This window comes from Lynx rufus, unplaced genomic scaffold (genome assembly GCF_022079265.1).
Source record: "Lynx rufus isolate CCGP_SWC_20201006 ecotype Redwood Valley unplaced genomic scaffold, mLynRuf1.p SCAF_4, whole genome shotgun sequence".
Classification (NCBI taxonomy): domain Eukaryota; kingdom Metazoa; phylum Chordata; class Mammalia; order Carnivora; family Felidae; genus Lynx; species Lynx rufus.
This window is the reverse complement of record NW_025814856.1, coordinates 98,472,585-98,616,763: the sequence shown is the minus strand read 5'-3', so window position 1 is coordinate 98,616,763 and position 144,179 is coordinate 98,472,585. Positions and strand designations below refer to the sequence as shown.

Here is a 144,179-nt window from a genome sequence, read left to right as displayed (position 1 = left end):
CCCTGGTGTAAATTCTTCCCCATTCTTCAGTGTTTCACTCATTCATCTGGTCACCACTCTGATTATTATGGAGATTTGGGGTTTATTGTGAATTCGAAAGGAGAGAACACAGTTAATTTTCCTATAGTAGTTAAAGTGAAATATTTTAGCTTCCGGTTTCTTCAGCAAGAGTCATAGATGTAAAGTTGATCTTTTACCTTGGAATGCAGGAGAAAAGAAAAAAATAGCCCCAATGTTCTTTTGGGGTTTTTCTCTGTTTCTTTCTTTCTTTTTTTTTCCTCCTTAGCAAATTGGTAAGACATGTGGTTAAATGATGCTGGTTTTTCTCTCTTATGAAATAGTTAATCAGTGTAGCACCTTTAACATTTGTCATTTTCTCTAGCTATAGAGTTGATTCTAATCAAAGGCCGGTACCGCAGAAGTGGAAACAGAACAGGTTGCTACATGTGCTTATCAAAATCTGAAAGGTTATTTTTTATCTGGCTGTTTCACTTCTAAGAGTTTAGCTTATAGGTACACTTGTGAAAGTGCTCAAAAGTAAAAGTATAAGGATGTTTATTGTAGGGTTGATAGCAATAATGAAAAATTAGAAAAAGGAGTGGTCATCTTTACTAAAAATTCTTTTATTTATTTATTTTCTGGGGGTGTCAACTGGTTTTGAGTCCCCTCTGAGATGCTGGGGATTATAGGGTCCCAACCATTAAGGATCTTTTACACTAGTGGGGCTGACAGAGATAAATCAAATAATCACACATATAAATGTGCCCTTCGATCTGTGATAAGTGCTACAAACACTACTAGAATTTCTAAGTAACGGATTTAGCCAGGCAGGGGGATTAAGGAAGGCTTCTCTGAGGAAGTATTCAGATCTGAAGGGTGAGTAAATGTTAGTGAGGTGAAGAGGAAAGGTGTATTTGAGGTAAAAGAAGAGCTCTGTAGAGGCCCTGGGGCAGGTTGACTTGGCAAATAAAAGGTGCTGGAAGAAGTCCAGAGGAGTTGGAGCTGACAGAGAAGAGGGAGCCCAATGCAAAAGGAGGCGAGCTAGCAGGTCAAGGAGCAGAGTTTGCAGGACCTGTTAGACCGCATTTAAGAGTGTAATCTTCAGCCTAAAACCTAGGGGAAGTCGTCGGAGGGGTTTAAGCAGGACACGATCAGATTTGCATTTCACAAAGAGCATTTTGGCTGCTTTGTGAAGAAGGGGTTGGAGGGGTCAGAACGGCTTGCAGCACACTCTTTCCAAGGCTACTTTTGTAATCTAGGCTGGAGTTGGAGACCTCCTGAGCTGGTGTGGCTATGGGGGATGAAGCCTGGGAGGGACACTTTGAGGAGTAAATAGCAACGGCAGTGGGTCGTGGATTGAATTGGCCGCGGGGATCAGCAGGAGGAGATGTCAGGGACGATTTCTAGATTTCTGTCATATTTAGGAGGATGAATGGGGGTGCCATTCATGGGATGAGGAACACGGTAAGAGGCCCAGGCTTTAAAGGAAAGATCAGGAGTTCTAGTTTGGACGGCTGAGTGCGAGGTGCTGATGCGTAAATTATGATTGAGCCGCACCGGCATAAAGCTATCTATGCAGCCTTCAGATGTGATGTCACGTAAACACATTCAAGATCTATGCTAAAGGAAGACAGTGTGATCACATTATGTGAAAAAGAGTACAGTGTGTATATGCACGTGTGTATGTGCACAGACGTACGTCTGTATATGCATAGATGTGAAAAGGTGTAAAGCCCTTTGGGAATGGATGCCCTAGGCACTGGAGGGAGGCCACAGATAGGGGAGAGGGGATTTTGATTTTTTATACCCTCCTGGTTATACTATTTGAATACGTTGCAATGGCGATACAGGGCTTGTACAATAAAGAAAAGTAATGACAGTTCCAAGTAAACAACTGATACGAGAGTCTTTCTCTTTCAGAGGTTTCTTAATTGGAAAATCTTGTAAGCATTGTACTTTTTGTGTTTTTAACAGCATTTCCCTGACAGTTTGACTTCCCTAACCTGGTAGCTCTTACACTCTGCCTTTTAATCCTTTTCCACTAGATTGCACTATTACACTAGATTTCACATAGACTACATACTATTTTGTATTCTGCCTTTCACTAATTTTATTAATTTCAAAATAATCCAACATTTTGTAGATCAGGACATTAAATTATAATGGTGCATATAACTAGTGCATTTATTATGCATCCCTTTTGTTAAGGGTCCCACTGGTGCTCCTTATCCATCTAACGTTTCTGAGATGGAATACAGATAGTCCTGTTTCCGGGCAGTGGAATCCCAGTATGTGCTTTGGTCAGGCTATTTGAGCAAAGGAGTAAAACTACTAAGAGAAGTGGACAACTGTCCCTTCTCCATTATTCTATCAAATCAACACTTCTTTTATTGGGTATTTAATTTTCGCCCCAATTTTGATATGTATGATGCAAAGTTGATTCTTGTGCCTGTGCAGATTTTGCTTCTGGTGTATTATTTGCTCAGAAAAACAAAACAAAACAAAACAAAACAAAACAAAACACCTAAGAGTTTATGAGAGTCAGAGCTTAGCACGTATCAGTAGAACTCGCTTCTAATTACATCTGGCTTTCCTCTGAAGGATTAGGCTACAGCTCTCGTCCATCATACCATGGCCAATGCCATCATCTTAGTCCTCTGGGAGGCCACGTGGAGTTGGGGGGTCATTGGAGCCCCTGGGCTGTTGGCTCTGCTCATCAGCAGCCTCCAGCATTTACTGCATGCAGCTATAGAAATATCACTTTTCATGTGTCTTATGACCATGAGAACAAAAAAGAGAAGCTTAAGTCTGTAATGCCAATTGTCACATTTTTTTTCATTTAAGTGTCTACTTTTTAAGAAATCACGTTTAAAGGAATCCAAAATTTCCTTCACTGCGCCTAGGTGGCTCAGTCGGTTGAGCACTGACTTCGGCTCAGGTCATGATCTCACAGCTGTGAGTTTGAGCCCTGTGTCAGGCTCTGTGCTGAGCTCAGAGCCTGGAGCCTGCTTTGGATCCTGTGTCTCCCTCTCTCTCTGCCCCTCCCCGACTCCTGCTCTGTCTCTCACTCTCTCTCTCAAAAATAAACTTTAGGGGCGCCTGGGTGGCGCAGTCGGTTAAGCGTCCGACTTCAGCCAGGTCACGATCTCGCGGTCCGTGAGTTCGAGCCCCGCATCAGGCTCTGGGCTGATGGCTCAGAGCCTGGAGCCTGTTTCCGATTCTGTGTCTCCCTCTCTCTCTGCCCCTCCCCCGTTCATGCTCTGTCTCTCTCTGTCCCAAAAATAAATAAAAACGTTGAAAAAAAAATTAAAAAAAATAAACTTTAAACAAATTAAAAAAAAATAAGATTTCCTGCATATTAGTTGAAGATTAAATGTAATAATAGCTCACATTTTTCTGAGAACATCATTATGTGCACAGCACTCTTTTGAGGGGTTTAAATGTATTGTTTAATACTAACAACATCCTTATGAAGCGGGCACTATACTGTCCCTACCAGATGAGGAGACTGAGGTACAGAGATATTGCATAACTTGCTCAGTGGACAAAAACTGGGATTTCAACCCACTCTTATCTTCAGAGACTCTGATACAAAACACTACCTTTCTGTATTCCAACTTTATTTTACTCCAAAGACTAGTATCTTACCTTGCTTATGCTAAAATTATAAAATTCAAATAATTTTCAAACATATTTGATAATTACTTATGTTTTGCCCTGCTGGACTCCTATTTTAACAAAGTTTGGAGGCTTCTTATTGTGGCATTCCTAGGTTTAAAATCCTGCTGTTACACTTCTCTTTAGAGGATCTTTTCCTGAGGTTGGAGTGGATAGTCCTTCTCAGCAAAGCCTTTTTCCCCCATAGTTTCCAACTTTCAAATTTTCCTCTTTTAATGAATCGTGTGTGTGTGTGTGTGTGCATGCATGCCCATGTGTGCAATCATGCACATAATGCATGGAATTAATTTTTAGGGGCATTGCCTCATTGCTAGTTATTTCTAATCCAGCAGTCAAGGGAAACTTACTTTTTCTAGAAAGAAAAATAAGTTGAAGATGATGTACTAGTAATAATATTTCAAAATACATTTAAAAGTATGTAGTTTATAAATTGCTTTTCCATTTAGCCATTTGGGGTTAGTATTGATGGAGTAGATGATACGGACTTTGTAGTAAGCCAAAAAATAAGTTCAAAGTCCAACTCTGCCACTTAGTAAACTTATGATCCAGGGTATGTTCCATAACTTCCCAAGTCTTTTTATCCTCAGTGAAAAATGGAACTAATAGTACCTACTTCCCATAGTTGATAATGTAATGATTATCAGTTAATATGTATAAACTCTTAGTGTAGTGCCTCTCACTTATTATTCAAAACGCAGTAGCTAATGATAATGTCAATGCACATTTCTAGAGAGAAGAATATGAAAACATCTTAATATAAGAGACCATTTTAAAAGTATTAAGGATGTTGCATAAAGGAAGGGAAGAAAAGATATAGAGGGCCAGGAAGCAGCATAGCGACGTGGGGAAAGCAGACAGATGTCAGGGACATGAGCTATCTATCTAGTTTATGAAAACAAAGTCTGTGCCCCCTTCAAGTGAAATATGAAAAGAGACAGAGGAGACAGTGGACAGAGAAAGACATGACAGTTTGGTTCTAAGGTGAGTGTGTTAATCAGATTAAATTTCATTTGGCATTCCCTGATGTTTACTTGGACAGCAATGGCAGAGTAAATCGTTATTTATTATTTCTTTCCCTTGACATTCTGATTAGCTCATCAGCAATCAGTCACCATTCACAGCTCTTCAATTGCTTTTATTAAATAACAAACCCCACCTCCTCAAGTCCGCAAATTATTCAGGTTTGGGAAAGAGTAATGTCTCTTTGGAGAGTGCTTGCTACAGGCCAGATGAAATGTAGTCAGTCACGGTGCTACAAGACTCAGAATAAATCATGCAATCTTAAGGCGAACTTTAAGTATTATATAGTTTCAAGGGAATTTAAGGGCATGCCAGCCACCTTTGGATTAATTCAGACTTTGATGAATTTTGAGAGAGAGCTGTTGAGGAATTGGTTAAATTGTGTATGCCAGCTAATCATGTGAATGTCTTCTTAGTTTGGGCAGTGTAAACGCAGTAAGCATGTTATTCTTTGCTTTTGTGTTTATGCATCAGAGCAAAACTCACATCCAGGTACAATTGTTGCAGAGATTATCATGAACCCAGTGAGCACAGTGGAGTTTCTTTCAAGATTTCTGAGGATGGTCTGTTATCTTTGGAAAGAGTCCAAGAACCGGTCTATACAGGTTGAAATTTTTTTGCATATTAGATTTAATCTTGATAAGTTATGTATAGAGTAAATATTCTTTTTTTTTTTTTCAACGTTTATTTATTTTTGGGACAGAGAGAGAGACAGAGCATGAACGGGGGAGGGCCAGAGAGAGAGGGAGACACAGAATGGGAAACAGGCTCCAGGCTCTGAGCCATCAGCCCAGAGCCCGACGCGGGGCTCGAACTCACGGACCGCGAGATCATGACCTGGCTGAAGTCGGACGCTTAACCGACTGCGCCACCCAGGCGCCCCAAGAGTAAATATTCTTAAATTGAGTTGTGTTTTCCCATGCTAACTAAGGAAATTTGTTCTCACAGAAAAAGAAATGCTTTGGTCCTTTTCTAACAAAAATCAAACTTTAAAATGGTAGCTTTTTTCAGCGAATATCTGCATTTGTCATTGCACAGATTATAGTAATTTTCTATACAAGAAGCTAGTCAACTGGATCCAGGGTCTTGGACACACAATTAAAAACAAATAGTTATTTCCATGTTATTGAGATTTCTTCCTCAAGGTGTGAGACTTGAATGTGGAAGCAGGCACACCATCCGTGGCGTTGTGTCTTGCCTTTAGTGACACTGTCTGGCGAGTAGAGTCATATAAAAGTTGTCTTTTTATTTAGATTTATTGGACTACTGTCTTCTGTGGTCAGAGTGGAACTTTAAATGGATTACTCTGAACTTTAAAAAAAAATGAATATGCTCAAAGCAATGCTGGCTTTAAAATAGAATGATGCTGGTGGAATGTGTTTAAACTCTTACACTGCTTCTATTTTTTAATGACTGAGGCACCAATCAAATTTGTCTTTTGAATCTTGTAAAAGCCAACTGGACTACCCTTATATAGGACCTAGAACGTATGAGCAATGATAACTTGTTCACCTGGCAAGGACGTGACAGAGTGGAAGGAAAAAAAAATCCCATAGATTTAAGTTATCTTAGTAAATTCTTTGAATCACCCATAAAGTACAATATATGTAGTTTGGTGTGTATAACCCTGAACAATTCTTTTTTTTTTTTTTGTATTTTTATTTAAATTTTTTTAACTTACATCCAAGTTAGTTAGCATATAATCCAACAATGATTTCAGAAGTAGATTCCTTAATGCCCCTTACCCATTTAGCCCATCCCCTCTCCTAGAACCCCTCCAGTCAGTAACTCTGTTTGTTCTCTATATTTAAGAGTCTTTCATGTTTTGTCCCCCTCCCTGTTTTTATGTTATTTTTGTTTCCTTCCCTTACTGAATAACAATTCTTATGCATACATAGTCTGAGAACTACTGGGCTAGAATAAAGGAGGGAACAAAAGGGGTGCTGTCTGGATATTCAAGCCATTCTTTTAAAAAAAAATTTTTTTAATGCTAATTTATTTTATTTTATTTTTTTCAACGTTTATTTATTTTTGGGACAGAGAGAGACAGAGCATGAACGGGGGAGGGGCAGAGAGAGAGGGAGACACAGAATCGGAAGCAGGCTCCAGGCTCTGAGCCATCAGCCCAGAGCCCGACGCGGGGCTCGAACTCACGGACCGCGAGATCGTGACCTGGCTGAAGTTGGACGCTTAACCGACTGCGCCACCCAGGTGCCCCTTAATGCTAATTTATTTTTGAGAGAGAGAGCATGAGTGAGCAGGGGAGGGGCAGAGAGGGAGAGGGACAGAGCATCCAAAGCAGGCTCAGCACTGACAGCAGACAGCCCTCACACTCAGCAACCGTGAGATCATGACCTGAGGTGAAGTCAGACACTTAACTGACCCAGTCACTCCAAACTGTTCTTTATGGTAACTCTCCAATCCATGGGAAAGTGGAGGTAGGAGTGGATAAAGTTTTCAGTTCTATGGTCAGCCTTACATTTGGCACATATGATGTGACTCAGTGAATATCCTATATACCCTTGGGTTTTGTAGGTCTTCTCTCAGTCTTCTAGAGTTCATATTGTGTATGAGAATTACCTGATAAAACTGTGTAACCCACGTACCTACACTCTCCACGTTGGAGTTATGAATATGTGCTTAAAACATTTTTTTGTTACAAATTTTTTGGGGTATGAATATGTATTTTTAGAGAGTTGCCCAAATGATTCTTCTGTGACCAGAATGTAGTCTTTGGAACCCAGTGATCAAGAGAATGCAGTGGGGGTGGGGGAGATATTTGGCCACAAGAGGCCATGGACATTTCTGATCCTATTTTAGCTTAAATTATTTAGGGAGCAACGACTGTGTTTTTCACCTAGATTTAAAAGGAAACAATTTGGGACTCCTGGGTGGCAGGGTCAGGTAAGGGTCTGACTCTTGATCTCAGCTCAGGTCTTGATCTCAGGGTCATGAGTTCAAGCCCCGCATTGGGCTCTGTGCTGGGCGTGAAGCCTGCCTAAAAAAAAAATAAAAATAAATAAAAAGACATAACTTCAGTTATTAAGCAAATCAACCATTTCTTAGAAGGATCATCCAGAAGATTGGTCTTTCAGTAGATATAAAATTAGTACACTTAAGTTTGCATATTTTAAAAATTAAATACCCATCAAGTCATTTATTTGCTTGGGGTGCTAGGGCCTTCGATTTCCACCTGCAGGCATCACTGAAATGTTCACCTGAGGTTTTGTTTGCCTCTTTGTTAGTTTTTAATAACTTGGGTGTTGAATTGTATTCTTTTTTTCCATTTTGGAAGGGAACTCAGTATTTCTCATCATTTAATTAAAGTTCAGAATTTTATTCAAAATTCAGTTTAAAAAGGAAATACACATTTCATCTCTTAGGGTGAGGAACCCCTTTCAACATGAAGCTTCCTGTACTCCTGCTGATGTTTTTATCTTCACTTGTCCTTAGTTTCTGATTCGTGAGGTATTTTCTTTACTTGTAAATGCTGGTTTCGCTCATTCTAGTTTCTCTTGCATTGTGTCTCATCAGGTTTGCTCCCTTTCTTTATCCTTAGTCTGCCTGTCTCCTTGCGTCTTTTCCCGAGCTGAACAAAATCTGTTTTCCCACACTCAGATAACCTGCCCTCTCTCCGCCTTGCTATGTCGCCGTCTATCTATCATATCATTTAATCTCTTTGCTCCCCTATCCCTGCCAATGTTCTTAAGATTAACTATATTTGCTGCATCTATATCTTGACCTTTTGCGGTTTGGTTTCTATTCTTGTCACTTTGTTGCAACTCCACTTTCAAGGAGTCCCCGGTAACTTCTCATTTTACACAGGCTAGCAGTCTTTTCTAAACTCTCATTCTCTTTGACCTTTTTGCAGTGAGGATGTTGATTCCAGTCTCCTTGATATCTCTTGTGTTGACATATGTGACACTTCAGGCTCAGTTGTCCAACCTCTCTGCCTCTGCCGCTCTTTGCTGAATCATCCTCTGTGCTTGCTATATAAATGTAATTATTACCATGTTCTTCTGCCTTTGCTGTCCCTGCCACTTCTTTGTGCGTTCCTTCTTGCTATATTTCAGCTCCAGAAGCTAGGACAAAATTGTAGGGTATACCCTGGGGGATTCCTGGACTGAGCTGAACCCAGAGGGAACATACCTGAGATGGTTAGAGGAAGGGAGAATGTGTTGGAGACCCAATGTTGTAGTTAGGAAAATCGTACCCGAATATTATGTCTAAAAGGTAAGGATGAGGGGCGCCTGGGTGGCTCAGTCGGTTAAGCATCCGACTTCGGCTCAGGTCATGATCTCACGGTCCGTGAGTTCGAGCCCCGCGTCAGGCTCTGTGCTGACAGCTCAGAGCCTGAAGCCTGTTTCAGATTCTGTGTCTCCCTCTTGCTCTGACCCTCCCCCGTTCATGCTGTCTCTCCCTGTCTCAAAAATAAATAAACGTTAAAAAAAATTAAAAAAAAAAAGGTAAGGATGAAAAATGAGGGAGTAAGCAGTAAGAGTGGTGGTTCCATGATGGGAAATAGAATAGATGAATGGCTCAAGAACACGAAGGTGTGTCTTCTCCAGATCACCTGATATATGAGGGTGCCTAGTGCATGTGACCTGGGAGCATGGTCTCTTTAAAGAATTATGCTGGGGTTTTGGCTTCAATAATCATTCCTCTGGGGATGAATTTCCAATCTGTATCTGAAACCCCATTAAGTTCTCTTATGAACCAGAGTTCTATTTCGATCTTTCTCTTAGACGGTTTCACCTGGATATTCCAAGTGATACCCCGGACTTAATATATCTCAAATTAAATTTATCATCTTCCTCCTAAAACTGACTCCTTTTGGGGGGATTCCTAATGTATCACTATTTTGTGTCATTCTGGTTCAAAAAGTCAAAACCATCTTTGACTCCCCTTTTAACTAACCCACATGCGGCAATTTGAAAACTTTGTCAGTATTATCTGCATGATGTCGTGTAACTGGCCCCAGCTTTATTTTCCTTTTGCTTCAACCACTGATTTATGGGCTCACTGCTACCCTGCACTCCAGAGATAGCCTCCTATTTATTAGCCCCTAATCCCAATTCTGCTCATTTCTGCCAGTGTAATGTTTCCAAAACTCAACTGTAAAATTTTTTTTTTTTAATGTTTATTTATTTTGAGAGAGAGAGAGCTTTTGCAGTGTGAGTGGGGGAGGAGCAGAGAAAGAGGGAGAGAGAGAATCCCAGGCAGGCTCTGTGCTGGCAGCTGCACAGGCCCAGTGTGAGGCTTGAACCCACAAAACCGTGAGATCATGACCTGAGCTGACACCAAGGGTGGGAGGCTTAACTGACTGAGCCACCCAGGCGCCCCCTCAACTGTAAAATGTAAAACATACTTTAAAGTTATCACAACATCCCTATCCAGGGATTATGGCTACCCCCTGAGGGTTTTGTAGTACTTCTCTCTCTACCACTGTGTATATGTGTAATGATTATATGCATATATATTTCATTCATATTTGTGTACATGAATGATCAATCCCTGAAGATTGTGGACTTGTTGAGTTGCAGAACCTGTATCTTGTTTACTTTATATCCTTACATATTGCTTGTAGTGACACACAACAAATATTTAGTAAATGGAATTAAACAGCTAGTGGGCTGAAAGGAATCTAATCCCAGTTAATAGTAGCTGATCTGTGATAGTCATTTTAATGTGACATTAATTTCATTTTTTGTGCATTTGTTTTATTCTGAAAAGCTTTTTTATTAAGCTGTGCTGATGGCATAAATGGAACAGTTAACTGGAAGACCAAACAGGCCAACAATTATATTTTCAGCAGAAAAATGACTGGTGGGAAGAAAGATGGTGAGTTTAGGTGGTAAATCTAAATCCCCTTTGGGGGGTCAATTAAATGTTCGCTTCCAGTATCCCATTTGCTTTTTTAGTCATGTGTGGATTTTTTTTTTTTTGATAAGTCAGTCTGAAAAAAATCAGATTTTGTTTTCCTAATCTTCTAAAACTTCTGATCCTCTATGTTCTTAATCCATTATTTTCTAAATTTTTTTTCCTTTGCTGTAGTTTGCCTTTTTTTTTTAACTAAAAATAATTCTTGTTTTTAACCTATTGTGACCCTTATCCAGTCATTACCTTGCCACTTATAAAAATTGTCCCAGTGTGGTTATTATAACAATTTATTTACAACATTGAAAAACATTAAGAAGCACATTTAACATAAATCATTTTAAAAACAGTATTTATTCAACCTTAGAAAAATGGTCATAAAATATTTTGGCTAATTGTGGATGGTTTTTTGACTGATTTTTTTGTTGTTGCAAAACCAAATTGATATGTTTTGCTATTAAATAATTAGATGGCACTTACTTTCTATTGGAAAGATGACCTGACCCTTGGATGATTTTTTTTTCCTAAATTTTTTCTTCCTTATCATAAATGTGTCCATTAGCAATATGCCAGGACCTTTGAAATAATGCATTTCATCAGGGAGAAAAAGACTTACTTAATAACCAAAAGATGAGTTGTTTTCAAAATGCTGATTATCATCATAAGCTTTCACTTAACATTTCTTGATTATTTGCCTTTAAGATCTCTGCCCACCACCCCCCACCCCAACCACACATATGCACATACACAATTTTGGCTATATGTGCTCCTGCATGTTTGCATGTAGCCTGGTTTCCATGACTTTGGGGCAACCAAAGTGTCTATAAAAATAGCAATTTAAAAATGTGTTTAGAAGAGAAGTAATTTTATGTGATAAAAATGGCTTTACTGCCATATAACAAATCCTGGGTACCTTGTAGGAATGATTCCTGGCTTACCTCACTCTCTTCATACAGCTCTAAAATTAGAGGTCACTAGCTTTATTCCAGCTAGCGCCAAATTATCCCTTAGCTGGAATCATCCACTTCCAGGTCTGTTTCACAGTAAGACAGAGGCTTCCAATTTTCTACTCTGCTGTTTTTGAAACAAACCCGCAAATATCTTTGCATTTTTAAAGGAATTTTGATTGGTAATATCCATAAAAAAACATAGAGTTTTATAACAATAACTTCCCATGAGAAGATCACAAAACTTTGTTTAAAAAAGCACTAAAAAATGCATTTGTTCAGGACCGAAGCCCATCATCTCAGAGTCCTTTCCCCACACCTTCCTTAGATATTCTCAAGGGATTCCTCCTGGTTTCTTCAAGGGAATTACCCATGATGATCATCAGTATCTGGATGCTTCCTTATTCAAGCTGAGGGCCCTCAGCTTCTTAGGCATATCCCCTCTTCCTGTTTTCTGATCTTCCTAGTTATGGCCCCAGATGACTCTCGGTGTTGCCATCTGCAATGTACTAAATCTCTTCATCTCCCGAGGCCTTGGGACTTGCTCTGCTTCCTGGTGCCCCACATGAGATCACCAAAAGCTCTCCCTTTGGACTTCACACCATTCTGCACTAAATTTACAGTCATCCATTCTTTTTTTCTTCAGTTTCTTCTCTTTCACTTTGATCTCTAGAACTCCTGTTATCTTTGAGCATGTCCCTCCATTTCCTACTTGATTTGCCAAAAAGGTGTTCCACAATAAGCTGTTGAGCCCCGATGAGTCATCTGCTGTGGTGCTTTCTTTCTTTCTTCTTTTTTTTTTTTTTTAATGTTTATTTATTTTTGAGAGAGAGAGAGAGACACACACACGGAGCATGAGTGGGGGAGGGGCAGAGAGCGAGGGAGACACAGAATCAGAAGCAGGCTCCAGGCTCCCAGCTATCACCACAGAGCCCAATGAGGGGCTCGAACTCACGAACCACGAGATCATGACCTGAGCCGAAGTTGGAAGGACGCTCAACCGACTGAGCCACCCAGGTGCCCCTGCTGTGGTGCTTTCTTAGTAAAATGTGCGATTCCAAGATCTTTGCATGCAGCATTCTCCAGAATCTTCAAGAGATACTTGTCTCCTCCTCTTTTAAACTTCATGCTCTCATTGGATCCCAAACTGATTTTCTCCTTGGAACTTGAGTGATAATTACAGTTCTCAAAATAGAAGTGATCAATACATCCTAAATCTACTGAGATACCACATCCTCAGTTTCTTTGAACTCAACCTTTAGCTTTTTTTCCCTTCCTGGTCTTCTCATCCCATTTAAATACTATCTCTATAGTTCTATATTATCAAAATATACAGAGAATGATGCCTTATCAACTGTACGAAGAGAATTGTTTCTAGTGGTTCATAGAGCAAGGCCGTTTTAAATGCTACCTCAGGTATCGAATGTTCTTTGAGATGTTCTTGACCATGAATTCCAATCATCTCTTTTTGACAATTTCAAGAGAGCACAAAACATTCTAAGAGCATTTATAGAGTAAAGTAAGTTTAGTGATTGTATTTTTTCTATACCTTTTAAAATAATGCTCTGTCCTAAATTTTAGCAGTGGGATGGTATCTCTTCTGTAAATAGGATTTTGAGGAATTTGAAGTCTCAGAGTCACACAGTTGGCATCATTCTATCTTGGCACAAATTACAAAAATCATAAAGAGCATTCTAAATATAGATTCCTTTTTTTTTCCCCTAGGGTGGAGGTAGAGGAACTTAAAATTTATCCCAGAATAATTTAAATAAAAAAGGAATAAGCCTTCACATTACTCATTCATATACTTCACTTAGATAAATGTTTTCAAATTCTCCTTTCTTTCTTAACACAACTCACTTTCCAAAATGGGTGAGCCTTAGGTTTACTGATAAACATTTCTTATTTTTTCCCCTAAGAAACAAACTTTCTCCTTAGAGAAAGTCAAAATAATCATGTACTGATTTCCTAATTATTTAATATTAAACTTAAACTTTAATTTGACCTTCTTGGGAATAAAGTAATATGTACTCTGAATAATTCGTTAGAATTCTCTTCTGCTGTCTTAAAGGAGCTCCTCCTTAGCTTACTGACAGTCAAGGACTGGCATGCCTTGAAGATGGAAATATCTCTCTAGATGACTTCTTTTCCTCTGTGGTTGGAGAGGAGCAGGAAGTGCTCCTATGGCTGAAAATATATATTCTTCTTTGCCTCTGAAAGGTGGCAAATTTAGGAGGAAGAGTCACAAAGTTCCAGGACTTCAAAAGACCATCTATCAGGGATATGAGTTTCTCCTTCTAGGCTCAGGTAATGCCAGCTGAAATGTCTCCTTTTAAACTTCAAGTGTGTTTCTTTCTTTAAACAAAAGAATCTTCAGGTCTGTTTCTTTTTTGGAGTTGTGACTGTCAACTCACTTCTTCCCGTTGTGCAGTGTTATTACGGTAACTTCACAAAATAGAAGAATGAACTCGGACAAATTCTGGTTTGTCATCAAACAAAAGATTAAGAAAGTGCAGGCATTATGCAACATAATTAGCTTGCTGTAGTAGATCGTAATAATACAAGGTACAGACAACCACCAAATGTATTACCTTATGCTTCCAAATCAACAAAATACATGACTTACTGGGTTCAAGTCCCAGCCTTTCCTCTTACTTCTCCTGTAGGCTTGAACCTATCATTTTGTCTGTCTGGGTTCAATTTTGTTATCTATAAAATGAAGGACTGAACTCTCCAGGGGAGCAAGTGCATGCCAATTCCGATTGATAGTGTCTGTCAGGAATTCTGGGTTGAGAAGAATGCTGAGGCCATATCCAAGTAGGAAGTAATGCTATGATCTGTCTTTAGTAGAGAAATATATTTGGCATGCTCAGGCAGGATGACATCTAAAGCCCTTCTCAACAGCAGCGTTCACGAGACTAAGTTCATCGATCACCAATTAACAATGTTTTGCAACCACTTTCCAACTGACATTTAAGAAAAAAACAACAGGACAAAACAAAAACATGTGATCATTATATGGAAAATCAAGACGTTTCACTCCAGTGTAGAAAAATAGTTTCGGTAAGTGGCTTTGGTCAGGAGGAAAAAAAAACCTTTTGCTTTTTGTAGAAAAAGATGCAGTGTTTCTCTTCTACCTCATGTAAAGAAAAGTGGCCTTATCTCTTAAAGGAATGAAGTTAAAAAAGCAATTTAATGCCTTCCCTGTGATGAATTCTACAGCCTAGGCATGGTCTGTGACTGAAATAAAAACAGTAGCTGACCACCGCCAAATGAATGGCCTGCAGTACTTTGATGTTGAGTAAACTCAAAGGTGAAGGGCAGACTGCTGAGAAAAACTTTTGATTCCAAGCCAGGATTTATAAACCTGGATTGATCAAATATGAGGTAAATATTAGTGAGAGGGGGAAAAGAAACCCCACAGAAAGGTCGTGTACCTAGCTGGATACTGATGTTCCTCAGAATAGTTTTCTACAGCAATTATCTAGGTTAGTAATTAAATTTCAATTTGGCTATAGAAATAATACATTAAAAAATAAATTGGGAAGGAAACAATAAATATATCGGACTCTGAAACCCTGAAATGAGTTCTCTTGAGGCAGAGACAGCAAATGAGTTTCATCTCTTAGAATCCATCCCGATTCATTGGTAGCAGCTTCTTGTGGTGCTGTGTGTTCAGGGGCTCCAAGGCTTTTAGCTGGTAAAGCCATAAAGTATAAGACCAAACTTAATTTTTTTTCCTGACAGTACTTATAAGTTTTAATTACCAGGGATGGCCATATAATAAGTTTAGCAACTGTATTTTTTACGTAACTTTCTTTTAAAATGATATCCTGGTTCTTAACATTAGGATTAGCATAAGGATTTAAGGTAAAGAGGATTTTGAGGAATCGGAATGTCTCATTGCTTAGGCAAAAGTTTATTTTCAAAGCTGTGCCGGATAAATGGCTGTTCAGTATTACCATTCATCTTAAACGTACTTAAAAGTCTTCTTCATCATTTTTACCCCCAGTTTTTTTCAGGCAGTGCTATGAACAGTTGAGAAATATGCACCATCTTATTTAAGTAATTTTCACTCAAAGCACTCTTGTCATGCTTCCCATTGAACAGCTTATGTCTTAAAACTCTCTGAACATGAGAGGCAAATTAACAAAATTGAAATGCTTTTAGAAGTAGACTTTAATTTCTTAATAATAAATTACTTATTAATTATAGTGCGTTATAATATTCTTAGGCTGATTTAGCTATTGCTGAAGGTAATAGATCACTTAATCAATAGATCTCTTTGTTTAAATTATGCAGTATATTTCCCACACAGCAGATATGTAAGAAATTATTTTATACAACACATTAAATCCATTCATTTTGATTTGACAGTTCGTGTTTACATAATGTATGGGTTGAATTAAGACTTTCTATGGTACACTTATTTATTTCTGAATGCATTTAATACGTGGAATTTACGCTGCCATCTCAAATAATGGCTGTGTCCCAATTATAGTAAGATCATCTATTCAGAAGTATACCGCATCAACTAAGGACCAGGAAATCTGCCACAAAAGGTGGCCAAAATCGATGCGGCAAACGCAGGCTCCTGTTTTTCACATCTAGCAGAGCCCCGCGTGCGTTAAGACAGAACAAATTTGTTCTTACTTTAACACACAACGCCACCTCATTTGGTAGTCTGGTTTCTAAACGTGCATGCAGCAGATTAATAGCAGCAAATTAGAAGGGATAGAGAAGCTGCTATAGGAAACATACTGATAGCAATGAGAAATGACAGCTGACAACTTGTCTGCAGATGAGAAAACAGAAAATCTATAAAACACACAACCTTAAAAAGCATTAGCAGACTGGGACCCACTAGCGGAGGTGTGTGATCAGTAAATGACAAGGCAACCAAACGGTCCATAAGGACGTCATTGTATAATAGAGCAGAGTGCAATAATTGATGTGCCAAATGATGATGCTGTACCATCATGAAAAAGGATGGACTCCATCCTTTAGAAAACTCAGCTCTCTGAACTGTTTCCTTCCTTGGGTCTCCTGGTAAAGAGAGAATTTACTGTGTCTTATTAAACCTTAAAAGTTAGAAAGTGATGATATAAGTGGACCCTTTAGAATGATTAATTTGTTGATAAAGCATCTATGAGAGAGATATACACATAATAGGTGCCTAACAGAGGCCACCTGGACGTGAATACTGACAATACTTTATGACTTTCTTCTCAGAGATTTCAGTGGAGAGACAGCTTTCAGATTTAAATCTCGCTGGGACTTGCAGGGTCTCACACTCAGCAGCTAGTTTATTTTATAACCGTGCACTTGTTCTTGGTGATGCAGAAAAAGGTCTGGTAAGTGTTCTTTGGACTTTTTTGTAGAGAAGGGACTTTGTACGTGCCTGTACACACGCATATGCCATTAAAAATAATCCTTGTGATAATTGTGAAGTTATATGCTATAAATTCTAGCAATGCACCACCATAATCCTTTCAAAATTTCATGTTTACTAAATACATCCAAATTTGCTTTTGTTTTTGAGTAATTGTACATAAGCACTCAAATGCACACCCTCATCACGATGTGGCTCCCTTAGGGAGAAATTTCAAATGGACTATTAATAAAGGAAGACAGGATGCTATTTAGCTAGCATGAGGCCCCACTTTATTGTTACTGCCATCACCGTCTGTTACTTGATTCTTGGCTCTCTGCTGTCACATGATTGTTGACATGATCTGTAGTTTTCTGTACCTTATGACTAAAATGTACAGAGAACAGTTTTGTAAAGTTTTCGGTAGCATGGTAATGAAGAACATTGAACTGAGTTTAGGGACCCTGGCCCCTTGCCCACACACCCTTTTGCTCTTCTTAGATATGTAATTTTTCCTAAAAAAAATCTGCTCTCTGTGACTGTCCTCAGTTTTTAATCTTTGCAAATCTAGCTACCCTTGCTGTTTGAAGATGCTGTTTTTGACCCCCTGTGGGTTGAATTTTTGGTTTAATTGTTTTTCCCATTAATGGTGATGGATTTGCACGGGATTTAGCCACACACTGGTTTTCAGTTTCATTTGTTTCCAGTGGCATGTGTTTGCAGAGGTAATGGATTTGCAGCCGTAGACAATTGCAAAGCCATGTGATACACAGAGAGACCAGAGCCTGTGACCTCAGTTTGATTAGCATGACACTGTACACATGTATATTTCAGAGATCATTAGATTTTAGTACTGTGGATTCTTAGAATGTTTAAATTTGATTTTTAAGATTTGTCTTTAAGGAAAGCAATACACTTCAGGCTTTCTGTTTGTGAGTACTGCGTAGGTACATGTGGATGCAACACGTGTTAACTGAGTCACAGCCATTGTTGGTGTCGGTGCAGACCAAATTGGCGTTATTTATATAGCTCATGCTTAGAACAAGAGCCTGTAACTTGGAATTCTGTGTCCCGTGTTGTTTCCAAAAGGAAGCTAGGTGTAAATACCGCCCAGATAGCCTCTGTTGAAGAGTGATTTGTTTTGCAGGTAACAAATGGGAAAGGGAAGGGTAAAGGGCCCTTCTCTAAAATGTTGTGTGGGTGCCCGTAATTTAAACTGATGCTGCAGAAAGGAAGTATCATTTTCACAAACAAAACATAGTGGCTTAGTCATTTTCCATTTCTAGATGATGAATGTGCCATACATCCATATCATGTTTTTCTCAGAGTGAATGGCGTACTATACTTACAGTGAAGCAGCCTTTACTGCAGAGTTGCCAAGGTAACTGACCAGCAAGTATGCAGTTCAGCACATTGCAGAAAGGCAATTGAGTACATGTGAATAAAGAAATGTGCATGTCATCTTAAAACCCACAAGGGCCATGGTAAATTGTGGTTTGGCTCTGTAGATCACAGAAATGGTTTTTATGCAAGCGGAAACTGAGATGTTCCATACTAGTCCTTGTAGTGAGGTGATGTGCAGTGGCAGGTACCCCTTCGTGGTTCGCCTTCAGGCCTTGCCAAGGGCTATATAGTAAATAGAATCATTTCAATATTGTTTAATATGAACAACCTTTCTTTTGGCTTTAGAAGCTAGCTTTTATTACCTGATGACGGCAAAAACTAAGGGAGACTCTTAGTTTATAATGTAAATGGAGGATGATAACCCATAAACTGCTACACACATGTGAGAATTAATTCGTTAAAAAGCTGAAATTTAAGTTAAGTATTATGTATACATTTAGTCCACAAACATAACACCTGTGTTTACCTCCACAGTGCTTTTTAAGTAGAAGGTTTTCATCCATTCAACAGGCATTGATAAAATTATTCAAATATGTCAGACACCTTCTAAGTGCCAAGAAAATAACAATGGTAAGTAAAATTCAGTGCTGGACTTCAAGGTGTTTTAATCTCTAGAAAGAATAAATTACGTAAACTCTAGAGAGATTCCTTTAGATTATTTAAATTTTTTTTTTTTTTTTCCAACGTTTATTTATTTTTGGGACAGAGAGAGACAGAGCATGAACGGGGGAGGGGCAGAGAGAGAGGGAGACACAGAATTGGAAACAGGCTCCAGGCTCTGAGCCATCAGCCCAGAGCCTGACGCGGGGCTCGAACTCACGGACCGCGAGATCGTGACCTGGCTGAAGTCGGACGCTTAACCGACTGCGCCACCCAGGCGCCCCTCCTTTAGATTATTTAAAGTACTCCTGTGCTTTGAGGATAGGATTGTGATCTAGAATTTAACCACCTTGACATACAGAATGAAGTAACTTCTCAGTAGGGGTTCACAAATCTCCATAATTTGACTCTTCTTCCTAGTTTTTCTCCTTTTGCCTTAAATATATCTCAAGATCACAACTTAATTTGTTTTTCCTTGAAAGGTCCCCCCAGTATCCCACGACTGTATCTTACAAGTTTTCACCACCGAAATGCCCGAATCCCCATCTATGAGTTTCAGAATCTTGTTAGTATTTTATGAGCCATATGGAACTCTGCTTCTTACATAAATCTTTCCCAGATCTTTTCCAGCTTCCGTTGCTCCTCACCATCTTACTATGTATTGCCAGAGCAGTCCATACGTCTGGGAACATACCTAATTAGGTGGGCATTGGTCTCCCAAACCAAATGGTGAATTCATGGAAGGCAGGGACTGGGCCTCCTCCATTTTCACATTCTCCACAGCACCTGGCATTCAGGGGAGGCTGTGGAATCCAACTGATGAAAAATCTCACATTCTCATCCTCTCTATTTTTCTGTGACTTGCTCATTCTTTTTTTTTTTTTTTTTTTTTTTTGGAATGGGACCATTTCCTCAGGTGAGTAAATTGTTCCTCGGGGGAAGAAGTTGGGTATTCTAAGGGCCACGTGCAGAGTACTTATGAATACTAGCAAATCAAGTCAGGAAAAGAGGAGTCTCTCTACGTACCTAGTTTAAACATAACTTGCAGCTTCCTTCCATCTGTTATATAGCCTTTGAAGTTGTGTTTTTAGTAGCAAAGCTATGGGTACATGAAGCTACAATATTTTCATTCAGTTCTCCATTTTTGTCAGCCATCCATAGAACTGCAGGGACAAGTTTTCACAGATAAAGAAGCATTTTGTGAGAGTTTGTATTTTTATGCTGAAAAATTTACTGTCAGTGATTTTGCTATCTAGGGCTTTTAGTTGTGAGCCTAGGGTAAGCAGCCTTGAGGTTCTCAAGGTTAATTACTACATTCACAAATCCATCAGTGACTAAGAGAAAGAACTGACCTGATAGGATTTATCTGTTTAAAAATTGCCACCACTAGCCAATCAGGAAGATAAAAACTAAAAGAGATTGTAGAGGTGACAAGTGTAATGGCAGTAATGTGTTGGTGGAGATGATGATATCACAGGAAAAAGAATAGGTGGGAACTAATTAAACCAATTTAGCCATTTTAATGTACTCACATCACATAAGTAATCGGTAACTCATGAAATCTGCCCCATTTCATTTAAAGAAATTATTTGCGCTGAATTTTATTATGTGATTGTTATGTTTATTTGGAATGTAGCATACTAGAATAGATTAATAGAATTATTAAAAGTCAAGATCAGGTAAAATGGAGTAAATGATTTCTAGGATAAATACGAGGAAAAAGTATCCAATGCATTTTTATAAGCGTATATGAAAGTCACCTATTATATACATTTGATATTATATAGTCTGCTACGCTTTGTCAGGCAAATAGTTAATATGGTTTAGATTTTTACCACTTAAAAATTACTCTTTATACTTAACTTTCAAAAAAGAAAAAAGAAAAAAGAAACTAATCATAATTATGTGGTGGGTCAGTTCTCATCATATATTTTGTTGATAATAATTTCCATAAAAAGAAATTACCAAAAAAATATTATGAATGTCTTCCTATTTAATAACAGCTTTAATTATTAAATGTGCCTACTTTTGTGTACATAATATTTGAGAGTGTCTAAACACACCATGTTGAAAGAGTTGTTTCATGTTTTGTCCTGAAGTCACTTCCCTTTAAAACAAACTTCTTAACAATATCTTGCATGCTGCTTCAGTTCTCCCAGAAATTTCTAAAGAAGCAAAACCCTTCTTTGCAGTGTAAGCAAACTATGAGCGTTTCTCATTATCTGTCTTTCGATCTCTTATCTTTCCTTTGTTTTCAGTGTACACTATTTTCTCGAAGGTGCACTCTGATCGGAATGTGTACCCATCTGCAGGTGTCCTCTTTGTTCATGTTTTGGAAAGAGAGTATTTTAAGGGGGAATTTCCACCTTACCCCAAGCCTGGTATGTTCTCAGTGGGAAACAAGTGGGTAATTTACTAAATTTTCCTTTTTGTTCAGTGTATATGACTCACAAGGTCTATGATCAAATATTATTAACATTATTCAAAATGGTCTGTAAATGTGATAAATTGGCTGTTGTAGGGATATTTCCTGTTTTAAGATTAGAAATTTAATCACAGAAGGAAATAATTCATTTTTGAATTAAAAAAAAAAAAGCTTGTTTCTAGTTTTCCAATGTTGAGTTTTGTGCTTCTGACAAATGACCTACCTGTATTCGTGTAGAAATAATTATAGCTGTACAGTTATGATTTTCCGTATTAAGACTTCGATTCTTATGTACCATATTGATCTTTGGAAGACTATACATATGTTGTAGAAGAGAATGAAATATGGTATTTAGAAAGAGTTCTCAAGAAACCTTTTACAATATGAGATAATTTTATATAACTTCATAATATAATGAAGATTAATTTTTCCTTCAAAATAATACTAATTGTGAAACCTTATTTAATTCACTGTTGGTTTAATGCCACCTGGATGGCTCAGTCAGTTAAGCATCTGACTTTGGCTAAGCTCATAATCCCACAATTAGTGCGTTCAAGCCCCATGTCGGGCTCTGTGCTAACAGCTCAGAGCCTGGAGCCTACTTCAGAATCTGTGTCTCGTTCTCTCTCTGCCCCATTTGATGAATACCATCAAATTAATTAAAATATAGAAAGGGTAGCAAGCAAAAATATATTTGTTACTATGACTCCTAAGTAACAAACAATGAACTTTCTGAGAATTGTAGCATTAGAATTAATATAAATGTTATTTTTGTAAATTATGTGATGAATAACATACCTGAAAACAGTCATAGAAAATAGTTAATCATGTTCTCACCAGCATTAAAAAAATAATCTTTTTATAAGTCATTTAAAAAAAATTTTTTTTAATGTTTATTTATTTATTTTGAGAGAGGGAGAGAATCCCAGACAGGCTCCACACTGTCAGCCCTGAGTCCGATGCGGGGCTCGGACTCACAAACCATGAGATCATGACCTGAGCTGAGATCAAGAGATGGTTGCTTAACCGACTAAGCCACCCAGGCACCCCCCCCCCAAAAAAAGGTTTTTATGTGGCATTCTGTGTTTGCAAAACAACATAGCTGAGCCTTTTGAGCAGTAGCTCCAATGTTTGTGAAGAAAATATGTAGTTAAGAGCATAGTTTCTGGAATCTGCCAGGATTAAATTCTAATTTCACCATTTAATAAGACCATGGAGAAGTTACTTAACATGGAAAATTACATATCCCATGAATAAAATTAGGGCTAATATTATTAGCAACATTTTTATAGGTGTGTTTGAAAATCAGGTGAAATAGTGCCTATAGAGACCAGGCACATTCTAACAAATGGTGCTATTATTATTATTTATTAATTACTTTTTGGATTTATAATCTTTTTGGATTTATAACATTCTCCAAAGTTTTAAAATTACATTATTTTTGTTTTGATGATACTTTTATCATTTTGAGATGTCCATTATGATTAGTTTGATAGTATCCAGAGTGTTATGAAAGAAAGGCTTCTCAAGAGAATATGTGCATCAGCATGATTAGAGGATTTTCCTGAAAGATTGTTGTCTCCTTGGCAGAACTTTCACACTCCTATGTGACAAGAAAAAAAAAAAGAAAGAAAGAAAGAAAGAAAGAAAGACAAAAAGAAAAGAAAAGAAAGAAAAGAAAGCAAATTTCTAAAATTTCTAAAAGAAATTGCTTTTCTTTGTTGCATAAGATTTCCAGGCAAACTAAGTAACCAAAAAGACGTTTTCTTTATGTGAGGCTCTAATTGAAATTCCCAGATGGGTTGGGTTTTTGTTTGTTTGTTTGTTTGTTTGTTTTGTTTTGTTTTGTTTTTTTGATGTGTATTTAGTTTGCTACAAATGTAAGAAAAATTTTTAGAAATATTTTGATTGAAATTACCAAAGCAACATGTGTGAAAATAACTGTCTTATATCTTAATTCTGTGTTTCTTATCTAGGCGAGATTAGTAATGATCCTATAACATTTAACACAAATTTAATGGGTTACCCAGACCGACCTGGATGGCTTCGATATATCCAAAGGACACCATATAGCGATGGTGTCCTGTATGGGTCTCCAACAGCTGAAAATGTGGGGAAACCAACAATAATTGAGGTAATTTACTTAGAACTTTTTTTTTTTAATTTGGAAATATGCCATTCCTTTCTGTTTATCTACCAAGGTCTTTGTTTCAGCTTTGTATATAAAAAAGGGAGCAGTCTAAATTAGTGGGAAAAAATTAAAAGACATTTAAAAATGATAGATTACTATAATATGAATTCTATGTAAGAAAATAAATACAAACTTAAAACACTTATTTGCTTTATATATTGATTTCAAATTGCATGTTCATTGAAATACAGTCTTTTTTTTTTTTCAACGTTTATTTTATTTTTGGGACAGACAGAGACAGAGCATGAACGGGGGAGGGGCAGAGAGAGAGGGAGACACAGAATCGGAAACAGGCTCCAGGCTCCGAGCCATCAGCCCAGAGCCTGACGCGGGGCTCGAACTCACGGACCGCGAGATCGTGACCTGGCTGAAGTCGGACGCTTAACCGACTGCGCCACCCAGGCGCCCCGAAATACAGTCTTTAAACAGACATGTGCTCCTATCATGTGCTAAGTATTATGATAACTGCTGGTAGTAGAAGATGAGTAAGAGGTGAGTCCTGCTATGTCTTCCAGGAGTTGAAGCACTGGAATGGAAATCCATTGTTAGCCAACACTGTCATAACTATTTTAATAAGAAGGTACTGTTTGATACCGAGTTGTAAAAGGGTAAATAGGAATTCACTTCACAAGTAGAAGGAAGGCTATCTTAGAAGAAACAGCACATCAAAATCTTGGAGGTGTAAGCAAAATCACGCGATTTCAGAGAACTCTAAATGTGGCTAGAAGGCAGGATGCACCCCAGAGGGTGGATGATGGGAACAGAGGTGTTGATGTTGGTAGGGGTAGATCTTTGAGGGCTCCATAAGCCAGGGTGATTTGTTTGGCCTTTATTCTGGAAGGAATGGATGCTATTATAATCCATCAGATTTTCACCAGTACCTAACATCATACCTGGAAGACATTAGAAATTAAAACAATAGGGGTGCCTGGGTGGCTCAGTCAGTTGAGTGTCCCAACTTTGGCTTAAGTCATGATCCCCTGGTTTGTTCGTTCGAGCCCGCTTCAGGCTCTGTGCTGGCAACTCAGAGCCTGGAGCCTGCTTGGGATTCTGTGTCTCCCCCTCTCTGCCCTTACCCTGCTCACACTCTTTCTCTCTCAGTCCATCAAAGGTTAATAAACATTGAAAAAAAAAAAAGAAATTAAAACAATAACAAAAGCAATATTGACATTGAATGGGAATTAACACTATAAAAACTAAATGGATATAAAAGCTAGTAAGGTTTCCCTGTCATACCCAACAAAATCAGAATTATAATGGCAGTCAGTGGCAAGAGAGTCCTACTATAGTTTTATACCCTGATGCCTCAGGAGCTTAGATTTCTAATTTAACTTATTAATTCCATAAGGGTTTAGTGGTAGTGACCAGAGCAGCATCATAGGAGCTACTAAATGGAATTGCCAGGAGCTTGTACAGGTCCTGAATGGCATGTTTTCTATCTGGTATAAACTCTCAGGGGATCACATGCTTTGAGTTTTTCTCCAAAGTTTTAATCAGCCATAGACTGTGGATATGAACTTCTGTGTTGGCAAAGAGAAGGTGTTTCTTCTTTTGAATTGAAGTTTGAATTAATGACTTTCCAGTGACTTCTATCAATAAATCTCCTTCCAGTAGACAATGTAGATATAAGATACAGAAATAGAACATATAAGTATCTACATAGATATATATGTAGATATAAGAAAAAGGTTATTTTGAGTTATTGTCAACTAGTTTTTAAAAATTTTCAGTAAAGTTATATAGGTTATTTACCTAAAATAATGTCAAATGTCATTTTTTAATTGGAAAACACTAAAGGAATTCCATTTAAATTAAAGAGCAAAACAAGAGTGAACCCCTCCGTCACATTTATTACAGAATATATTAGAAATCCTAGCCACTGCAGTAAAGAAAGAAAAAAGACCATTAAATCTGTAAGTATTTAAGGGAAGAAATAGAATACTCAATGATATAAATAGTCTATAGACTATTAAAATTTTAAGAAAGCCTAGGAGTAAACTATAGGATCAATATGAAAAATCTGGTTCTGTTTCTATACATGAAACACAAGTATTGAGAAAATATATGTTTTAAAAAGATACCATTTATAATAACAGCAAAAATTGTAAGGCACTTAGAATAAATATAACAGAAGGTGTGCAAAGTCTATATGGAGAAATTTATAAAACTTAATTGATACTAAGATTATATAAGTGAGAAGGTAGTCCATTCAGTGACAGGAAGACTCAAAATCATGAAGGCATCATTTCCCCCCTAATTGACCTGTAGATTCAATGCCATTCCAAGAAAAATTGCAATAGGTTTTTTTTCATGAAACTAATGTCAACCAATTCTAAAATTTATAAAGAAGATAAATTTTAGTGCCAAAAACAATCAAGGCACTCCTAAAGAAAAAAAATAGAGGGGAGGAAGGTTTCTTTCCCTTCCAGGTATCAAGATTTATTATAAATCGCTAGTAATTGTCATAAGGTTGTATTGATATAGGGATAGACAAATTAACCAATTAATAGAATGGAGAGCCCAGAAACGGATACATCTACATAAGGAACAATGATGTACGTCTGAAGAGATGGTACCACAGCTGACTGGGGGAAAGGATGTCAGTGAATGGTGCTCAGAGAATTGGTTAGCCATATGGCAAACACAAAATTAAATTCTTACTTCATAAGAAATACAAAACTTGAGTTTAGGTAGTTTAAGGATTTAAATATGAGAAGCAAAATTTTAAACTGTTATATGAAAAGGTTGAAGAATATCTTTCTGAGTTTGGGGTAGGGAAGGATTTCTTAAACAATACCTACACATTTTTACTTAAGAGAAAAGACTGATAAATTTTACTGTGCTACACTTGTCAACTGGTGTTCATCAAAACCGTTAAAAAATAGGCAACCCACAAACTGGGAGAAGATATTTTAAAAATATATAGCTGACTAATGATATGTATCTAAAATATAAAAAAGGACTTGGTAATAAGAAAAAAACATGAAAATAAGTAATAAGGCATGAACAGACATCTCACTAAAGAGGAGACACAAATGACAATTAGGTAAAGAAACTTACTCTGATCAGTAATGAAAAATGTTCAGATTAAGACCACAATGAGAATTTTACCCTTGGTAAAAGTCACTGAGGGTGGATATGGGGATTAGATAAGCACTTTGGAAAACAGTATTGAATATTTCACATAGATGAGTGTCACTGTACCCTATAATCCTATAGTCCCACTTCTAGGCATATACCCAAAAGAAACACTTGCAAATGTCCACTGGAGGTGTGGCCAATCATGCTTATTGAACGATGTTTGTATAGCAAAACACTGGAAACGCACAGAGCAATGGAGACCCAAAAGCCTGTCGGCAAGAGAATAGATAACAAAAGTCTATGAGAAGAATAGAGAAATCAATTGTGGAGTTTTCATTCAGTGAATTAAAAAAAAAATTTTTTTAAGTAGAGTGGACACACAGTGTTACATAGTTTCAGGTGTACAACATAGTGACTTGATAACTCTCTAGTTATGCGATGCTCACCACAAGTATAACTACCATCTGTCACCATACAACTCTATTATAATATTATTGAATGTTTACAGCAACAATGAATGTAAGCTTGCCCAGCAACATGGACAAATGTTTTAAACATAATGTTGAATGAAACAACCAGCCCCAGAAGACTACATATAGTTAAACACTGTTATAGAACTCGGAAACAAGCAAACTAACATATTTTAAGCATACATGCATTTATAATAAGACTCTATTTAAAAATGAATGGGATGATAAACGTAAAATTCAAAATGGCTACTGCTGGTTGCAGAGAGGGATGGGAGAGAAACACATGTCTTGAGCCAGGATTCTCAAGGGTTCATGATGTTCTCACTCATACCTTACTACTAACATAATGTTACAAATATGTATCAAATAATATGCTAAAAAGGTAATGATGAAAATTTAGCATATCTTTCATTTAACACAAGTAGTGATTTATCTGTAAATAACATATCTATATTTGTATATAGTAACATATTTACAGTATTTTAAAATATTCTATTAACATAGTCGAAAAGAGGTTTGCATATCTTAAGCTAATATTTAAACATATAAACCCACTGATTAATTTATTCATTAGATATTTGTTAAGCATCTAAAATAGATCAGCTACTGTTCTAGAAATAGGGGATCAAAAAAGCCTGAACGCATGCATACCTCTCTGCTATGAAGGGCTTCACATCATCATGAGAAGTAAAATTTGAGAACGTTAAAATGTTACTTTATTTAAATACCTCATTAGAAGTGATAGACTGCATTCTGTTATAGCTGTTAAAATTAAACATTAAATATAAATTCAGATAAAATTCTCTCCCTGATTTATGAAAGGTCCTTCATTCTCTTCAGTAGCCTGTGACTTAAAAAAAAAGTATTAGAATTTATGAAATTTATAATAATGAAATTTGTGATAATTATGGGAAGGTTAGCCATAAAAAATCTTGCCACGAACTTGAAAATGTCTGATCTTTCTGGGTTTTAGCTTTGAGATACTCTAACAAATAGTAGAAAATTGATACTTTTTTTTCCCATTGAGAACATGATTAAGTTATTTCACAGGGTAAACTTTTAAAATCCTCAAGTCTTTTTTGCATTTTTTCATTTGCTTCTTTGTGAGCAATAGTTCCTAACTTATTTTAATGACTCGTCTTAATTTTAGTGTCCCGTGGGAAACTTGTTGATTATGTGTCCCAACAGACAGCAACAAGGAAGTCATTAAACCCAACAGAAATTTGACAAATTGGGGACAGAGAAATCCTTTTAACTTCGTGCAATAATATGCTTTTCAGAATATGTACTTTCAAATAGTGTTAAAGGTTTGGACTTACTTATTCCAAAATTCTTTTTTTTATTGTTCTCTCAAATAATATTTCTGGTGAGTGTAATTTCTTTCCTTTAAAGCTCACATATGATGCTATAACAGTCTTTGATATTTATTTTTAAATGAGCCAGATTGTTCTTTTCGTTTGAGTCAGTTTTGTCCTGCTCTTTTTGTCTCAATGTGCACTACAGCTTGTCACTGCCAGAAGGCTAGTGCTGGGATTCTAAGACGATTGCACAATCATTTGTTGTTTTTGAGGTACTGCACACCTGTCTGAATGATTTAATATCTGTTATAAAGTTAATTATTCCTTAATTTTTGAGGCCCTATCTTGTTGTTGGCCTTTGCTTTGTTTGGTGTTTGCACTGGCCATTTCGCGGTTGACTTTGATGTAAGTTCATTGGCTCTGCAAATGTTTACTAATATTTGACTCTACAAAGGGATTGATTTGTGTTTTTGAGCATGTGCCATAAGCTTTACAGACTATGATCCTTATTATTCTTCTGCTCCCATTGGGAGATAGGAGGTCCAAGGGGTTATTCATGCATTTTTTTGACTGGTTGGTGTGCAGTTTATTACTGAATACAAAGAACACAGAGATGTGCTTTTTTTCAAAGTGTACTTTTTAGTATAATCCTTAAGCTCCATTTAAAAGTGCAAAAATACATTGTTTTGGCTTTTTTGAAATCTTAGACCGGCACTGGTAAGTAATTTCTAATGGTTAATCCATTTACTAATGATGCATCTTCGTTGGTACTAGCACTTAATGGTGTTCTATAAAAGGGTCTTTCCGATTTTAACTTTTGTTTTTGCATGTTAAATAGACTTGACTAATTATTTATTTTCCCATAACATTGCTAAAAGCTCTGAGTCGTTATTGCCCGGAGAAGGCACATTTTGTAAGTATATAAACAAATAACGAAAATGGAAAGAACGACAATTTGTTTTCATTTCGTCCTTAATGAATTTCATTTCCCAAATAACATTTCACTTCTTTAATATGATTTTCTTTTTCTAATAGATAACTGCCTACAATAGGCGTACCTTTGAGACTGCAAGGCATAATTTGATAATTAATATAATGTCAGCAGAAGGTAGGTACGAAGGATATGTTGCTGATTGTTTTCTTATTTACCAGAAGTATTTCATTATGTTTTATATCTATGTAAAACACAATTCAAGATTTTAAGGTACCACATACCTAATGTTACCAATAAAGTAGTAAAGTGTAGAGAAGAAAGTGAAACAATATTTAACTGGTTATAAAATATTATGATGTGTGATGATGCTGAAAAGCTCAGAATAGGGGGCCAAACACATGGGCCACTTATCTCTCCAAGCCTTGGTTTCATCATCTGTAAAATGAGACTAAGACCAGCATTTCTCTCCCAAGTCTGGGGTAAGGAAGGAGTCTCTGAGTTAAGGCTTGAAATGTACTTAACATGGGGCTGAGCTCAGAGTGTACAGTCAGTAATTATTAGCTAGTTTTATTACTTTACTTTAAAACTGATCATAGGTAGTGGTTTAATTGTGTGTGAAGATGGAGAGTTGTTGATGGGAAAACACTGGAGTTTGGGTCACAGTCTCCTTCCTAAATAGCAAATCACGCATTGCTAGAGCCTATCAGCAATTTGGAGTTACATATAGTCACATTGTAAGTTACTCCCAAGGATTTGGAAGGTTAGGGACACAGGAAATATTCTTAGAGTTGCACTCTCAAGTATTCTGACCCTTTTCTGGCATTCAGTTGGGAAAAAAAATCATGCCACTAAAAACTTTGTAGTTAAAATTTGTAAATCATGGGATACTCCTCTCTATGCTAGATATCATTTATGAGGGTAACAGAAGAACTGACACAGCATTTTTACCCATAAGATTAGTAAAAGCAATTGTGCATCTTAAATAGGGAATTCATAGTTCTATTTACCAGTACAATTAAATGAGCAAACAAAATATTTTATTAGAACCTACTAATTTGCAATTCTTGATAATTGAGTTGAAAAATACCTCTACACTATTTGAAAGAAAGCAATATTTATAGAATTGATGCTGCAAAACATAATTGGGGAGATTGCTTAAAGATTTTGAACCCCTATACGTGAGTTTTTTCCCACGTGTTTTAGCAGTGTCAATTGCACACAACAGTGTGCTAATTTAAAACTTAACGTGACTTTCATATATGAAAGGCAAGTTCAAATGCCAGTTCTGTGGGCCTGGACAGAAGATTCCCTGTCCCCTTTTCTACTTCCCAAGGGCTTTTGGTAGGTATTCCTGTTTGGATCCGGAAGATTTTTGCAATTGTAACTGGATGCTCGCATCCAGTCTAAGCTATCCTTATAGAATTGAAATACCATTAATGGTCAGAATCATCACAAAATTCCCTTTCTCCTTGGGAATTCATCAGTGTAGTGATGTAGTTACATTACAGTGGGCTTGGACCACTAACCTCACCATTATGCTCCCAGAGGGGCTCCCCTTTCTCAGGTACAGAAGTCCCTACAGATTGAAAGACAGTCTGGTATACAGTTTGAACTTCCTCAAGTCTGGTCTCAGGACTGGTAGATACAGAATACACGGGCATCCGTCCTCTATGTGTTTGATATGTAGAGACCTATGCTCAAGCAGATACATCTGTAGGATTGAAAGTTGGCTTTACAGGCTATTTATTTTTTTTAATGTGTATTTATTTTAGAGAGAGAGCATGAGCCGGGGAGGGACAGAGAGAGAGGGAGACAGAGAATCCCAAGCAGGCTCCGCACTGTCAGTACAGAGCCTGACACAGGTCTCAAGCTCACGAACTGTGAGATCATGACCTGAGCCAAAATCAGGAGTCGGATGCTTAACCAACAAGCCACCCAGGTGCCCCTGTATCGGGGGTTTTAAAGGTGTGTTGGTGAAGGAGGAAGAGTAGATAGATTTTGGAAGCCTCCACTTTTATTTTGGGCAGAGCTGCCCCACCGTCTTTTACATAGGGTTCAGTGGCCCCAAACTGTGAAAACCAGTGAACCAAATAGCATGCGTTTATCCTCACTGGTCTCGATGGAGTGCATGTGGGCACTAGGATGTACATCTTTGAGCAGGGCCTACACACGTGCCGTGTCTCCCAGATAAGGTTAGGAAGAGAAATAGCAGGAGTTGCATGTCAGGATAATCATGCTCAGTCTGACTCTCTGCCCAGCTGTCTCCTCCTCTGAGAGACCTAATGGGAAATTAGTCATGTAGAATCACAGAGCTTGGAGCTGAAGGAGAGTACATAGAGTGATTCTCTAAATTGGGTCTAGTGCCTCAGAGGCCTGCCACCAATTTGTTGGCCTGCCGTTCCCTTGGCCTCTGTGATGTCCAAATATAGCAGGCATGGGATTTCCCCAAAGTTAGAAAGCTCCTATGACTCATCTTTGGAAGGTCTGGCAGTAGCTCTTGGCTCGGTGGACAGCAGGCAGCTGCAGGGCCCAGAGCCTCCAAGGGGTGTGGCGGCAGTGGGTCTCAGAAAGGAGCCACGAAACAGGGTCACGTGGATTAGGAAAAACCAAGTAACAGTTCTCCAAAAAGTGGCATTGATAATAAGAAAAATGTTTTGCACGCTTTTTTGGAAAAGTGGATATAAAAACACGGAGTAACATTAGTGGATGATAGACTTCTAGCACACTCAAAAACTATATTTGGTATTATTTATAAATATTATTTATTGCCAAGAAACTGTTCTTCATGACATATTTATGCATGGCTGTTTTTCACTATGGAGAAAAATGTGGCATGATTAAACTACTGTTTATCTGTATAAAACAGGAAATGTATCTGTATAAAACAGGAAACTTATCTACATAAAATAGAATAAATAAATCATATTTTAGAAGATTGCAGATGGCCTATACATCAAACAAATCTAACAAAATCACAAGCAGAATAAATGGCAGTGTAGAAGATGAATAAAGAACCTTCCATGATTAGAGCCTCGAAAAACTCAGTCTTTAGGAAGAGACACCATAGTCTAGAAAACCCCCTTGAAAATTCTAAAGCCTGAACATCTTCCCTGAACATCTTCCCCTGAACATGTTCCCCTGAACATCTTCCTCTGGCTTCAAATGTCTTTTAATATTAAAGAGGCTTCATAAGAAGTGAGGTCATCAAGATTTCAGTTATTTATTGTGTAATTTTTAGTTTTTATTTAATTATTGAGTAAGAGTGGAATACTTAACAGATGTATGAGTTTTAATGAAGTAAATCAGAGAATATATGTAGTGTAATTACTACTGAGGACTTTACATGTGTATATAGTCCAGAAACAATTTCTTTTCCTTCTAAGGGGAGAATTCAGGTAAACAGCTTGTTCATATTATTTATAATAATTGCTAAAGTTTACTATTTTATAAGTTCTTACTCTATGCTAGGAGCTCCACTGAGCACTTTATATACACGGTCTCCTTTAGCTTAGATAAAAAATATATGAGGCAAGTTCAAGTGATGGCAAAATTCTGGGCCTCTCTAAAGATCATTTTCCCCTTCTGACAATCCAGAGCAAGTACCTACTCACCCCCTGGTCGTGAGTACTAAATGTGATAATTCACCGCAGTCCCTTAGCTTGGCCTACCTCATAGTAAGTATTCCCAAAAAAGTAGCCTTTATTACTACATAAATATTATTAAACATAAAAAGCTATTCTTTATCTTAATTTTTTTAAGTAGGCTCCATGTCTAACATGGGGCTTGAGCTCATGACCCTGAGATGGAGTTGAATGCTCTATTGACTGAGCCAGCCTGGCACCCCAAAGCTCTTCTTTATCTTAACAGAACAATCTGAATATAGGAAATGATGTTTTTTAATTCAAGAGTAACATTTGAGGAACTGAAATACAGTTGACCCTTGAGCAATGCAGGGGTTAGGGTGCTGACCCTTGAGCAGTTGAAAATCTGTTTATATCTTCTGGCTCCCAAAAGACATAACTAGTAATAGCTAATAGCTTACTGTTGACCAGAAGTCTTACCAATGATAACATAAATAAGTCTATTACACATATTTTATATGTTATATGTATTATATACTGTATTCTTACCATAAAGTGAGCTACAGAAAAGAAAATGTTATTGAAAAAATCATAAGTGAAGATACATTTACAGTACTCACTATATAAAAAAAAAATCCACATATAAGTGGACCTGTGTAGCTCAAACTCATGTTGCTCAAGAGTCAACTGTAAATTTTATTTATTTCTATCTATTCTACTTAGTTACACTGAAAGTCTGAATTGAACATTGGCTACTTAAAAATATTAATTTAAAAATTTTTAGAGGGAAATTTTGATGAGATGTTGAAAAGGAAAAAAGCTAAGTAAATCTCTAACAACATGAGGTAGGGAATTTTGTGAGAAATTTAAAATATAATTCCCTAGAATATTTAATTATGGAGTGATCAAAAGAGAAATTACTATGATTTCAGATTTCTTTTTGAAAATATAACCAATATTTATTTTAGTAAAAGTAATGTTTCAGCATGCTCTAAAAAGATCAGGAATACTGCAAATTAAAATTATGGTATTTCAAATTATATGTAAATAACTCACAAACAATTACAGATATTTTGTAACATCTCTATTTGGAAAGAATGTTGCTCTGTGCTTCAACCTTGTCCTCTGTTCAAATGGGCAGTGAAGTACATAGGGTTGTAATGATTAAATAAGACCATGTACTTGAAAAAGATCTGTCGATTTTAAAACACTACAAATACAAAATATTATTCCTACCCACATAGAGTTTTCTGGAAATGCTCCTTCCATATTGGCAGGGGAGGAGACTGGCAAGTCACTGGGAAATTTGAGGCAGGTGTGGCATTTTTATCTTTTTGGTCAGATCCTACAATTACAAATTGCCCTGCTATCCCTTGGATTTGATTACATTGTAGGTAAAATTCTGTGTCAGATGTATGTTATGTTTTTACATATGTCCTCCGTTATGCAGAAAGTCTTTAAAGTCAATATTAGTATTATTCCCCAAAGCCAGGATTATGACAGAAATCAACAAATCTCAAATTGTTCATCTGTTTCTCTTTCGAAAGACTATTTTATTAAAGATACACATATCCTTTTTCACCAAAATTAGACTTCCCGTTACCATATCAAGCAGAATTCTTCATTAAAAATATGAATGTAGAAGAAATGCTGGCCAGCGAGGTTCTTGGAGACTTTCTTGGGGCGGTGAAAAATGTGTGGCAGCCAGAGCGTCTGAACGCCATAAACATCACGTCAGCCCTAGACCGGGGCGGCAGGGTCCCACTGCCCATTAATGACATGAAGGAGGGGTAAGCAGACCTTTATCTCGTTGCCTTAAATATGCATTGTTAAATATGGTGATCTTATCAAACTTATTATAGATAAAGGATGGCCTATTGCATTCTTTTTAATAAGTAGGTATTATACAGATATGAAAACACTAGCAATTTTCTATATTGACAAAGAGGTTACATTAATGGTTCTTTATATCTGATGTTCCAGGTCCTGTGAATTCTAATTGTAGATCAGGATCAACATCATAAATTATAGCACTAAGTCTTTTGTACCTTCCATAGAGGAGCTGAGTATTTAGGGTCCTGAATTTCAAAGGAAATTGATGCCCCAGTTATCAGCTGCAGGACACTCAGACTGCTGTAACTTTATTCTAGGAAACTATTTCTTCGCTTTAACATTCTTTCCACCATGTGTCGGTGATGGATAGCTGGAATGGATTTGAAACCTATTCCTAAAGCCTGGCCTTGTCACTCATAAGCTGGGTGACATTGGGCAAAATGCTGCACTCCTCTGTGCCTCGGTTTCCCCATTTGCTCCAATGGGCATTGTACTCTTTCTTCCTTCAGAGTTGTTATAGTGTCTAAATGAGAGTGCATTTGAGAGAGATTCGTCTATTCTCATGCCTTGCAAATGATGACTTATACCTGTATAGAGTTTAAGAAACACTTTTTATGGCTGGATAAATTGAAAGGATTGAATGTCAACATCAAATCAAATTTGGTCTTTAATTTTTAACCTGTAGGTTGAAGCAGATCTACCTTTTTTTTTAAAACCATTCTATAAATAGACGAGATATGGAATAAATCACAGTTTATATAGCATATGCCTTTCCAACTCCTCCTTTATCCATATTCATGGTAACATTTTTATACAGATGATATCTGGAATTAACTAAAATACCTGGATTAATAAGAATTAAATTTAAGGGCAGCTTTAACAGAGAACTTTGTTGGAAATAAGGGAAGAGATCACAAATAGACACAGATGAAGTATGGGAGAGTAGGTAGAAGGGGGATAAGGGATAAGCAGTGAGCTGTGAAGTCCAACTTACAAATTTCAGAATTAAATTGTAGCTTGTATGTTACAGTAATGGATTTTGAAGTCAGTCAAGCACACATAGAAGTGCTTTGAGAAAAATAGCTGCTTTATCTCTTGTCTATCTATTGGTTGGCTTTCTATATGAAACCATAATTTTAGAGCTTAAATTTTTTTACTTCAGAGTTCCAGCATGATTCTGTTTCCCACTGAGTATTTAAAGTAGAACCATGGAAAATGATGAACAGAGAATCTCCCCTGAAAACATTCTCCAAAGCTGGAGTCTTTTCAACAGTTTCTTAAAGTGATGCGTTTGCAATGATTGTTAAAACAATGACCACAAGATGTTAGAGGAAGCAACCTGAAAAACAGGCATTGGTAGGGTTTTCCCTGGTTGTGCTTTCTTCTGGGCTCACTCTTCCATAATCGGTAGTGCAGGCCCCGCCCACAGAGGCTCTTTTAGAAACAACGACCCTAAATTGAACTGAACAACTATCTAAACCAAACGCTGACAAAAAAAAAAAAAAAAAAAAAAAATGGTGCTTCTCAACCATGTGTAGCCTAAGAATTGCCAGTAGAGCTTTAATAAAAATATGGATAGGTTCCTGGCTCCTGCTTCCCCTTAGAGATTCTGAGTCTTGGAGTCTAGGGCTGGGCCTGAGCATGTGACTCTAAATTAAGAACAGAATTTTTGTCCTATAAGTACTTGTTAGAGAATTCAGTCATTAGCTGACTGACCCCCTAGCACCTGCTAGAAGGAGGCATGTGCTGTCAGATATTTGAGAGAGTCAGTCCCATGGCATTTATTTGGACCCTGTTGTCTCAGATCCCTTCCCAACTTGAAATGCTTTCCATGAGTTTTAATTTAATGTTAAGCCGTAACCTTTACAAAGTATTCATATGATAAGTCTTTTAAAATAGCATTTCTATAAATTGTATGCAATGCCAACTCTACTACTCCAGTGTCCCTATATGAACACCAGTGAAACAAGATCATACTTGAGTATCATTCCAGAAGAAAAAATTGTCCCTAGAATGATTTTGCATATCTTCTTTAGTTGTTATATAATGCCTTGGTAACACAAATAATTTTTTACCCTGTTGCCTGAAACTTAGAAATAAATCCTGTGCTTGACTAACTCCTCTCTTGTGCCGTTCTTCCTTTTTGCTGATGTAAGAATCATAATTCTTAATTTACCTAATAAACTTTTTGCCTCCGTACTTTCTTTTGAAAGTAACGTGGGCTATAAATCCCTTTTAAAAGTGAAATTTTGAAAAGTTCAAGAAGTAAGGTCAGTATAGCAAAAGAATTCCATCCCTTTCTTTTTTTTAAAACTTATTTTACGTTTATTTAGTTTTTGAGAGAAAGAGAGAGAAAGGGAGCATGAGTGGAGGAGGGGCAGAGAGCGAGGGAGACACAGAATCTGAAACAGGCTCCGGGCTCTGAGCTGTCAGCACAGAGACCGATGTGGGGCTCGAGGTCACAGACCAAGAGATCGTGACCTGAGCTGAAGTCGGATGCTTTACCAACTGAGACACCTGGGCGTCCCAGTCCCTTTCTGTTTTAAGATTTTATTTAAAGATGTAGTCATACACTTCTGAGGTATTAATTGAGCACCTGATAAATGAGTTCTGCTTAATATTTAGTAGCAAAAGTCTCAGACTGTTAAACATACACACAAATGATATCTCCATGAAACTATTTCCTATTACTCATGGCAGCCACAATCTGCTAATGGCAAGTTTTTCCATATTTGATAGATGGAGTCAGATAAACAGCAGATGAATAAAAGTTCTCCGCAGTAGACCCATCAGAGGAAACCCACTGCCCTTCTGCAGCCCCAAGTGCTGTTAAATGTCAATCACCAAGAACCCCCTCTGCAGCATATCCTGGCTCCTCATCCTTCCTGATGTACATTTGTGCACTTCTCGAGGCTCACTGACAGCTTTCAAACTTCTCCTAACTCTAGCAGAAAACAATTACAAAGATTTACTTCAAAGTAAATAAGCTCCTGCGAAGGAAGGCTGAGCCTCCTGAAAAGATTTTCTTTCCCTTGCCAGACCCATAACCCCCGGCAACTGTGCTGGCTCTGGGTGTGGTCTTGCTGCTGCTTTCGCTCCTGATAGGGAGCCAGAGGCTAAGGACTCGTGGGTGCATTTAGCCTGGGATAAAGCTCGTGGAAAGAGGAGTGGGTTCATATTTCATTCTAGGCATGGCATAGCTGCCAGCCCAGGGTGAGTGATGTGGTGTAAATGGCGGCTATGAAGGGAATGATGGGGTGTGAGGATTAAAGAATATACTCACTTTTCATAAGAGATTGTCAAACCCACCACTATTTCCTCTGGTTACCAAAGCATGTGGATCTAGCCTCAGTCAGCAACAGAGAATCCTAGTTTATTCGTTAGACAATCTCACAAAATACTCCCTCTAATTAATTGTTTGCTTTCTGCCCTATGAAGGCCTCAGTGAGAAGTTACACTTGGGGAAGAGAATGTAAGTCAGTGGCTGCCAAATACTGCTCTGATGCAAGGTCATGATCCTGGGCCAGTCTGTAGTGCTCTGCTGACTTTGTCCCCGTGTTTTCTGATTTATGAGATTGTCCTTTATTCTTAAGTAACGTGCCTCCTACATTTTTGGTGCAAACATTCTTTTGTGGAATGATGCTGATAACCTGATGGGAAATTCTAAAATAGAGCCTTAGTAATGTAAAAATTGGAAGTCCATATAAATCTATTTTTGTAAGTACAAGTCAGTATAGCTATATGCCTAAAGTCTGTTCGGGGTGCCTGGGGTGTCTCAGTTGGTTAATCATTTGACTTTAGTTCAGTCCGTGAGTTCGAGCCCCGCATCAGGCTCTGGAGTGCCTGGAGCCTGCTTCGGATTCTGCGTCTCCTTCTCTCTCTCTGCCCCTCCTCACTCACACACTGTCTGTCTCTCTCTCAAAAATAAATAAACATTAAAGATTTTTTTAAGTCTATTCTATGTTCCACATATAGATTCATTTTTTCTTTTGTAGTTAAACACTTACTAAGTATTTGTATTCAGGAATACTATATTAATCTTTAATGTACAGTGATTTTAAAAAAATCTACGCTCACAATCTAGTAAGGACCAGGTGAGTAATCAGATAATTAGAAAACAGTGTCATACACACCACTGCTGAGATATTCTCAGAGAGTGTATCTCCTTCACTTCAGCTCCATGCCTGGAAAGGGTTCATAGAGGAGGGGGAAGCATGATCGCAGTTTAAAATACAAATTAACCTGCCCCCAAAAATAGCAAAGAGGGATTCTAGATAGAGGGGTCAGCTTGAGCAAAAGCCTTCAGGTAGGAGAAACCCTGATGGATTTGGCAACCTATTTCAAATGGATTTGGGGGATAGGGATCCAGAAGTGGTAGTTTCCAAGGAGGCAAAACCCAGACTGGATAAAGCCCTGTATACCAAGAAAAATTGTTTCTGTTTTATCCTGAAGCATTAGGGACATTTGCAAAATATAACACATGGTGAAGAGTGGTAGAGTAGACTGAACCCGAATGCCTCCCTCCTGCACGCAGGAAAGTCTCCCCCCAACACACAGAACTAGAAGGGTCTGACCCTTCAGTGTGTGCCAGTTCCCTCTTCTGATGATTTATTCTTTCTCCAATGGAGAGGAGCAAGTGAACAGTAGAACAGAGTCTGGAAGAGCCCTTTATTGTATTTCTTATTCTGTATTACATCTTTTATTTAGTTTAACTTATCCTTTATTGTTCATCTTATTTTTCGATTGATTGGTTGCAGATATGCACAGAACAAAGACATAGTGTGGGGGACAGAGGCAGGAATCATAGTGCATTTTCTTTTAAGAGCTCAAGTTCCCAGGCAACATGTAACATGTGGACACATTCTTCCCTAAACTGTCTTTTATTTCCTATATACACAAAATAAAGAATAAGGCACATTCGTTTCTTGGACAAATAGGTAAAGTATGCATTCATTGGATCCATTTAGCTAACAGAAATCTGGCTGAAAAAGGCAGAGTTTGGGCTTAATTTTTTTTTTTTTTTTACCTGTTACTTGGTTTAAAACATTGTATGTGTAAAGGCACAGTGAATATGTTCTACCTCAAGGGAAATTGAGTTGTTCAAACTGGAAGAAAAGATTCCTTTAGAAGGAACAAATTCCTTCCGTGTAAATCAATTCTCAAGATTCTGAGGTTTTGGTAACCTTGCTTGAGAGCCTTATACTTGACAATATGTTACCATCTCAGCTGTTTACACATTTTAAAGCTTGAAAACACGTGACTGAGGTCATAAAGGTGTAATGATCTTTTTTGTTTCACTTCGTAAAAATTTTGTTTCTGCATATCAAAAAGTGAGCCGAAAGGAAAACAGATTATGAAAAATGTAATTTTAGCATGTATAGCATAGAGTTATTATTCATGGCCTTATACTAAATTTTTTTTTGTAAAAAGCCAACATGTTGAAGCTTACAGGCTCTGCAAAGGAAACAATAAATACACATTTTCTGGACCTGCAAGGCAAATCTAATATCTCCTTCTCTCAAGCATGACATTTGTAGTCTGTTTGCATTTTATTTATTAACTTATTTATTTTTCCACTATTGATATTTAATCGACATGTAACACTGTACAGGTTTAAGGTGTACAGCATTAATGATTTGATGTATGTATATATTGCAAAACGATTACCATAATAAATTTAGTTAACATCCGTCACCTCACTTAGTAACAAGTTTTTTTCTTGTGATGAGAAAGAACTCATAAGATCTACTCTCTTAGCAACTTTCAAATAAGCAGTTGCCTGTGTTTTAAAACTGGTATAATGCTTTTTATTCATTCATTTGTTCTGCAAAGAGGCTCCCTGAGGACAGTGAGAAAGACTGGGTTCAAGGAGAATCGTTAAGGGGCTATTGCTCCACGGTCTGTGGAAAGTGATGGTGATCAGAAGTAGGGTTGTAACAGTGAGATGGAACAAAGTGGACAGGTGTATGGGAGAGTTCTTTCAGGGTAAATGTCAGAGACTGATGATGGATTGGATATGTGGAAAGAAGGACAGGAGTCAAAGATGATGGTGCTTGAGCATCTGGCCATGCCAATCATCGAGAGAGAAGAAGATGGAAAAGGAGGAACAGGTGGAGGTGGGGTGGGGTGACGATGAGCTCAGTTCGGAACATATTAAGTCTGTGAAGCTTATGGATCATCCAAGTAGAGATGAAAGTAATTTGGCAGTATGTGTCAACTGTCATAAAAATGTTTCTACTTCTAGGCATCTCTTTTAAGATAGTAACATTAAAGAATATGCACAGAGATAGTCTTTGCAATATTATTTATAAAATCAAAACTTTGGAAGCAACTTACATGTCCGACTCTGAAATAATTGTTGAATAAATCATGTGCTTAAAAAATATATTGCCATAAATCCATAATTATAAAGCCTGTACAATGTGGAAAATGCTTATGATGCATTAAGGAAAAAAAGCGGGGTGCAAAATTATATTTTAGAGATGATTGCAGTTAGGTTAAAATGTATGCATTTGAAAAATACTTTGCAAGGTACATTGGAAAATGAAAATAGTTATCTTGGTAATATAAATTAATTCTGTTTTTTTATCCCAGTTTTTATGTAATGTTTTTATATTGCTTTTATAATTTGAGGGAAAAACATTTCAAAGCACCGAAAATTTATGCCCATTTATGTTATCTTGGATTAGTTTAAACTCTTACCAATTATAAATGCAAATCAATGTCATGTTAAAGCAAGTTAACAGTTATAAAAACACTCATTTTATTTCTGTATTTATAAGTACATTTTATAATTATTAAGGAGAAATAAGATCTTGGCCAAGCAGTTAGTAAGGGAATAGAAATTGGCTTTTTATAAGCTTAAAAGTAAGAACTTGTTTTAAGTAGAATATATTTATAATTACTGATCATCTCAATACTCCACAGTGGTTTCTTCTACCTACTTTTGTACAGAATTTTTGATTTTTATTTTCATCTTTAATTTTAGCCCATTATATACTATTTGTCTCCCAAAGGCACCATAGTTTTTAAAAAATGTTCCTTCAAATGAATCTTAAGTCCAAATATAAATTTGACACAAAGAGCAACCAAATGAGTTTGTATAATCAAATTCTGGGGCACAGTTGTCTACTCAGGGTGTGAGTTCGTACTTCCATTGACGCAGCTTTGAATTTTTCTGCTGCACTTTCATTTAATTTCATTCCTAAAAATAACAGCTTTTTTTGAGATGTAATTCACACACTGGGCAACTCACCTATTTAAAACATACAACTCAGGGCAGTTCAGTCGGTTAAGCATCCATCTCTTGATTTTGGCTCAGGTCATGACTTCACGGTTTGCAAGTTTGAGCCCCACATCAGGCTCTGCTCTGACAGCACAGAGCCTGCTTCACATTCTCTTCCTCTCTCTCTCTCTCTCTCTCTCTCTCTGTCCTCCCTCACTTGTACTCTCTCTTTCTCAAAATACATAAACATTTAAAAATAAAACCTATAACTCAATGGATTTTAGCTTATTCACAAAGTTGTATAATCATTACCACAATCAATTTTAGAACATTTTCATCATCCTAACACCTTCCTTCCAGACCCATTGGCAACCACTTACTACCACCACCAGCCCCAGCCCTGGGCAACCGCTATTTACTTGATATCTTTAGAACTTTTCCTATTGTGGACATTTCATATGAATGGGATCATGTAATATGTAGTCTTTCGTGACTAGCTTCTTTCACTTATCCACAATATGGTTTTCAGGATTCATCCATATTGTAGCCTGTAACAGTACTTTGTTTCTTTTTATGGTTGCGTAATATTCTATTGTATGAATATTCCACCTTTTATACATTCATCAATGAGCATTTGGATTGTTCCTCTTCACTACTGTGAATAATGTTGCTATGAACATTCGTGTGCAAATGTTTGTTACAAGAGATCTATTTTCGTTTCTCTTAGGGTATATACTTAGGAGTGGAATTTCTGGATCATATGGTAACTCTGTATTCAACCTTTTGAGGAACTTCAAGACTATTTTTCAGAGTGGTTGCACTATTTTACATTACCACCAGCAGAGTGGGAGAGTTCCAATTTCTCCACATCCTTACCAGCACTTATTATCTGTGTTTTTATTAGAGCCATCCTAATGGATGTGAAGCATTATCTTATTGTGCTTTTGATTTCTATTTTGCTGAGGACTAATGATGTTGGGCATCTTTTCGTGCACTGATTGGACATTTGTATACTTCTTTGGAGAAATGTCTATTCAGATCCCTTGCCATTTTTGTTTTTATTTTAAAAAATGTTTACTTATTTTGAGAGAGAGAGAGAGAGCATGAGTGGGGGAGAAGGGCAGGGAGAGAGAGAAGAGAGAGAATCCCTAGCAGGCTCTGCACTGTCAGCATGGAGCCTAACATGGGACTTGATCCCACGATTGTGAGATCATGACCTAAGCCGAAATCAAGAGTCTGATTTTTTTTTTAATTTTTTAAAATGTTTTATTTATCTTTAAGACAGAGCATGAGTGGGGATGGGGCAGAGAGAGAGGGAGACACAGAATCCAAAGCAGACTTCAGGCTCCAAGCTGTCAGCACAGAGCCCGATGCGGGGCTCGAACTCACGAACCATGAGATCATGACCTGAGCCAAAGTCTGATGCTCAACTGACTGAGCCACCCAGGCGCCCCAAGAGTCCGATGTTTAACCAGCTGAGCCATTCAGGCATCCCAGATCCCTTGCCATTTTTAAATTGGATTATATGTCTTTTTGTTATTGAGTTGTAAGAGTCCTTTATATATTGTAGATACAATTCCCTTATTAGATATATGATTTACAAATACGTTCTCTCATTTCATGGGTTGCCTTTTCATTTTCTTGATGGTGACCTTTGAAGCACGCAATTTTTAATTTTGATAAAGTCCAAATTATCTGATTTTTTTCTGTTATTACTTTTGGTGTCATATCTAAGAAACCACTGCCTAATCCAAGGTCATAAAAATGTATGACTTTTTCTCCTCAGAGTTTAATAGTTTTAGCTCTAACATTTAAGTCTCTGATCTGTTTTGAGTTTATTTCTTATATCGTATGAGGAAAGGGTCCAACTTTATTCTTTTGTATGTGGATACCCTGTTGTACCAGTACCATTTGCTATGAAGACTATTCTTTCCTCCATTGAATTATCTTGGCACTTATGACAAAAATCAGTTTAGGGGCGCCTGGGTGGCGCAGTCGGTTAAGCGTCCGACTTCAGCCAGGTCACGATCTCGCGGTCCGTGAGTTCGAGCCCCGCGTCGGGCTCTGGGCTGATGGCTCAGAGCCTGGAGCCTGTTTCCGATTCTGTGCCTCCCTCTCTCTCTGCCCCTCCCCTGTTCATGCTCTGTCTCTCTCTGTCCCAAAAATAAATAAACGTTGAAAAAAAAAAATCAGTTTACTAAATGTAAGAGTTTATTCTGGAACTCTGAATTTTATTCCATTGATCTACATGTCTGTCCTTATGCTAGATTACTATTGCTGATTGTTTTAATTACTGTTGGTTTGTAGTAAATTTTAAAATTGGTAATTGTGAGTCTTCCAACTTTGTTATTTTCTTTTAAGAATTTTTTTATATTTATTTAGGCTCCTTGAATTTCCAGTATAAATTTTAGGGTTAGCTTGTCAATTTCTGCAAAGAGCTGGAATTTTGATGGGTTTATTTCATTTTATAAATAGCTACAGCATTATCATTAGAAAAGGAAGTATTTATTTAGAGTAATTTCCTGGTTTTCTCTCTTCTTTTGAAAGATCTATGAGATGCCCTTTTCTCAAGCAGCTTCAAGATTATTTAAATGCTCTTAACACTATCCTCTCTCTCTGTGTCTCTCTTTGTGTGTGTCTTTGTGTGTGTGTGTGTGTGTGTGTGTGTGTGTGTGTGTGTGTGTGAAACTCTTGTTGACCAATTAAGTAGAGTTTTTCCCCCTAATTGCTAAGATGTGCACCAAGAAAACAAAGTTTGCTTGCTGAATTTGTGCTTATCAAATCATAGCTTTCTCTTAGATTGACTTCTTGGATAAAAGAGTATAATAAGAAACTTAACAGTAGGGGTCTATGCAGTAGGAAAGCTGACAGAACTCTTGGGTAGAATAGCTACATGTCCACACCTCCAGAGATGTAATGTCAGAGTCTTATTAAAATGAAGTCGAGTGAGATTTATTACTAACAATTATTTATTATTTTAGCAATAGTGTTATTTCTAAATAATTTAAGAATAATTTTTAAATGTAAATAATCTATCAAACAGTAATCATAAAGTGACAGACACATGCTTACTTGGAATTAAAATAAATAGGATGAAAAAAATTTTTTTTTTTTAGAAATTAACACAGAATCAAGAGAGTAGCTGGAACACCAAGGCACTCAGTAAATATTGGTTGAATAAAGGAAAGAATGGAAGGCAGCCCCTACATGAATCACTGTTTTTAAAGCCCAGGCCCCTACCTTAGGGATGATTCTAGATAATCCCTCAATTCAAAAGGATAAATCCTGCTTTCAGCGTAGATTGTTTTTCAGTGTTTCCAATTTTCTCAAAGGATAACCTGAGAGTTTCACATTTTTGCAGCGTTTATGTCATGGTTGGTGCCGATGTACCATTTTCTTCTTGTTTACGAGAAGTTGAAAATCCACAGAATCAATTGAGATGCAGTCAAGAAATGGAGCCTGTGATAACATGTGATAAAAAGTTTCGTACCCAATTTTACATTGACTGGTGCAAAATTTCATTGGTGAGTTTTTATTTTATTTCGTTTTTGCAAATGTAATTATAAGTGATGTGCCTGGAGAGAACATTTGACTGAAACCTGAATGGCTTTTGGGAACAAATCCTAGGTTTACTTTGTTAACACAATTGACTTCCCTCCACTTTAAGGATTTGGCAAGCTCGTTGACAGTGTATCCATTTAGGGAAGAGTATCTCCACTTTTGTCCTCAGTCTGCCGTTGATTAGTTGGGGCTACATTAGCTTGGCAGGTGGTCCCAATGATCCCCCTGGACATCCAGGTGGCTGCTAAGTCAGAATAAATATGGAGTCTGTGTGACATATGAAGAAAGTCTCAAATATGCTGCCACTACCCACTTTGGAATGAGAGACTATAGCACAATAATAAATCTGAAAAAAAAACCAATATTGTGCTATGAGTCAGTGTCCTAGAAATTCAAATTGTAGGGAGAGTTCAAGGAATAAGAAATAATTCCAAGTGTGCAAAATTAGAATCTTACCCACAGCCCCACAAATATTAAATATCTCTTTTTAAATTACCTTTTAATTAGCATTCTAAAAGACTAAAGAAAATGTAGGTAAGGTTTCCTCTACACTTGATATGTATAATATTTTATATAAAACTTGTATTTTTTTATCTTGCTTTCTGGAAGATAGGTAAGTTGTTTTACTTCTTTAGTGACCTTTAGATTTTTCTGTCAACTCTTGATGATTGGTGGTGAGTGAAGTCGATCTAAGTTTAAAGTTGACATTTGAACAAAGTTATTGACACATAAACACAACTGTCACTTCATGTCTTAGAGAACCGACTGCAGGCAACTTGCCCGGATCCAGTAAGGGAGAACATAGTATTCACATTGTAGCACTTAGCACCTGTGGCCCTTGGCCCTAGACTCCTCTTTGTATGTGGCTGTGTCTGAGGAAAATAAGTTTCTTTCTTTATCTTTTTAAGTCAAGTAAAATTATGAAGATGCTGTGGTTTACGTGTATTATAGGTAAATGTTGAATTTGCAGAGCAAGGGTACCAGAGACGAAGAGGCCGCAATCATAACTTGAGGGGGTACCTGTAATCAGAGTCCGTGGATGGCAGGCCCCAGCAGTGCCATTTTACTTGTGGTCCTGCTGTAAATGGTTTCTGCTTAGGAATATTATCTAATTTCTAAAGGTTTAAAGATGACTTAGGCTTTGAAGATTTTAGTTTCTGTGGTAAGACTTTATATATGGCAATATTGGGATTTTCATTTTTTAGTCTACATGCATTTATTTATATGTCACATCTCATCCCAGAAGATTTCGGGAGGCTTAAATGAAATAATGCAACAATAAATATAATAAATAAGATATCAAAGAAATGGAAGATCAGGACCTGAACTTTATTACAAAAAATAAGCTTAAGGTCAAGTTTGACAATAAGCTTCCTACATTGGAGATTGAAGGAGGAAATTCATCAGTTACTTAGTTCACTCCTTCTTAAAGGAGGCAGACGATCAATTCTTTGGCAAAAAAAAAAAAAGTTTTTCTAGCACTGTGTTCTTCACAAAGTCGTTCAAGTGTTTTGTTTTGAGACGATGCTGAGAAAAGCCACAAATCATTCTCCCCAGCATTTTGGGGGGAGGGGGAAGGGCGAGGGGAGCAAATGTAATGACCAAGTTCACATGACTGTTTTTAGAGTCCTGTAACAATTAAATGCAACTCCGTGAAAGCGGTTCAGTTAATGTGGAGGTAAATTAATATAGTGCAAATGTGCATTTTTTGATTCTGGGATAGAATGTAGTAAAACTGTAGCATTAAATGAGTGACATGTGCCTTCGGCTATCTTTCCTAAAAGTTACTTCTGTCTGCTAGATGGCAGAAAGAAAGATCAAGATTGTAGTCACTTAGAAATTGTCTCTCATTTTGTCTTTTCTCTTTCATTAACCTTAGAAACCACACACACACCCCTGTTATCAGCTAGTTCATGGTTTGTTGGCATCTGCACTAGAGGTTTGTCACTAGGAGACAAGAAATGTACGCAGTAGTGGGAACATACTTTGTTTTGGAGGAGGGAAACTAGGAAAGAACATCTGCATACACACATAGCTTTATTACTTATGGATTCCTGTACATATGTCTATATGTTGTGGAAAGGACATAAAAACTAGGCCAACATAAACCCTTTGTTCCTTTTTTTAAATGATGATTTTTGAGAGAGACCGCGTGAGTGGGGGAGGGGCAGAGAGAGCGGGAGACACAGAATCCGAGGCAGGCTCCAGGCTCTGAGCTGTCAGCTCGGAGCCCGACATGGGGGTTGAGTTCACTAACTGTGACCTCATGACCTGAGCTAAAGTCAAAGGCTTAACCGACTGAGCCACCAAGGCGCCCCAACCCTTAATTATTTTTGCTCATTACTTCTTCCTAGCTGCCATAAACAACTTGCAAGTTCAAGATGATAAAGGAATTGGAAGAAATTGCTTTTGAGAAATGTGTCAAAGAATGTTTTGATATGTCTAGATCTTCAACTCTTGTCATGTTTGTAGCTATTAATTTGATGTGTAATTGTCTTCTTTTATATCAGGTTGATAAAACAAAGCAAGTGTCCACCTATCAGGAGGTGATTCGAGGAGAGGGGATTTTACCTGATGGTGGAGAGTACAAACCCCCTTCTGATTCTTTGAAAAGCAGAGACTATTACACGGATTTCCTAATTACACTGGCTGTGCCCTCGGCAGTAGCACTGGTCCTTTTTCTAATACTTGCTTATATCATGTGCTGCCGACGGGAAGGAGTGTGAGTACTTTAAAGCACTAATAAAAAATTATAGAGCCTACTAGGTTAACAACACATAAGATTCCATTAAAAGCCAAGTTTCATTTGGTTCATAAAACACTTTATAAATTAATTGAGATTGTGTTCAAGTCAAACTACAGTACTTTATTCCTTTAAAATGAATTAAAATAGTTTGAGTCTAGTAAATCAAATTAGGGGATATAATTACTTTATTCAACAATTATTAAGGCTAGATGTAAATTCATGCTGGCAAACAGTCCCAAGAATAATTGAGGCTACTTCTTTTGGTTATATAAGCCATTTTGTGCAGAGACTGTGGGATCTACTGATATGGTGATTGCACTTTAAATAAATAGTCGGAGTTTGATCGGAAGTGATGGTCAGAATTCTTCTTGAAATTGTTCTGCTGTCAAACGGGTGGCACAATCTAAATGTTTAAGAAAATATGTATCTATACATATAAACCTAGGAGTAAATTAATGAAAATAAGAGTATAGTTTGAATAATGAGTGTTCACTTCATGAACAGTTAGCACTTTCAGGACATCTATGTCAATTAAAAGAATCTCCTGAGATTATCCAGACGTCAGGGTAACAAAGCAAAGGATAAAAAATTAATGAAGCAGCAAGTAACAAATTCTTCCATTTTTTACATGTAGCCTGATTTCATTATGTCATAGAATTTATTTCCAAGAGCTTGATTCTTAATCTCCATTTTTTTTTTTCATTTTTCTGTGTGTTTCTCATCAGTATTCCATCTCTGTATGTGTACTCATCTAAGTAATGTCATCAACCTGGTGGCAAATGCTTCCTGGTTGCATTTAATAGTAACAATGTCAGCATTTCCACATCATGCAAGATCCCATGAACATATAGTCTTAATGTTCCAAATATCAATGCTATTATTTAATTCATAAATTTTGTTTTGTTTCTAGGGAAAAGAGAAACATGCAAACACCAGAGTAAGTGTCTTCTTTCCTGTTATTTTATCATTTCTTTCACTTCTCAGTTGCTCATCATGCTCCATACATGTGTGTCATGCTTTTATTTTTTCATTTGTCATCGTTCACGGTTTATTTCATGAATGTGAAAGCTGCTTTCTAAATAGAGATATTTAGGAGGGGTAGAAACTAAAAAATAAAAAGGGTTTGAAAACTAAGACGACATAAGTAAAAATTAAACCTAAAATTTCAGATTCAGAATATTAACTTGCCATTTATATTATGTGATTTCCCAACCTGCATTTCTATAAACCAGATAACAGATGAAAAGGCCCTTCATACACGTTTTCCTGAATCTACAGTAATAACCTACCATAAAATGAAACTTCTGTGAGTATTTATAAATGCCCCATCAGAAGCAACAATATAAAAGCTATGGTAGTCTAATCTTAATCGTAGAAATTAAATAGAGCACTAGCTTGTGACTTAGGGCTGTGATATTAACAAAATGCTTTATAGCTTAGTTTAATGAAAGACACATTTATTTAAAAATTGATTTGCAACTTTCTGCGTTGCTGTGTTAAAAGTATGTGAAATGTACCTCTTTCAGAGATAACTTGTAGAATGCCCAAAAGTGCAATAATGCCTTGTTTTAAAAAGAAGAAATAAATTTATAACGTTTTTCAAATTTGAAGACCCATTGGGCTAATATGTGATTTTAAACAGATGTTGTTTTATTTCTTTTTGATCTAGCATCCAGCTGGTCCATCATAGTGCTATTCAGAAATCTACCAAAGAACTTCGTGACATGTCCAAGAATAGAGAGATAGCATGGCCCCTGTCAACACTCCCTGTGTTCCACCCTGTGACTGGGGAAATCATACCCCCTCTGCACACGGACAGTTATGAGAGCACCAATATGCCTCTGATGCAAACACAGCAGTAAGTATCCGCTTGGTAGTATAATTATTAGTATGCATGAATATATCTACTTAATTTCTATAAAGACCAGAACTTTTCACTTTGCATTTGTTTGTTTGTTTGTAACTCTAAGAGAAAATACCAATAGGACATTGATGGTATAGATCCTGACCCCACTGTGCTGACCCAAATATAAAGAATTACTTTCAGGAAATGCACTTTTCTTCTTCACTAATTGAAAGAAGATGACATCCACCTTAATAGTTAAGAAACTGACACTGCTAACAGACCAATCATGTTTGCTCAAAGATGAGTTAATTGTGAAAAGAGAAGCATTTCCTAAAACACAACAAATTATTTTTTAGAGCTGTTATTAGAATTATTGGGTTCTGTTAACCTATTTTTTTAAGTTTATTTATTTATTTTTGGAGAGAGAGAGTGCAAGCAGGGGAGGGGCAAGAGAGAGGGAGAGAGAGAATCTCAAGCAAGTTCCATGCTGTCAGTGCCAACGTGGGGCTCAAACTCACAAACGTGAGATAGTGACCTGAGCCGAAATCAAGAGTCGGATGCTTAACTGAGCCACACAGTCACCCCGTTAACCCGTTTTTTTAATGTTATTACCAGAGATCTATTTAATCTAATTTTGTTTTGCCTCAGGGTATAAAAGGTTTTTACGTTGTTTCTTATGATATGCTTGTATATAAAAATGAGTAGTTCCAATTTTGACTATAAGCATAATTTATTAGTGCCAACCTTTGTAGTACTGGAAGGACTATGATTAGAAAGCCTGGAAGAAACCTTTGTAAAGGGTACCTTTGGGGACAAGGGGTTAATTAAGGAAATTTCCCAGTTGCTCTTTGAGAACCCACCTTATATGCCTAGAAGATCAATTTTGATATAAGGGGATTGTAGGTAAAATTATAATTTATTTTTAATAACATGGGGTTCCCCTGTAAATTCAGTTTCCCAAGGAAGTCACAAGTTTGCTTTTGAGATCCTCCTCTTTTTCACTTTACTTTTGTGAATATAATATGATGGATATAGAGAAAAATCTACCTCCCTCTCCCCACATAAACCTTAGTGTATGATCAACAGGTAATACTGATTAAAGATTTCTCTGGGAACCATACTGGGTACAGTTTCCCATTGCAAGTGCTTTTTTTGTAATCATGTAAAATGTATGTGATAATTTGAAAATTAAACGGTAATTAATAAGAGTAATTTAGATAGTTAGATTTGATGAATTTGTCCAAAATACTTCAGAAATCTAAAAGTATTGTATTTTCCTGAACTGCTCTAACATTATCTACTTAGTGGTGAATAGGCTAAGGTATGTGTTTATGTGTGCATGTGTGTGTGTACAGTAATTGATTCAAGTCTGATAGACAATGGAGAAACTTGCATACATTTAAAATTTTTGAGTTTTGGAAATATTAATATTCTGTCAGGGATGTGAATATTAAAGTCTCACAAAATTTAGTTGTACTGAATGGAAGGGATAGATTTCTACGTTCTCTGATGGTTGGTTCATGGGTCATCCTAAAACCCACTTTACCAGGATTAGATACTGATGGGAAAAATGAGTATAATTTCAAGAGTATTATAATAGCTCACAATTTAAGCAATCTTTCTTGCTTTTTTTAGATGAAGATTATGAACAGACTTATCATTCATTTCCAAATGGAAAGAATTTTTAAAAGTCTTTAAGGCTACCATTTTGTATTTTCTTTACCTAAGAGTGCCAGTGAAATCTGGGTATATATTCTTCAAATGTTGATATATAATCTCAAAAAAATGAAATGGTCAAATATACTTGAGAAACAGTCCTTTTGTTTGTTTGTTTGTTTGTTTGTTTGTTTTAAAACTATAAGATTTTTCAGAGGCCTTGAGTATATTGATATGCTTTATGAATCCATGAAAAAAGGTCAGATATAACTCTTCAAAGACCACATGTTCCTAGTGATAAAAATAACAGTGCTATCACATTTTAAAAGAGAAATATTTGTTATAATGAGTAGGGGAACTTAAATATGTTTGCAAGTCAGCAAAACTATTGCTAGTGAAGTTTAAGGGAAAGAAAAAGGCTGTGTCATTTGTTAGAGACACTTTCTGACCATATATACTGAGACTAAGAATAGCTCCTTAAAAATTATTTTGATTTTCTGTGGTTAGGATTTTGCAATGTTGCTACTAATATACAAAAACAATAAAATTTTCTGTCTAGTTTACAACCAAATACATCTTCCCAGTCCTTCCATAACCCCATCGACTATCATTATGTTGATCCGATCTGTTTGCAAATGCAATAGGTTATTTTCTTGAACTTGCGACAATTTGGCCATATACGTATTTTTAAGTCCAGAAAACTTTCACATTATTCAGATTTCTGCTAATGGAAAAACTCCATTAACTAGCACTTCTATATAAATAGGGTACATAGATAATTGATGATGTTCACAATGATTATTCTGAGGCACTGCGAGATCATCAAGTACGTCTGACTCATCAGAGGAAAATTAAATTACATTTGGTGTAGTTTCAGTGTTGAGTGTATATTATCTTTCTTTTATTCTTGGAAATGGATAATATGTGCACTGTCTCTATGGTAACTGCCTATAAGCCAGAATATGTGATTAACCTCATTTTCCAACCATGCCAGATAATAGGGAATTCATTGTATCAGGTTCGTCACAGCTGTCCTTTACGCAAATTCAGCTTTTACTCCTTACCTTAAAAAGCATGTTTTTCAAGTTTTATTTCAGCACCAAGTACATATATACATAAATAGTTTGGTCATTTGGATTGAACTGAATTCTCAACATTAAAATGAGATATTACATTAGATGAGGTATTACAGTACTTGATAACCAAGTCCAAAGCTTGGATAATGCTCCCTGGTATTTATTAATTAACCCCTCCTAAAAGGGCATGTGTTTCATCTTCACGTATTCATACTAACTTTACTGATTTTATCATTCATAAATAATTTGGCTAGCGACAGGATTTCATGTTGATTCGTCAGGCTTGACACCGGAAATATTCAGGCATAAGGAAATGGCTGAAAGTTTATGTTGGCTTCTGAGCAAGACTTGAGAACATTCCAAATTTTTCTTCAGAGCTGCATGGAAATTTGCTTGGGTCTCTTGAACAAGTCAGTCCAGGATCTAGAGAACCTTATAACAGTGTGAGGTAAAGAGAACTCCTAACAGTTGTATGATGAGGGGCTGTCCCAGTAACATGTCAGTAACACAGTAATATTTTCTTCTTGGTACAGTGCTTTGCAGGACTCTAGACTGACACCGTTCATTAGTAAAAAAAATGTTTAATCATTTGCAATTGATGAAATTGGAACATGGATAAGAGACAACACTGAATTAGGTCAAAACTGAAATTAGATTATTTACCTATCTTGATTTTAAGGCAAAGATAATGTAGTCATTGACCTCAGAGGGATCTCTGATCCAGATAACAGGCAAAGTGATTGAACAGGTAGTGGAAAGGAGACCTGGACAGGGACCAGAAGATGGAGTACATGCTCAGGAAGGACGATTTCATTTTGCACAGCGTTCCTTCTACATTTCAGGTTACAGAGACAATATAAACAAGCTGTTAAAATGATCACATGGTATGGAAATGCCAGGGCAATTTAGTTTTGTCTTTGCTAATATATTTATTAATTAATGTTTTATTTTGGAATGATTTTCGAGGTTCAGAAAAGGTGCAAAGACAATATAGTTTCCAGAGACCCCTCACCCAGTTTCTCCCCTTGTATATTTGTCACAACTAAGAAACCAACATTGACTATTAAGCAGACTTCAGATTTTTTTTTTAATAATTTGAGATTTCACTAGTTTTTCCTTTAATGTCCTTCTGTTCCAGGATTCTGTTAAGGACACAATAATTGGCATGTCTCTTTAGTCTCCTCTGATCAGAGCAGTTTTTTAGACCTTCCTCTTTTCCCATGACCTTGATGGTCTTGAAGAACACTAGCCACATATTCTGAAGAATGTTCCTCATCCCCTAATACAGTCAGGCTTTCTGCATCTGTATTTATCTTTGCAGTGGAGTGAATACATGTTACCATTAATAGTAAGAAAAACTTTTCTCTCTGCAGGCTGTCCCCTTACTTACTTATTACCATTCATTGCTGGAGATTGCATTATAAAGTAGTTCTTTATTTTTAATTTTAATTTTAATTTTTTTTTTATTAGAGAGAGCAGGGTAGAAAGGCAGAGGGAGAGAGAATCTTAAGCAAGCTCCATGGTCAGTGTGGAACCTGATGCAGGGCTTGATCCCATGGCCCTGTGATCATGACCTGATTTGAAATCAAGAGTCAGACACTCAACTGACTGAGCCACCTAGATGCCCCTATAAAGTAATTCTTAAAAGTAAATTTTGCTTTGCCCAAAGAATCATTGTGATTAAGGGCTATGTTTTTGACCAAAGACGTAATATATTAAGAATAAAAATATATTACAGATTGATGTACCTCAAAAACAAACCTTTGTAATGATTTAAATGAGGAAAATCAAATTCCAAGTCATAGAATTTTAGGTCTTAGAAGGGATGTTGAGAGATAGTCCAGCCTGGTTGTTTCCCAGCCACATTGCAGATCATATTAACCTGTGGAGCTTTTGCAATGCAGATCCCAGGGCCCTACTTCTGTGGATTTGGAATCTGGTGGAGCTGTAAGTTAGGTGGAGGAGGAAAAAGCATTGACAATTCCCAATTAAAATACTTAAAAGGGCTAGGCTTTAGAATTTGGGAACACCAGCTTGGGGTGGTGTTTGGGGGTGGAGGTGGGGAAGGGGCTATTATTCATAGTCCTTCTCCTAGAGTTTTAAAAGGGGAGCAGTTTCTCCTGATTCCCCACTAAGAGGTGATGTACAAAAGAAAAATGTGAAAGGGGGCAGTTCAGATGCCTGATATAGTGTTGGGACTGTTTGTGGGTTTCTGTTTATCAGCTGCTATCCTTTTCACACCTCCTTCTGCTGCCTGAGGAAATGGTGTAGAGAAGTGAGAAATGAGTACTGATTAGTACTGACTGGGACAGAGAAATGCTGAACCTTGAAAAACTAAAAACCACTGGGAAATTGTCATTTTGCAATTTTATAGGAGGCATTTGCTGGGGAATTTCAGACATTCAGTTTTCTTTTTTTTTTTTTTTTTAATTTTTTTTAACGTTTATTTATTTTTGAGGCAGAGAGAGACAGAGCATGAATAGGGGAGGGGCAGAGAGAGAGGGAGACACAGAATCTGAAACAGGCTCCAGGCTCTGAGCTGTCAGCACAGAGCCCGATGCGGGGCTCGAACTCACGGCCTGTGAGATCATGACCTGAGCCGAAGTCGGACACTTAACCGACTGAGCCACCCAGGCGCCCCATTCAGTTTTCTAAAAAAGGATTTATTCTAAAATTTATAATGTAGTACATGTTTTTCTAGGGGGTAGATCTGCCTCCTTATTAATCCTTTTCTCATCCCAACGTCAATATCAATGGACTTTTCCTGAGTGGGAGGCATCCTCATAGAAGATTTTATGTAATGAATAATAGGGAAAAGTATCCAGACATTTTCTAGAAAGGTTTTAATTGTCTATACGAAATTTTCCTTATTCATTATACTAAACACAATGCCTAATCCAGAGTAATCGGGTCTCCCTCAAAACAGGAGGTAGGTAGTGCTTAATCTTCTATAGATTAATGAATAGAAATCTAGAATTCAGTCTTCTAATGAGAGATATAGTAACTAATCATTTTAATTTTTATCTAAAGTATTTTTCTGTTTGTCTTCCCTTTGGTAATAATGAGAAGTAGCTATGGTAAAATTTCATGAATAAAAAATTAGGTTTCAATGAAAGTTAGTATCAGTTGAAGAGGATGTATTAGGGTACCAAGATAATGGTTTCCTGTTGACAAGAAGTGTCAAGCAGCCAGGGATATTTCAGAGCCATTGACTTTTTTTTTGTTTTAATTCAGCAATGGATGCAATATCTGTGATGAATTTTGGTTCTGTAGGTTTGTACTGCTTCAGTTTAAAGCTATGGTGGGCTTGGTAGGCTTGCTTTTGGCTTTGTACAAGCAAGGGAAACTAACTAAAAGAAATAAGTGAATTTCTCCTTTCTCATTTATGTTCCATATATATTCTACATTGATTTATTTAAAATTAGGTTTTGAAATTAAAAATTATACTGACGTTTCTCTGTGTCCTTCCTTTCTTCCTTAATCCATGCAAATGGCCTGGTTCCTTAGTAAAAGCAGGTGAGGGGTCCAAATCAGCATTTTTGTTAGAAAAAAATTATAGAAAATTCAAGGGTTGAGCAACATCAATTTTGCTGAAATAATTGGGAAATTCCAAAAATATATTACTATTATTAAATATGTTACTTACTGCTAAATAGCTCCATACTAATTCAAAAGAGAAGTATTTTGTATTCTACATAGCCAAACTAATGTCATTTATTTTCAATTCTGGCACAGATTCTGTGGCTTAATGAAAATCACTTAACCTTTCTTTGCTTTTGAGTCTTCAAGCAAGTAGGAATATAATGGGTTGATAATCATCAACCTTACTCATATAATTACTCTACAGGATATCCAAGAATGTCAGATTACCTTAAAATGGTTGTACAAATAATAAATAATTGTGTACTCCCCTCAATCACTTATTTATTAATTTGCAAGTTATTACCTTTGCTTCCTTAAAGAATAAAGTTTGTGCAATGGCTAATTTACATAATTTTCTATTTAAATGCATGTAATTAATGGTAGCAACATTAGAAAATAATTAATGCTAATAATTTAGAGAAATACAGTTTTCTTAAATCTTTTTTCTACGTAATGCAGTTTACACATAATAATCTTTCAGTTGGTCCATTAATAACGTAATTATTCTAAATAGTTTTATGACTTTACAGAGGTCCTTCTTTGAAGGATGATTGGGCTTCTATTTGAAGTCAACCACACTTTCCTGTATAATTGCCTTTAGCAGTCTGCTTTCACCAAAGATGGAATGCTTCCATTTTCTCGATGCCTGGTCTGCTTGACTTAGCTGAGTTACTCCAGCATTTCTCCTGTATACCTGAAGCAATGCTCTTAGGAGGGACCTCCTTTCAACTCTTCAATGTAATTCACACTTCAAGTATGCTCACCCTGGATATGTTAACACCCTGACACTCACAGGCTCACATGCAATCACAGGTTTGGGCACCCACAAAAGCAGAGCCAGGTGTGCACAACCCTGGAGATTCTGGGCAGGTTGTATCTTCACTGATTCTTGTTGAGCACCTTTTTGCACATATAAGTACTTTTATGTAACTCATCTGTGTTTCAGTTGAAGTTGCAAGTAGTGCATGTCCGTTGTTCACACTTAACCAAATGGGGCGTGCGCCACAGGTAATGTTAAATCTCTAAACCAAAGTAGCACAACCGTTTTCTCATAGATCTACCTTCTGTGTGGCACTTTCTCAACCGTTTCTCCTCAAATCTAGCCAAGCCCATTAGTACTTAGAAAGTTTAGCAGTATAGACGAAGAGGAAAAGAATCAGAGGCTAGAGAAGAAACAACAGGGTGGAGATTGACTTTGATCAGTGGTTTTCAAACTGTGTTCCACAGAAGGGTAAATTGGAGCCAGGCCAGTAGGATGACTCCTGCTGGCCAGTAGGAGCAAGGGGGTTCCAACTGCTTCAGCCAAATACTGATTTTGAATTGGGGGTATCCTTGATTTAGGGATTTTGAAAGGCTTTTCTTGTCCTCTGCAGTATTTTTGTTTTGTCAAAATGTATTGATTTAATCCATTAATAAGCTTGGTAGAGCTAGAGGTGGTGAGAAATGAAGAAGTGTGTGTGTGTGTGTGTGTGTGTGTGTGTGTGAGGTGTGTGTGTGTAAGGTATGGTGTAATAGCTTCTATTGTAGAATAGGTAAGCCCAAATTAGTTGTTCCTGAGAAGTTAAAACAAAATTTTTATCCCCCTCCCAAATGCCCATGAAATTGCAGATGTTTGTTTTCCATCTTTAAATCTATAACTTATTTTTTCTGTGATTTATAGATTAATCTTTTGATACTTTAGAGATGAAGACCACTATAAATATATCATGTGAAATACTGAAAGAATAAACAAACAAACAAAATATTCCCGGAGACCACACAAGGATAAGTAGGGCTGATAGGTAATAGCAAAAAAAAAAAAAAAAAAAAGAATATAATTATTGGGATGAATTATTAAGTAGCTTCCTCGAATTGAATTAGAATTGATTTTGTTAACAATATATTTAAAATGGAACTGAAAATTAAAAAAGAAATTACTTGAAGTCAGTAACATTTCTATAGATTAATTTAAGAGTTTAAACAGTATTTAGCATATACAGCTTTCCACTTTAGATTGTTGTATTTGGAACATAATATTTGCCTGGCTGAAATGATTCAGATCAATGGTTTTCAAACTCTGTTTCTTGGAGGTTTCTTAGAAATGCCTTAGGGGCCAGCATGTGGGGCAAAGGAAACAAAGCAGGCGGGATTCCTGGCTCCCTTGTTTCAACCCAGGCAACCTCACATTTATCTCTTTTGTACGTCAAGAGTTCTGCTTAGGATTTCAATTAAAAGGAATTCTATTGCTGAAGAGAAACAAAAAAACTCTGAAAACCCCTGGCATGGATCAAGCCCTACTCCTAGCAAGGGGCCGACTCCTAGAATCTCTTCCACACAGAATCTAAATTGCACATTTTTGCAAACAAATTTGAATATCAATGTTTGAAACTAAGTATGTATGAACGTTAATGAACATGTGTATGATGTGAATCTTTCTGGGTGTCTTCACTTTTGCCCATACCCATTAAAAAATTATTTATCTCATGCTTACTGCTGAGGATGCTAAACAAAATAAGGGATTCTTACTGTTAAGGCACTTTGGGGCAAATAAACATTATGTGATGAGAAACACAATGACAATGCAGCATGTGTGTAAATCCATGCTCAGTGGTAATGGGAAGGGAATGCTTAGAGAGTAAGGAGGCATAGAAGAAGTGGTACTTGAGATATTTTTTAATTAAAAAAACAATAAGTTAAAAAATTTTAATTAGCATTCCTTGTGGGATATTTTTAAATTATAAGAGTAATTCGTTTCCATTGTAACAAATTTTAAGTTGAGTTTGCAAGGACAAATGGGAGTTTGTTGGGTACAAGAGATGGGAATGGCCATGGTGTGATGGCGGTTCTATGTCAAGCAGTCAGGGGCTGCTCCATGTAGGGACAAGATATACTGATGGTCTTTTGGGCCACACTAAGGAACTTGAAACTTAATTTGCATGTAGGTGTAAGGAAATCATGAAATGTGTGTTGTTTGAATGACGTAACCAGATTTGTGCCTTAGAATGTGCACAGCGGATTATGAGGGAGCAAGAATAAGACCAAGGAGACAGTTCAGCTCAGTTGTAAAGATCAAGTGAGAAATGGTGATGGCTTCAACCAGGTTAGCAACACAGGTGGGGAAGAAGAGGACGGATTCAAAGGAGATTGAGGAGAATCATCAAGGGTTCCCAAGATTGGGATGTGGGGACTGAAGGAGAAGGAAGGGTTGATGATGACTTCTACATCTTAACTAGTGCAGTTGGGTGGATGGCCAGTGTCATTCCCTGGGACAGAGATACGAGAGCACAGATTTGGCACAGTGAATGACGATGGATATGTATGTTGTTCTGTGTGAGTGGGTATGTATGTTCTAGACCTGGATCTGAAAGTTTACAGGTTACAAGCACAAGCCTGGAATCCCTGTGTTCACATCTTTATCCACCACTTCTTAGCTCTGTAGCCTTGGACTTCTAAAGCCTGTTTCCTCGTCTCTAAGTTGGAGAAAATAATACCCACCTCCTAGGGTTGTTGTGAGGTAGAATGTAGCATTTAGTAGGAACTTTATGAATGTTACCAAATATTATTATTTATTTTCCTCAGACCTCAGGTTCCTCATCCGTAAACTCATGAGGGTGTGCTGGGTTAGATGATTTCTGGGGCCCTTTTTAACTATAAAGTTTTTCATTCTAGTATGTCTGCTGTCTGTTTACAAGTGTATAGACAAACACAGTTTTACTCAAAAATGTCAATCATTTCTAGGAACTTGCCACATCAGACTCAGATTCCCCAACAGCAGACTACAGGTAAGTACTAAAAGTAATAATGTCATGATGTTTATGTATGAGGCTAACAGATTAAAAGAGAATTATAGTACTATATAATTTATGAAGCTTTAGCTTCACCAAGTAAGGCAAAACAGTTGTGTCATTCCTTAATCAGAGTTTGAACCTCAGAATAATAGCTGAGATTATTGCATAGATTGGCATCAGAGTGATAAACACTGGGTAAATGATCTTAGAGCAAAAGCATCCATGGAGGTCCTGTCTAATTAAGGAAGACTGAATAAAATCCCCTTCCTTCAGTGAAGCTCCCTATTCTTCCCCTTGGTATGAAAGATTCTTAGCTTGGATGCATCCAGGATTTGTCTCAGTAAGTGAGCAGCTTGAAACTGACTCTTACAAAAGGAAACCATTGTGACTAATCATTGAGGCTTCAGGGGGATAAATGAGAAATGGTTGGCCTGGTTTTAATGCCACTTTAAAAAGCTGTTATAACATGACCAGTGACAACAAGATGGCAGACGATTCTCCCTTGACTATTCTATTTCCCTAAGACTTGCTTTCTTTAAGTTTATTTCTTTCAAGTGTCCCTAAAAAATTTCCACAGCCAATTATTTCATTCATCTCAGCACTGAGTAGATAACTTATTCATGATTGTCTTCTAATTAGTGGTTGATTCCTAGTTCTAATTGCCAGGCAACCAGTCATGCCTTTTGTAGCTCTTTTGGAGAAGCAAGAGAAGTTTTAAAAATGTAAGTTGGATGTGGAATTCCGAGTATGCATAGTGTTATTATGGTAGGGAAGCTATTAAGTAAGTCTCTTAAAAACTTTAGGCACGTATAGAAATTTATTGGATGTTTTTCTTCAAAAATTATTTTCTCTATTACTGCTTTCGGGAATTTAAGGAGATTTTCGTTTGACAACTTTTCAAAGATTTGAGGCAAGTATAATAAAGTTGTTCATCAGATTTTAATTACGAGATAATGTTTATCAGAATTTTCTCCCACCATTTTGACCACTTGTTTTAATTAAATGCTAACATGTCTCAACAAAGATGTTCAATATATTGATGTGGTGGTGCTACTGTGTAAGCATTCAGGAGATTGATGAAGGAACAAACTTGGTTATAAATATGCGTTACCTAAAGAGCAAAGCAAAAAATGAATCCCTATTAACACTAATTGCATGGCCTTTTTTTTTTAAGAAAAAAACTTGTAAGGGACTGTTTCTACATTTTCCTCATTAAATTCTTAAACTTCTAACTCCTCTAAGATGTCTTTCCTCTGATTCTTCATTATTTAATGCAGGAAGTGAGTAGAAGGGAGACCGTTTCTAGTAGAACAGTAAATAATTTACCTGTGTATTTTAAAAACCCAGGTAAATTTTACTTATTCCTCCATTAAAGAAAATAAGGAAACCTAAGTAGATGATATTAGAGAGAGATATTTGATAGTTGTATAGATTTTTAGCAAGTAGTCTTGTTAGTATGCTATATTTTAGTAACAGGCAGTATTTCCAACTACAGGGACAATTTGTGTCTGAGCAAATGGGATAAAAGCCAAAGAATTTCCCTAGGGGAATTTTAGGCTGTTCAACCCAATTTTCTAGATTTTTTTCTAAAATAGATTTTGGGGAGCAGGTATTTTGCTTGAGTCAAGGAAGCTTTGATCTCTTTTTTAGTTAATACTCTAGCCTATTACCTTCTTGTTTTCTTATATTTTTCTGTAATTTGGAGCACATTATTGACTAAAGTGCACTATCTCCTCTTGGTTGTTTTCTTCTTGTCATTGCTGTTTTCAGTGAGTCCCCAAAGTATCTAAGTGCTAAAGGGAGAGAGACCACCCTAGCATTTTTTATAATTATGATGGATGGTTGTGTTTCCGCCTCTGCTAAATGCATGATCAAATAGAGTTATGCCTCCCAGAGAGAGGAGCTAAATGGGCAGCTTACATTCCTTATTCCCATTCTGTTCATTTGAATGAAAAAATAGTTTGTTTCTCAATTTCTGAGTTATTCTGCTCTGTATGTACATCCATGGATTTAGTGCTATTTATGTATTTTCATGGGTTCAACAGCTTTTCTGTCACTCCTTCCTGCTTATCCTGGTACCACAAAGAGGCAGCCACATTTGTGATTATTATTATTGTGTAGTAATAATCTGCCATTTCCAAGTATCTCAAAGCATGAAGTGAGGTCATAGTTTTCTTTATGAATATAATTTAAGCACAGGGTTTGTTTGTCTCTTGGATACTGGGTAATTTTATCTGTAGCTTCTTACATGGAATTTGTTAGGGAAGAGTATATTTTGAAGTTTGTTTTATTTAATTGTGTGTGTGCTTCTTGTTTTTTTTTTTTTTTTAAATGATCACCAAAAGTTTCAGAAATGAACTAGCTGCTGGTGTTGTAATCCTGGACTTAAGCACTAGCTGGGATAATAGAGCAGTTACAAGCTGACAATAGCATTGCCTTTTGGAGGAGGCCCAAGCCATTAGGTTTGATGCCCCTTTAGGTTTTCTCATTTTCTTTGCCCTTCCAACCCACACAATATTTTCTAAAAAGTCACGATTAAAAGGTACAGTCATACATCCCGCAGTCAACCTCATTCTTTTTGTTTATTGTGGGAGGAATTTTCAGACCATACCTTTTGAGAAGTACAAACCATTATAGTTTGGGCCCAAGAAAGAAAGGATTAATTTAGAATTTTTCCTTTTTTTTAAAAAAAAAGAAAAGAAGAACCTATGGCAGAGATATAATGCAACATAATTATTTTAGATTAAGAAGATAGAAAATTACTCCTGCTCATAATATGTTTTGCTCGAAATCTAAAAGTGTCCATGCCCTGACTAACTCGTGCCTATGCTCATTCTTACACTTTGCAGGTAAATGGTATCCCTGAAGAAAGAAAACTAACTGAAGCAATGAATTTGTAATCAGACAATATAGCAGTTCTATCTTATTTCTTCTCTTTCCCAATAATGCATGAGCTTTTCTGGCATATGGTGTGCATGTCGACAGTATTAAGTATGTACCAAATAACACAATATAACTTTCATTTTACTAATGTATTTTTTTTGTACTTAAAGCATTTTTGACAATTTGTAAAACATTGATGACTTTATATTTGTTACAATAAAAAGTTACCTTTAAAATAAATATTATTAATGAAGCTTAATGTCTGGTGAAATTTATTTCAGAAAATACTCGATTGCCTCCTGTATAGTTGGCATCCTCTGTTGCTTGGAAGAGGTTCAATGTTTGTATCCTTGTGGCAAGATTTAATCTGTTCTTTTAGATGCTACTTCTTGAAGTGCGTTAAGGTAGACCTGGTTTTATGGATTATGGATCTGATGATACCTCGTTTATGAAGGATGGTCCAGGCTGCATAATTACCTGTTTCCATAATCATATATTTGGTTTTGGAAGCAAGCTGGGAGCTGTTACTCAAAAGAGATAGTTACTTGCTCTTGGTGACATGAATTAGCTCCAAAACCCTGAGCCCCCACTGTGATAACACTACTTTCAAGGCCTTCCTCATACCATGGTGGTCTGCTTCATGTGTTGGACACTATTGGATCAATGTGGTTATCAGACCACCTCATGGGGCCACTTTTGTTGCAGACTAGACCAGCTACAAAACCTTCTCCTCCTCTTCTCTGAGCGGAGGCCGCTGTGAGGATTGGGAAATGCAGTTGGAGTTAGCATTGGTTTTTGCACTGATCATATTAAGGAATTGCATGGGATAAAAATTGGCCAGCATTCCACAAATTGTTGATAATTGCTTAATCTCTGCAGTTCCTTCTGAAAAAATGGTCTTGTCTCTGACTTAATATTTTGATGGGAAGAAAGAGTTAAAATAATTTCCCAGTGGTCACTACTAACTTAATAGTCCTTACTTTATGGGTCAAAAAAGATGGGGATTCTGCCACATGCTGAGGATTTCTATCCCAACTAAACACCCTTGTAGTGGGCAAATGAGTATATGGTAAATTTGGGATCTTAATGGTGACCTTAAATTAGACCACCTTTTTCAGTTGGCCACAGTAAGCCCGTGCCCCCACCAAAATAACTGCAGTGGTTATCAGTACCCTCAGGAATTCCAGAAAACTCAGATCTGGATTCCAAATATCCCCTAAAAGTGTAAATTTTCCTTTTTCCAAGGTATAGTCACCTAATAAATTATGATCTTTCTTTGGGAATGTTCATATCTATAAGTCTACACTGATGATAGAATATTAGGCAAAAATGTTTAGGCTAAATGTGAGGCTACGAGACTATTCAGAAAATAATTTAAAAACAACATCCAAGACCAGAGCCTCCAAATACAAAAATAGCAAGTAGGTGGGGTGTGTGACTTCTGGGATCAATGAAGGATCCAGGATTAGAGCTCTCACTTCCTATGTCCTGACTGTCCTGAATTGATGGAGGAATAAAAACATTGCAACAAGCCATTTTCAGATGGAGTAGCTTCACAAATTTGCATTTTGGAATTTCCTGTACAACATCCTTACTAGCTGCTTATATATTGCATTATTTATTTGCTTAGTTATTGCCCAATGTATTAAAATGAATCAAGTCATGCTCTGAGAATATGGTGGTAAGCCAAACAAAGCACAGGCCCTGCCCTCAGGGAATTTGCATTGTAGTAGAAAAGACAGATTAATCAAGTCATCATACAAATAAATGTCAAGTTGTAATTGTAATAAATACTTTGAAGGAAAATAATGGTATAAAAAGAGGGACTTGACCTTGTGAGCAAGGTCAGAGGTTTCCTAAGGAAGCTTGTACTATCAAAAGGATGAATATAAATTCATAAGATAAAGTGGAGTAAGAAAGAATATTTGAGATGGAGAAAAGAGAGTAACTGAATTCTTTTGGGAGAAGAGATCCTAGTGAATACAAAATTCTACAAGAAAGTTCAATGCAGTTGGAGTAGGGACAATAGGAAGAAGATGTTGGGGAAGTGTGCAAGGTGAGATCCAAAAGATAGGTAGGACCAAACCATGCATGACTTGAAGGCAGAAAAGTAAATTCTGAAGAATTTTAAGAAGGAAGGCTGTGATGTGGTCATATCTTGCCTTTTTATACAATCAATCCAGCTATACTATAGAGTAGATGGGTTGGGTGGGTATGGATAGGTCTGTTGTAAACACAATTGGAGAAATAACTGTGATCAGGATAGTGGTGCAAAAGGTGGCAAGAAATGGACAGATTCAAGAACTATTTAGAAGGTAAAAAGCAGTTGGTACATTGATACTTTAGTAATAGTGTTAAGTGAAGGAAAGGGGCTAATTCTGATGACGGGGTTTTGTCAAATGATGGTGCTGTCCATCATGGATAGAGCTAACATTGAGGAAAATAATGAGTTCAATTTTAGGCAAAGTGAACATGAAGTACCTTTAGAAAGCCAAGCAAAATAGGCAGTTGAATCTATGAATTTGAAGGTCAAAGTAGAGGTCTGAACTGAGGATACAATTGGTAAGTCATCTGGATCTCGGTAGTCAGTATAGTTGGGAAATTTGATGAGAAAACTGGTCCTCAGTGTATCACCTGAATGTTCCCAGGTCAGCTCAAGTTTGTGTGACAGCTATTCCTCCAGTAGCTAGCAGAAGGATAAAGTATATAAAGTTGGGTATTTGCGAGAATCTAATTTATACACATTTCACAGAATTAAAATATAATATGATTTTTGTAGACATCTCACTACTTTATTAATAAATCTTACATTTTTAACCCACAAGGGTTCCTATGGTCAGATCATCCCACTTTACATTCAGTTAATAGAGTGCAGGTCATCTTAAGTAATTAACCAAACATCAGAAGTGTAATTAACATGGTCCAGGACAGCACAGAACATCTATATCAGTCTTCCTTACACAATAATCATGAAAACTGAATAAAGTTCTTTCACATGTACAAAAAACTGTCATGGGCTGGTTTACACTTTTACAACAGTTTTAAAATTAACTGGATAAAGAAATGATGCAGACATTTTAATCCAGTGCTATAGGTAGGCTCACAGATCATCTCATCTGTGGTCAGATCATCTCACTTTACATGAAGTTCATCTTAAGTAATTAACCACGTAGTTTTCATACTGGTGTTTATATTTGTAAAACTGGGGCGGCCATGGGGAGGTGCTGCTTGGATCTTCCTTCAGGAAAGAATTTGCCATTCAGCTGCAAAAAGGGCAGTCAACTCCCAGCTCCCAGCTATTAGCACCTTCAGGATCTGCCTTGGCCTTTGAACAGAGGAACAGTTTTCCCGGGCAGCCACCCTCCAGCCATGGCTGAACATGGTATCAGCACCAGGGCCTAGGACTCCTCTATTGGGAAATCTTTACTCTGGAATTTCATGGTAGGTTGGCTGAGACCCTCAGGTTTGCGTTGCAGTTGGATGACCTCCTTGCCCAATCCTGCTTCCTCTCCACTTGCTTTCCTTTTAGAGAGGTCAGATCTCCATCATGGACTGAAGATTTCCCTTCAATTCAAAATAATAATGGGGCGCCTGAGTGGTTCAGTCAGTCAAGCATCCGGCTCTTGATTTCGGCTCAGGTCATGATATCACAGTACGTGAGTTCCAGCCCCATGTAGGGCTCTTCTCAGAGCCTGCTTTGGATTCTCTATCTCCCTCTCTCTCTGCCCCTCATGCATTGTATCTCTCTCCCTCTCTCAAATAAATGTTAAAAAATATATATTAATAAAGACTGATTAGAGCTCCATTACAAATATAGAATATAAATCTATGTGTCCTATGATCTTAAAAGTGGATTTTATTGAATCAGAAATCTGTTCACTAGTGCCACCTCAGTAACTAGTGTGTTGTCTGCTTTTGCACCATTTTCAAACAATATGTAATTCTTTTCTAATCAACTGGGAATCAAATTGATCGCTCATGTAGAACAAATTCACAAAAGGCAGCAATACAACAGAAATACTGAATTAGTTGGTTTCCCCCAAAACAGGTCATATATTTGGGGATGATCCCAGGAAGCCAGACCATGGAAGCAGAAAGATTGAGGTTAGGAGGTTTTGAAGGAAAACCAACAAAGAGTATGTCGTTGATCTGGCTATTATTCTGGAAAGAAGAACTCTGTTCTCCTGGGGTGTCATCTAATGAACTATATAGAATACACCTCAAAATTTTCCTTCAAAGTGATAAGAGTTTTAGACTTTCATCCACAGACTCATCATCCTGCAGCTGACTTGCTCCAGGGGAGCATCAACTCCCCTGCATTTCTGGGCTTTGGCTGTGAGTGGGCAGAACAAGATCCTGGGGCTCTGGAGAAAACCCTGGGGCAGGGAAGCTGAGAGATGCTATGGAAACTTGAGGTGAGAAAAGAAAGCTACATGAGCTACCAGCAGGATATCTTGATCAAGCAAGGGATGCTGCTGAATTTTGCACCACATCATTGCTATAAATTGTTAAAAGGCAGTTACTATCATCTGAACTTATTAGATGACATTTCAGTTTGCAGTGGGATGAAATCATTGACACACAACCTGTAAGTCAGCTTGTGATAAACATGAGATTCATACACAAAGGAGAATTTCTTGATGAGTTTTTTGCTCTATACTGAAAACTCAATGCAATGAGAGGATGGATTTTCATTTGGGGAAAGATTATTTTGTGAGCTGTGTTGATGTGACAAAAATATCCCTGAGATCACAGTAGCTTAACACAATAAAAGTGCCGTTCACTCATATCATAGTCCAGTGCAATGAGGTCAGTCTTTCTCCATCTTGTATGCTATATGATCTGGAACACGTGGTATCCAGGATTTCTATGGGAAAGGAAATGAGAGCTGAAGGGTCACATGAGATATTTTTCAGAGCTGGGCTTTAAAACCGCTTCCCTCACTTTCATCTATACTCTATTATCTGGTAATGCTATGGTCTCCAAAAGGTATTGCTGTGGATGCTGTCTTCCTGTGTACTTAGGAGGAGGAAATGGTGTGGGAAACGTGAGCATTGTTTTGCCACAAATGTGGACTGGGCAAAACATATGATTAGTGATTATGGACTAATAGAAGTGTATATAACAATGGAGGACAAAATTACACAAATAAGTAGTTCTATCATCCCCAATGACCTACATTGTGAGTTAGAACTTTCAACTGGAAATAAAAACAACAACTACTACTACAAAGAAACAGACTGGATATAATAATAGAACTAGATAAATTTTAGAGAAATATTGCATTAAATTCTGGTCGAAAAATATATGATTATCGGTTCACAATCCCTTATCTGCAATTCCCAAATCCAAAGATTTCAATTTCCTTGAAAATTCATAGCAAATCAATCTAATGGTAGAATATGACCTGAACAAAAAGGAGACTTATTTTATCTTTCTTGATCCCACTTGGTGTGATGCTTTGCTATAGAAACATTAACATTTCATTACATGATACTGTCTTTACCCTACTGAGTATGTTACATAACATAAGGAACATACATTGATTACATTTATAAAATCTGAATACAACTGAATACCAAAATATACATGGTCTTCAGAATTTCCAGTAATGTACTGTGGGCTTATACTACTAATTTGATAAATATTATGTTTAAATTTTTATTATGTTTCTACAATAAACTTCTTCTTATTACCTAAATTTGGGGTTCCATGTGTATTCCTAAAGCAAATGAAGTGGTAAAATAATGAGAAAATATTGAGACAAGCTGGTCTAAGAGAATAATATAATACATCTCCTAGTTCTATCCACTGAGAGGACCTAAGAGCAATAATACCTCACAAACCCTAGCACTCAAATTTTGGTTTCTAGGAGCCAAGTCTCCTTGAGGAAACCGCTAATGTCAGGGCTGCGGAATAGAAGGCACTGATGAGCCCAGAACGTCTTCTTGCACCAGAAGGTAGGAAAAAGAATAATGGAAATTTATCAAAAGAATTCAAGAGCCAGCTAGAAGGGGCTCAGCTCACAGTGGCCAGATATGGGACAATTTGGTTAACAAAATATAGTAATGTATTATAATCTCTAGATTAAATAAGATCCCTGAAACTATAGTGATACAAATGAATGTATGAATGAATGAATGAATGAATGAATGAAAAGTGCTTCCTTATGGTAGAATGCCAACTGATGCAAACGATATGATGAAATCATTTTGCAACCACCACAGAAATAACTGTTTCACACAAGAATCATATGTAATTATATGGAAACCAAGATCTGGGAGCTAGATATTCTAGGGTGTCATTGCTTCTAAGTCATCCAATGGACAGAGACAGAGCTATAAAATATATAGATGTATGGGATGCCTGGGTGGCTCGGTTGGTTGCAGGTCCAACTTCACCTCGGGTCATGGTCTTGCAGTTCGTGAGTTTGAGCCCCACATCGGGCTCTGTGCTAACAAACAGCTCAGAGCCTGAAGCCTGCTTCAGATTCTGTATCTCTCTCTCTCATGTTCTCCTGCTCTCTGTCTCTCAAAAATTATGTCTCTCTCTCTCCTGTATCTCTCTCTCCCTCCCCTGCTCATGCTCTGCCTCTCTCTGTCTCTCAAAAATTAATAAATGTTAAAATATATATATAATATAAAATATAAATATAAAATATAAAAAATATATGTATAGATAGATGTATATGTGTAAGTATACATCCTCTGTCTCTATAATAAAATAGGATATTTACATAGCCTCAAAGTATCTCCCTACAACGTAATAATTAATTACTATGTTAGTTTCCTATGGCTGCTGCAGTAAAGTACCATAATCTGGGTGGCCTCATAGTCCTAGAAGCTAGTAATCTGGAATCAATGCATAAGCAGGGCAACCTCAGGGGAGAATCTTTCCTTTTTTCTTCCTCGTTTCTGGTGGTTTGATGGCAATCCTTGGCATTCCTTGCCTTGCAGTGGCAGACCTTCAGCCTCTGCCTCTGTGATCACATGGCATTCTCCCCTTTCGTGTCTGTGTCTCTGTGTCTTTCTCCTCTTAAAAAGACAGCAGTCAAATTGGATTGAGGACTCACCCTGTCCCAGTATGACATTTTAACTAATTACATCTACAGTAACTCTATTTCCAAATTAGTTCACGTTCTGAGGGACTAGAAGTTAGGACTTCAACATATCCTTCCCCACTCCCCATGTTTCATAGGTTTATTGCCAAACTGCTTTCAAGAAGGTAATATCAATTTTCATCCTAACTTATGCAAAGACAGTTTGGTAAAGATGACAAAAATAGTAATATTCATTCCTGGTACTAGTTCTAATCAATATTTCTTTGATTATCACTGAGGTTAAACACTTTTTCCCCATAATGTTCTGGCCATCTTTTTTTTACTCCAGTAAAAATAAATAAATAAAATAACATTAAATTTATCATTTAAACCATATTTAAGTATACATACGAATGTTAAGTACATTCACATTGTTGTGCAACAGGTCTCTAGAACTTTTTCATCTTGCAAAATTGAACCCATTATACAGTAATATACATTGTATATACCCATTAAACACTAATTTATCCTCCCCCTTTCCCCAGCCCTTGGCAACCATCTTTCGACTTTCTGTTTCTATGACTTTGACTACTTACTTTAGATACTTTATATGAGGGAAATCATACAGTAGCTGTCCTTCTATGACTGGCTTATTTCACTTAGCATAATGTCTTTGAGGTTCAACCATATTATAGCTTGTGACAGGATTTCCTTCCTATTTATGGTGGTATAATATTTAATTGTATGTCTATATCACATTTTCTTTATCCATTCATCTATTAATGGACATTTAGGTTGCTTCCACCTCTTGGCTATTATAAGTGATGGGGCAATGAACATGGGTGTGCAAATATCTATTTGAGATATCTATTTGATCACCATATCTTAGCACTGGCATAGGAGAAAACACTTTACTGTGAAGATACCTGGAAAACACCACTTTGACCAAATGATCAAAGTTACCATCACCAGTAATGGGACAAACTGATACATGTGCCTCCTGATATGATGTGCCAATAAGAACCGCCATCTCTGTGATATTCCTGCTGAAAATGCACATCCTGAATCTAAATCTGACAATATAAAACTTAGAGACATTCTACAAACTAATTGGCCTTACTCTTCAAAACTATCAAACTCATGGAGATACAGACTGAGGAACTCTAGATTTAAAGAGACTTAAATGACATTACAACCAAATGCAATGTGTGATATGGGACTGGAATTCCCAGCTCTTTTAGAAAAATTGCATTGGGGCGCCTGGGTGGCTCAGTTGGTTAAGCGTCCAACTTCGACTCGGGTCATGATCCCACGGTTTGTGAGTTTGAGCCCCGCATCGGGCTCTGTGCTGACAGCTCAGAGCCTGGAGCCTGCTTCGGATTCTGTGTCTCCCTTTCTCTCGGCCCCTCCCCTGCTCACACTCTGTCTCAGTCTCTCTCAAAAATAAATAAACATACAAAAAAAAAAGAAAATCAATTCTATAGATAGAGAGATGAATGGCTATATAGACAGAAATGATAAAGCAAGTGTGGTAAAATATTAACATTTCGTAAATTTGAGTATATGGGAACAGTTGCACTATATTTAAAACTTTGCAAATCTGAAATTAGTGTCAAAATAAAAATTCTTAGAAATAGCAAGCTCACTAAAATATGAAGAATGGTTAAAAAGGCATGAGATTAATGCAGAGCAAAGAAGAGCAACTGTTTAGGAATGTGACAGGAAAGAAGAAATAGAAGTGTTTGCCTTTGAGAAATATTTTGTACACAGAACTGATAGGGTTTGCTGATTGAAAATGTGGGGAAAGGAGGAATCAAGATGACTTCCAGAGTTATAACCTTAGTTCCTGGGTACATTTTTGATCCATTTACTGAGTCTGAGAAGGTTGGGCACAGAATGCTTCTAAGACAAAGTCAAGAGTTTAGTTTTGAACTTTTTTTCTGGTGGCAAAAGCTGTCTCTTACTAGGGCAGCGAGCAGGGTAGCTGTGCCGTCTCAGGAATTTTCACTGCCATGTGCCAAATTTTTGTGTATGTAAGTTTGTGGCAAGCTTCTAAAACAAATCGTATTGGTTACAGCAGTAGTATTAGTAAAATGTTAACTGGCATGTATACTAACGCTTGGTAATGTCTGTATCAGTGCAAAGTGTTCAAAGGTCTGCCATGGATAAAGATAATGAAGTTCAGGGGTCTTATTTCAGGTGAATGTGTAACATAGGGCTATCTTAGACAAACCTGAAGAAGAACAAACACGTTTCAAAGGTAAATAGAATTATGCCCTAATTTATTTGTGTTGATAGCTCATCTCTGAAAATCATTGGAAAATTAAAATGAGTAATTAAAATTGTTTTCTCTTTGTGTTCAGAGGTTGAATGTTGACATCATGAGCTCCCAGGCCAAGCCAAGAAATCAGCGTCATTGAAAGAGAAGAGCTCTTTATTGATTGTCCATGGAATTTCTAGTGAGACATAGCAATGTACATTGATGCCACATCTTGATAGATGATAATCATAGATTAGATGCATAAGGTCTTTGTTAAAAGAGCTCAGATCTGTCATGTCCACAAAGTGCATCAGAGTGACTCACAAGCCTATAAAGTCTATTTTGTTAAGAAATGCCAAGTGCCTAAAAATAAAAAATGAGATGGGAGAAACTAAGAAAACTTAGTTTCCTCTGAGTTTATCTCATTTAATTAGGGTGGAATGGACACGTTCTCATAGCATGGCAGAAAGACAAAAGAGACTATAACTCAATCATGCAAGAGATTACCAGACAATGTGCACCTTCTTTCAAGCCATTCTTTGTGACACATTTGCTGATGTCCCATTAGTCAAAGCAAGGAAACTGGCTGAGTCCTAAATTGGAGTGGGAGAAGAATATAAGATTACAGGGCAGACTATGAATATGGGGTAGTTATTAATGGAGCCATTAATGCAATCGACCTACCACAGTCTACACTCTGGTCCTGATTACTTATGTTCTTTCCACCTGCAGAATACACTAACCCCCTTTCAAGACTCCAAATTCTCATTCAAACATGGCAACACACTTAAAATACTTCTTATGATCTTCTCTTTGGATGTGGCTTCTTCTGATATGGAGACACACACTGAAACTGTGAGTAACTTGCCCCGCTCCCAAAACTCAACATAAAATGGTGAGACACGGATTTGATAAATACAATAGATATTTCTTTTTAAACAGGAAAGCCTTGGAGACATATAGCAGTCATTGATTTGTTTTCAATTGCTGTAAATCAGAAATATCACGAAAATAAAAATGATCACACAATGTATCAAAGACCTGAACTTAAATCTAAAATTATAAACTCTTTGAAATATAGATAAAATGGACTTCATCAAAATTAAGAACCTTTGTGCACCAAAAGACACTGTCTAAAGGATGAAAAGATAACCCGCAGAATGGGAGAAGACATTTGCAAATTATATGCCATAGGGGTTAATACCCCAAATTTGTAAAGCACCCCTACAACTTAACAACAAAAAAGCCAAACAGCACAATTCAAAGTCATCAAAGGACTTGAACAGACCAGTCTCCAAAGAAGAAATACAAATGAGAAGTAAGCATATGAAAAGATGAAAATACATCTTCAATATTTTAAAATATTTGATATTTAGGGGTGCCTGAGTGGCTCAGTTCGTTGAGTGTCTGACTTGGACTCAGGTCATGATCTCATGGTTCGTAGGTTCGAGGCCCACATTGGATTCTGCTGTCAGTGCAGAGCCTGTTTCAGATCCACCCCCTCTCCCTCAAAAATAAATAAACATTAAAAATAAAATAAGATATTTAATGTTATATTTTTATATTTTAAATATTATAAAATCTATTATGTCAATATGTTAATTGACCTGAGAAGAAAAATGAGATGATCATCTCCACGGAAGCTAAAGAGTCATTTGATAAAATTTTCAATTCCAGTTTTGACCTCCAAAATACTCTAAAAATGCACATTAGATGGCTACTTCTTAATATGACATATCCAGCCAGCCTTGTGGAACACTAGAGGCACTCTGACTAAATCAGGAATATCTTACTTGAAGGACCATGACAAGAAAACATAGAAACAACAAGAAATAGACATCAACATAAGGTAATAAAGGTAGAAAATAATAAAGGAGGAGGTTGAACTATCAATATTTAAAGATGATATGGTTGTATACCTGAAAACCCTAAAGAATCAGCCAAAGTGTTTCAAATGAGTAATAAAAAATTCCCTAAGATAGAGCAGATGTAGATTTAATATAGAGACATCTCCATATACAAGCAATTATTAGAAGCTACTATGATAGAAAAGATCCTACTTCGAATAGCAGTCAAAAAGAGAAAACATCCAAGAATGAACTTAACTGGAACAGAGCAAGTCTTATATGAATAAAGACTTTAATGTGCCACTAACTAATATAAAAGACAACTTATACAAATGGAAAGACACATAATACTTTTGGACCCAAACCATAACCAAAGGATCTCATTTATCCTAAATTAATTTATGAAGTTAATCTGATTCCAATATAGATACTAATAGGGGTTTTTTTTTGGGGGGGGACATATAAGCTGATTCTGAATTTCACTTGGAAAAACAAACAAACAAACAAACAAACAAGAATAGCTAAAAAAAATCTCTGATTAAAAAAAGGGCAATAGGGTACTTTCACTAGACATAAAACCGACTTATAGCATTATGAAATAATATAACATATGAGAAAAACCTCTGTAATTAGAACTGTGGGAGGCTGTTGCTTGACAACCTGTTGATTCAGAGTAAAAAGTACATAAATTGTCCCATACAAATGAATTAATTTAGTATGTGCTATAGGTTGTATGTAAAGTCAATGATGGAAAAGGTGGACTCTTTAATAAATTGTATTGGCAATAGGTAGTCATTTGAAACAGAATTAAGTTGGATCCCTACCTCACATCATAAGGTATAGGAAAAAAAAAACAAGTGATTTCTTTTATTACTTTGGAGTGAGGAAATCTCTAACTATGCAAAAACTATTCAAAACCCGGAAGTCATAAAAGAAAAGATTGACAAAATCTCTCTGTGTATAGAAAACTTCTACAAAGCAAACACCATAAACAAAGCAAAAGACAGACTGAGAAAAAGTATGTGTATCTTATATCATAGGCACAGGGCTAATCTCCCAAACATGTAAAGAATTCTTCAGAGTTGATAAGAAAAAGACCAATAACAGATAAATGGACAGACAGTATAAGCAGAGTGTTCACAGAAACGGAAGTATGAATTGCTTTTAAATATATGGCAGGATGCAAGTTGATACACTGTTGAGGGTGTGGGGTTGTAGGAGATAAGCGCTACTGCTTTGCTAGTCAGGAATATAAATTGCTGGGGTCCCTAAGGAGAATAACCGTGCTGAAATACCAAATTAAAAATGCATATACCTTATGGCCCAGTAATTCCTCATCTGGGAACTTACACACATATTCATATTGGTGGAAAATGATGTATACGTAAAGCAATTCACTGTATTATTTGTAATAGTAATTGTTTGGAACTAATTAAGAAGGGAATGGTGGATCAACACCAGTGAGAATCAGTGAGGGGCTGCAGATTGATGTTGGGACACTGATGCCGTATAACACTATGGTAACAAAGAACGGGGGAAATTATGTATTGATAGGGATTTCCCTACCCATTTCTTTGTACTATATAAAGGAACTTTGTAAGAATACATGAAAAGCTAGTTAAGTACAAGCTACAAGTAGTTGTCACCAGAATTAGGTAGATGAAGAACTGTGGAGGAAAAACAAAAGTTTTCACTCTCTGCCTTTAATATTTTTTGATTTTTGAACCATCAGAGTTTATTTCCTATTCAAAAACAAACACAGAAAAAGAATTATAGTAAGGCAGTTGACCTTGAAAGAGGAAAGTAGAGGACACGGGCTGGTGCCAGTATACATTCCTATTTCTGTTATCTCCACATATCTCCCCTGGCATTTTAAAGATGACCAGAATGCTGAGAGAGAGGCTTACCAATCCTCTGGTGTCTTCTTTCTCATCTCCCCTTATAACTCCATTGGTATTTTCAAGGCTAGCACCTTGCCAAAAAAGAAGCGTACACATGCTTCATGCGGGAAGTGATGGACCCTTGCAATTTTGTTCCAATAATATGCCTGTTTCTTTTGACATGTACCCCATTGGATAATATTAGAACTCTGAAAAAAAAGAATTAAAGATAACTACTGGAATGGTAAAAGCAGGGGATATAAGGTTTAAATTGGTAGAAAAATAAACACTGGATGATTGCAACATTTTAGAAAAATAAATCACAACAATAAAGAGTAGTAATATAAAATGGGATGGAAATAGTAAGACTAAAAATTACAGTTAGCAGAAAAAAAAATATGACAGTGTAAAACTCCCTCTGGCAATATCTGGACTACAGCTATTTTGGTTGTTTGATTTCAAGTTCCAACGTAAACCCAAGCTGACAGGGGACCTAGGGTGAGGGAAACATTTTCTCCCCATATTGAAAACTGGAAGAACCATCAGAGCTCCACACCACCACCAGCTCCTGGGCAGTAAGATGCCCCTGCGGTTGGGGTGTGGCAGGGGTGGGGTGGGGTGGGGGGAGAGGCTTGGAATTTGCTCTTAATCACAGACAGATGGACTATCGAGGACCCACATTTCTGCTCCATACAACACAGAGTCAATAATTTTGTACCATGAAATGTTTAAGGAAGGCATAACAGAAGCCCACCACTCACATTAAAAAAAACAATGGAAAAATGAAAAACTCAATAAAGCTCCCATCAAATGACCAGCTCTGAGCAATGTTGCTTCCTGATGTACCTTCCAAGTTAAACTATTTGTGTAACGTAGCCCAAGGTAATGGAATGAAGTGATGTAGTAGATGGAATTATAAACCATAAACCAGCCATAAATTGGAGAGAATCTTGCTTTTTTTTTTTTTCAACGTTTATTTATTTTTCTTGGGACAGAGAGAGACAGAGCATGAACGGGGGAGGGGCAGAGAGAGAGGGAGACACAGAATTGGAAACAGGCTCCAGGCTCTGAGCCATCAGCCCAGAGCCCGACGCGGGGCTCGAACTCACGGACCGCGAGATCGTGACCTGGATGAAGTCGGACGCTTAACCGACTGCGCCACCCAGGCGCCCCGAGAATCTTGCTTTTTAAAAAAATTGTAAGACTTCTTTATATAAGGATAGTAAAAGTAGATCTATTAGTTTTTAAACTATTTTCTTTCAATTTGCCATTTAATTTATTTATGACATTTCTTTTGACCAAGAGAAATATTTCTTTTTCATAAATATTACCATCATATGCATTTTGCTTTCCTCCTTTGTTTATATGTTTAAGCTATTTTCTCTGTATCAGAGATTAGAAAAAAACCAAATTGCATGTCCCCCTCCTTTTCTCATTTAGTTAAAATTCTATGTTCACTATTATTATGAATTCTCATATATACAAATGACTCTATTCCCAGTTTTTTCTTCTGGTCTCTTGATGTAGTACATGAATTTAATTGTAAATTTCTGGGTTTCTTTATTATTATTATTATTACCTTCAGATAAACTTTTTTTTAAGTTTATTTACTCATTTTGAGAGAGACAGAGACAGCACAAGCGGGGGAGGGGCAGAGAGAGAGGGAGAGAGAAACCGAAGCAGGCTCCGAGCTGTCAACCGAGAGCCCGATGTGGGGCTCGAACTCACGAAATGTGGGATCATGACCAGAGCTGAAACTGAGAGTCTGATGCTCAACTGACTGAGCCTCCCAGGTGCCCCTTTATTATTATTATTTATTATTGAATGCAAATACTTCCCTCATCATTCTTTGCGGCAGCTGTGGAGGTGAGCTCAGCTCTCAATACAAAAAACTCAACTGTGAGGTCCAGCATGCAAGACAAAAAGTCAACATTTTTGAAGCAGTAAATGCTCCTGATCAGCACTAGAAGGAAGGAAGGGCTGCTCTTACACAATGACAGATGGAAAGAATATGTGTGGAACTGAGGTAATCCACTTGGGTTGTGGTCACTACTCCGTTGTCCTCCTGGGACTGTAAATGAATGAGTGCATCAACCTCTGCCTAATGAGTATGATTACCAAGAGCTCAGTGACCCATCCAGAAGGAGAGTGTGGATCAACCACAACTCTAGGTAAGCCAGCAAAAGTTGCACAGATAAGGGCAAAGGGAGTTTAGAATTGATAGTGGAGGACAGAGATAGGACCATCAGTTGTGTCCTGGAGGCTAACTGCGCACACAGGGACTGTAGCCTGTCTTATTGACCTCGCTTTTTAAAATTTACCTTCAGAAAAAAAAAAAAAAAAAAAAAAATTAAAAAAAAAAAAAAAAAAAGGCGCCTGGGTGGCGCAGTCGGTTAAGCGTCCGACTTCAGCCAGGTCACGATCTCGCGGTCCGTGAGTTCGAGCCCCGCGTCGGGCTCTGGGCTGATGGCTCAGAGCCTGGAGCCTGTTTCCAATTCTGTGTCTCCCTCTCTCTCTGCCCCTCCCCCGTTCATGCTCTGTCTCTCTCTGTCCCAAAAATAAATAAACGTTGAAAAAAAAAAATTTAAAAAAAAAAAATTTACCTTCAGAGGGGCACCTGAGTGGCTCATTTGGTTAAGCGTCCGACTCTTGGTTTTGGCTCAAGTCATGATCTCACGGTTCCTGAGTTTGAGCCCCGCATCGGGCTCTGCACTGACAGCGTGGAACCTGGTTGGGATTCTATCCCTCTCCTTCTCTCTCTGTGCCTCTCCAACTTGTGGTCTCTCGGTCTCTCTCTCTCTCTGTCTCTCTCTCTCAAAATAAACTTAAAAAATAAATAAATATTGTTTTTTAATATAAAGAAATGAAAATAAAATTTACCTTCAGAAAAAGCGGCCCATGGAAAGCATGTAGGACAAAAGTGTGGACGTGGATTTGTGCGCCACAGCAGGGCAGACTGTGACGGTTGTGCGCATGCCCTGTTCACATCTCCCGTGCAGAGAACCTGATGTGAAGAACGTAACAGGCAGTCTGTGGATACCACGCTATGGCATCTGCCTCACTGTTCAGCTCGAGGTCGGGATATTCCTCGGCTACACCCAGCCAACAAGAAGTAGGGCAGCGGCCAATTACCCAGGCTGTCCCTCTCTGATGCAGGACTCCTCTGACTGGATAATCTTTTCTCTGGGGCATCTCATGGCCTGCTGAGACTTTCTCGGAGTTTCATGCACACGGAAGCTCCTCTTACCCAAATTTCCACCCTTTTCTCTCCCTTTCACAGGTGTCCCAAATGCATCATGGTGTGAGGGAAAGAGAGTCATCAAAATGACTAATAAATTTTGACCTCAAGCATTTTTATGTAAAAAAAAAAAAAAGATCTTCAGTCAAAATAGAAGACAAATGACAACGGGGGGGGGAGTATTTGCAACATTAGACAAGTGGTTATCATCTTTATTTTACAAAGAATGCCTGAAGGTTACCAAGAAAAAGATAAGCCTTTAAGTTACATATAGAGAAAAGAAATAAATAGACATTTTATTTAGAACAAAATCAAAAACTGAAAATAACTAATTATGACCCGATTCTCCTATTAGCCCACCCAAACAATTACCTTCCCTCAAAGAATTCCTTAGCTGTGTATGAGAAGGTCTCAGAGCTGAAATATTATCTCCTCAGAGAGACCTGATCCGACCTTTGCATGGAAGAGGCCTCTGTAACAATGCCTGCTTTTAGGAAATGAAGAAAAGGGGATAAAGAGGAGGAGGAAATATAATTTCCTTTTTTCCCCCACAACATTAGATGTTTGTTTTATTGTTTTTCTTGCTTAAAAACAAATATAGCATACAATATATGCTGTTTTGCACTTATTTGTTTGAGTGTAGTCGATATACAATGTTACATTAGTTTCAGGATAACCTCGTATCCAACAGTCTACCTAACAATGCCTCAGAGTTCCATGCTCCTTCTTTCCATCCACTTTTGTGCTAAGGGTCACTGCTCACTTTGTCATAGATCACAGATTGGGGATTTATGGGTTAGATACACCTAAAGATAACCCTGCTATTTCTCCCAAGCCCTCTCTGTATAGGGTGGGGTTACCTTTATTCTCCTTCCCAGCATCATCATATGTTACGGTGTCTCAAATTTTTACAAAGGACCAGGAAAACTAAAGTCACAAGAAACAGGAATTTTCTTGAATCATCCAACATCCTCCGGATTACAGGGAAAAGGGAGCCGTTGAGACCACATTCTAATGAGGAAAGAGCCTCTGATTCAAGGTCTAATTTATAAAGCCACTCACTGGAACTAGATGGTCTCAGAGCAGGATCATGATGGTGGGTGGTAAAAAGCAAGTGTCCACAGATGTGGTCACTGCCCTGTGCCTAGAGCAAATGTGTACCAACAGCTTGAGTCTTTGGCCTGGTATCTGGTCCTCAGAGCAGTAACCTCTGAAAAAGAAACAAAATTGTCAGTTAGGGAAGGAACCAGCACTGATACCACTAGAATTATTGGTAATCTTTTTTTTTTTTTTTTTTTTTTTTTTTTCACACACAGGCACACAGTGTGAATGGGGGAGAGGCAGAGAGAGAGAGATAATCCCAAGCAGGCTCTGCACTGTCGGCACAGAGCCTGACGTGGGGCTCAAACTCATGAACCATGAGATCATGACCTGAGCTGAAATCAAGAGTCGGACGCTTAACCAAATGAGCCACCTAGGCACCCCTGATTGTTTGGTAATCTTAAAAAAAAAAATGAGGAAACAGCATTGGCGGAGCAGGAAGAAACGATGTGGAAAGAACAGGAGGAGACTCCCAGCCCTGTTTTTCTGAAGAGGGGCAGAGGACTGTGGAAATTTGCTATCAGGATATTTTATGAGCTGCTCTGGGTGCCCCTATTGCTCAACAGACTGCTATGGTCTGAAGAAACACTTATGACCATCACACTGCCTTGTTCCAAAAAGGATATAAGAAGGCTTACTGGGCAGGGCAAAATATAGTCAGAGAACATCGTTTGAAGTAGATGAGAAGGAAAAAGGGGCCAAGAAGGGGAAGGAGGCTAATAAAAATAACGAAGACCAAAGTGCTCTGTTGTCTGGGATGGAGCAAAAATTTAGCTCTTGTTTTTTATCAGCACATGTAAAAAGTCAATTCACAGTGTCCATAAGATAGTAGCAGATAAACTGTTCAGCAGAAGCACAAATATTCCAATTCTAAAGCCAGAATGAAATAACTCTTAAGAGTCCACATAAACAGGCCATTGTGTAACATAATCAACAACATTCTTACAGTTGACACAATGATGAATTTCATATAACTGTTTTGTAGAGTGTCCTGCAATGCTGACCACTGGCTTCAAACTGGAGAGAGATTCTAGGGAGATATAAGGAAAATATTGCACAGGTGGTCTTTGCTACGTGCTTGCCTGACTTAACTCTGGGGGTACATTTTAAAGGATCCGAGGAAGTGATAAAGAGCAAATCTTAAAAATAAATTTTTTTGGACGTTTATTCATTTTTTGAGAGACAGAGCACGAGCAGGGGAGGGAGAGAGAGGGAGACACAGAATCTGAAGCAGGCTCCAGGCTCTGAGCTGTCAGCACAGACCCCGACTCGGGGCTCAAACTCACAAATCATGCGATCATGGCCTGAGCCAAAGGTAGATGCTTAACCGACTAAGCCACCCAGGTGCCCCTAAAGAACAAATTCTTAATGTTTCTTTATAAATAGTGTGTTTCAGGGGCGCCTGGGTGATTCAGTCAGTCAAGCGTCTGACTCTTGGTTTCAGCTCACGTCATGATCTTGTGGTTTCATGCGTACGAGCCCTGTGTTGTGCTCTGCACTGGCAACATGGAGCCTGCTTGGGATTCTCTCTTTCTCTCTCTCTCTCTCGCTCTCTCTCTGCCACTCCCCCACTTGCTTTGTCTCTGTCTCTGTCAAAATAAACTTAAAAATAAACAAATAAATAAGTAAATGAATAAATACTGTGCTTCAGTCAAACGCATAGCTGACAGACACTAAGTAGCTGGGAGTTCAATCCCAGATAACCTAACCTGAAGTTCAGGTAGGAAATCTAGGGATCTAGGAAAAAAAGCAGGCTCAATTGGATATTGAGCTAATGTAGGAGCAACATTTTGGGGAGAAATTTAAGAGTCTAATAATAACTATTTTCTGATGGAATACTATAGAGCTTAGCTAAGAGTCTCTTTAGGGGGAAAAACTTGGAATATGCACTATCACACAGACAGATGGGCCATTAGGTTTCAAATTTCTGCTCAGTATAACTTGGTCTTAATTAATATGAGTCTGGAAAATGTGAAAAGAAGGCATAACTTAACATAGTGGCCATTAATCCCCACCCCCCCAAGTCTAAAAAAAGCATCCATAGAAAGCCTAGCTTTGAGTGCTGTGATTTCCTGATGTTCTTCCAAGTTAAATTATTTGAGTAATGTTCATCAAGGTAGCTGAATGAAGTGACCTTCTGTATAGAATTAATCAGGAACCAACTGAAGTTTGGAAAATATCTTGTTTTTTCTAAACTTTAAGAGTCCTATATATACTCAGGATATTACTTTTTTCTCAAATGTTCATGTTCAACAATTTTCCAGCTTGTATTTTTTCTATTTATGACTTCTGGTATATTGGTTTTAAATTTTTATTTAATGGGATGTAGCCATTCTGGTTTTCCCTTTCGCTTTATTCTTAATGGATCTTTTCTCATCTTGAGATATTCACTTACATTTTCTACTTCTTCTTTTATGTCTTTAAACCCATTACTCATCTTAAGTGTCTTTTGGTATAGAGAGTAAGAATGGGAGTCTACTGTCCCCATCCCCATTGTTAAGCAATTCTTGGGACTATCTAAAGAATATTTGTACCTTTCTCTCGTAAAGTAAAAATCAAACTGTAACATTATTCTAGTATGTCCTGGATTAAAATGTTTCTGTGCTTGCTATTCTGTCATTAATCTATATATTCTTGCATCTACTATTCCACACCGATGTGACTGTAACTTAATAATATGTCTAAATGTCCAATTGTTTGAGTCCTACCCTTTTCATTAGTCTATTTAAATTTTTTTCTTATTCTTGTCCATGTATTACTTCTTTAGAGTTTCCATTTTAAATTTTGTAGTCTCTGAGAAAGGGCTCCAGCTCCATGTCCCTTGTGCATATGTATGTTTTAAAAATGCTGGGCCCCTCAGACTTCAACTAAATGTTTTTCCATCACTTTTTCTCTCCCAGTGATAGTGTCCTGAGGTGAGGATGAGATGGAAGGAGGCAAGGAAAAGAAAAGATGGGTTCTTAGTTCTAGTTTTCTCTTTCTATGCCAGGGATGGCTGTCACTGTTTTTCTCCCAAATTACCTTGGAAAAGCACATCTTGCCTCTCCAAATATTAGTTATCTTCTGAAACTGGTCTCACGTAGTCTCAGAGAAGAGAATCTATTCCTTTTACTAGCAGAGCTTTGACCCAATGACTTGTCAAATAAAACAAACCAAAACAAAAAACCACAACTGGCTTAGTTATGAAAAACTATAGTCAAAAATCAAGTACTTACTGAGACTAGAAGCTATAAAGAGGGTGAAGAATTACAAAAAAAAACAAAAAAACAAAAAAACAAAAACAAAAAAACCCTGCCAGATACAGACTCAAGCTTTATTTTTACTGTAGGATAAGCCTTTAAATATAGCAAACATTTAAAATATTGGAGACATTGGAGATATTTAAAATATTGGAGATACCTGGGTGGCTAAGTCAGTTAAGCGTCTGACTTTGGCTCAGGTCATGATCTCACAGTTCGTGGGTTTGAGCCCCATGTCGGGCTCTGTGCTAACAGCCCAGAGCCTAGAGTCTGCTTCACATTCTGTCTGTCTGTCTCTCTCTCTGCCCCTCCCCAGTTCATGCTCTGTCTCTGTCTCTCAAAAATAAATAAACGTTAAAAATAAAATTTAAATTTAAAAAAATATTGTTGATGTTTTAAATTTGAAAATAAAAAATAAAGGGAAAATATATTTTAAAAAAATTTTTAAAGATTTTTAAAAAATGTTTATTTTTGAGAGAGAGGAAGAGTGCAAGAGAGGGGCAGAAAGTGGGTGGGGACAGAGGATCCAAAGCAGGTTCTGTGCTGATAGCACAGAGCCTGATGTGGGGCTGGAACCCACGAACCATGAGATCATGACCTGAGCTTAAGTCAGACGCTTAACCACCTGAGCCATCCAGGCACCCCCAGAGAAAATAAATTCAATCAGGACATTTTTCTTTCTTGGAATAAGAATCTTGATACTATTTTTTTACTAAGATGTATAATGTCAGATTTTTCACTGTGTTACTCAGTACAATTTTACCTTTGAATCTTTTAAAGACAAGGGGTATGTGATTTCATTCAGTTTTATAGTCTCCCAAATGCATCATAATTGTTACTTTTGAACATGGACAAAATGTCTGCATAATAATTTTTATATGTTAAGGCAATTATTCCTAATGTATATGTATAATTCAGGTTTTCCAATTTTGTCATATGCAGGTTCTGGTACCATATTAAATGGCAGTCGTATAACTTCGACTTGTGTCTCCTCATTTTCACTCTATTAATATTGAAAAGGTAAAACAAATAGTATTATTAAATTTTTGTAAGATTTAAAACCAGAAAAGAATTTCTAGAATTCAGTCTTCAACCTCATAATTTCGAGAATGTAGTTGTCACTGCTTTTTTCTCTGGAAACAATTTTTAACAAGAAAATGACCCAGAATACACCTTGCCAAATAAGTTTCCCCAAATCACAATTATCTTAAGAATGAACAGATTAAGTTGTATATTTACACAGTCAGCCTTAAAAGTCTTTGCAGAGAAGATGAGCTGATGAGATGGGTTGAACTGCCAATCAAGATCATCGACCTTTAGTCTAGTCTTTGTAGTTAAGCTAACAGAGTCATTTTCCCTTGAATGAGGTGAAGAATTAAATTCCTTTCAATAGTTCCCAAACTTTCTAGGTACAATGCTACCCAATCTCCTGTAAAACAGCCGACTCCCATGTGGTACACTCAATTTATTAAGCAAAACATTAACTTGTCTAAGCCATGGAACACATCCAGTTTGTGAAATGACTGAGTCCCAAATGTATTCTCTTTTAAGATTTTACCATAAAGTCATTCCCAGGGAATGAAATGAGTGGGCCTAAGTTCTGTGTCCTTTTGAAATAACACCAATTTCACTTGCATTTTGTAAGTCCATGGGTCATGACAATAGCATTGTTATCATACTTATTAATTATAACCTTTACTAATGTTAATATTAGTCGATATTGAACTGTGAGATTTTTTTTCAATACAATTAATCAATAATGAACCTGACATAGGTATGTTTCTGAGTCACTTGGTAACCTTAGATTTTCTCTGAAAGCACAAACAAATATAACTAAGTAGGTGGTACTGTTGATACCTGGGCTCTTAACTTCAATAGAAAATGTCACAAATTAACTTCAAAAATTTTTCTATAAGTTCGCAACTACATCTCAATATACTGAGGAAGATAAGAGTTTTCCCAGTTAGCCTTCTACTTTCAAAAGCATATTTCTTTTTGGCATGTAATTTCTGCTTATTTCTTTTGGCATGTAATTTCTGCTACATTCAGCGGACATGCTTTTAAAACTTACCATCTGTTAAATGTTTTGATGCAGTTTTTTTCACTTCATATACATCTGAATTTCACAGCATTATTATTTTTACATTTTTCATTTACAATCAAGTCCTGTTGAAATAAATTAATTCATTAATCTGATTTTATTCATACTGGCACTCACATATACGTTTCTATGTACTGGCAATGGTTTTTGGTATAGTTTATTTCATAATGGTTTTTTTATGTTGCATTCTTTGACATAGTTACATTTTGCCTATTAAACAGAGAGGAATATTTTTGACTTCCACAAAAAGCACAATCTCTCTTTCTTTTGAAAATACATGGCTTTCTTGGTTTATCTTTTCATTTCCCTACTTCCAATAGAGATGAGTCCAAAGAAATAATTCTCTACTACAAGACAGATAATAGTGTAAGTGCAATGGCAAATGGCAATTGACACCTGGCCCCAGCATAAAGCAAGAAAATGAATGGGAAGACCCACAGTGAGTAAAAGACTTATGGTCTACATGGTGTGGCTGGTACTCAGCTCTGCAGATACGGTCACTATTTGCCTGCCTGCATGAGTGAGTTGCATTTTTATAACATTATGCAAATCGACATTCTAATAGCCAAATAGAGTATATCTCAGCCTCTTGTCCAAATCACTAAGGAAAAGTTTTTTCCCAGCTGCCTTATCATTTGCGGGGCAGCCTACCTGCCTCAAATGGGATTAGCACTTGACACCGTTTTTTGCAGCACTCACTAATTAATTAATCCAGCAAATAGTTGAGAGAGGCATTGTTCTAAGAGTTGACAATACCACAGTAAATAAAATAGAACAACCCGTCCTCAGAAAAGTCATATGCTAATGGGGAGAAGTGGAAAATTAAAAAATAGTTAAGTAAAAGGCATAAGTATGTCATGAGTATGGGGAAAAAGTGAAGTCATTTATAATATTCCAGGAAAGTGCTGGTGGGTTTTGAAGCAGGGTGATCCCATTGGAGGTGATGAAGGTGATTGAATTACTGAATTACGGATACATTTTGACAAGATTTACTAAAATATAAGATGTTAAGATGTAAGAAAAAAGGAGTCAAAATTTTTTATTTGGGCAAGTTGAAGCATGTAGTCACCATTTACTGAGAAGAGAAAGATGGTGGTGTTTTTGTTTGTGGCCAGTAGTGGGGAAGCTTAGCTTTGTTTTAGACTTGCTAAGTTTGATATGTGTTTTAGATATTCAAATGGAGATGTTGAACAGGCAGTTGAAGATATCTGAAGTTATAAATTTGCTAGTCATCAGAATATAGATAATAAAGTCATGTGACTAGGTGATAATCACTTAAGACGTGAGTATGGATGTCTGAGGTCTGAGCTTTGGGGAACTGCAGTTTAGAGGCTGAGGGTGTGAAAAGAGGACTCAGGGAACAAGCTTGGAGGAATGGCTTGTGAGGAGAGGAGAAAACAGGAAACGATGGTGTCCTGGAAGCATAGTGAAGATGGTTGAAAAGGGAGGTAGTAAATCACCTGTGTCAAATACTGCCTATATAGGTCAAGTAGGGTGAAGACTGAAAATCGATCATTGGATTTAGCAATATGGAGGTTCTTGTTGATCTTGACAAGAGCAGTTTGGGCCGGTAGGAGAAATAAACACGGCAGTAGCTTTGGGAACACAAGAGATTAAGAGGAGTTTGTTTTTAAGTTGGGAGAAATAAAGCCAGAATCCTTCAGCTGATGGTCAAGACTTTTTAATCTACTTTGTGTATAGCACCTTACTATACCACCTTGACCCTGGAGTTGCAACCTTACTGAAGAAATGACAAAATAATGGGAGTAGGTAATTAGTGCTAGAACAGTTTAAAAAAATAAGATAAAGAAAGTATTGTTTTCACAGAGATGGTGGAATTTAAATTCGTCAATTCTTAATTCTTAGAATTCTTAAAATAAGTTGGATTTAGGTAGATGAAAAGAGAACAAAAGAATAGTATGATATTTGGGGAACAGTAAGACTAGCCTGGCTGGAATTCATATTAAGAAGAGATGGGATGATAAACATGGAGAACTTTTACCATCAAGCTAAATTCCAGCTTTGTTATTTCGGCAATGGAGATTATAAGAAATAATCCATCTGCGGTAGCTGTAGAATTAAAAAATAAAATCTTGTTAATAGTTTTCTTTTTAGTGACTATCAGAAAATTGTCTTAGATGCTTTCTAAATGAAAAGTAAAAGCTAATAAAATTAGCTGCATTTTAAAATATTGTAATAATTACTTTTAAGCATGAAGATTTCGCCCTATGCAAGACAGAAATACCTCTAGGTAACCACAAATTTCCTTTTAAAATATTGATCTGTCCCATTTTTATGCTCTGAAATGGTATTTTAAAAGTATTTTGTAAATAAGAAATGTTAAACAAATCATTTCTAATTAAACCATTAGCTCATAATATCAACTCTACTTTTGGAAAATAGTCTCTTGCTTATATTACCTTATTGATCTTTAATTTTTTTTAAACTTTTTTTTAAATGCTTATTTTTGAGAGAGAGAGAGAGAGAGAGAGAGAGAGAGAGAGTGCATGAGCAGTAGAGGGGCAGGGACAGAAGGGGACAGAGGATCTGAAGCAGGCTCTGTGCTGACAGCATTAAGCCCCATGAGGGGCTCAAACTCGTGAACCATGAGATTGTGACCTGAGCCGAAGTCGGATGCTTAACTGGCTGAGCCACCCAGAAGCCCCTATGGATCTAACTTTTAAAAAAAATAGAAAATACTTCTAATTTATACAAGAAATTAAGAGGAGTTTCATTAAAAGACAAATATAGACTTAATGGAGATTTTCAAATTTATCTTGTCTTCACCAATCCTCAAAATCACCCTAAATAAAACCAAACTTAGCATTTGGAATTTTTGAAGTAGTTGTCAGGATCAGTTCTGCAGATAACTACCCAAGTTACTTTATTTTTACAAAAGGGAAGCTGTTAGGTTGAACCATATGATAGCATATTAGTATTTTAATACAGTGCAGCATAAAAATTCCAACTTGGCTCTTTGTTATAAGTCCACATATAAAGCAGAAGAGACAATTTAAGGGAACGAGGCATTGTCCTAAAACTTGCATCTCTGAAGAACTGGCTTTTATTGAGGATCTATCACATGAAGATTATGCCCTTAGTCTTATATTTATTTAGCCTTAATGTTTATAATCTAGTAAGAAAAATTAAATATAAACAATGACAGATATGGTTATTATTAAAATTAACTTTACAAAGCTTACAAGCTTCCTGTGATAACATTTGAAATAATGCAGCATTTGTGGGGGAAAAATTCACTCACCTTAAAAATTTTAACTGGCTATTTATCTTAGAATGGAATGGTAGGGTATAAATGTTATTTCATATCAGTACCTAAAGCAAACAATTGGATCTATCTAGCTGATAGGTACAGTGAATGGTTTTTGGTCAAGGCTCTGAATTTAATGCTTTTTTGGCTATCCATAAAAATGGGAAGGTTTGGCAAAGGAAATGGGGAAGGACTGCAGTAGATTTGAGTCAACCAAGTATCTTTTGGGCCCAGATGGTAGATTTCTCAGTGTGATTTATATTACAGACAATCTGAGTTTAGAGAACCTCCATGGTTTTATCTCAATTTTAGTGTGTTGAAATATTCTGTTAAACATCTTTTTCTGAAGAATGGGATGACAGAGCTATGATAGTCAGAATCTGAATCAATGCAGAAACAGTATTAAAACATATACCATTCATAGATGCTGTCCTTATGGCAATTTTTACCACAATAACCTCTTACCCATAAAGACTCATTAAGAAAATTTAATGTAAATAGAATACGCTTTAATTACAAATGTACTATATTTTAGTTATGATATATAACTATAAATAAAATAAAAGAGTGGGACATATGAAAGGAGAGCATGTGATGAAGAAATAGCTTGCTAGTTAAACTCTATACTTGAGTTCAAATAGGAAGGAAAACATATTCATTGGGTATCATGATTGGAAGACATAAGTGCTTCCAAAAAACAGAGAAATACTGGTCATCTTTCTTTTTCAATTGTTTCATCGGGAAGAATCTTTTTCAGGTGATAAAACTTACAAGCTAAATTAAAATGCACTCTACTCATTGGCAAGCCACACCAGCAAGAATAATGTGATCACGGTGCTTGGAAGTTTTTGATTTATAACTATACTATTCTCTACTTATAAGGCTGCAGTCTAGGAGGCAGAGCAATGAATCATTACAATTGTCTATCTGGGAAATGTCAAAAGATTAAGTAAGGGCAGAAGAAGAGAGAAGAAGAAAGAACACACATTTTTGTCTGAGAATTATTCCACAATTAATGGGAAGATACCACTAGCACATAAATCCAGTGCTGAAGAAATAATAATTAAATTTTTAAAATCTTCAAATAAGGCTACTAATAAAGCATAATGCTTAAACTTCCTGGGTAGAAAAGCAGATTATCCTCTGTGACTCTGAAAACTAAATCATTCCTTATTCAACTGTCACAGTGACCTCTCCTGATACACTAAGAGTTTGGGAAAATAAACTTAAGCTGAATAAAATAAATGAATTAGAAATTTGAACCAATCATTAATGGATCCAGATTTAAAAAAAAAAAAAGGACACATACAGTTTAATTGATACTTTGCTGATACAAAAATAAGCATCCACAGAACGTTTATTTACTGTTTAAATTACTCCATATTTTCATATACCATGAACAGAAAATATATTTTATCCCACACACAGTAAGAACAAACAAGTGCAATCTTTCAAACATTAAAAGTTATAATCAAATCTGTACAACAGATAAATAAATTTATACCTCTAACAGTTAGCCTGTAACAAAACAAAATGAAAAACATATATTGCCCGAAGTCACCGGTTTACTTAAAATTCTACTCATGGTTAATACATCTCACTCATAACAACTTGAATTTTTACTACACTGCACAAGTTAGATTGATAAATATTTTAAAAATAGGGGGGAGTAATAGGAAATACCAAAATGATTATAAAGAGCTTTCCAAACATTGGAAATAGACAGAAATTAATTAGTTGAAGGAAAACATTAAATGGATCCACAGGGTACTGGTTTTACACTGGTACAGCTTCAGGGAAGAAAACATGTGAATGTCTGGATTGGAAAGAAAATTTGGCCTTTTTATAAAAAGAAGCAACAGCATCAACAGTGACAAAACCCTGTCATGGAGCCTAGAACAACTCTGTGAGACAAAGTGTACAAAGATTTAGGTATACCTGAAAAACACAGTTAGGAAGAAAAATCATGTCAGGAAACAGATAACATCAGAACATGAACATATATAAATTAAAGGCATACTGTTTATCATTCCACATCATTGCACATATGATAACAAAACAATACTGCAGTCATTCTTGAGTAAGAAAGTTTCGGTGAAATAGGAAGTTGCATGATAAATACAGGTGTAGACAATCTTATTACCACAAATTTAGTAAATATCAAAACACTCAGTGGTGTCACTAAGCTAATTAAATTATCTATATGTATTTACTGGAAAGGTAATTATTTCCCTGCCTTCATGTTAACTTAAAATCATTTATAAATGGCAACATAGATCCAGTAGAAAAGACTTTTCACATGCAATCCTATACAATGCACTCTGCTTCAATTTTTTTTTTCAGTATTTCACATTGGAGATGTACATTTCCAATATATATACAACCACACATGTTCAACAGACGCCACTGAGCTGTCCTCTTGCCACACAAATTAATTTACATATACATTTATATCTCCAGATAGATACTTTTCTCCTCTAGGCAGACACAAAATCAGTCTGAAGAGTTTAAGTTTTTTAGGATCTTAGGAACCTAATGTCTGGATTTATCTTGAATCGACGATAAGATGAGGAGTCCACAAAAAAATGCAGCTATACATGCCAACCTTTTCAACAGAGATGAGTTATCTTTAGGAATAATAATCTGTGCAAGATCATTAGTGATCTGAGAAATTTCATGTGCCACACAAACAAATATGAAAGTGCTGACAATGATGTTGAGCATAGGGTTTCCGGGTATGAGAACCAAGATGCCTCTTGTGTCCGCTGCCAGCCAGATGTGATACTGGCAAATAAACAGCTGGAAGGAAAGTATCTAAAGTTAGATATGTACAGACGGTCCAGGACTATCTCACAGTTTTGCCTAACTTAAACATTTGGTAGCATCATTACATTAGCAGGCTTTTTCCAAACCATTTAATTGTTTCACTCTTGGTCCTGAAAAGTCTACTGTGGTCTACTCTCCAGAACTCCTACTTGCTCAAGTACTACTTCAAAGTCCCCAAGAAACGAAACAGGACCCTTAGAACTTTAAAAAACATTTTTTTTTTTGCATGACATAGAAGACAGCTGACAGAATGATATCTGAACTCTGGTATTTAGACACCAAATAAAGAATCACTACGTGTGTGTCTATGCACATAAGTATATATATATGTGCATACTGCATATTTAATTATATTTGTGAACCATATTTCTGTATGTGGATACATGAGCAGGAAATGGCATGGATTTTAAGATGTCTTCAAGTGTGTTTTGAATGGCCAGACAAATGTTTTCAACTATATTTTCATGATTCCATAGTATATTTCAACTTTGATGTGAGTATACATATTAGATGACACCACTACAACTTTGATTATGATCACAAATGTTCTCTCATCAAATTGGTTCAAAATATCAAAGAGTAGAAAAATGCTTAAACTACCTCCCAAATATGAGACCATAACATTTCTATATATTTTTTAATGTTTATTTATTTTTGAGAAAGTGTGTGTGCACACGCACATGTGCAAGCAGAAAGAGAGGGGGACAGAGGATCTGAAGAGGGCTCTGTGCTGACAGCATCGAGCCCGACGTGGGGCTTGAATTCATCCACCATGACATCATGACCTAAGCCAAAGTCAGACACTTAACCAACTGAGACACCCAGGTGCCCTAAAATTTATTTTTACTAGAAATACCACATTATAACTTCATTCAATTAAAATTTATACAAACTCTCATACTCCAAGTATTAAGGGGTTGGCAAAATATTCTTTTTATCTACTGAATGACTTGGTAAGTCATTCTCGATTAATAATTCTAAATTCTATTCAGTCTCACTTATGAGACAAAAAAATAATAGAACATTTATTCAAGAACTCAAAAATTTATTTTCCCTATTTTAAAAACAACTTAATAAATCTTATACTCTAAAATGTATCTTCTATGATTACAATATGAATTCCACTGTTTTAAAATGTTCTATCTTGGGAGCGCTTGGGTAATTCAGTCAGTTAAACATTCCACTCTTGATTTCAGCTCTGGTCATGATCTCGTTTAAGCCCCATGTTGGGCTCTGGGCTGACAGCGTGCAGCCTGCTTGGGATTCTCTGTCTCCCTCTATCTCTGCCTCTCACCCTGCTCCCTCCCTCCCGCTCTCTCTCTCTCTCTCTCTCTCTCTCAAATAAATAAACATTTAAGAAAGTAAAGTGTTCTACTTTGAATAATAGAGCTCAGAATAGGCAGAATGTATTTTAAAACATACTTTAAGGTTTTAAATAATTCATATTAGGTACTGCACACAAAATGTAATGAGTTTTAAAAATTTCCCCAAATTTCCAATCACAAAATTTCCTGAATTTTATTAGGATAAGTATTGATAAACTAAATTCTAGTAATATTTAATATGGAGATGAAGAACAAATCAAAATCCCCTCAGCTTATCTTCATTCATATCTATTTATAAATTTCATTTATATCTATTTAATTTTTTTCTCTCCTGATCTCAGCATCTTAGTTGTGTTTAAAAGCTTAAAACAATATAAAGAATATATGAAATTCATCTATGTCCAGTCATTTAAATACAGCTTTAAAAACACACTATTCTACTGCTGTTGAAAGTTCTGAATTTTTTTTCTATAATGCCATAAATAACATAGCTTTGATTTTTTAAAAATGTCTGTTGGATTCACACACACACAGCCACACACACACACACCTGCATGTAACACTTGGCTATAGAAGATAGAACAAAATATTAATGTACCAACCTCTAATGAAATTTTTCCAAACCAAGCAAAAAATGAACTATAAACTGAACGGGCATATCCAGGGATATTCCTTATTAGGATGAAGGCTAAAATCTATGGAAAAACCACAAAGGCAAAATAAATAATCTGTTTACTAAAAATGTTTGCTTCCCGTCAAGTGAGAATTTTATTATCTATGTTCTTGGACTATTTGATACATACACAATGTTTTTTTTTCAATAAAGTTTTGGCAAGTCATTTTTGTTCTAGAGTCTGTCCATGTTAGGTTTCTCAACATGTGCTCTGTATGTATACTGCATGCCAGTGCAGAATGTAGGTAGTGCATGGCTGAACAATTTTATGTGTATTTGAAAAACTGTAAACCCACGTGAGTCCCTTTGTGTAGAAAGAAATGATATCCTATGTTGTGTAGCAAAATTCATAAAATTTCATGATACAATTTGGCTTCTTCCATAAAGTATCTGCCTGACTGGCAGCCATATGCCTTCCTTTTGCTCTCTTCAAAAGCCTCCTTCCGCTAACAGCCATGTAAAGATGAGAAATGGCAGGACTTTTAAGATGTCCTCATGTTTGCTCTGTGTGGCCAGGCAAATGATGCCTTGAACTGCATTCACATGTAATGTATTTTCTCCTTTTGATCTCTTCTCTCCAAAAACAATCTCCAGCTTTTGGGCGTCTGGCCTTCACCTCTCTCCCCCACCCTTCTGTACTAGGTGGAATAATCTTGAATTTTCTAAACTTCTAATTCAGTGTCACACTCAATAACTAGTTTATCAAGCAAAGAGCTCTCTTTAGAATCTACTCTCCTTATAAAGAACAAAGAAATTGTAAGTAAAAAAGTTTTCACTTTCACAAACATTTTCTCTCCTAAAACTTCTCTCATAAAAAGATTGAAAGATCTATTTGCACTTCAGAGAAAAAATCCCATATTCAGTGTTGATCATTCTGGGCATCTGGTCAAAGGCTTTCGGAAGAAGCCTCTGGGATGCATACAAGATGAGCAAATAGGAGATCTGTGGGTCCCTCAATCATTGGGAAAAAGGAACCAAAGTGAACTACTCAGGTACTATTAAGTTGAGTGATCTTCATGGGCAATAGCATCAAAGGGACTCAAGTTTGAATCTGGCCTTTCCCTTGTATTAGTTTTGGGATTTAAGGCAAGGTACTTTACTCCCTTAGGTCTGTTTCCTCATTCATATAAATAAGGATATGATTTACTTGGAAGGTTGATGTGAGCATTTGATGAGAAAACACATAAGAGGTACTTATCATAGCATGCACTGTGAGTCATTTAAGAAACATATTAGGTTTAATAGCACAGTTGGTATATGTAATGGTAAAAATCATAAAGGTGAGACCTACACAAAACCCTTGAACATGAAACCATTTAATGAGTTATTATAAAGTACTGCGTAAACTGTAAAATGCTAGGAAGAATGAAATAGATACTTACAAATCACTAGTCTGAGCTCTCAGAAAATCCAGGAATAGTTCTAAGCAAATCACTTTCTTTCTTTCTAACTTTAGAAAGAATGTGTACTTATTTCTTTAGCATATTCCAGTCTGAGTTTTGTCATACACTTACTAAACAATGTGATAAGGGGAATAGAAAATCAAAGAAATAATAGCCATGGAGAAGATAACGGGGGTCTAGGGAGCCATCCTTATTAGCTTTGTAAAGAAATAATAATAATGCTTAAAATTTGTTCAGCATTTATAACTTGTTGGGTACTGTGCTAAGCACTTAATATACATTATTTATGGTTAATCACCTGTATGCTGTTCTATAACAAGCCCTTCTGGAAATTTCTATCCAGATTGATGGGCAAAACTAAAAGGTCAGGATTCTAGGATTGCTCTACAAGAGTGAAACAGATAGAAGGATTGAGAGTATAGAATTATTGAACAATTATATTATACACCTGAAACTAACATAATACTGTTAATTATACTTGAATTAAAAAAAAAAGGATTTGATATATAAGCCTTCTGCAGATCAGGCTGGGAAAATACTTTCTAACAGAAAACTAGGAATCTTGTACATGTTAAAATCTTAAGAAGCTCCCTCAGATAAGTATGCTAAAGGTACACATTCTTATATATAATTTTTAAAAACCACAATGTCCTATATACACACATCTACACCTATACCCTCACACCTACGTTACCCTTTGGCATCTGAAAATAAGAATGAAGTGTGATTAAGGATGTAAAATTTGGGGCTCCCTGGATGATCCGGTTTTTACAGTAGGGGACTGGGTCCCTTGAAAAGAAGTAGCTGCTAATAAAATTAGTACTTGCTTCAATTTATGCTCCCTGTCCATTCTTTTCCTCTGCACCAGAGGGCCTGAGGCCCTCACTGAAAAAGTATTAAGTAAACAGAAGTGCGTAGAGAGTAGTGACTGGAAAGGAAGGCGATAAGGATTAGCAGTGCTTGCCTGTTATTGTATGTGTATCTACTCTTTCCCTTAGCTCTTCTTATATTGTTCTGTATTGGTGCATCATGAACGGTAACACCTCCCTTCCATTATGAGTAACAGAAATGATATCAAATGACATTATGAGTAACAGAAATGATATCAAATATGGTATCACTGGTAAGCACTATTACTGTCTACAGAAGTCGTGAAAATCCCACATGACTACAGCATAATGTTTAAAATTTCATTATCAATTACATTTTAAGAGTCTGTCACATGCTCAATTCTACTGACTATATAGAGGCTTAAAAGGAATAAAATAGTTCCTTGCACTGAAGAGAACTTAAGACCTAAGAGAAGATCCTCTAGAAATGATCCCTGCTCCTCTTTGCTGGACTACTCATTTATTAGGTCATGGCTTAGACACTACTTTCTCTAAGAACCCTGCTCAGATACCAAGATAGCTTGAGAAGAAAGCCCACATGCTTCCAAAGCTTCCTGTATTTAACCATCGCCACACTATCACAATGTCCTATCATCACTGGCAACGGGAGGTATCCCTACAAAATGTCAATCTGCTTTGAGTTGCCCCTCGCCTCTGCCCACCTCTCAATCGCTACCAAACATTTCTCTAGATGCTGGCTGAATTCTAGCCTGAACAACTTTCTGTAAATTTCCTGAATGTCAATTTGCTCCCTTCCATCACAGGGCCTGACTTCTTGCTGTCCTTTATCCCTGCATTCTCAACTTAATTTTCTTAGGGAAATAATTTCTGACCCCAGACCATGCCTGCTACAACTCCAACTAGGTCATATCCCCTTACTATATTCTCTTGTAGCATCATATGCTACTCTTTATAATTATGTGGTGATTATATGATTACTATCTGTAATAGAAGAATGGAGGCTCTGGGAGGATAGGAACTATGTCTATAATACCCCCAGCATAATATTAGTGCATAGTTATATTTGTTAAATGCATACAAAATGTTAAATTAACGAATATTTACTGGTTCATATCTCTACTAGACCATAAATTCTATGAGGGCAGGAGCTGTATAAATATCTTAACACTAAACTTCTTACATGTAGCATGGTACTTAACACATTGATAGTTATGATTTAATAAAGAAATATGAGTAAATGAAGACAAAGCAAACATGAGGAGAGTTAACAAGTTCTGAATGCCTACTAAGTGACAAATATTGACAATTTCCATACATTTCACGTAACAACCCTTTAAAAGAAATTTTAAGGTTTCTGTACAGTAAAAGAAGGTAGGGGTTAGGATGATTAAATAATATACCTACATTTTATAGTTTGATCTCAAATCTCTCTGCTTCTAAAGACTGTGTTCTTATCAAGAATTAAGAAAAACATTTTTTTTTCCTAAATCAGGATAATTACCTGCACCACAGATACAGATGGGTGGAGTTCATTGCACTCTGCTTTGTTTTTACAACTGCTAGCCCAGATGGAATAGGTCTAAAACAAAAAGAATATATATGGATCAGTTCCTGAAAATACTTATGACTCAATGAAGCAGCTTCCTCGTAATCTACACACTTTTTGTTTTGTTTTGTTAATAACATTATGCTCCATTATGTTATTTAAAAAGCCTTAGTGAAAGCTGCCCACAGGTTCGGTCATCACTTATTTTGGTATGCTCAACTGTTAAGTAAAAGAAAGCAGACAGAGAGGAGCACAGGTCTGTGCTCCTCTGGAAATAGTGATCATGAGGCAATGATCACTCTTCCTGTCAAACACCTCACATTTTATTTTTCCCCAAATTTATTACAATTTTACAAATTTCCATTTCACTGAGTCCTCAGTTATTCTTCATATTTAACACATGCACATATACACACACATATATACATTCTCTTAGCATTTATGTTCAATGAGAAGAAAATGGAGAAAAAGGATTTTAAAAGTAAAGATTTATTAAAAATAATTGATTGAATCCCTATCTCTTAATGTTAATATTCTGTACCATTTAGGATTTTGGAAAACTAGAAGATTACACTTTGAAACTTACCAAGAAAGAAACTACTGAAATAAACAATAGAAAATTTGAAATTTTGTTTGAAAAAAGAGGTTCACCCTTTCCTTCAGAAAGTACTTGGCGCTTCTGTAAAGCCAGATAAATGAAAGCAAACAACATTCCATGAAAGACTACCTAAAAAATAAGAAGAGAAAATTTGTTTTAAACAGCTAGATTTCAGTAAGTAGCAGAAATAGTTGGAAAATAAGGACAATATATACAAAAGTAAGTAGGTTAAAAGCTTAAAGATTGAATGAAGGTCTTAAACTTCAAGAAATGACATATAATCAAGGATTGTTAGAAACTATCCACAGCTCTTGCAACAATATGAGATAAGCTGGTTCATTTTGAGCAGTCTCAGCCACAAGTGAAGAAATAAAGAGAAGTTCAAAATAATGATAAAAACACAAGAAACAAGTGTTGATGAGAATGTGGAAAAAAAGGACCTCTTGTATACTTTGATGGGAATGTAAACTGGTACAGACACTGTGGAAAACAGTATGAAGTTTTCTCAAAAAATTAGAAGTAGAACTACCCTGTGATCCCATAATTCCACTGCTGGGTATTTATCCAGAGAATACAAAAGCACTAATTTGAAAAGATATATGCAGCCCTATGTTTACTGCAGTATTATTTACAATAGCCAAGATATGGAATTGGCCCAAGTGCCCATTAATAGATGAATGGATAAAGAAGATGTGTGCATGTATATATACACACACAATGGAATACTATCCAGACATAAAAAGAATGAAATCTTTTTATGCAATAACATGGATCTAGAGGGTTTAATGCTAAGTGAAATAAGTCATTCAAAGAAAGACAAATATCATATGATTTCATTCATATGTGGAATTTAAGAAACAAAACAAACCAACAAAGAAAAAAGGAGACAAACCAAGAAACAAACTCTTAACTACAGAGAACAAATTGGTGGTCATCAGAGGGGAGGTCGGTGGGGTGATGGGTGAAATAGGTGAAGGGGATTAATAGTACACTTATCATGATAAGCACTGAGTAATGTATAAAATTACTGAATCACTGTATTGTTCACCTTAAACCAATATAACACTATATGTCAACTATACTGGAATTAAACTTTAAAAAAAGAACAACAACAATAATAAACTATTTTGAAGACATATGGTAAAATTTAAATGCTCAACCAAAATAAAACACATTTTATCTTGATACTCTCAATCAAATAAAACAACAATAATATCACCAATATCACGCTTTTAAGAAGGAACATATGCACACAAGAATGGGGAAAAAAAATGGTAGACCAGAAAGCACATAAAGCTTCCTTTTTTTTTTTTAAACAAAGGTTTAAAGTGAACTATCATAGTAGATTGCTCTAATGACTAGGTTGAGAATTTAGAAGTTGGTAGCAAGACTTTAGCAAAGCTTTTTATTTATATGTGGTTTTGAAGTGCAATGTAGTATACTGGAAAGTGCATAGGTATTGGAAACCAGAAATGGCACAAAATAGGCATTAAGAAAACATTTGTTGGGGCACTGGGTAGCTCAGTCAGTCAAGCATCTGACTTCGGCTCAGGTCATGATCTCGCAGTTCATGAGTTTGAGCCCCCTGTTGGGCTCTGTGCTGACAGCTCAGAGCCTGGAGCCTGCTTCAGATTCTGTGTCTCCCTCTCTCTGTGCCCCTCCCCTGCTTACACTCTCTCTCTCTCACTCTCTCTCTCTCTCTCTCTCTCTCAAAATAAATAAACATTAAAAATATTTTTTTTTAAATAGATAAAAAAAGAAAATCTTTGTTGAATGAAAAATAGGATGAGTGAAGTATGGAAGAAAAAAGGGAAAGAGAGAAGAGAGGTAATTAATATTTATTCATTGTCCATTATTTTCCAAATGCTGTGCTCGATATTTCTTGGCCAATTGAATCTTTCCTTCAAGATTAAAGTTACGGAATCACCCATGACACTGTTCTCTCTTCTTTACACACTTCTACCACAAAATCCATACTGTATATAACTTAGTACCTAAATATAAATAGTAACTTTGGGTTTTAAACTAGATTGTAAGGCTTAGAAGCCTGGTGGTTATGTCTTCTTTCTCTAATATATTCCTCATAAAACCAACATCTAGAGCATATACTAGGGTTCAATAAATATTGTGTTGAATGGCCAAAACACATATATGAGGGATCATTTTTATTTTTTTAAGTTTATAGGGATCATTTATTTTTAAGTTTATTTAAGTAATCTCTACACCCAACATGGGGCTCAAACTCATGACACCAATATCAGGAGCCACAGGCTCCACTGACTGAGCCAGCCAGGCGCCCCTATAAAGGGTCATTTGTAAATCAAAATTATGTCTCAAAGAAAGGCCACTTTATAGACAACATTTTTACAGTATTTTCCTGCTCATATATATATATATATATATATATATATATATACACACACACATGCATACCCTCTCTCCACTATAAAAAAATGGGAGGAGGGCTGCTTTAATTTACCAAGTCAACATACTTCCTTATACTAAAACTAAATAAAAATAATTATAATTTTCCAAATAATTCTTTTAAAGCGTTAATTTGAAATGGCAAAAGATCACAAGGTAAATACATACGTAACGGTCTAACCTCCATCTGAACCACCATTCATATACATTCCCTTTCAGTTCAAAACACTTGGACAATGGCCAAAGAGAAAAGATCTTCTCAAATGCACCCTGAGAAAAGGAATGCAGAACACAAAATAAGATGGTATGAGTCAATACTTGTTTTCTAACTCTATTCTAAATTATAGTTTTCTATTAGGATTATAAAAAAGTCATTCACAATTTAAAAATTCTTTCATTTGACGTTCATTTGAAAATAAATTTATTTTACTAACGGCTAATAAAGATGACTTAAAACTTTTTTGTTAACTTACTTTCACTGCACATGAAAGGCTACTGAGACTGCAAAATTAAAACAAAAAGTAAGCTAGTAACTGGAAAATTCTTCCATTTAAGGTTTTTAATCTATTACATAAAGCAGCTAATATTTACTGATCAAAACATCAAAATACAAAAGACCTCAGCCATTATAATATCAATATCCTAAAGAATGATGGTTAAAGTTAAAATACAGTTTTTCCTTCTCTAAATGTCCTTAATAATCTATAATCAACCATCTGAATTAAAAGAATCCTCTGAATTAGTCACCTTACTTAATCAACCATACCCAAATGCCATTACCAGCCTTTGAAACAAAGTTTACAATTTTACTCTGGTCAAGTTAGTGAATGCACTCTCTTATTAATCTGACAAGCCTGGAAAATCTGGGAATGAAGGGGCAGAAGTCTTGGGTGCATTCCTGCACATTAATGAAGTCTTTCAAAGAAGAGAACAAAACCTCAATTCCCAGACTAAAGAAGGACGGCAAACTTTTTGAAGGAAAGCTCCATTATTAGACCTACTGCCACAGCATAGAAAATGTAACATAACAATTTTTAAAAAGGCTATTAAAAACCAAAAGAGTGAAAACAGCATTGTATTTTAGGTAATGCTGAATCTTTATAAGAACTTTATTATTTTAATAAAATACAGCATCCTCTATTTAACCATTTAAGAATTTAAAATACCTATAACTTATTAAACAGATGTCCTATCAAAATCTGCGCCTCAGAAAATAGAGGATTCTTACCAAGAGTTGCAATATAGAGTACTTATAGATCATAAATATTGATATGAAGTACAGAAATATAAATATCAAAATAAAATATAGAAATATTTAGTATCTATTAGAAATACATGGTCCTATAGATCATATATATGTATTTAGCACTTAACATATTATTTCCGATTAAAAATTTATTTATGTGATCAACAGAAAAGTTTTTAGTGAGCACCCATTTTGTGAAAGACACTGGGCTATACTGGGCCATGTACTTTTTTCTTTTGTACACTAATCCAAAGCTGGGGAAACCTTTATTGAACCTCTGGTTCACCTTCCCTTGTCTCCCTCAGATGCACCACAGAGTGTTTGGAATTTTAATGAATAAGTGTCAAGTAGCTGTTGCAGTTACCTGGCTATTTCTTCATACGTTTGCTATTGTTTCCTTATTATTTATAAATCTCCTGCAAAAAACCTTGCAGGTCAGGCAGAAATAAAAATGCTTTATTTCTAAGCATGAAAATAAGAATGAAAGCCTACAAAAACAAACTAATAAAAACCAGCTTTATAGGACCACTCTCTTTCCCTCTCTCTCTCTCTCTCTCTCTCTCTCTCTCTCTCTCTCTCTCACACACACACACACACACACACACACACACACATACACACGATGCTTATATGGCATTTGCACCTGACACAGCTAAGTACAAGACAGGGAATGTTGGAGATGGGAGCAACTACAGAATAAGTCACAACTACAGGCATTCAAATTAAAATATTTAGTTATAAAGATCATACTGCCCAAATAATACATCTGTCTGATGGACTGACCAGCGGGTAGGAATTTGTCACCTTGCTAAAGTAGCTGAAAACATCTCAACCATCATAAGAGGGGGATAAAAGGGTAGAGGTAAGAAAATGACCAAAAATTTTATTAAATTAAACATATTCCATACATACAAACCCATTTGCTCCTGAGTTGGTTTTACTAACTGCCAAAATTTTAGTCTATGCAGTTATGGAAAAGTCAAGTAACACTTTGAAGCAATGAATAATGCACAAACCAAGCTGCAAATTCTGTCAAGAGAATTTTGATCTCCACTTAGAGTAGTGTCTTATAAGAGGCATTCAATAAACGTCTGATTGATCAAAGTCAAGTAAAATGGATTTTGAACAATTGCCAGAGGAAGAGCTTTAAATTGCTCTTACAACAAAAACAGTGGTAACAAAAGTAGATAGGTCTCAAAAGAACTACACTGAGTAGTCAACTACAGAGTGACACTTTTATTACAGTCATTAAAAAATGAAGCTAAAAAAAAGCTCTGACTCTTCTTACATACTTTGACTTGAACTTTAAAATAAAATAGAACAAAATATAAACTGAAAAGACTGTACAAACCTGAGAATATGCCAAAAAACATATACATAACAGCAAGAAGGCTAGTTTCAACAGTAAGCCAAAATGCCAGAAACAATTTCCTAAGAGAGAAAACATTTAATTTACTAAAAAGTATAAATTTACATAAAAAACATATTAAATAGTCTCTGTTTAATGTATTAATACTCTGCACAGTCCTTACAATAATCAAAGGCTGCCTATAGGATACATAAAATATATGTAAGTGGTATAAACTGTAAGAAGGGCAAAAAGGAAAAGATGGACCGTCCTCACTAGGAATGAGGCCACAACCCACACCTGACACCTTACATATCTCCTGTTCATCCATGATAAATATATCTGAAAATATCTCCTGGATTCAATTATACCCATTTACTATTCAAAGTTACAACAAAATTTGGAAAAATATGTCAATATGTTCAATGTAATTCTAACAAACATTCCTGTTGAATATAGCTTAGGTAACACTGCTTAAACATTAAAGTTTCAAGGAAAGAGCTTAAGAACTCCCTAATGGACTAAGGTTTAACCTTAAAATGTATTTTAACGTATGCATATTTTAAGTTACGTGTTCATAGTTTATATATATTGATTTAATTTAATATGTTAGGCTTGTGTCGAGGGATTAAGGTACAAAGGCTATTCAACGACATTAATGGACTTGATTAAAGGCTGGAACTCAACTCTTTCCTGAAAAAGTTATTTGACATTATAATGGAAGTCAGTGGAAGATATTTTTGATATATAATATTTGATTGAAAGAGTTAAGTTAAAAGTTACTAAAAACAACAATTTTTAATTTTTCCAAAAAAGGGAAGCTTTTATTTCAATGATATGATCTTCAGGGGGAAAAAGCATGAAGAGAAATGAATGTGGCCTCACTTTGAATATGACCAGTAACTGGCTATGTGGAGTTTTAAGGTGACGACCTTCTGGACACTCAGGTTTCTTTATATGCACAACAGGCTGACAGTAAGTGTGTAAAGAGCTGTCTAGAGGGTAAATTATATTAGTGCCCTTTAGACCTGGCTGACATAAAAAGCCTTTTTGTAAGTGAATGTTTACCCAAAAATATCAATACATGTAAAATATACAAAGCAGAGCTGCCAAAGACGAGAGAAGGCTATAAGGGCCTGGAGCCCCATTGGATTGCTCTCCTCTCCTCCAGTGGTCTTCACTCGGGCTCTGTACAGGACAGTCTGACAAATGCTGCGTCAGCTGATATGTAAAACGACTTTGAAAAATTTAGATTAAAAAAAACACATACATACAATAGACATGCAAACTATTAATCTGCACTGTTATATTACTTGAATTATTTAGCTGTACCATTTTGGAAACATAGTTTAAGAACAAAGTTTCAAATATCAAAACTACACATAAATTTAAACTATGTCTCAATAAAAAATAGCCTTTAACAATGAGAAATAAATTTTGTACATGAAAAGTATATATTTATTAACAGTAAGAGAGTATATTTACCGTTTGCTTTTTTTTGGATTATTTGTGGCCATAGTGCTAAAGTAACATATATGACCATGAACCATACAGTGACCAAGGGGACAAAGTAATAGAATTGATAAGGCCGATCCATTACTATACATAACACCACTACCAGGAAATTGAGACGAAATAAGACCTATTAAAAAGGAGAAGAAAATGGTTTTCATTCCAGGTATGCAGGAAGAGCAAAGACAGATTCTCTCTGACAGAGTACAAACGTTTATTTAAGACCAAAGTAATAACTGCAAGTATATTTTACTAATCCTTAAAATTACATTTGTTCTACAATCACTGTAAAGAGTTGAATATAAAATATTTATGCATCATTATATTAACTAAATCCAAGTAAAACACCAACCTGAGCTGTCCTCTGGCTGCAACTGTCATGTTGCTAAATGTAGGGAGAGAATCATAAGTCTCCTTCCTAAGGCTATGGTTTACAAGCAGAGATTAGATTACCTCAACAAAAGGGTGTCCATTTCATCTGTTTGATGTTGATTTACCCCATTTAGGATTAAGTTGAGAGTTGTCATAGATACAAAATAATATTACTCAAATGAAAAAGTGACTTTGGGACCTCTGTTAACAGTCATGTCAGACAGTGTAATGTCACTCAAAGAACACAGAGTTTAAGCAGATTGATATTAGAGTTGTACCACTTACTATCTGACCATAGGCAAATTATTTAACCTCTCTGAGCCTCAGTGTCCTTTCTGTAAACATGAAGATCACAACTCAGGGTTGTAATGAGGGATAAATAATGTTCAGGAAGTGTCCACCACAAGGTGGAAACTTAGTAAATATTAATCCTCTTCTTAAAGAAAACATAGCATATTATAATAATTCCAGGTAACTGTACATTTCTATAAAACTGAAGTGAATTAGCAGTGTCGTCCCTTGAGTACCGGTCCTTTTATTAGACATTCACTTAAATTACATTTTCCCTTCCCTCAGTAATAAAATATTTATCTCGAATTATTAACCACAGAACACAGAAATAACATAACTTTAAAGTGCATGTCATATTCAAATTATTTGTGGCCTTATAATGACCATATTCATATTTTCATGTCAAAATGAAAGAAGAAGAACTGAAATCATCCCTACCTGACAGACTCTATGAATTCCAAAGTCTCCTTTGATCCAAAAGTATGAGAAATGCCCATACCCTGTCTGAAATAGGTATGCAGCAACCAGAACCCGGATGTGCATGTACACAGGCAAAAACTGTTGACAAAAAATAAATAGGTAAAATATGTTGGCACTAACTATACTTTGAAACATCATAACCAGTATATTTAATCAAGGCAATGGATCATCGTTACCAGTTGGTATAAGCTCAATAAAAACATTTATGTTCAAAAGTTAGGCAACACAGAGCAAGCATTAAAAAAATGTAGACTTCAGAATCAGACCCAATTCAAATTCTGGTTCTGCCCCTTACCAGCTATGGGACTTTAAGTCAGAGTTTTCTAAAATGCAGAATAACAAGGTTCTTATGAGAAATGCAGGAGTTAATAAAGGTGAAACACTTTGTGTATTTCCTCCACTTAGAATTAAATATAAGATATCCATAGTTATTAATCATCAGATATGCTGAATATGAGATAACTCTGGATTTCACATTTTCCCAGTGAGAAGATAAAAAAAACCAAAAAACAAAGTGCCACATTTTTGGCCCCCTTAAAAACATGGACTTTAGATTTGTAAATTGTTGTGTAACTACTTATTTAATTATTTAGCAAAAAATGTATATTAAAATATATGCAAACATAATTTAGAAATATTATTTCCCTCCCATTCTTTTTTTTTTCAATATATGAAGTTTATTGTCAAATTGGTTTCCATACAACACCCAGTGCTCATCCCAAAAGGTGCCCTCCTCTATACCCATCACCCACCCTCCCCTCCCTCCCACCCCCCATCAACCCTCAGTTTGTTCTCAGTTTTTAACAGTCTCTTATGCTTTGGCTCTCTTCCACTCTAACCTCTTTTTTTTTTTCCCTTCCCCTCCCCCATGGGTTTCTGTTAAGTTTCTCAGGGTCCACATAAGAGTGAAACCATATGGTATCTGTCTTTCTCTGTATGGCTTATTTCACTTAGCATCACACTCTCCAGTTCCATCCACGTTGCTACAAAGGGCCATATTTCATTCTTTCTCATTGCCACGTAGTACTCCATTGTGTATATAAACCACAATTTCTTTATCCATTCATCAGTTGATGGACATGTAGGCTCTTTCCATAGTTTGGCTATTGTTGAGAGTGCTGCTATAAACATTGGGGTACAAGTGCCCCTATGCATCAGTACTCCTGTATCCCTTGGGTAAATTCCTAGCAGTGCTATTGCTGGGTCATAGGGTAGGTCTATTATTAATTTTTTGAGAAACTCCACACTGTTTTCCAGAGTGGCTGCACCAGTTTGCATTCCCACCAACAGTGCAAGAGGGTTGCCATTTCTCCACTTCCTCTCCAGCATCTATAGTCTCCTGATTTGTTCATTTTGGCCACTCTGACTGGCGTGAGGTGATATCTGAGTGTGGTTTTGATTTGTACTTCCCTGATGAGGAGCGACGCTGAGCATCTTTTCATGTGCCTGTTGGCCATCCGGACGTCTTCTTTAGAGAAGTGTCTATTCATGTTTTCTGCCCATTTCTTCACTGGGTTATTTGTTTTTCAGGTGTGGAGTTTGGTGAGCTCTTTATAAATTTTGGATACTGGCCCTTTGTCTGATATGTCATTTGCAAATATCTTTTCCCATTCCGTTGGTTGTCTTTTAGTTTTGTTGGTTGTTTCCTTTGCTGTGCAGAAGATTTTTATCTTCATAATCCCTCCCATTCTTAATTTTTTAAGTTTATTCATTTATTTTGAGAGAGAGGGAGAAAGAGAATGAACGAACGAACCAGCAGGGGAGGGGCAGAGAGACAGAGGAAGAGAGAGAATCCCAGACAGTCTCCACTGTGTCAATGCAGAGCCTGATGTGAGGGCTCCATCTCATGAACTGTGAGATCATGATTTGAGCCAAGATAATTTAAACTATGAGATGAAACTATCAGACACTTAACCGACTGAGTCACCTAAGTGCTCCCAACTCTTAATTTCTAAAACAATTTTATTTTACTCTCCTACATCAATGTTACATCATGACCAAGATGCTTAGAATAATTTACCATGGTTTTTCAGAGCATCCTATCTTCACTTCTTTTTTTAACATTTATTTATTTTTGAGACAGAGAGAGAGAGAGAGAGAGATCATGAACAGGGGAGGGTCAGAGAGAGAGGGAGACACAGAATCTGAAACAGGCTCCAGGCTCTGAGCTGTCAGCACAGAGCCCAACGCGGGGCTCGAACTCACGGACCGCGAGATCGTGACCTGGCTGAAGTCAGACGCCCAACCGACTGCGCCACCCAGGCACCTCTCCTATCTTCCCTTCTAAATTAAATGAAATGTAACACATTTCTGATCTATATTTTATGGGAATCACTGGAAATATCTCATTTATAACTCCTAATTCTCATAACCCTATAATGCTGTCATTCATCCTATCAGCCACCACTCCTTTACGTGTATGATCATGATCTCCACAACACAACTAGTGCACTGGTTTTGAAATAATCTTTTCTTAAATTTATTTTTTAATTCATTTTTGAGAGAGACAGAGATAGCGTGGGTGGGGGAGAGGCAGAGAGAGAGAGAGAGAGAGAGAGAGAGAGAATGAATCCCAAGCAAGCTTCGCACTGTCAGTGCAGAGCCCGATGCGGGGCTTGAATTCATGGAACCACGAGATCATGGCCTGTGCTGAAACCAAGAGTCAGATGCTTAACTGACTGAGACACCCAGGCACCCCTTGAAATGATCTTTAAAAGGCTTGTTCAGTGACATCCAACCCTTGCAATTATAAGATTATTCTTTTAGGGATAATTACTAAATCTATGTAAACATTTTTTGGCTCCTATTTTATAGATGCATCTGATCACTCTGTGATTATCCAGCATTGACAAACTTATGGCCACTTCAGGTTAATGTATGTTTTCCAAGTGATACCTTATAGGAAAAAATAAAATAAGTAGACATCTTAAATGGATTTTATGAGTCCTTCAATGTATGCATCTTTTGTATATATCCTTGAATGCACCCTTGAGCACATCTTTTTCTTTTCTGAGAAGGCAAAAAGCCCTGAATTTATAATAGGTCATAAACTCTTCAATACCCCTTCTACTCTAGCCAAACTGTTAGGCTTCTCTGTCTCCTAGAGTAATTCTTGTGCCTCCCTGTCACCTTTCCTTTGTTTATCTGTTTATTCTACCCTGGAATATTCTTCTTGTGACCATATTTTGCTTATTCAAATCTTATTCTTCTTTAGAGCCCTGTTCAAAAATTTCCTATCTTTACTCTCAGATGAAAGTCATTTTTCCTTCCTCAGAGTTCTTACAGCACTGACATCTATATATCAAACAGGGTTTTTATTTATTGCCCTTCATCATTAGTTCTTTTTAAATGTCTTATCGTTAAATCAGAAATTTTAGATGAAGGTGTAAGCTACTAGAATCACAGTGATGAAGGTAGGAAATGTCGTATTAAAATAACCTCAGGATTTATCTAAGCCTGTTACCTCATTCTTGAAAGCACTCTAAAATATTCCCTTCAAGTATCTGAACACTTTGAACAGCAGAATATGTACAAATTCCCAAGGCAATCCATTCATTTTCAGATGGCCATTTACTACCATAAAGTTCCTTTTCAAGAAAAGTTGAAATCTAACTCTATGTAAAAGCTACCAACTTCAGTCTTCTAGGGCAATGCTATGCAATAGAAATAAAATGCAAGTCACATAGTACACTTAATATGGCTACCAGAATATTTAAAAAGCTCAAAGAATCAAGTGAAACTAATTTTAATAAATATAATGTATTTAATTGAATATATACAAAATACTTTCATTCTAACATGTAATGAGCATGTAATAAGATATTTTATATGTTTTAGGCTAAATTTTTGAACTTAGTATGCATTTATCACAATTAATCATACTTAACTGGTATGTATTTCACATTCACAGCACATCTCAATTCCAACTAGCTATATTTCAAGTGCTCAACAGCCACATGTGTCTAGCGGCTTCCATAATGGAGAGTCTAGCCTTAGAGCCTTTTGCATACACTGATTCTTATATCTGATTGTTCTACAAGTATCTGAAAATAGTTGTCAAACCTAGGCTAACTATTCCCAATCACTTTAATCACTGTCCACAAACATGCTTTGAAATCCCCTCAAGACTGGGGCTGGGCCTACAAACTTCGGACTTGGTTATTACATTTAAAAAGTAAATACTATTCATTTAAACAAACACTATCACAGCAATCTGCCAAGTACCTGCCAATGTTGGATTATTGAAAATTTCATGTAATACTTCTCCCAAGTTTTTATTTTAATGCATGTTAAGCCAACAAAAAAGTTGTAAGAATAATACAATGGATATCCATATACCATGCTGACCCATTTTAAAGAGTGCTGCAGACTACATCGTTCCTAAATATATTAGCAAGTATCTTCTAAGAAGATAAAATAGTTTCTTACATAATCATATATCATTTTAATAACCCAAGATTTAGTATTACTATAACAGTATCTATTGTAAAATTTACATTCAAATATCCCTGACTGTGCCAGTAACATCCTCTATGGTTTAAAAACAAATTTTTTTTAGGAATCTTGGATCAAGTATCATACAGTGCACTTAGTTGTCGTTTCTCTTCTGTCTCCTGTAATCCAAATTATTTTTCTTTTTATCTTTCATGAGTCAAGTACTACAACAAAATTTTAATATTAAAATATGTTTGGAATTTTAACTGCATTACAATTAATAGCTAGGCTGGCTTCAGATTCTGTTCTTTTTCTAGTCCCACAAATTTTCCCTCAAGATCTTTTATTCAGATCCTTTCATGAAAGTTACTTACGAACTCCCAAAGGAAAAAAAACCCACAGTGGAACACAAAATCATCTACTGGATAGACCTAACTCGCTGTACTCTCCATATTAAATTCACAGTGTTTTATCCCTATTTCCTATAAATTATGTTTAAAAGAATGTTTATACCAACAATTGCAATCTGCTAGACCATCTGGATTATTTTAAGAATTCTCTGTATTTTTTTATGGTTTCTATTTTAGTATAAAAACATGGCACAACTAAAGTTTGACATATTTTAACATATTTTACTCAAAATAAAAAACATTAAGATTATGTAATTAAAATAACCATGGCAGTTAAAAAAGGTTTTTAATGAGGGTAATCCCTCAAATATCCAAGAATCAGGTCCCAAAATATGTTCTAACCCATGCTAATTATGCTTTGCTAATGTAGACACAGGTAATTTTTAACCACAAAATCCTATTATATAAAAGAACAGGAATATGTTAATTAATCATAACAAATGGTCTGTTAATGAAAAGTATGTCCTTTCAGAACAGAGATTTTTAAAAACTGTAATTTAGGATATATTGGGATGTAGTCTAAGATATATTAGAATTAGAATGCTAGCTTGGCAAATGATTATAACAGAATGCCAAATTACCTTCATCCTTTTATGATCCAAATTCTTTCTGGAATCACTGAATTGAGGAACTTAATCTGCCATTAATTCTATCTGATTTTTTTAAAATAGGAGTATCACCCTTTAATATGTCAGCAATAAATTATGTCTCTAAGTGGCATTTTCTTAAAACAAAAGACTTTTTTCCTTCTCAAATTAATCTAATCTTTATGCATATGTCAGGGGTATTTCTAGGATTCAATATTCATCTCTACTAACTTTTTAGAGAATCTGACAAATCTATCCTCCAAATTCTGAGCTGGGCTTACAAACAGTCTTACTATCCTCATCTCCCCTTGCCTCGGATTTCTTTTACTGTCTTCAATCTTCTGTACCAACTTGAACTCACTAGGTCCCCTTCAGTTGCAGCGCGACAGGAATTTCACTGCTGCCACAAATATACACATCATAGCCATACAATTTCAGTAAAAATTATACTTCATTCCTTTATCTTCTGCCCTTCAAACAAACCATCCATAAAATCATGGACAATTTTTGAAAATAACGAAAAGATTCAACGAAGAATAATATTATTTCCAAATTGTTGGAGATATCTGAAGAAAACCTCAGTATTATTTGTTTTCTTAACTGCTACTTTGGAAATTTCAAAATACTTCTGTCTGGACAAAATTCTTATCTCAATTTATCTCAATTTATCACCAATTCAAATACTATTTACAGATGTGTGCTTTGTGTAAACAAAACAATAAAAAACAGTTCAGTAGTTCCATAATTGTTTTAAAGCATATTTTATAGAAATCGGTTTGTACCTTCACTATAAAACTTGCGTGAAAAGTAGTTATTAGATGTAGGTTCGCCCTCCAAAGTCTGCTTTAATTGCAACGTAGCTGGAATGTTACAACTTGGAATACGTTTTTTTGTTTTTGTTTTTTTTTTTTACTCCTGTCAAATCCAGGGTGTCCTGAGACCATGAGAATCCTATCTTTTAAGACAACTATGGAGAAGGAAAAAATGATTTTGTCCAGGTACAGCACATCAATGGTACAATGGTAGTCCATTAGTACCTGAGTTCTTTGAATAATGGAGGAAAAGAGTTCTAAGGTTTTTAAACTCTGTAAGTGTAACAATATAAAATACAAGTAAGGGTAGAATATAAATATAGTCATCTAATTTGATTTCTTTTGATAGTAACTTGTCTATTTGAAATCTTTTGCAATTAAGTGTCATCTACATTGTTTCCTCCTAAGTTTAAATTAGCTGTCCAACAGGGTGGCATGAATTAATACCCTTAGGTTATCAGCTGTTTCTACTCAATTAAAATTAAGGCCAGGTATTACTAATAAATTATTGCCTTAAGACTATACATTCTCAAAGAGTCAGGTGGTAGGAGAAGAATGGGAAGGCATAAAGGTTGCGTAGAAAATAAAATGGGTCTCTAAACGGTCAAGAATATAAAACACAAAAGAGGTGGTGCCCTTAAAGAAACATTAAAATGCCACTGTTTCCTATATTTTCTGAATTTAAATTCAAAATACTTACTGTACTTGCTCCAGAGATATGATAAATCAGAATCACAAGTTGCATCCAGCCTTTCCATTCATCCGTTTGTTCTCTATTTAACACTTTAGTCTGTGGAAAAGAACCAGTCTGTTTTACAATTCATTATGAAGGTATTATTAAGTAAATTTTTCTTATAGGACATAAAGCTAATGCTTCTGTTAAAAGAACTTTGGAGAAAAACACACAATTAAAGATTGTCATTTTATTTGATAAGAGATATAATGAAACTATTTCAATATAATATGAATTGGAGAATTAATATAAACTAAAGGAGATTTTATATATTTAAGTTGCTACTCATGGTTTTATATGAAGATTACATTTAAAGTTTGACAGATGTGTTTGTTAGTCTAAAAAATGGCATTGTATAATTTTCTTTAAAAAAATCTTAGGAGTTTCAGCCAGAAAAGATCTTACAGTTCTCTTATATTTTACTGTGAAAAAATGGTCCATTATTATAGTTTATTTTCCCAAGGAGATGAAAAAACTGATTAGTCATCCTCATATGAAAGTTACTTCTTACAAGAGAGTTTATTAATTCAAATAAATCATGCCTTAAAAAGAAGTTACGCTAATATTCTGAGCAATTACAACAATTTGAAAACAGGAAATTCAGACTATTATAAGCAGTGCCCACATTATTACATAAATTCTCATTTGTGTGTATACATGTCTGTATAGCTATATAAATATAAAATGTTTGTGCATATAGGCATTTGTTAATTATATTTTTTAGTTACTTTTTAAAAACTTTACATAAGATAATAGTATCTCATGTTTGTAGAACATTATAAAATTGGGAACACCTCCACTTTCCCTATCCCCAAACAGGCAAAATAACACTAAGTCATGACATCTTTTTCACAGATCCTTATTCACCAATTTTTTCAACAATCTTTAAGTGATTCTGAATTTCTTCCAAACTGTTTTAAAAAAAGCAACTGTTAAGAGTCCACCAGGCAAAGTACAACCACAATATCCTTTTGTCCTCTTCTATATATGTGTTTGAATATTCTGGCATGATACATGATTATTATTTCTTTAATCTAGAGTTTACAATGAGATGAAAGAGTTAACATGAGCTAAAAAGAAAATGACTCTTACCTCCTTAGTATTTTCATTGTAAAATACTCCCAAAACCAAGATGTAGATAATTGGAATAAAGAAAGTTGAATGTGTATAAAATTTGTTTTCCTTCATAAATAGATTTGCACGGTCACACATATAGAAATAAGCCATTATCAGGCCAAGTTTGCAGAAAGACTGTAAAAGTACTTCTAAAGGAGACACAGAGGTATTGATAATATTTTTCTTTTCCTCTCCACTTTCCAAATCAGTACATGGCTTATTCTTCCGATGAGTGTTACGATGAATTATATAAAAAATTAAATATCCAATAATAGATAAAGTAAAAAAACAAGCAGCTAGCTTCTGTATGAGGGTAAGAGGAGGCCGAGGTTGACAACAGGAACCATCTACAGGCTTCAAAATCTTATTGCAATACACGTTCATAAGAATCATTGCACTCTGTGAACAAATCAAGTTATTTGGTTATTATCTTGTCAGTAATGTATCTTGCATTAGATTTTCTCTTGTGAATATTACTGACTTTTCAGCACCGAAACTAAAATGCATTTGTACTTTTTGCTACCATTTCCCAAACACTCATGCAAATAATGGTATTCCTTAATCTGTAATAGCCAGTTCAGGGTTTTTCAAACTTCTTGGACTATGATCCATAATGAAACATTCATTTTATAATGTGACCCAGAACACATCCACAGGAAACAATATCTATCCTTACTATCTAGAATGCACTCTGACATTTTTCTATTCTATTCTTAAAAAAATAAAACACTGATTTCATGGCTATTGGGCCATGACCTTTGGTAAAACAAATACTGACAGATGTCAAAGCCCAAAGAATTTTAGTTAGCAGACTCGCAGGATACTTAAGATAGAGTGCCAGTCTTTAGATGTAAAAAAAGATGTAAAATTACTGCCACCGAAAAATCATTAATTCTTAGCTAACAATATTTGTAATATGCTTTTCATTTGGTTTATCATTTATGCGCACTTAGAATTATAAAGTTTTAAGATTTCTAATGTTAAATAAAATGTGGAATCTTCAACATGGTTTCATTATAGCACAAATCTCCTAGATAAGCTGCCAAGATTCTGCCTAGTTGAAAGTTCAATCAAGTCTAGTTCTATAAAAATTTTATAGTTTAGGCAATTTTGGAACTCTAAGATGATTATATTTTTTAAGCCTAAACGTTCAAAATACTCAACTATTTAGAAAATCTCATACTTTTAGCCCTGCAACTTCAGGAAGTTCTGTACCTGGCAATCTTGAAGATACTAGCTTACAAACTCCAACCCAAGGTTCTTAACCAGTTCCAGGGGGTCCACAAAGCCCCTTAAAGTATATGGAGAACCATGTGTGTGTATATGCATATACACACACAAACACGCATTTCTGCAAGACTGGAACAGAATCATTCCTTTTTACAGAATACTCAAAGGGGTTATGTGATTCTCGAGAAGATTAAGAATCACTCCTTTATAAGAAAACAATAACTAAATAATATCTGCTGTACTGTATGTGACAATTTATAACCATGCGGTTCTCTTTCTTATTTAACCTATTTCCATCTGTCTGGATTTGTTCAGTAACTACTATGTAGCCCGTATAAAACTTAGGGTAAAATAACGATAAGAGAATAATAAAAATTATGCTACATGTTTTAAAAAGGTGCTCTTCACAGAAGCTTGATCTTACACATTTAAGGTTTTTAAGGCAAAGAGAACATAATACAGTAGTTTTTAAACAGGAGTGTGGTGAGAACTTATAAGCTTAGGAGACAAGGTATATTAAGAGTGAGGAGCACTCAATAAATGAAGATTCATTTCCTCCCCCCATAACTTCTTTCCTTCTTTTACTTAAAACTCTCACTTGTATAAAAGCAAAATTAGTTCTACGTGCATGTTTAGATAGAATAACTACAAGTAATTAAGACTATAATAAGTTGTTTGTTACCATATTATAGTGACTTATAGCTAAAACTAATAAGATATTGTAGTTTCTATCTCCTGATAGATACAAGAATCCTTACAGTTTCTCTGCTTGATTCAGGAAGATGTAAGCCATCCAAAGACTCTGTGATGGTTTCTTGAGCAATTAATTTAGAAACACTGAACATCTTAACATTTGATTTAGAATTTCTGGTGCTACTATTCAAAATGCTGACTGCAGCTTCATTGTAGGCATCTATCTTCTCATTAGTGATCATTTTCCTATTTTCACTTAATAGATCTTCATAAACAGGATCTGTACACAAAACACATATTTTTAAAAACACATTTAAAAAATCCCTACTGATAGAATTAGTGATCATGCAAGTTCACTGATTGTACTTCATATTCTGTTGTGAAAGTTCAGATACTTTGAATCAATCGATATCTCTTTTAAATCTAAAGAACTTTTGGGGCACCTGGGTGGCTCAGTCGGTTGAGCGTCCGACTTCAGCTCAGGTCACGATCTCACGGTTCGTGAGTTCGAGCCCCGCGTCGGGCTCTGGGCTGATGGCTCAGAGCCTGGAGCCTGCTTCCGATTCTGTGTCTCCCTCTCTCTCTGCCCCTCCCCCGTTCATGCTCTGTCTCTCTCTGTCTCAAAAATAAATAAACATTAAAAAAAAATTAAATCTAAAGAACTTTTATCCCTCTCTTATCTTAGTACACAGCTTTCAGGAAATACTTTTATGTTCTAGCATATCTTAGGAGTTTAAAATTTGGGGATACTGAGTACCACTGGGCAATGGGAATTGAAAACTAGACTGGGGAATGGGGTGCCTGGGTGGCTCAATTGGCTGAATGTTCAGCTCTTGATTTCAGCTCAGGTCATGATTTCATGGATCCCTGAGATCAAGCTCTGTGTCAGGCTCCACATCAGGTTCCGCGCTCACAGCATGGAGCCTGCTTAGGATTCTCTCTCCCTCTCTCTCTGCCCCTCCCCTGGTCGCATGCTCTCTCTCTCTCAAAATAAATCAACAAACATTTAAAAAAAAAAAATAAAACTGGATTGGGGAAGACTGCCTAATTAAGAGTAACAGTCAATCTTTTTTTTTCCTGCCACTGCTTTCCTTATACAATTGGAAGGTAATATTATTGAGGATCAAAGTCCCTTATCACTTACCATAAATGATTTTTTTCTCATTTTAGTAAAAGAAAGGTTAACAATGAGTTTGTAAATAATATAGATTGCAGAATAGATTATCACTACTCTTGCTGTTCCGTTTAACTTGACATTCAATTTGGAAATAATTGTAAGAGTTTCTGACAAGCCAGTTGAATTGCTAAAATATCCAAGGCAATTTCATATAGTGCTAGACATTAAATAATGGACATTCAATAAACTCCTGAAATGACTTGATCTAATGTCAACTTTCTCTTAAAGAATTTCATTACCAAGTATAAACTAGATGGTATGAATTTAAATACATTCTGTCAATTCCAGAATTTATTTGCTTCCAATGACTCTAATATTATGAAACAGACTTAATAATTTTTTTCTGTATTTCCCAATCACCATAAATATACTTTGTAAGAAATAAAAATCAGGGGTAAACATCTCATTTATCTTTGAGAACTTATTCTTTTTGTTATATGCTGCAGCCATTTTGTATGCTGAGGCTCCTTGAAGGATATTTTTGTTTATTTATTATTTATTTTCACTTATTATATTTATTAGTTTATCTCTTCCTTAAGTTCAAAAAAGGAAAGCAAATAACTCAAATTTATTCTAATTTTGCAAACCTTATTTCAAGATTTATCCTCATAAAGGAGTAATTCTGCTTCTTGAAACAGGAGACAATAAAAAACCCATGCTTCAAAATATATACACAATGACATTTGTTCATTACTCATTTGTTCATTCCTTACCTTGTAAGACCCAATAAACATCACTAGTCTTTGCCAGTTTTTCTAAAAGTGGTGCTATGGAGGTAATGTTCATTTTATATTGGGAAAGAGCTTCGTTGCTACCATTGTGAATCTTGATAGACCACTAAGAAATAAAAAATAAGCATTAATTCAGCATTTACCACAGAAAAATTATAACTTGCTGTATTGTAACGAAAGTTATTATTTTAAGATAATCTCCACTTTTATTCAACATTAGAATAAAATTTTGTCAAATTATTTCATGAAATCTATGAAGGCAATTAAAAAAAGCTGATATAACATTAGACACTCAATGTATGACATTCAAGAAGAATGTAATTTTATAAATAAAATAATATTGACATTTAACACCAAGTTTACTAAATTTATTCAAATTGTTTCATTAAAATAAATCAGCCTCATTAATTATAATAGAAATAGTAATTGAAATATAGGTACAATCAAGAATTCCATTTAACATAAGTTAACTTTTCCTCAGCGTGTCCTTAAGAATGAAACAAAAATCCGTATGCAAGAATACGCATAATAACTTACTGTGGCAGCTCCTGCTACAATCACATGGGGCTTTGCAACAGAATCCTAAAGAAAGAAAAATCTTTATAAGAGTGTTCTATCCAGTTATGGGAATTAATATAAGTGACATCACTTACTTTTTGCCTTAAATTTAAAGTTCTTCCTTCTAAATGCATTTTAATTTTCTGAGTTCCTTATTGGATTCTCATTATAACAAGATGGCACATCCAATGCCTAAAACCTTACATGGTTATGTGGTTATACAGAATAGCATGAAGCTTGTATGTTTAATTTTTTGGTGTTCTTAAAAAAGCCCAAAACATATCACTGAAATTTAATATGGCCTAATATTATTCTGAATTTGGAGTAAACTGTTTAGAGGAAAGCTCTAGTATATTATGCCAGCCAATTAAAAAATATTAATGAAGACTAGAGGGTACATAGAAAAATGTTAAATAAAATGCAAGAAATGTAATCTTTGGAAAAGCTAAATCCGACATGTATAACGGCTAATTATCATAGACCACAATGTGCAAAGAAACAAGGAGAAATTTGGTAGAAATCCTCATCAAATGCAAATTGTACTATTACTAATACTACCAATTATACAGTACTTAGTAATTTACTAAGTTCTTTTAAATTAGCTCATTTGAATGTAGATTCTTGCCACCCGTGAGACAGGCAGGAAGATATTATACACATCTTATCAAATTAAGGATACAGACTCAGAAAAGTTTATAGGGTATTGCTGAGGCCTGTAAGGGACAAAGCCAGAGCTTAAGTCTTGTGACTCCTAAATTTAGTGCAATTTTCACATCAAAAGACCTGCTATTATAATCATGTGCACAAGGAACAATTAAAAATAAGCAAGAAATTTAATTAGAAAAAAATATGACTCATCTAGAAAAGTAAAAATGACAGGTATTGTCTCATTATAAAGGTAGAAGACTATGAAAGCAGAGAAAAAGAATAACAATAATTTCCTTCATGGATACTCTCATTTCCAGTCTAGTGTGTTTCATTTTACACTGCTATTTTAGTGGAATTTCTTCCTCATCTCTAGGTGGCTCCCTTTCTGATTTGTCACAGTCATTAACCCCAAATCTTATGTCTCTTCTACAGGTCCCTCTTGCCTCCCTTCTCACTTTTGGTATAAAATTCTCAAATTTCATGGAGAAAATGGAATTCATCTGGCTTCTGTGCTCTAGACTTCCTCTATTCTTACAACTTCTCCCAGCCTATCTTCCTTGAACAACAGAGTCAATGGCTAATCCTCTTAATGGCTAATCCTTACTCTGTGTCTCTATCGGCCCCCTCTTTCTGTCCAGGGATATATCCATGAATGATCAATCTCCAATTCTCATCAATTTCATTTTCCTTCTCTAGCCTCCTTTATTCCCCCATCTACAAAATGCTATATCATCTTTAGACTAAAAAAATGTTCCTTCAACCTTGCCTCATTCTCAAATCCTTCCTCCTTGTACTGTTAACCAACAGATCACTTGGAAGAGCATTTTGCCCTCCCTATGTGAATTTCCTTATCTCTCATTTATGCCTCAATTGGTCACATTTTGATTTGGGGCTTCACCATGCACTAAGACTGATCCCATTCACGAATTCTGGATTTCTACGTTCTGTTAGCTTCATTCTACCCTGTCTAGTTCCTAAAGTGACACTTCTGACTGTCCACTTTTTAAAACTCTTTCCTCCCCTTGTGTGTCATGATACAGTTATTCTTCTCCTGCTTTTCCTCTTACCTCCTTTACTGCCCCTTCTCAAAATGTTTTTGATAGTTGCATTACCAAGTCCTCTTCTTTAATCTCTAAACTCTGTGCCTATTCAATGTCTTCCATTCAAGTAACTTCAACTATCACCTCACACAATACCCAGATTCTCCAATTCCATCTGAGTAGCTCAGACTTCTTAATGAGTGCCCTCACCTACAGAATTAAATCTAAATTGTTGGTTTCTTCACAGTTTACCCTAATTTCCCACGACTCCCTCAATACATGTCACCATTCTGTTTAAACGTTTCAGTGGTTCTCCACTACCCTCAACACAAATTAAACTCAATATTCTTATTTTTAGGAAATATACCCTGAAGTATTTAGAAGTAATCAAAACATGGATAGATAGATAAATGAATTTATACCACACCGAATACAACTTAAGATATTATTCATAATGTAATATCTGCTTACCTCATCTCTTATTAGCCCTCTCCTCAAATGAGGCACATGGAAATAACAGCCAAAACCAAATGCAAATAAAAAAAGCACTTTGAATTTAAGTTCCAGCCATACTAAAACTGCTAGTGATTCCCTGAATAGGCTACAGTCTATCTTCAGTATCTTTGCATATGCTATTTCTTGTGCATGAAACAACCCTCCTTTCTCATAACAGGCCCTCACCCTTAAAATCACTTTACCTGAAAACTAGTTTTGAAAACTTATAGTTAGTGCCTGTTCTCTGTAATCTTGCTGTACCCTATTCTTCCCCTATTTTGGCACTTGTCACATTACTTTCTTAATTAACTATATCTGCCACTCATCTGGAAGCTCTTTGAGGAGAGGAACTCTATCCTGTTAACTGGGTATCAGCACTTTTTAGCCTAGTACCTAGAAAATGGCAGGTGATTAATAAATATCTGTTGAATCACAGCAGAGTTGTCTAAATTCAACTTTGCTTTTATGCCTGTAGGCTACAATAATGCTCTTTCAGTTAATAAGTGTATCCTTCTAACCCCACAGTTCTTCTGGAAATATTACCTCCTCTGTAAAGCTTTCTTAAACCATCACCTGTATCTAACCAACCCCCATCCTAAGTGCCTCTATCCATGGTGCTTTCATAGTTCTTTGTGCTCAGTTCTGTACTTACTCTTCATCTTACCATATTATTATTCATCAGAAAGTCACTATACACTAGATACTGAAAATTCTTTGAAGGCTGAGACTGAGGCTAATTACTAGCCACACTCCTAACACCGAATGTAAAGCCAGCAATATTACATAAATAATACTAATATGGATTGTTGTATTCTCAGGGTCTAGCTGCTTACTACAAAAATAATAAAAAAATACATAAAAACATGCATACATACATACTTTTTAAATAAATGAAATCAATCAATCAATCAATCAGTCAATCTTAAGTAATGACACAGCCATCTACCTAAATAAGTGGAATCCTTCCTATCCCCCAGTAGTCATAAGGAATCTTACAATAGAATCTAAAGCTCTAAAAACTAGTTTTAGCAAATTATAAGAACTGAAAATCTGGATATGCAATGTAACTCCAGGTTAGTAAATAAAAAAAGTTATCGATGATTTTACAGGAATTATAAATTATGCTGCATTGATGTTTCTTTAACTGTGAATTTCTACTACTTTAATGATATACTTTCAGGTCCAGCACAAATATAAAACATATGTTTAAATCATTTGAAATATATACATGTAACATTATTCTACACTTTTGGAATAAACAAATCAACAAAGACAAAATACAATTATGTGAGACTGCAAGTTACCAGAAAGTTGAATTCTAGAATTTGTCTTCATATTTTGTTTTTTGAAAACTTAAACACATTTTGTCAAAAAAAAAAATGTTAGAAATGTTGACTAGGTTCCCACTGGATCCTACAAAAGCTTATTTGGTGTATGAAGTGGTTGCAGTGCTAAACATGTACTGTGAAAAGAAGCAAAGAAAAATACCAATGCAGTATAAGTAATTAAGCAAAACAAGGTCAACAAAATTGAATACTGTTTTATCCATCCCAAATGCAAATACCTCTAAGGAAAGAAGACAGGTTTAAGTAAAGGACAAAGAGCTATATGGAGACTACTGTGGAGATTCTAGAAAGGACTTTGGGGTTTTCGAGGTGAATAGAATGCTTGCCCTTATATCTATCTCCAAACATTATGAGCCAAAATATGCCAGACTTGACTTATGGGCCACAAATGTAATGATAAAAGGGAAGAAAACAGGCTATTTAACAACAACAACAACAAAAGTTTCCTGAAGAATCTGGGCATGAGTTTGAAAAAGTGGGAACATGCTCAAGAGAATGTATGTTGTGCAAGAAGATGACCTGGGTTTGAGTTAACTGGGCAACAGAAGTAACAGAAAATTCTGTCTGGAAAATGTGGCATCAGCATAACCACCACAGTAGGGTTAGAGTGGTGGCAGCAGAGGTACTAGATCAAAACTCCCTCTTCTCAGTAAAGTGACAGGATCCATCCAGCACAATTAGTCACTATGAAGAAAGTCGGCACAGACAGAAGAGTAGGACAGGCAAGAAACACAAGGAGTGCTCATGAGCTTTTAAAATTTGGTTGCTTAAAACCAGAGAGACCTAGATGTTCAAATACAGACCTCAGTCCATACTTTGATACACTGTTTCATAGAACCATTAACTTCTGGATGCCATAGAAAATCCTAAAAAAAGAAACATAGTGAATAAAAAGTCAAAGAAACTTATTCCTGCTGCCTAAAAGAAACATGAACCCATCTCTTCAAGAGTACCTAAAGTAAGGGGTGCCTGGGTGGCTCAGTCAGTTAAGCATCCGACTGCAGCTCAGGTCATGATCTCACAGTTCGTGAGTTCGAGCCCCGCGTTGGGCTCTGTGCTGACTGCTCGGAGCCTGGAGCCTGCCTTGGATTCTGTGTCTCCCTCTCTCTCTGCTCCTCCCCTCCTTGCACTCTGTCTCCCTCTGTCTCAAAAATGAATAAACATTAAAAAAAAAAAAAAAAAGAGTACCTAAAGTAAAACACACCTTGTCCATGACATCTTCATCTCCCATCTCGGTTTCCCAAGGGCCTCACAGGAATTCTTGTATCCACTTCTACTTTCCTCTAAACTATTCTCCACAGTCACTTTTAAAATTTAAATCTGATCTTGCCACACATCCTTGCTTAAATAGTCAAGGACTTTCAATTGTCCTCAGAATAAATTTCAAAGTCCTTAAAACTACTAAGGGGGTATAGGATCTGGCCTCTACCAAGACATTCTACCTTTTCTCCTCCCACTTTCCCCTCACTTTAAGTACCCTGTTGATTCTCCTTCAGCTCCTGGAATGCTCTATGTGTTCCTTTCTTCTCTAGGACTTTGCACATACTGTTCTGCCTACAATGCTCATAAAACTTCTCCACTGAGCCTGACTCGCTCCTACTTATCCTTGAAGCTTCAGTTAAAACATCTTTCTCAAAGAGGAAAACTATTTTTAATTCACTGTTTTGTACATTCCTAATGCCCACTTCTTCCTTTTTTAATTTTTTTTAATTATTTTTAGAGGGAGAGACAGTGCGAGCAGGGGAGGGGGCAAAGAAGAGAGAATCTTACGCAGGCTCCACCTTCGGCACGGAGTAAGACTTGGGGCTCAATCGCACAACCCTGGGAGTTAAATCCAAAAGCTAAAAGAGTTAAAATCAAGAGTCAGAAGCTCAACCAACCGAGCCACCCAGGCGCCTCCCACTTTTTCCTTTTCACCATCCTTATTCCACATTTAAAGCATGTAGTGAACTGTAATGACTTTCAAAATCCATTAAGTCTAGGACATTTTTGTCTTGACCCCTACTGTATTCTCAGTATTTAGGAGAAGTCACTGTGACTAGGAATTCAGAAAAGTCACAGATATTCTTTTATGGATATTAATCCTGAACACATACCGGTTTCAAATTAACATACAAGATTATTATTTTCTGGATTAAAAAATCTGAGAGACCAAATTTTCCATTTCATTACACAAAACTGTGCATACAAACATTTATTCAATCATTTTACCATTCTTATCTACTCTAAATACACTGAAATATATTTAATACCTACAAAGCATTAGCTGATCTACAAATAAATTAACCAATGAATATAGTTTCAATATAACATTTAGCTTACTGTTACATTAACCTACCACTTTAACTGATGAAATCTTGTCTTCAAAAGGAATGTTTCCATGCTGTCATTAAAAAGAGACAAACCAAGGAATATTAATGTATGGATTAATTTTATGTCATTAATTCTCCCTTTAGCTGCTTTTGCTGATTTATTTATGCACTACATCTCAATTATCTATATTCAACCTGAAGGGAAAAACACTTGCATAGAATACCAAAAAATAAGTGACACTAAATTGTTTATATGTGATTTTTAACATCTAAGATAGAGTCTAAAGATAAAACCTCAACTCCAAACAAGCAGTTATGTGAACCTGTATCTTTCTGCCAAGATTGCCACATTCCAATTTAGTCTTAATATTATTATCTATGGCAGAGATGGAGAGCTCCTCTGCATTTCCTGAGTCCCCACCAGTTAGAACCACATGACTAGTTCTGGCCAACGTAACATGGCTAGATGTGATGTGGGTCACTCCCAGCTGAATTTCTCAGGGTAATTCTCTAGTCTCTGACTTAACCTGATGCTGAGACTACAGAGGCTGGTACAACTGGAAGGTGGTATAAATTCCAACAAGGAGGGATCTCCAAATGACTGCATAGAGTAAAACCTCTTGCCAACCCACCCACAACATGTAGCTCTAAGTGAGAAATAAACTTCTGTTTTGTCAAGGTTGTAGAGTGGTTTGTTGCTGCAGCAACATCTAGTCTGTTCTCAACAATACACTAGTATCAGTCTTGTCTGAACAGGAGTGCACATATACGGCTCTAGGTTATTTTGGGTTTCGTTTCAAAGACTGTATAAATGGTCCAGTTGAATAAAAAAATCAGAGTTTGGAGACAACTTCTAGTAACCAAGCATTCCATAAAACTCTAGGGTGGGGTGGGGGATAGAAGTGGTCAAATAAAAAAGTTAATTCTTCCTAAAACCAAGGTTGAAATGTCTTCATTAATTTAACCAGACAAACAGTATTTATACTTATATCTCTGTGAAATAAAGCTTACTTTTATCAGCATGCTAACTTTTAAAATTCAAGCATCATTTCCCAAAAGGACTCTGAGACCAACTGTACTTTCAGGTGTGTTCTATGAAGAGTTTCCTTGGTCAAATAAGTCTCGGAATTACTGGGTCAGACCAAATCACACAAGTGTTTTCCTTCTACTATCCCATAGCTATTGCATAGCTCAGGTAATTCAATTTAACCTCTCTCTTCTTTTCCTTTGATATACACAAAAGAATATGTCTCATATGTAAGTCACAAAGCACAGTAAAAATAAATAAGCACTCATGAGTCCATCGCAGAAATCAGAGCACTACCAACACACTGAATGACCTATGTGGGCGGACCTTTCACTACTTTGAGTTTTGTTTGTATTTTGCTTTCTTTTTTATTATATAGTTTTGTCACATGTATATGCATCCTTTAATGATATATTGTTTAGTGTTACTGGCTTTCTCTCCCACTTTTAATTTTGAGAAATGTCAAACTTAAAAAAAAGAAAAGAAAAATGTCAAACTTGGAGCAAAATTGACAAAATTATAATGAGCACCCCAAATACCCTTTATGAATTGTTAACATTTCCTCCACCAGCTTCTTGTCTCTCTCTGCATAGACATATACATTGTTTTCCTTTTACTGAACCATATAAAAGTAAAGTGCAGGATGAGCACTGGGTGTTGTATGGAAACCAATTTGACAATAAATTTCATATATTGGAAAACAAAAAAAAGTAAAGTGCAGACATAACATTTCACCCTTTAAAACATCAGCATGTATTTCCTAAGAACGTGGATATTCTTTTACATAACCTCAATACTATAATCCCACCTAAGAAATCTGACATTGATAAAATATTAATCTAATATACAGTCCATGTTCAAATTTTCCACTCTCTTCTTTTTTCGTGCTATAGCTCTTTTTAAAAAAAATTTTTTTAAATGTTTATTTTTGAGAGAGAGAGAGAGAGAGAGAGACAGAGCATAAGCAGGGGAGGGCAGAGAGAGAGGGAGACACAGAATCCGAAGTAGGCTCCATACTTTGAGCTGTCAGCCCAGAGCCTGACGTGGGGCTCAAACTCATGAACTGTGAGATCATGATTTGAGCCGAAGTCGGGATACTTGACCCTGAGCCACCCAGGCACCCCTCTCTATAGCTCTTCTACTTTAATCTAGAATTCAATTAAAATCATATCTCTTTATTATGTCTCTTTACTCTTTAAATCTAGAACATCTCCTGGCCTTTTAAAACTTTCATACGTCAATGAACTTATCATATTTATATATATCAAATATTATATTTATTATTTTTGTAGAGTCTAGGCTGGTTGATAAAACACATCAAATCTAGATTATAAACAGCACTGACAGTTACCCTCTTGTGCATATCTCTTACATGAGTAAGAGTTTCCCTACAGGTTCACAGGCCATACAAATATTCACCCTCACATGATAATGTAAGTTATTTTCTGAAGTGTTTTAATAATTTATATTTTCATCAACAGTTTCAGATACAGAGTCTTTAATAAATCTTTTCAGATTTCATATTTTTTTGCCATTGTCCAATTTAATTTCTGTCACATAAGTAGGTATAAAATGGTATTTCACTATGGTCTTAATTTGAATTTCCCTGGTTACCAAAGAAGTTAAACATCTTTTAGATTCATGCTGGGATTTACGTTTTCTTTTCTGTGAAATGACTGGCCATGCCTTTACCCTTTTGTTTTCTATTAGGTTGTCTTTTTTTTTTTTTAATTAATTTGTGATTCCTTACATCTCTTGGATGTATATTATAAATATCTTCTAGTTTGTAGCTTAGCTTTTTTCTGTCAGGTATCTTTTGGTGAACAGATACTCTTAATCTTAAGGCATGTGAATTTATCCATCTTTTATTTTATGGTTAGCATGTTTTGTTTCTTATGTAAGAAACTTTTTCCTACTTGAAGTAATGAAGATATTCCCCTGCATTTTTTTTTCCTAAAGGTTTAAAAGTTTTGGCTTCCACATTTAAGTCTAAATTCATCTAGAAATGATTTTACTTGATGGTGTGAGGTAGGGCTTCCAATTTCACTTTTTTCTATATGTATAACAATAACCATAATGATGCCTCAGATCATTAATTAGATAGACCTTCTTTTCTCCAGGGATCTTTAATGGCATCTCTGTTATTTATTAAGTCTTTGTATATGCACGCATTTATTTTAAAGTTCTATATCCTGTTCAATTGGTTTCTTGATTTAGCTCTACCAACACCACATTGTCTTTATTACAACACAGTTAAAATCAGTCCTGATACTGGAAGATAAGTCTTTTCCACCTTGCTCTTCAGATCTGTTGTTGTTTTTCTTGGTCCACTGCCCTTCCACATAAAATTTAGGATCAACTGGTAAAGTCCCACAACAAATCCTGTTAGGATTTTATTTGAATTACACTGAACCTACAGATCAATTTAGGAATAACTGACATATTTCCAATATTGATTCTTCTCATTCCAAAATATAGTATATATTTTCCATTTAATTATATCATTTTAAATTTTGTTTACATAAATTTTTTTTTCTGTATACAGAAATCATCCACGTTTGCGAGGCTTGTTCCTATGTACTATATGGTTTTTGTTACTTTTGTATACAGTATATTTTAAGTATTTTGAACTCTATATTCCTGGAGTGCAGTATGCAATTCACTTTTAACAGCTTTATTGAGTTACAATTAATTTTTGTATGTTTATCTTAATATCAACTATCTTGTTGAAATTTTTATTACATCTAGTAATTTTCTATAGATTCTTCAGAGTTTTCTTTGTATATAATTGTATCATATGAAATTCTGAGTCTATCTCTTTCTAATCTTTACATCTTTACCTTTCCTTGGCTAAGGGCCTCTAATATAATGCTGAACAGAAGCAGCAATAATGGGCAGCCTTTCTTCTTATTGAGTTTAACATAAATGTGTCTAACATTTCACTATTAGGGATATTTACTGTAGGCGTCTAGAATTTTTATCAGGTTAAGTTAGAATATAAAGGAACTAATCTCATAGAGACAGAACAATACCAATTCTCTGATATTGTCAAGGCCTGCTTAATGGCCCAACATGTTGTCAAAAAAGGTTCCACATATACTTTGAAAAAATATATTCTTTTATTTTTTAGTGTCTTCTTTAAGTATTGAGCTGTAAGTTCATAAAATCAGATATGCTTAGTAATTTTGCTTGTCCTATCATTAAATGCATGAGCAGTGAGCAATTCTCTCACTTTGATGGAGGATTTGTCAACTCCTCACTGTAATCACATTAATTTTGCTTTATACATTTTAAGGTTAATTTATTTCATGTGCATGAGTTTAAAATCTTAGTGATTTGAAACTTTTGTCATTAAAAAGTATCTGTATCCCTGATAATACTTTTTGCCTTACCATCTATTGTCTCACATTAATATGACTTATCTTTCTTTAATAAGTATTTGTCTAATAAATCTTTTCTCATTTTTAATTACAACCTTCCATATCCTTTTGTTTTAGGTATGTATTTTGAAGCAGCAGAAAGTTCTTTTAAAAACCAATCTGAAAATCTGTTTGGTAGGCAAGTTTAGACTGCTACCCTTATTTTGATTATAAATGTTTCTACCATTTTACTTTTTGATTTCTAGCTCCCTCACACATACATAGGTTTTTTTATATATGTGGAATATATATAAACACTGATTTTCACATGTACATATGTTTTTGTATATATACATATGAATGTATGTGTGTGAGCATATATGTGTGTGTGCATGTGTATGTATGTATGGCACATATATTTGGCATTAGATGAGTTTGGTTTTAATTTTTTTGTTCTTCTGGTTTGGAATTCACACATCCTAATTCTTTTATCCTTTGCTCTTGAAATTTTACTATCATCTTTAACTTAAGTTCTGAAGTAAGATAATACTTTAAAGAGTAAAGAGGACATTAGAAAACTGACCATCTCCCTCTGATTTATAAGCTATTATTGGCTAGTTCTTTAATAGTCTTTTTGTAAAATGTAAAAAAGAATTATTATTTTATATAGACAGTGTTTGTTTAGATTTACCTGTTTAGGATTTTCTTTAACCACTGCTTCTTACATTTCAGATCATTTTTTTCTGAATTATTCCCTTTCTTCCTGAAGTTTACCCTTTAAAAAGTCCTTTACTGTAAGTCTATCTAGCAGTAAACCCTCTTCACTTTTGTTAATCTGAAAATGTTCTAAATTTGAAGAATAGATATTGTATGCTAGATACACAATACAATTCGAGGTTGAAATTTACTTTCTGTCAGAAGTTTAAAGCTATTATTCTAGTGTCTTCTGGCTTCCAATATTACTACTGAGAAATATGCTGGCCCAAAGCTTAGTTTTCTACTGCAGCCTTTGGCATCTGTCTTCAGGTCAACCTGAACCCCTACTGAGTACCTACTATTATTGTTCCCATCTCTGGTTTGAATCATAGTTTGTTCCTTTTGAGGGGAGTGTGTCCCATTTCCTCAAAGTCTAGAAACACATCAACAAGTTTTTTGTTTTTTTTTTTAAATCTAGGATCTAGTTAGTTTGAGGTAGAAGGGGCCCCCAGAGTATCTAGTTTGCCCTCCAGCTGAAAGCAACACAGTTTTGTTGTTGTTGTCGTTGTTGTTGTTTTACTGCAAGACGTCCAAGTTTTTAACATCCTAGCCTAAATTAAAATCATTGAAAAGGGGATATAACATCTAGTGCTGCCCAAACTTATTTGACCACGGCTTCTACAGAACTAATCTACAAAACAGAATTTGAAAAAAGTCCTGCTCTATAGCTTCTTTAAAATTCTTTTTGCCTTGTGGCGCCTGGATGGCTCAGTCGTTTAAGCTTCCGACTTCAGCTCGGGTCACAATCTCATGGTTTGTGGGTTAGAGTCCAGCATCCACCTCTGTGCTGACAGCTCAGAGCCTGGAGCCTGCTTCAGATTCTGTGTCTCCCTCTCCTTTTGCCCTTCCCCTGCTCATTCTCTGTCTTTCAAAAACGAATCAACTTTAAAAAAATAAATAAATAAAATAAAATTCTTTTTGCCTCAATACAGAAAAGAAAAAAATTCAAACAAAGAACTATCTTCAATACTTCTACCCAAACTAACCCACACCGAGGCTAAAACAATAATAATAATAATCAGCTTATACAATGTGCCAGACTGGGTGAGGCATAAGACATGTATTTAAAAAATAATAATGATAATATATCATCTCTGTCTTCAAGGTGTTCAGAGACAAGAGAACTAAGTAAAATACATTTTGGCAAATGCTCCACTAGCAATTTGAACTAGTTTCTCAGTAAATGTCTATGACAAACTGTCTTTGTTTCTTTTTAGAATGCATATACACTTAAATGTATCTGGTTTGATAATTGTGGGTTAACCGGGCACCTCTAAACAATGAAAATTGGAAACCTAGGTGTTATAACTAGGGCTCAGAAACAATGTACCATATTATGTCCACTTTGGGCTATAAACTAAACCATTATAGTTTTTTTCAACTAATTGTTGCCAAATCTATTATTCCAATTTTCAGAAATTCACACTATTCTGTGCCTAGAAATACTAAAACTGTTTCTTTGAAGTCAGAAATCTCTCTACTTTTTAGAAGTTCACGTAAGTTTTTTTACCTTAAATTGTGATAATCTCATAGAATTCAATAGTTCCAATTTTCTATATAATTTTATGTATATAATTACCAATGAAAAATACACTTACAGATGCCAAATTAAATGAAAAATTGACTTTATCATTTTCCATTATGCAGATTTAAAATCTATACTAGCCTTTTCTAGTGGACAAAATTTCTAATAGCTGATGGATTCTTCTCACAAAGAACAGTTCCCAAGGAATTTAGCACCCACTACTATCATTACTACGTGGCTAGATGTTTAGCTGTGAAGTCCCTAATTTTTTAACTCCTTACCACAGGGCAAGTTGAGGTGAACAGGCAGATTTTCATCATAAAATCATGAGCTATTCCCCCTAAAATTCTGAACTTTCTTGTATTTCACTTTTCTCTCCTTGCTATTGCCCACTCCCAATCATACACAGCTGAAGACAGGGATTCGAACTTTGGATCACTTAAAAATGTATAAAAAGAAAGGTATGATGATTCATAAAATACTAACTGATCAACAAATTAATTAACAAATATATATATAGAGAGAGATCCATTCTTGCTAGTTTTCAAAGATATATTTTTAAAATCAGAAATTTTCGGGGTGCCTGAGTGGCTCAGTCGGTTAAGCGTCCGACTTCAGCTCAGGTCACGATCTCACGGTCCGTGAGCCCGAGCCCCGCGTCGGGCTCTGGGCTGATGGCTCAGAGCCTGGAGCCTGCTTCCGATTCTGTGTCTCCCTCTCTCTCTGCCCCTCCCCCGTTCATGCTCTGTCTCTCTCTGTCTCAAAAATAAATAAACGTTAAAATAAATAAATAAATAAATTTTAAAAAATAAAATCAGAAATTATCTATAAAAGTAGCAGATATTTGTTGCATTGTTGTTTTAATTATATAGCATAATTGCCCAGTGCCAGTACAGTTGCAGAAAATTAGGTCCTGATGGGCATTGCCAATAACAGTATAAATGAAAATAGTTTAGCAATATAATCAATATATTTTTTTTTTCTTTTAACGTTTATTTATTTTGGGGACAGAGAGAGACAGAGCATGAACAGGGGAGGGGCAGAGAGAGAGGGAGACACAGAATCGGAAACAGGCTCCAGGCTCTGAGCCATCAGCCCAGAGCCCGACGCGGGGCTCGAACTCACGGACCGCGAGATCGTGACCTGACTGAAGTCGGACGCTTAACCGACTGCGCCACCCAGGCGCCCCTAATCAATATTTTTTAAACTGGATTCTTTAACCTAATATTTGCATTGCAGGGATTCCATCTACAGAAATAATTTAAAAAGCAAAGTTTTCACACAAAGATGTAATTGAGAATGTCCTTCCTTAAATTGCAAAAGTAAAAAAAAATACAAAAGTACAAGAAGAAAAAAGAAAATTATATATTATATCATATCCATTCAATAACATGTTGCCATTATGATGATACTTACATTGATTATATAATAATACCATGAATTATGATAAGTGGTGGAAACAAGACATAAGACATGCTAAAAGATTACAAGATTATTATTTTAAAGAGACTGAAAAGAAATATGGCAAATATGAAAAGAAGAATAAGGGATATTTGCTCTTAGTTTTTGTTGTAAGGAATTCTCAAAAAAATTTCCATTGAAAGAACTTATCATTTCTGAAAATTAGAAGTTTCAGGTAATAAAAGGTTTACTAATCTGTTGCCACCACTTATTTTTCTTATGTTCCTCATTATGTTCTCTATGATATTCCCCATCGTCCCTTTTTCCTTCCACCTTTCCCAAAACCAAAGTAATAAAACTTTTATCACTCTTTTTGTTATTATGAAAAGACCCATTCCTCCTATAACTATTCAGGTGGTTAACTTCTAAAACAATAAAGAAAATAGGTAAGTTTTACCTTATTTCCTTCTTCTTTGAATTGGGGATTAATTATTTTTACAAAAGAATAAAACAACTGACGAATTCTGGAATCTCCAATAAATGCAATATGTTTATCTACAAGACAGTTCTTTGCTTCACTGAAATCAACAAAGAAACATTAATTACAATAAGTAAAATCAGCATGTTGGCATTTCAAAGCACAGTTTGTGAAGAAGGTAGTGCAGGATTATTATACATATAGTTCACGTTGCTTTAGAAATAGGTGGCTAGGTTTGCTTAATCAACCAGCCCATGGATGATCAACAAACTCTCAATACTTACAGCCCCCGTTTATTAAGTGTTTAATATGTACTCTAAGTATATTAAGTGCTTTATATCCATTATCTCAGAATAACTTGACAAGGTAGCTATCCAGGTCCTAAAGCTAGAGTCCTTCTCTCAAAGGCTATTTATTGCCTTGGGCCTGATTATCTCTCACCTGAGATAAAGAAGCTTGGACAAAATTCTTCCCCTAATGCTTCTGGCAGGAATCTTCATTTGGACTCACCCCCACCCCCACACTCTGTTGGCAATTCTCTACCATCATATAGAGAAGTACCATGTAGTATTTCCTTTGCTTCATCAACCTTTCTCCACTCGTTATTAAAACGTATCCTAGAGAGGTGCTGGTGGCCCAGTCAGTTAAGCGTCTGACTATTGATTTCGGCTCAGGTCATGATCTCATGGTTCATGAGTTTGAGCCCCATGTCTGGCTCTGTACTGACAGCCTTGAGCCTGGAGCCCGCTTCAGATTCTGTATCTCCCTCACTCTTTGCCCCTCCTCCCTCATGCATGTGCTCTTTCTCTCTCAAAAATAAATAAATAAACATTAAAAAAAAAAAGACCTGAGAAAAGAAAAAAAACAACGAAATAAGAAAACTTACCTGATTTTGTATTTATGCATCATGCAACTGTGAGGTTGCCAAACTTTCTCTCCAAGAAATCTGCCACTTGAGAGAAGGTATTCACATGAATCATTGCCTGTAACAGTTAAACAAACAATATTGTAAACAATAGTTATATTTTTATACATTGATTATCTGACCCCATGTAAGCTCTCTGAGATCAGAAAGCATAGTTTTCTATGCTTCACTGTACCTTCTCGGTACATTATTTATACATCCCTGAGAAGCATAGTAAATATTAATACATTAATATTCAGGAGGAGAAGAACCACTAATGACAGATACCTCACTATAGAAGATAGAAGAGACTCCTAACTCTCAAATGCTACATTCACTGCTTTGGCAGTGCCTTCTGCTTCAGGTTCTCTTTCTAGGGACATCATCTCAACCTCAAACTAGCCCTTAAACCTGCTTACCACTCCTAGTTGGGAAAGAAGAGTTTAAGGAATAAGAGAGAAGACTTTGGAAATGTCTTCCTATTCAACTATTACAACGTATGGTGCATTTGCACATCTGGAAATACAGTAATTAAAATATTTTTTAAACCAACTCCCTGATTTTCACGACTTTCCTGTGAGGAAGTATGCTATCCCTATTCTGTAAATGTGGAAACAAAGGATTTATTCAAGAACTTCTTATTGAGGTCACTAAAACTTCATCCTTTTATAATTTACAAAGTAACATAAAACTATTCTAGCTACATGGTGGCTGAAGGTACATAGGATCAGTATCAACAACAAATGCAGATTTTAGTTTTTAATATTCAGCCTGTCTACCTCTCTTAACGTTCTCCCCTTCTTTTCCGTTGACCAACCAGCTCCTCCCAGATTGGTTGGGACTATCACAGTTTCACACCAAAAGTTCCACATCTGGGAAACCCTCAGTCCTATGTAAGTGGGGAGGTGGTCACCCTATTTCCCATGGCCATTTTATCATACACTAACTGAAATGACTGAAGGAGTTTAAAAGGGAGTTGGAAACATTAAAAAAGTCCAAATATGTCAAATGGATAAGGGAAAAAATGAGACATTTAGAATAATATAATCAAATCACATATTATTTAAATTAATCTCTGGTTCTTTATGAAGAGTCATCAGCAAGCTCTATTTGTTTCACAGACCGTTAAGGTCAGGATAACGAAACTCTACAGAACAAAAATGATACTGAATCACTCAGGGTGGGGAAAGAGAAAACCCAAAGATATTTAAAGTGGAAGAACACATCTTTTTTCTCAGTCTGGTTATCCATTTATCTGGTCAATATACAGATAAAAGGTGATACAAATACAAGACAGGTATGCATAAATAATGAAAGTGTTGTTATTTCAGTGTCATAAATTCTAAAATAGAGCAGGAAGGGAAAGTGAAAATACTGCATTGTAGTGTTGGTAGAAAACTGGATAAGGAAAGCAGAATATCAATTATTAAAATTTTGCAATATATATATTGCAATTTTGTATATGTAGGCTGTGCAGGTTTTTTGTTTTGTATTTCAAAATTTTTTTAATAACCTCTCTAAGGAAATCAGTTCTTAATTTTTTCCAATTATTAAAAACTAATTCTAGTTCTCAAAAACAAAATTAAGCTACATAAATAATCAAGAAGGAGTAAAGAAAAGACTATAGGAACACACAATTAAGTTATTTTTCTAAAAACATCCATCTGGGCGCATCTGGGTGGTTAGTCAGTTGAGAATCCAACTCTTGATTTCGGCTCAGGTCATGGTCCCAGGGCTGTGGGATGGAGCCCTGCGTGGGGCTCCAATCTGAGAGTGGAGCCTGATTGGGATTCTCTCTCTCCCTCTGCCCCTCTCTCCCAGGTTGCACTCTCTCTCTCTCTCTAAAATAATAAAACAAACAAACAAACAAAAAAATCCTTCTGCTATATTCTTTTATAATGGTTCTACAGTAAAATACTATTAAAAATCTAGTAAAGGGGTGCCTAGGTAGCTCAGTGGGTTGGGTGTCCAACTCTTGATTTTGGCTCAGGTCATGATTTCACAGTTTGTGGGATCGAGCCCCGTGACGGGCTCTGAGCTGACAGTGTGGAGACTGCTTGGGATTCTCTCCCTCTCTCTGCCTCTGTACTCTGCTCTCTCAAAATAAATAAACTTAAAAAAAAATCTAGTAAATGTTTAAAATTAGAATGGAAATTCCATATTTGCAACATTTCTACCTCTTTAAATATTTATAAACTAAGTAAAAAGTTAGTATCATCTATTTTCTAAAAAAGTTATAAAAAGTTGTAAATAACTCGGTATTAATTCTGTGCACTTTTTCTTCCCTTTCTTTCTCCCTTCCTTTTTTTTTTTTTTGTTGTTGTTGTTATTTGATTTTTGTTTGTTAATAGAACTTTAAACAGAAACACGCCCTGGCCAATCTACAGTATGTGGGATTGTTATTGTTAACCATCTATATGAATTATCAGCATAGTTTTGTGGAGATGGAAGTACCAGACCAAAACATCTTAAAATAACCAGTCTTTCTCCACCAGAAAATGTGTTTTAAAATGCAAAGTTCTTTTCTTCCTCGATACTACTACTCACACATTGTTTTTCAGTAGTTCAGCCAGTGGGAAATAACAGCTCTCAACTGATGAACCCAAATTAGAAAACAAAAAAACAAAAAACAAAAACAAAAAAAACAGCAAAACAGATTTGAAGCTGTCACTAACCAAAAGACACTATAAACATAGTTCTTTACAGACTACTAGTCTTTCCAGGAAAGAAAGTTCTAATTTGCTAATGAATGCTAGTTGGTGATAACTTTTCTTAATATATTTTATGATGCAAATTTTTTTTTTTTTAGTAATCCTTGTATCTGACATTAATACTCTCTGTATCATATCAGTTAAGGCTCAGTCAGAAGACAGAAACTGCACCGCTATTTTAATAGAGAGACTCTAATATAAAGAATTATAGAAAAGCAAAAGAACTAACCAGGCAACTGAAAAGGCAAGAGACTTTTTTTTATACTTGTCAGAAAAATAATAAAAATACTGGTGATAATAACTACTATTATCATCTGAAAATAAATTAACCTAATTTAGAAAAGGAAACTCCCACAAAATTCCACACTCAAACACAAGTTCTCTTTTACTGAGAAGGAAATACTTTTGGATCAAATCACTAAATGTAATCTAGATGTTAAAATAAGTTAACATGCCACATCTTCATTATGCATACTAAGTATATGTAAATATCTGCTGGCACATACTTCCCCGTCAAAATTGACCCAGAAAAACCCCCAAACAAAAGAAAACAAAAAATCCCAGTCATTATTTTCAATTGCCTCATATAATTTTGATAGCTGCTTTAAAACAACCAGTGTGAGATGCAAGTTGCCAAGTGCTCAGATAAATCAAGCTAGGAACACAATAAAAACAAACAAAAAACAAACAAACAAAAACAACTAAAGGGAAAGAATTATCTACTTCAGCTATCTCCAATACTAGATTATTAGATGAATGGCTGTGTCTTCCTCTTCATTCTATTACCTTAACCATAAGCATTCTGGTTTGTCAATCTAAAGTCTTGGGTTTTTATACACGATTTTTCTGTTAGAAAGATACTAAAAGCAAACAAAATAAGTAAAAAGACAAATTTTTAAAAAGCCGAAAAACAAATGTAACTGCTAAAGAAAATATCTAACGTGCTAAATAAACTGTAGCTTATATTTTCCTTTGAATAGAATATCTCTGGCACACTGCACCTTTAGACTGGCTGAATCATCCTACCAAAGCTATCTGTTTATTACTACCAACCATGAAAATATTAGATCATAAAGTTTTTAATATGATTTGTAAAATATTTTGTTTGCCTAAAATTCAGCAAGGTTACACTTTGGTCTGTGCTGAAAAATCACCGTTTACATTTTTCTTTTGACAAACTAGGAATGCCTACATTACAAGTGGCATCTTATAGATCAGGATCTTTCTGGCAAAGAAAGAAAAGGCTAAGAGACCTAGAGTTGCTTCTTTCTTAAAATTCGGAAGCTTTGAACTCACTTTTCTCCAAAACATGCAATAATACTTAATACTTGCATTTAATAGGCCTGGTGACAGAAAGGAATTAGATTTCAACAAACTTAAAGCATTTGAGACAAGTTTACTTTATCAATTAAAAAATTAAAAATTGTCCAGATTGGAATTACCCTTAAGGCTATTGATACTGGCCTCTTGTCACAGAAATGATGTTTTTAATCTGTAATCACAATAGAAATGGACATCTTGTGATTTAGTAACTTTAGAAATTGAGAATATTTAAAAAATATATAGTTAATAGGGTTATTTTTTAAAATGTTTCCATATTTTATATAAAAATATTAATAATGAAAAAAAACCCCTCTATTTTGTAAAGTTGAGATCAGAACATGCTATTAGAACATGAAATTCAATTAAAGCCAAAAGAACCAGGAGCCCCTGGGTGGCTCAGTCGGTTGAGCGCCCAACTGCAGCTCAAGTCATGATCTCACGGTTCGTGAGTTCGAGCCCCACGTTGGGCTCTGTGTTGCCAGCTCAGAGCCTGGAGCTTGCTTCGGATTCTGTGTTTCCCTCTCTACCTCTTCCCTGCTCACATTTTGTCTTGCTCTCTTTCAAAAAGAAATAAAAACATTTAAAATAAAAAAAAATAATAAAAAAACAAAAGAACCAAATGAAAGGAGAAAAATAGGACTTCAAAAAATAAGAAAAATAAGGACTTCGAAAATCTATTTATCCAGTTATTGTTTATGGAGTTTCTAATGTGTGTTAAGCTCTGATGATTTAAAGATGAATAAAATACCCTTGGAGGCTTATAGTTTGTGTGGGGGAGATGGATACAAATTATTACAATATAACATAAGTATGTACTAACTGCTATAGAAACACTGAATTCTTAATTCTTACTTCTGTGGTGGTGACATTTGAACCAGACCCTAAAAGAAAAATCTGTACTGTTTTAAGGAGGGGGGTCACTGCAAGCAGAGAGAATCAGGTATCTGACATATGTAAAAGAGAAAAGCATATTTAGACTGTGAGCCTGAAGTTTAGAAGAAGGAAAAAGATAAACATAGGTAATAAAAAGTAAGCTGGTCAGATTCTGAAGTTGTACACATGCAACTTTCAGAAAATTATTTTACTGGAAAAAGAAGGGGAAAACTCTTGGCTGGTACTGTGAGGCTGAGTTAGTGTTTCTAAATGATTTAACCCATTTCCCTCTGGAAAATGCTTTCTCACTCCATCTTCTATACATCACCACTGCCTAAGAAGCTCTGAGAAAGGCAGTCTATAACCTAATGGCATGAGGCAGACGAACTAACTGGGTTGTAAATCCTAGCTCGGTCACTGACTAATTGTGTGTCCTTAGGCAACTTAACCCCTCATGCCTCATCTTTACAATGTAAATAATACTGTAATTCGCCGGATCTAAGACCACTGATTATAATATAGACACATCATTATTTTATGCAACACTAGAAAAATGCTATCAATTAAACTTTGACCTGCAACAAAGTTTTAAAAATTCATCCTGATTACAGAGATGTCAAAAATGGGGGGGGGGGAGGTGGAATGATATATGATAATTTATCTACTTCATAGAATGGCTGGAAGGACAAAAGAAGATCAAACATGTAAAACCCTTAGTAGAACAGCGATTGACATATAACAAGTGCTCAATGTTATCACGTGGTGTTTGCCAAGCTTTACTTTCTGTTGTATATAATGCTTTCTTTACTTCCTATAGTTTGTATATGTATATTCAAACTGTATTCACTCTACCTTGCCTGAAGGATATTCATACCCACACAGTGCACTTTTTAATATAAAGCCTAAACCTCTGTATCTAATATAAGGTCCTTACTTATTTTAAAGATTTATGATATTGTGATTCAAGCGTAGGGTCATCTTTGTGTGAAGGGCGCTACATTTCACTCAGTTTGACACTGCCAAAGCATGAGGATGTCTAAAAACTTCCTGGTATGATCATTATTCTTCCCAAACAGTCTCTGGCTCAAGTTCTTGACATTCAGTCTGGGCAAGTACACACACCAGGTGTACTGCTTCACACTCAAGGCACTGAAGCACCTACAGAAGCTGATGACTAGCTTCTGGAGGAGGCTTTATAAACAACCCCAGATTGCTGCACTGACTCATAAGGTTCCATCTGACATTCTATTTTCCCTTCTGATGACAGATTTTGAAAGGATGAAATATATAATCTAAATATAATAATCATCCAAGCTTATCAAAAGATAAAAGCACAATATAAAAAAAGGGAGGGGGGACTAGATGTTTACTTTTCACACTATGGCATCAGTTACAACATTTACCTTCACCACCATCACAGAGACAAAATCGAGTTAGAGTACTGTCATCTTACAGACAAGATCGAGTTAGATTACTGTCGTCTTATACCAAACTAACATAAAATGATTAATAGTAGTTAAAAATTTTTCTTCAAAATGACCACAAATTAATGTGTCGACACTATAAAACATTAGTTTTATTTTGTACATCAAAGTGTCTGACTTCTGTTACAGCCACTGCAGATGAACCAAAGCCCGGCCAGATCACATGGCTGTGATCTATAGGAGGCTGAAGGGAAAAGGCCAAAGGGTATAAAGAATTTGTCTTTTAAAATCGATTCAGTGCATTTATATAAAGAGCTATTCGTCCATTATGGTACTAGAGTATGAGATTTTTAATCCTCAAGAATTGGAGAACACAAGGCAGCAAAACTGATCAAAATGTCCTACACTTTGAAAGATCTCCTGGGATGAAAACAGAGCTCAGATTCCAGTACCTGGTTTACTGGATATTTTGCCAAAGTGGTGTGAAGTTAAATGGGAACAGCGTTAAATGTGCACCTGTCCATTACACATTACATCTTGACCAATTAATCTCACAGTCACCAAGAGCTGTCCAGATAATGGTTTCGATAATACTAAGAGCCAAAAATAAGAGATCCTATCATTATTAATTTCCCTCAGCTTGTCAGCCTCTCTCCTAGTGGCATTTTAACACAACATTAAAAAAAAAAATCAATCAACAAGGACAAGTAAATACCCCTTGATTACTGAAAGATAATTCGTTCTGAAATACGGAGGTCATCTTTTCTTTCCCCCTTTACACCAATTTCAAAACCCACATTGAAGGCCTCTTTTCAAACTGCTTCCAACGTTAATTTCCCTGCCCACCTCGACTCCTGTCAAGCCAGAACTTCAAATATCTGCCCCACTGTCTTTAATTTGTAAAAAGTGTGCAATCAGAACCCTCTAAACGTTTCTGAATCACGCAGGCTGGGTGACACCTCCTCCATTTGGCCAAGGGCATCCTTTGCCAGCTGTCGCCCCCGCGGCAGAGGAAAATGGGGCGGCCCTTGCCGCTGTCCAACAACAGCTCGGCTTAGCCGTACAGGGCAGAGGCCGGATTAAACAAAGGCGAAAGAGCCAGACCCCTAGGGCGCAGAAATCGACGACCCCAACTCCGGGCAGAGGTGTCCCCTTGCAGGGCGGCCTCCGCCTTCGGCGGCCCGGGCTAGCACCCCCCCCCCCCCCCGAGGGCCCTCCCTCCTGCACTCGAGCCCCGGGCCTGGCGCGACTACCTCGGCCCAGCTCGCGCTGGTGCTCGGACCCCGGCAGCAACTCGGGCCAGACCCGGGTCGGCTGCCCGACCGCAGCGCTGGGCGGCTCGGGGGGGGGGGGGGGGGGGCGCCAGGACCACGGGCCAAAGTCCAGGGGCGGCCCTCACTGGAGTCCGCTCGCTAGGCCTCGGGCGCCCGGCCCGCCGCCGGGGCCACCTGGGGGCACGTGGGGCCACCGCCTCCCCCGCCGGCCCGGCGCGCGGGCGGGCGGGCGAACGCGTGAGCGTGGGCGTGTGTTGGGCGAGGGGGGCGGCCTCCAGCCGCCGCGTCGCCTCCTCCCCCGGCCGGCCCGGGCAGGGGGAGGGCCCGCTCACCTCGGTAGCGGCGGGAGGCGAGGTGGCACGCTGCGAGGAGCAGCACGGCCACCAGCGCCAGCACCTTGGCGCTCCTCACGCTGAAGTAGTGGTTGATCTCCCGCTTGCCCAGGTTGTAGGCCAGAGCCGCCATCTTGGTTCCTCCATGACAACAGTGCGCGGCGGAGCGAGGAAGGGGCGCCGCACAGGGGCAGCACTGGGGCGGCCGCCGCAGCCAGGCTAGGAGCCGCCGCCAGCTCCCGCGGCCGCCACCCGCGCCTCCCGCCGGGGAGCCTGACCCCGCCGCCGCGGCGCCCCGGGCCTCCCCCTGGCCCTCCTCGGCCGCGGCCGCCTCAGCGGCTTTCCCCCAGACTCGCCACCCCGGCTCGGCGGTGGCGGTTCCCCAGGCGCCCTGGACGCCTGTCTCCTCCCCTTCCTCCTCCTCCCCTTTAGCCTCCTGCCTTAATAGCGGCTGCGCCTGCGAGGGGGGTCCGGATGCCCAGTGCTCCGGGGTCACGGGCTCCTGATGGCCCTCTGGGGTCACCGGGTCATGGGCGCCAGCGGGCGGCGGCAGCGTCAGGGGCATGGGGATGTGGGGAGAGGGAACGAGGGGTCCGACCTAGCCCGAAAGCGAGCTCTGGGGCTTTCTCCTGTCGTACTGGCCACTACCTGAGTCTAGGTTGGGGCAACAGAGCTACAGTTACGGAAGAAAAGTACACATTATTCCACTTCTTCCTTCCGCAACGCACCCTTTCCTGAGCTTTCTACCCCCCTGAACCTGCCCAGCTGGATGCGACGTCCCAGGGGCTTATGGTCAAGCTAGCTGGTCAGTCTGGCTGATCCTAGGTGCTTGCCTGATGTCGAAACCGCTGATAGCCCTAGCACTCAACCCACGGGTAAGACCAGTTTCAACTCTTAAACTCACTTTCTTGGTCCACTTCTTTTGAAACTTAAAAAAATTCCTCAGTTTGCCCACTCCAGTGGGCAAAGGCACACTGAAGTACAGAGTACAAGGTACGGAAGGAACCTAGGTTAGTGCAGGTGTCGGGGAGAAAACATCCTCAGTCTTCATTTGTATTTACGTGAGGTTAGTAGGTGGATACGCCACACATTAAAAAGTGTGTTCATACTAATCATTCCTGTTCCTAAAGATGGTTAATGTTTTTGTGGTTATCAATAAAGCAAGCATGCCTTTGCTTTTGTTAAGCTCTTGTTACCCTCACCCAACCTTTTTTTTTTTTTTGGTCTCTCCTGTGCTGCCCCCAGATGGGAATGGTTATTTACTGTTTCCCTATCTACTTGCCTTGTATAAGTGAGTCATTGGTTAGTTGGGGTGTTTTCAAGTATTCTTTACAACTTTCCCATTTAGCCATTCCTGAACTCGTGTTTATGAGCCCCTCTTAAAATTATAGAATGTTAGGTTTGAAGGGACTATTGAGATCTTGTCATCCCAATTCTTTTCATCCAAGGACTCTTTTTATTATGTTTTCATCCATGGACCCCATATCTTGAAAGATTTTGTCACTTAAATGAAATCACATACATCACTGTCATGGATGTAATGCTAATAAGCAATAAAGTTAAATAAGTGTACAAACACTAGGCACTGTTCCCTGGAAATAGTTGCTTAATTTTGGCTGTCACTCTTCTGATCCAAGGTTGATCACATGCTGGAAGAATTAAATCTGATATTGTAAAAACCAGATAAGTAACTCTGCTAACAGCATATGGTCCACCAATAACATCCTAGAAATTTCTATGATGTCATCAACAGCAAATTAGAATTTCTGATCATCGTGTGATACCCAGTGTTAGCCTGCAGGGTTGATTTAATGCCTGCCAAAAGTAAAGAAACTTGACATTTTATTTAATTGCAATTTCCAGAAGGCTTTCTGAAATATTGTAAATAGCTTGTGGACTTCTTTCTTCCTTCCCTCTAGTTTAAAGCTAATCCCTCTCCTCTCCTCTGAATCTCTTCCTGTCCCCCTTTGTTGGGGTGTTGATGACTCCATCAGTCATCCCTATGTCAATCATCCTCTCTCTGTGTCTTCTTTAAACTCTCCCTTTGTCCTGTTTCCCTTCCACCAATAAGTTTCTCTTTTTAGGGAAATACATCCATGGACTCTGTATTTCTGTGTGTTTACTTTTCCATCTCTCTTTCCTTCTCTGACAAGTATCTAGAAAGAGGAGTTGACTTTGAGGTCTCCATTGGCTCCACTCCCATTCTCCTTTCTAAATAACTCTCAAATATACTGCCTCCTCTCCATCCTCTTGTTGCCTTGGTTAAGGCATGATTTCTTGCCCAAATTTCCCATTTTTTTAAAACTCATCTTCCTCAATTCTGGCTCAAAAATCCAATCTTACTACCTCTCTGCCATACCTCTAACCAGACTGAACTTTTTTTTTTTTTCCAGACTGAAGTTTTTAAAGCCCAAATCTAATGATGTTAAAAACTAGACCATGGTTCCATGTTTATTTGCCTATCCCTAAACCATCCAGAATGTTTACTAA

The 144,179-nt window shown here is 36.4% G+C and overlaps 2 protein-coding genes and 1 long non-coding RNA gene across 12 annotated transcripts in view; 1 reads left to right on the top strand and 2 right to left on the bottom strand.

Annotated features, from left to right (window-relative positions):
* SGCE (sarcoglycan epsilon) overlaps nt 1-63,230 on the top strand; it is a 70,402-nt gene extending 7,172 nt beyond the window's left edge. Inside the window, exons 2-11 of one of the 5 annotated variants that reach the window (XM_047096592.1) lie at nt 21,156-21,278; nt 23,299-23,456; nt 29,398-29,470; nt 34,469-34,667; nt 45,297-45,459; nt 48,007-48,218; nt 49,153-49,179; nt 49,912-50,100; nt 60,180-60,223; nt 63,079-63,230. In XM_047096592.1, coding sequence (XP_046952548.1) covers nt 21,156-21,278; nt 23,299-23,456; nt 29,398-29,470; nt 34,469-34,667; nt 45,297-45,459; nt 48,007-48,218; nt 49,153-49,179; nt 49,912-50,100; nt 60,180-60,223; nt 63,079-63,095 — 1,205 coding nt within the window. In that variant the 3' untranslated portion in view covers nt 63,096-63,230. Of the gene's footprint in view, nt 1-10,431; nt 10,540-21,155; nt 21,279-23,298; nt 23,457-29,397; nt 29,471-34,468; nt 34,668-45,296; nt 45,460-48,006; nt 48,219-49,152; nt 49,180-49,911; nt 50,105-60,179; nt 60,224-63,078 lie in introns of those variants that run through there. The other 4 variants (XM_047096590.1, XM_047096591.1, XM_047096593.1 and 1 more) reach the window with 4 other exon arrangements.
* A 3,605-nt stretch (nt 63,231-66,835) lies between these two features.
* On the bottom strand, nt 66,836-76,353 carry LOC124523803 (uncharacterized). The gene is made up of 3 exons (XR_006965103.1): nt 76,166-76,353; nt 72,919-73,004; nt 66,836-67,979 (listed from the first exon to the last, which is right to left on the bottom strand). It is a non-coding gene; the product is annotated as an uncharacterized LOC124523803 (long non-coding RNA).
* Nucleotides 76,354-79,558: 3,205 nt separating this feature from the next.
* Nucleotides 79,559-141,920, bottom strand: CASD1 (CAS1 domain containing 1). Of its 6 annotated transcripts, XR_006965100.1 has the most exons (21): nt 141,690-141,919; nt 133,735-133,831; nt 132,828-132,948; nt 124,329-124,373; nt 122,794-122,856; nt 118,441-118,485; nt 117,886-118,009; nt 116,061-116,275; nt 114,049-114,471; nt 112,924-113,013; nt 105,939-106,058; nt 104,811-104,967; nt 103,329-103,408; nt 100,900-101,001; nt 98,296-98,436; nt 97,665-97,742; nt 93,839-93,931; nt 91,691-91,884; nt 87,820-87,887; nt 85,788-85,882; nt 79,559-80,586 (listed from the first exon to the last, which is right to left on the bottom strand). XR_006965100.1 is itself a non-coding variant. In XM_047095692.1 (18 exons), exons 1-18 carry the CDS (start codon nt 141,820-141,822, stop codon nt 91,618-91,620), a joined length of 2,394 nt encoding a protein of 797 aa, XP_046951648.1. In that variant the 5' UTR covers nt 141,823-141,917; the 3' UTR covers nt 90,369-91,617. The 6 variants fall into 6 exon arrangements, 3 of the variants coding, with proteins under 3 accessions (XP_046951648.1, XP_046951649.1, XP_046951650.1); XR_006965101.1 differs by lacking the exon at nt 91,691-91,884; XR_006965102.1 differs by lacking the exons at nt 91,691-91,884; nt 93,839-93,931 and having other exon boundaries at nt 141,690-141,920.
* Nucleotides 141,921-144,179: the final 2,259 nt, after the last annotated feature.

What these genes read in the sequence shown, in the direction of transcription:
- CASD1 (XM_047095692.1), bottom strand. Translation starts at nt 141,822, where the DNA reads ATGGCGGCTCTGGCCTACAACCTGGGCAAGCGGGAGATCAACCACTAC. An exon ending in CTGAATCAAGCAGAGAAACT is followed by an intron (nt 114,472 to 116,060) that starts GTAAGGATTCTT and finishes ATTTGTTCACAG; the next exon opens with AGTGCAATGATTCTTATGAA. An exon ending in AATCCAAAAAAAAGCAAACG is followed by an intron (nt 103,409 to 104,810) that starts GTAAATATACTC and finishes TTTCTCTCTTAG; the next exon opens with GAAATTGTTTCTGGCATTTT.